The sequence below is a fragment of the Schistocerca americana genome, chromosome 7 (genome assembly GCF_021461395.2).
Source record: "Schistocerca americana isolate TAMUIC-IGC-003095 chromosome 7, iqSchAmer2.1, whole genome shotgun sequence".
Taxonomy (NCBI): domain Eukaryota; kingdom Metazoa; phylum Arthropoda; class Insecta; order Orthoptera; family Acrididae; genus Schistocerca; species Schistocerca americana.
Window position 1 is genome coordinate 34,552,837 of NC_060125.1, and position 144,179 is coordinate 34,697,015.

At 41.8% G+C, this 144,179-nt stretch overlaps 2 protein-coding genes across 10 annotated transcripts in view; both read left to right on the forward strand.

Annotated features, from left to right (window-relative positions):
* Window positions 1–1,570: 1,570 nt before the first annotated feature.
* On the forward strand, window positions 1,571–106,949 carry LOC124622521. Of its 7 annotated transcripts, XM_047148247.1 has the most exons (9): window positions 1,571–2,181; window positions 25,222–25,537; window positions 39,864–40,065; window positions 52,767–53,086; window positions 62,362–62,547; window positions 67,964–68,143; window positions 72,261–72,500; window positions 90,525–90,658; window positions 91,808–91,940. In XM_047148247.1, the coding sequence occupies exons 2-8, from the start codon at window positions 25,320–25,322 to the stop codon at window positions 90,613–90,615; spliced, it is 1,437 nt and encodes a 478-aa protein (XP_047004203.1). In that variant the 5' UTR covers window positions 1,571–2,181; window positions 25,222–25,319; the 3' UTR covers window positions 90,616–90,658; window positions 91,808–91,940. The 7 variants fall into 7 exon arrangements, with proteins under 7 accessions (XP_047004203.1, XP_047004207.1, XP_047004202.1 ...); XM_047148251.1 differs by lacking the exons at window positions 90,525–90,658; window positions 91,808–91,940 and adding an exon at window positions 106,436–106,949; XM_047148246.1 differs by lacking the exon at window positions 90,525–90,658 and having other exon boundaries at window positions 91,808–92,375.
* Window positions 106,950–118,249: 11,300 nt separating this feature from the next.
* The window catches only part of LOC124622522, a 242,915-nt gene continuing 216,985 nt past the window's right edge, over window positions 118,250–144,179 (forward strand). For 2 of the 3 annotated variants that reach the window (XM_047148253.1, XM_047148254.1), the window contains exon 1: window positions 118,270–118,389. Coding sequence is in view for 1 of the 3 variants with exons in the window: in XM_047148255.1 (XP_047004211.1) it covers window positions 118,337–118,389 (53 nt within the window). In the remaining 2 variants the exon portion in view is untranslated. Of the gene's footprint in view, window positions 118,390–144,179 lie in introns of all 3 variants that reach the window. The other variant, XM_047148255.1, reaches the window with a different exon arrangement.

The following is a 144,179-nucleotide window of genomic DNA, read 5'->3' on the forward strand; positions in this document are numbered from 1 at the left end:
AATAGAGGCGAAGGTGGATTTCGCGTGTTAGCATTTCCACGCAATGAAGAAAGACGAAAGCAGTGGGCAGTTTTTTTAAGTACTTTTAGTCACGCAAAACAGATAGGCCTATTACAATTCACTGCATTTGTAAGCTTTTATTTCTTTAACAGTTCGTGCACACTGGTAGCATCACAAGCTTTTCTGAAGCCAATATCTGACAGTCCTTGCTGGAAACGGGAAGTTCCTGTAATTGCTGTGCCACGCTCATTCGACTTTATAGCGTCAAACTTTATTTCGTTCCGAATCAGAACAATAGGCATTATTTTGGTTTCAGTATTATTATTGCCTGACTGTTGACGCAGGCAAGGCACTGCCTCTGAGCACTATGGGACTTAACATCTGAGGTCATCAGTCCCCTAGAACTTAGAACTACTTACACCTAACTAACCTAAGGACAGCACACAACACCCAGTCATCATGGACGCAGGCAAGTTGTAAGCACGTTTTCCGCGGCTGTCGTGGTTGCTCAAACACTTTTCGTAGTAAATAATTGTAGGTACTCTTGAAGACAGTTTTTAATAGGCCTACTTACTGTGGGATAGAAGGGATACGGTAGTTTTCTTGTTATATTTGGTCGTTATTACAGTAGCCTACATTTAACATTACCTGATTTTTGTAATCTTTTTCGTTTGTTATCTACGAGAGGTGTTCAGTAAAGTCGTAAGCAGTTGTTTACTTGTGATATGCAAAAAGTTTGAAGACGTGACAAGAAGTACTAATACGTCTCACACTTTTTGCATGTAACAAGTAAACAACTGCTTACGAGAAAGAGATTTTCACTGTGCAGCGGAGTGTGCGCTAATATGAAACTTCCTGGCAGATTAAAACTGTGTGCCGGACCGAGACTCGAACTCGGGACCTTTGCCTTTCGCGGGCAAGTGCTTGGGTAGTTCAGTTGGTAGAGCGCTTGCCCGCGGAAGGCAAAGGTCCCGCGTTGGAGTCTCGCTCCGGCACACAGTTTTAATCTGCCAGGAAGTTTCAACTACTTACGACTTTCATTCATCTGACGTAATACAGGTACGTTAAATCTTTAGCGTTATGCACTTCCGATACAAAACAAATGCTATACACTATTTTTGTTTTGTTTACGTTACTTTTATTGCAATATGTCTAGTAAACGAACTTTAAAGGAGATAAATGCAAGTAACGAATAATTTTTACAGTCACTGTATCAAATTTTCCTGTGCTGTACGTAGTAGGCTACTATGAGTATATTATAGCTGTAAAGAAAGGCATTTCACGAATGATTTCGCCATATTGTCTTGTGCTTTTGATTCGGTGAGTTTGTACTCCACTACTGGCCATTCAAAAGTTCCGCCCGGAGTTTGGCAGAAAAATGGCCGCCGTATCGTCCGGTTGGCCACTCTCTCCCTGTACAGGCTCTCTAGCAACAGGTGGCAGCTAGCGCCATCTCGTAGCGATGACGTCACCCGATCACTCGCCGCATGCCGCGCGCCCTGCTGCCGGCCGGTGGAACTATATGGGCAGGCACATTCCGCGCACGTGATTCGAGTTGCATTGCATTGCTGCGCAGAAGCACGCAGTGCCAATCCACGCGAAGCTTCTTGCGTTCATGAAATGCATAAAACGCGGCAGAATTAGTCCTTTATATGTCACTACACACTGTAGCGTCCTGGGAAAAAGGTTCGGATAAGCACGTGTTGTGTTGTGTGATAAGTATCCCTCTAGCATGAATGTAAATTGTCACTGTTTATTCACTAGAGCGTTAACAGTTCACACGACTGAAGCTTGTCATACTGTTTTAAAATCGTTCCCGGTTTGAATAACCACAACAAAAGTGTCTCAACAGTGTTTCTTATTTAGTGCGTTTATACGCTTATTTTTAAGCATGCATTTATTAAACGTCTCTGCTAACACATTTTATTCATCGCACCGTAAAGTCTCATCGTGTGTGATTGCATTGTTTATGTGTTGTCGATAACACATCGTCCCAGCACTGTGTCTTTAGCGAAATTAGTGACAGTTTGTGCCTGAAAAGTAGCATGTCACTATGGTGCACTACACTATATTGCTTTCTGTGCGTGTGTGAATGTTTTATCACTCATTGGATTAGGCCACAAGAAGAGGCTGAAGACGTTGGTTCCTCTCCCGTCGGCTGCTACACATCGTCAACAAACGGTGAGTTGGACCTAGCCATTGTTTATAATCTCTTTCTCCTAATTATATGTAAACACTTCGAAGTCCACATTTCGCACTCTCTTGAGTGTCCTATGTTCTGTTGATAGTCCACTTATCCTTGTGACACTATTTGCGACACATGTAAACAGTCGCTTTTGCAAATTTACATCTTATTTACAATTGAGTCCCTGCTACCTGAATACCAGAAAGCGACGTACTAAATACCTAACTATTTACATAATACATAAATATTAAACTTGTTTACATTGAAACCATGCCTGCATAGAAATATGATGCTGCTATATACTACAGCAGTCTGGTTTAACATTCCTACTGAGTGGCTCATATGTGCAAGATTACTGTCAACACACATGAGACCACGACCGTTCCATGTTGCACAGTACATGTGAAATTCCTAGTCGCAACAAATGGAAAACGACCGCAGAGAACAAAGCACGAGAGATCCCCCCCCCCCTCCAAAAAAAAAAGAGAAAGCCAAAACCCCGAAATTCGTGGTCGCGAAATTAAACCTTCCTCAAAAACCATGTGTGTCAAGCCTGTGTCTCGCCAAGCATAATCGGTTCATCTCATGGTCTTATAAAACTGTGCTTACAACCAGGCATATAAATGAGTCTTAATACTACTTTACTACAGTGTTATCTGTGTCATAAATTGTGTTCACATAAAAATGCATATAGATGTATACAATAAACAAACATCAGTAAAAATGTAAATGCATAGATGCTTACTAACTTTGAGTCAAAACCTTACAGATATTATTTACATAGATCTGTGGATGTTATTATTTCTGTAGCACATTTCTGGTGGGAAATATGAGAACATGGTATTCATGGACGAAAATTGTCAATAAGAAGTTTCCTAATCAAACATTCTTTAAATGACTCAGTCAGAGGTTCTTCAGAATCAGAATGTTTATTATCCCGTAACATACAAAGTCAAATCACAGATCTGATGTACTGGGGACTCGTCAACATTACATTTACATTACAATTACAATTTGTATATACAGTATTACTAAAACAATATATCAACACTCCAGTTTACATGAATTACAAAGTAATATATAACAACAGTGTTTGCATAGTGGACATATTTTTACAATCATTTATTTGACACAAAACTGCTAAGCTTAATTTACAGGTGATGTTTCCTTGCTCAGACTTCCACATCATCGTTCATAAATTCTTCTACAGAGTAATAAAATTTTTTCCGCTAATAACTTGTGCAGCTTTGATTTAAATTGCTCTAGCTCCATGCTATTTATTTGTTTCTTTTTTAGCATGTTGTAGATTTTCATGCCTATTATTGTGGGGTTTGTGCATATGACTTTAACCTGTGAGTAGGAAGCATTGTCTTATTCCTAGTGCTGTATTGATGCTTAATATTGTTGTCTACGAATAACATACGGTTACTGTATACAAAAATAATCAGTTCAGAGATGTGCAAACAGAGGGCACTTAATACCACTAGATTTCTTAACAGTGGGCGACAAGATTTTTTTGGTCTTGCATTACACATATTTCTAACAATTGATTTTTGTAATTTTAATATTCTAATGATTTTGCTTGTATTACCCCAAAAGATAATGCCATACCTTATAACAGCTTCAAAATAGCTGTGATAAACTACTTTTCTTATCTCCATGCTAGTTGAATATGACAAAATCTTCATAGCAAAGGTCAGGCTGTTTATCTTATTTGCTTTCTATATATGAAGACCAGGATAAATTTTGATTCCTAAAAATTTAACACAATCTGATTCTTTCAGTACTTGGTTACTGCAGGTAATATGAATTTCATTTATCTTAGAGTTTATAGTTTTGAACTGTAGTAAATGTTTTTTTCCAATATGCGATTTTAACACATTTAGTCAGAACCAGTTTTCTACACTGTCTAATAGATTTGTGGCTGTTGAGGGAATTTGTTGTGAGTGATTGGTTTTGATGAGGGCAGCCGTATCATCAGTGAATAAAACTGAGTGTGAATTTATGTTTAGTGGCAAGTCATTTATGTACAGTAAGAATAAAATTGGAACCAAAAGTCAGCCTTGTGGAACACCTTGTGAAATAATCATCCATTCAGAGAAGAAATTTCCCTTGCTTGATGATATAACTACTCTGTGTTTCTTCTTTGTGAGGTATAACCTGAACCACTCTAAAACATGACCTCCAGTTCCGTATTTTTCCATTTTATACAGGAGCCATTGATGGTTTACACAATCAAATGCTTTTATGAGGTCACAGAACAATCCTGCAACTTTGCTAGACTTGTCTAAGGCAGAACAAATTTTTTTCACAGACTCATAATAATAATAATAATAATAATAATAATAGTATTTATTCAACATTGAATAATCAGATACAATCCGTAGAAATCATACAGTGTCAGGACATCATACAGATTATTTTCTGAATACGTCAGTTTATAAATTACAAACTAAAGATTTGTTTGTATTAACAAATTTTATGTTTTGATGCATTTTACATTTGGTAGTATACAATCACAATATTACAAATATTGTTGTTATCAACATTATATTAGTTGTAGGTTAGTTAAAACTATGAGCTTGACATACTTATGAAGCAATTTTCATACAGGTATAATACTTGTCTAGGGAATGAAAATGGTTTTCAATTAGAATTCTTTTTAGCTGATCTTTTGTTAGTGGGAAGGGTTGTGAGACTTTTTGGTTGGGCATTGGATAGCTTCAGCCCAGCATGAAGTACATTTTTTTCATATAAAGCTGTTCTGTGGCTATTTACATGGTATCTGAACTTTAGCCTTGAATCGTACTGGTGCAGGTCACAGTTGAAATTTGGATTTATTGTTTCCACAAGCAGTATAACTTTCAATATGTATACACCTATAATGGTAAGCACACCTAACTTTGGGAACAGATTCCGACACGATTCTCGAGGTTTGGCACCACAAATAATTCTGATAGCTTTATTCTGTAGTATTAATAATGTGCTTAGGTTGGCTTGAGTTGTTGCACCCCATATTTCTACAGCATGGTTTAAATTTGATGAGAATAGGGCATGATAGGCAGTTTTTAGTACACACATGCCGTTACAATATTTGCTAATCATATTTATAGGAAACACATTCTTCGACAGCTTACATGCTAAGGAATCGATATGCATGTCCCGTTTGAGGCTGTCCTGGATTGTAATTCCGAAGAACTTTGTCCATTTTTCCTTATTTACAATATCATTTTCTATGTATAATTTCATGTCAAATTCTATTTGTTTCCGTATGTTAAATTCCATCATTGCAGTCTTTGAAGCACTTACACCTGCCTAATATCGTGTGGGGCCCCCGCGAGGACGCAGAAGTGCCGCGGCACGACGTGGGATGCACTCGACTAACTGGAGGGAGTGGACACCACGAACCGTGCACGGCTGTCCATGAATCCGTAGGAGTGCGACGAGATGGATTCTCTTCTGACAGCACGTTGCCAGACATCCCGGATATGCTCAATAATGTTCATGTCTGGGGAGTTTGGTGGGCGGCGGTAGTGTTTAAACTCAGAAGAGTGTTCCTGGAGCCACTCTGTAGCAATTCTGGACGTGTGGGGTGTCGCATTGACCCGCTGGAATTGCCCACGTCCATGGATGCAGGTGATCAGACAGGATGCTTACGTACTTGTCACCTGCGAGAACTGTATCTAGGCGTATCAGGGATCCCATATCACTCCAAGAGCTACACGCCCCTCACCACTACAGAGTCTCCAGCAGCTTGAACAGTCCCCTGCTGGCGTGCAGGGTCGTTGGATTCATGAGGTTGTTTCCATACCCGTACACATCTGTCCGATCGATACAATTTGAAAAGAGACTCGTCCCAGCAGGCAACACGTTTCCGGTCATCAACAGTCCAATGTCGGCGTTGAGGGGCCCAGGCGACGCATAAAGCTTTGTGTCGTGCAGTCATCGAGGGTACACGAGTGGGACTTCTGCTCCGAAAGCGCATATCGATGATGTTTCGTCGAACGGTTCGCACGCTGCCACTTGTTCGTGGCCCAGCACTGAAACCTGCAGCAATTTTCGGAAGGGTCGCACTTATGTCAGGTTGGGCGATTCTCTTCAGTCGTCGTTGGTCCCGTTCTTGTAGGATCTTTTTCTGGCCACAGCGATGTCGGGAGACCTGATGTTTTGCCGGATACCTGATATTCACGGTATACTCGTGAAATGGTCGTAAGGGAAGATCCCCACTTCATCGCTACCTCGGAGATCCTGTGTCCCATCTCTCATGCGTGGACTATAATTCCACGTTCAAACTCACGTAAATCTCGATAACCTGCCATTGTAGCAGCAGTAAACTATCCAACAGCTGCGCCAGACAGTCGTTGTCTTCCATAGGCGTTGCCGACCGCAGCGCCGTATTCTGGTTGTCTGTGTGTCCCTTTGAATGCGCACGCCTGTGTCAGTTTGTTTGCCGCTTCGGTGTATGTCAGGCCCGTAGTATGGGATCGGTACCACGACGCCTCTGTCCTCGGAGACGACCGCTGCACTGCCGTTTGCTATTAAAAAGACGCCGAATGCATGTCACGAAAAAGGACTTTGGCGGGTAACGTAACTCTGTCTTCAGTTATTAAAATTACCAATCAAAATTTGCGAATATGAGATGAAGGGAAGGACGTCATGCCAGAAAAGTTAAAAACGCTGTAACTTTCTGGCACCACTTTACTTCTCTCACAACCAATTAGCGTCAGAAGCAACCACCACCTTATACGCATGTATTACGAAAATTTGCACGGCATGTGTCACGAGAGACGCCCGGGAGGCGCCGCCGTCGTACCCCCCCCCCCCCCCCCTTCACGGACACCACCCGAGTTTAAGTTGCACGAACAACGTGGCCATCTGATCAACCGACCCGGATCAGGATAGCCACCGCAGCACATTTCAGTTACCACTGTCTATACTTTTACAAATAAATTCGTAATACTTTGTCAGCATGAACAGGAAGGAATCACGATTCACACTCGTAGCAGTGCAAGTTCAAAAACATAACAAAGTAACTTCTTTTTACATGTAAACTAAGAAAAAAATATTGAATTTAATTGATGAAAGGAGACAATATAAAAATGCAGTAAATGAAGCAGGCAAAAGGGAATACAAACGTCTCAGAAATGAGATCCAAAGGAAGTGCAAAATGGTTAAGCAGGGATGGCTAGAGCACAAATGTAGAGGCTTATTTCACTAGCGGTAAGATAGATACTGCCTACAGGAAAATTAAACAGACCTTTGGAGAAAAGAGAACCACTTGTACAAATATCAAGAGCTCATATGACCCAGTTCTAAACAAAGAAGGGAAAGCAGAAAGGTGGAAGGGGTATATAGAGGGTCTATACAAGGTTGATGTACTTGAGGACAATATTATGGAAATAGAAGAGGATGTAGATGAAGATGAAATAGGAGATACGATACTGCATGAAGAGTTTGACAGAGCACTGAAAGACCCGAGTCGAAACAAGGCCGTGGGAGTAGACAGCATTCCATTAGAACTACTAGCGGCCTTGGGACAGACAGTCCTGACAAAACTCTACCATCTGGTGAGCAACATGTATGAGACCAGCGAAATACCCTCAGGCTTCAAGAAGAATATAATAATTCCAATCCCAAAGAAAGCAGGTGTTGACAGATGTCAAAATTACAGAACTATGAGTTTAATAAGTCACAGCTGCAAAATACTAACGCGAATTCTTTACAGACCTCGGCGAAGATGAGTTTGGATTCCGCAGAAATGTTGGAACACGTGAGGCAATACTGACCCCACGACTTATCTTAGATATTTCGCTGCGCCAAGTCACAACCAGACTGTTGTATTCCAACTGTACGTAGACCTCTGGCTACACGCTACAGATCAGTCTGTCACCAAAGCCAGATTTTTGCTGCCGATTCAAGCTGTGATCATATGCCCCGGCTTAACAATAGTACAGGAAATCGCGAGATGCCATAGGACGTGCTACTGGGTATTTGAGGTACCGGTGTGTACAGCAATGTAGACGACCACCTCTCCAAGGTCTCGCTGTATGGTGGTACAACACGCAATGTGTGTTCTTCATGAGCAGTAAAAAGGGCGGAAATGCTGTTTATGTTGATCTCTGTTCCAATTTTCTGTACAGGTCCAAAACTCTCGGTACTTAGGTGATGCAAAACTGTTTTTGATGCGTATATTTCGCCGTGTTCGGTGAAGCTTGGCATGTTTGTCAAGCTTAGATCGTGCTTAACGTGTGTGCGGAAAATTTGACAAGATGGCGGACGTTGGTTGTGTCGATGATACGCAGCGCATGTTTAGTGAAAATTGCTTTATTACGATTTATCACACTGTATTGTGAGTTTCCACAACTGTGGAATATACGATCGAGGACAAAAACAAAATAGCACTGACAATTATCAAAATGATAGAGGTATCACATCTTTCCCAGCCATATACTAGGTAGCAAGGGTTTATGAACAAAACCGATGTTTTACGTATAACATACAAGAGTGAGTGCCATGACATAAAATAAATCGAAGTCCTTCGGTTCTTCCGCGTCAGAGGACAAAGTAGAAGAGAATAATTTTGCGCGTACAATACTTGGCGCTTTTTTTTTCTTTTTTTCAGTGTGAGGACGAAGTTACTAACGGGTCACTGTCGTTTACGGCTTTTCGTGTGTGTGTATTTCTCTCTCATTTTTAACCATTCCCTGTACCAGGGTCTCGTTCTTTAAACATTGTTCCAGAGTCCTGTTACAAATACTGTATCTGCACTTTCAGCCATTCCCGCAAGTGCCAAAATGCAGAATACACAAAAAAGCGTCTGCTTCAAAACTAAGGTTAAATTGACAAACTTTCTTGGCACGTGTATAGGCTTGTTTGACACGTGCGTGGCTAGATAAGAGCGAATGTGACGCACGAATTTCCTCTTTTACGCTGCGCGTAACGAGTTTTTGAGAGTTTTATTGCCCATTCGAAGAAAGCTGATTTCGTCATCGGGTTCTGATAATAATAGGCCCGTTTAGCTGATTTTGATGTGTAAATCTCTCATTTTAAGCCATTTCCTGGACCAGTGACATTCTTCTTCTTTCTTTCTTTCTCCTTCTTCTTCTTCTTCTTCTTCTTTTTCTTCAAACATAGCACCAACGTCAATACCAGGATGGCTTTGTCTGCATTTATCGCTATTCTCATTACTGTCAAAATGGCAGAATTTTATACGAGGGCTGTTCAAAAATTAAGGTGACTTTTCAAATTGCGCGGACAACGTACATCCGGTTATCGATCTTTTTGTTTTGTTATGTTGGTACACACGTCCCGAACATACGTTCACAGTTTCAAGTTTGTTTTTGACAGATAGAAAGGTTAGACGTGTTTTAGTGTGCTCGACTATTTCCGATTATTACAAAAAATGGAGCAGAGAATTTGTATAATCAATTTTTTTATGAAAAATGGAATCAAGTGGTCTAAAAAACTTCAGATGTTGACAGTGGCATACGGTGAGTCTGCTCTAAGTGAAAAAAAAAGTTTACAAGTGGTACAAGCTTTTCCAAGATGGCCGAGATGCCACTGACGAACCTCGCTCTGGCCACCTCAGCACATCAACAACAGATGATAACGTCGAAGCTGTGAAGAAAATTGTTTTGGAAGATAGTCGAATTACCGTAAGACAAGCTGCTGAGGATGTTGGCATATCGGTCGGCTCGTGTCATGCAGTTGTTTTTTGGATATTTTGGGCATGAGACAAGTGTTAACGAAGTTTGTTTCGAAACTTCTCAATTTTGTTCAGAAAAACCGTCGTTTGAGCATCGTTCAGGAGCTCTTGACTTGCGATAATGATGATCCTGATTTGCTGAAATGGGTCGTACCTGGTGACGAAACATGGGTTTACTGTTGTGACGTCGAAACCAAAGCCAAGTCGTCCCAATGGAAAAGCATCCAGGAGAGGCAAGGCCGAACAAAGCACGCCAAATCCGGTCAAATGTCAAAGTTCTGCTGCTCACTGTTTTTTTTTTTCCAATCACAGTGGCGTAGTGCATCGTGAATTTTTGCCTCAAGGTCGCACGGTCAATGGGTATTACCTTGACGTCCGGAACTGACGAAAAACAATTCACCGCTTTTGCACCACGATAGTGCACCTGTTCATTCATCGTTGCTTCTGGGAGATTTTTTGGCCAAAAACAACACGACAGTCATTCCTCAGCCACGATATTCACCGGATTTGGTTCCCTGCGACCTTTTTCCTGTTCCCAAAACTGAAGAGACCTATAAAAGGACGAAGATTTTCAACGATTGAGGAAATAAAAATTGCACTGCTGGAAGTACTCAAGGCTGTACCACAAAGTTCTTATGAGAAGTGCTTCGAGGATTGGAAGAAGCGCTGCCACAAGTGTATTGTATCAAAGGGGATTACTCTGAAGGGGACAGCATGAATACTGATGAATAAATAAGTGTTTTTTCATAAAAATATAAAGTCGCCTTACTTTTTGAACACACCTCGTCTGTCGGTATCGCACTTTCAGGCACTGTAGCTCAACAAACCTAGAAAAACAGGACTATCTTGGATATATCTATAACGCACTGTAGCACCGAAACCGCATATTTGCGTGATAAGCATGTATAAATACGAAATCCACCAAATACAGCACTACCTATCTGGTCTATGCGGGACTATAACTTCGGAAAATGTGAAAGTGAGATTGCGCTGTACGGTGTGCTTTTGTTCTACAGTCTGGGCAGAGGACACGTCATAGCTTCAACCAATCAGAACATAGAATGAGAGTACATTACACGTTATGTAATCAGCCAATCATATCATCTCATTCTCAACGCGCGTACACACAATCGACGAAAAAAATTGTTAAAACTGAAACACAAATAAAGTGGATAGTCCAGTGTACTGTACAAAACGTACAGTACCTAGCAAAATGCTGCTGTAACATACCTGTAATGTCGAGGAAACTGAAGGCGTCGGTTTCCCCAAAAAGGCAGTGAGTTGTAGTCGCGACTTGTGCTTGCAACATTCTTCAAAAGACTTCCTGTATCTTAATTCCGCTGGAAGGGTAAATTGTACCCGCTTCAACAAAAAAGTGATGTAATATTTATTTTTGGTTATGTACTCGACAGAACATACCCTCAGCTAGGTAACCCTGGAAATATTTGGTCTCTCTGTCGTTTTGTGGAATGGCACCTCTGGAGTCCCACTTCATTCTCTCCACGTTCTGTGTGTGGACGGAACGCTCTTACGTATCTGTAAGGTTCAGACTATGGTTCACTCTGACCTGCTGAAAACCTACAGTGCCGACTAGAGTGTTGTATTAACTGAAGCAGTCACTAACGATCGTCGTTCCAGAGAGGATCTTTCCTTTTATTATTCTGAACCACTCTTACTTCATCAGAAATTCAGTGGGCTCAAGGAAGCGTTTTTTAGCTCGGCCCTCCCTGAATTCCACCGACAGTTTCCTGAGATTTCACGGCCATTGGTGAGTCCTTTTTCGAAATTTCGCTGCGCCAAGTCACAACCAGACTGTTGTATTCCAACTGTACGTAGACCTCTGGCTACACGCTACAGATCAGTCTGTCACCAAAGCCAGATTTTTGCTGCCGATTCAAGCTGTGATCATATGCCCCGGCTTAACAATAGTACAGGAAATCGCGAGAAATTCGGAAAATACAGCCAAAAAGAGCTTAATCGCGCCCCTGCAAATCGCGACCTATTCGTAGAACAGCCAAGTACGTGTAACAACAAAAAATACAAAAGTCACAGCTTCACTGCCAGTAATGTAACCCAAGATCACTGAACCCTCCTAGAATTGACGGTTGCAGTTGGCACCAACGTGGTTCCCGTCAACACTCTTAGCAGTATGATCGTCAGTATACGGTGTAAAACAGGACATTTTGTATGTAGCAAACCGATGGAGACCTTATAATTGTAATTAATTAGTGCGTAAACTATAAATTATGAGTTCCTTCGAATAAAATAAGAATAGTAAAATTTAAGATGGTTAGTAGTAATGTCCGTCGAGCAGTCTAAGGCGCTACAGTCATGGACTGTTCGGCTGGTCCCGGCGGAGGTCCGAGTCCTCCCTCGGGCATGGGTGTGTGTGTGTTTGTCCTTAGGATAATTTAGGTTAAGCAGTGTGTAAGCTTAGGGACTGATGACCTTAGCAGTTAAGCCCCATAAGATTTCACACACATTTGAACGTTTTAGTAATGTCAGTGTCATGTGTCCCACCCCCCCCCCCCCCCCCCCCTCGTCACCGTCCCCCTTTAATGTTCTAGGATTAAGTTCTGTTATTATGTCCAAGCCGTGACACACCCTCGGGAATCGCGAAATCAAAATCATTATACAGGGTGCGTCAAAAAACTGTATACACACTTTGAAGCGTCATAGAAAATTTATTTCCCGGCCTACAATGTTAAATTTCTGAAAACTTAAAGTCCAATTGGAAAAATAAATGTACTTTTGCAAATGTGATTAATGTTCAAACTAGTGGCCTTCAGCATCAATACATTTCTGAGTACGAGTCACCACTGACTCCGTACATTGTACCAAAGTGTCCAAAGAGATTTCTGCGCACACCGCCTGAATCTCATTCCAAAGTGTGTCCAGGTTACTTGGTTTACGTTTGTACACCTCATCTTTTACTGTGTCCCGTAAGAAGGAATCCAGCGGCGTGAGGTGTGGAGAGCGTGCAGGAAACTGGATTGGTCCCCTGCGTCCTATCCACTGGCCTGGCACATCGTGATCCAGGTATGCTCGTACGTCCCTATGATAGTGCGGCGGGGCGCCATCTTGTTGGAAATAAAACTCATCATTACCGTATAATGCACCAATGGCATGGAAATTGGAGTCAGCTAGCATTGTTAGGTACGTTTCTCCAGTAACAGTACCTTCAAAGTGGAAAGGCCCAATGAGTCCCCTTGCAGACAAACCACACCACACATTTACACCAGGCAAATTCACAGCCTTTTCAACTGTAATGTGACGATTATCTTCAGCCCAGTACACACAACTGTGGCTATTGACAGCTCCATTGAGTTTGTATTGGACTTCATCCGACCAAATTATGCTACCCATAAATCCCGGTTCACGTCTCACCATCTCCTGAACCCATCACAAAATTCTAACCTTCTATCTGGATCGTCGTCACTTAGCTGTTGCAGCAGCCTCGGAATGTACACACGAAACTTGCCTTTCTTCAGAATGCGTTGCACATTACCAGCACTTACATTACTCTCACGTGCCGCTTGCCTCGAAGATTTTTGAGATGAACGCTGAAACAGTTGCGAGACCGCAGTTGTGGGGAATCATCACTTGTAGCTGTACGAGGTCGCCCTGATCGACCTTTATGCACATCACACACTGTTCCACGAATTTCGAATTTCTCTCGTAGACGTGTAATTGTTAACCTTGGAGGTGGTTCTGTACCATAGTCACTTCTCCACTGTCTTCGAACCGCAGCTACATTCTCAAACTTCCAGTACCACTTAATTATCTGCTTCCGCGCTTCGAAGCTCAAACGCACGTCCGCCATGTTGCAGGTAGTTCCTTGCCACTGCTGCCACCTGTTGAAGAAACATAACATTACTTTCTCAAATATATTAAACCTTGTAGAACGGGAAATAAATTCACTATAACAGTTCAAAGTGTGTATACATTTTGTTGACGCACCCTGTATATTCGGGATGGGAAAGATTTCTACATACAAGAGTAGCAATGTGATTGCTTCATTGGTGACCGTTTCACATGTCGTCTTATACATTTTTTTGACGCACCCTGTATATTCGGGATGAAAAAGATTTCTACATACAAGAGTAGCAATGTGATTGCTTCGTTGGTGACCGTTTAACATGTCTTCTTGCGTCCCAGGCTAATCACATGACGGAAAAAAGCGGAACCAAAATTATATAAGAAGCCACAGCTCTAGTTATTTCTGTAGCTGCTGTATGTGTATTAATTTGTGTGTGCGGGCGAGACGAAACAGTCACTTTGCCATTGCCTGGTCGGTTCACGTCTTCTGTGCTCGCTGTAATTGGCCAACTGGATCACGTGTCCTGTGCTCAGATTGCGTCAACAAAGCCACATCGTCCAGGCAATCTAGACGCCACGCTTTGCGATGCTGTTGTGCCGTACTGATGGATTTACTTGCTCATCGCGCAAATGTGCGGTTTCAGCGCTGCAGCGCATTGAAGGCCAATCCGAGAGACGTCATTGTCTTTTCGGCGTGTTGTGCTACAATGCCTCAAAATCCGATACGGGCTTGCTTGGCAAATCCGTAGTCAGATAACGATTTTGTCAAACACATTTGATCGTTTGCGGGGGCCTTAGCCGCGACATTCTGGTCTTGCACTCGACTGAAAAAACCGACCGAAAGAAAAAATCGACGGGTAAAATATTCAAATGTGTGTGAAATCTTATGGGACTCAACTGCTAAGGTCATCAGTCCCCAAGCTTACACACTACTTAAGCTAAATTATCCTAAGGACAAACACACACACACCCATGCCCGAGGGAGGACCCGAATCTCCACCGGGACCAGCTGCACAGTCCATGACTGCAGCGCCTTCGACCGATCGGCTAATCCAGCGCGGCCGACTGGCAAAGTGGTGGTTAAAACCAGTAGATTGTCCCATCACGAATTCCATAATGTTTGAAGTGAAGTGCGGTGTCATACCTTACGTAAATGGTGCCTAGGGTGTTTTGTTTGCATGTTTCAATTCTAGTTGTTGTTTATAATATGTTGTCACCGATATTTCCTGGCAGATCTAAACTGTGGATCAAGTCGTGACTGCAACCTGGGACCTCCACTTTCTTCGAGCAGGTGTTGTGCTTGCTGAGCTATCCGAGCGTGACTCGCGACTTGCCTTCACAGCTTCAGTTCCGATAGTAGCTCTTTACCTGTGTACCTCGTGTTGTTCATTTCGTGTGGGTGGTGGCTCAGATTAGTACGTTTACTGTGGTAGAGTCACCAAAGTATCCCCAATAGCTGACAGCACTGTTGGCAGCTTTCAGTTGTAGAGTGCCAACAGGTGCAGGTGAGACAATAATCGGCTACAGGGGTGTGGCGTCGTTGGCGGGGAGAGGTAGCCTATAGGGAACGCGTTAAGTGACTGCTCGAAGTACCGGGTGATCAAAAAGTCGGTATAAATTTGAAACTTAATCAACCACGGAATAATGTAGATAGAGAGGTAAAAATTGACACACATGCTTGGAATGACATGGGGTTTCATTAGAACAAAAAAAAAAAAAACGAAGTTCACAAAATGTCCGACAGATGGCGCTGGACAGCGAAACGTCAGTGACTGCGCATGACAATCGTGTATAAAAGGAGCTGTAATGAGAGTCTGAGAATCTGATGCGCCAGCAGTCGCAGCATGTTGACGTTACCTGAAAAGGCACTTTTAGTGAAGCTGTATTATCAGAACGGGGAATGTGCTAGTTCAGCGTTACGATCCTATCGCCATAGGAAGGGGATTCGAACGGGCACCTGTTACCTGGCGAAGCGGAGGGCATTTGCGGTGTGGGCGTTTCAAAAGATGCCGGAAGATGACGATTGGTTGAGTTACTAAAATGTAGACTTTCACGGCCGGAAATATCATGTCCAGTATAATTATTCGTTTAGAGGAGACGCAAGTACTAGCGGCCACAAGCGGGTATTACGAAAGGCTCTACAGGGAGGCAATCGAAATCGCTAAACACCCAAATAATTTCAACCGAAAGGAGGAGGGCGTGAAATTAAACGGTATATGGATGCCGGTGTTGAGGAAGATGTGTACCACCCGTCCACTACTGGGTGATGGCAACGGCGACGGACAGCGGCCAATTGCACTGACGTTTCCAAAACACGTGACGTCACGCCGCGGCGCGGGAGCGCGCGGACACGGAATTTAGCGGCAGTCAGTAGCGAGCCAGCGGGTGTGTTGGACCTTCCATCGAGCTATGGACCAAAAATGGTTCAGATGGCTCTGAGCACTGTGGGACTTAACATCTGTGGTCATCAGTCCCCTAGAACTTAGAACTACTTAAACCTAACTAACCTAAGGACATCACACACATCCAAGCCCGAGGCAGGATTCGAACCTGCGACCGTAGCGGTCACGGGGTTCCAGACTGAAGCGCCTAGAACCGCACGGCCACACCGGCCGGCCAGCTACGGACCCCCTTGAAGATGTCTCCCGCAGTCGGAGACGAAACGTTGGGAATCGACACAGAATTCATCAACCGACCACGGCATAACATCCCGGATAATTATAATGGACATGATTGGTTGAGTAACGTGTTGTGGACCGACGAAGCTCATTTCACGCTCCGAGGGTCTGTCAATGCCCACAACTGCAGAATTTGGGCTACCGAAAATCCTAGAACTGTCGTGGAAACTCCACTGCACGACGAGAAAGTCACGGTATGGGTTGGATTTACCACATCTAACATTATCGGGCTTTTTTTCTTCGAGGATATGCGTGATTCTGGTTTTGTAACTGCTACCGTGACGGGTGAGAGGTACGCCGATATGTTACAGAATCGCAACATCCCCAGCCTGGCTGATAAACACCTGAAGAACGTACGATGTTTATACAGGATGGCGCTCCACCCCATATTGCTAGACGCGTGAAAGATCTCTTGCGCGCGTGGTTTGGTGATGATCGTGTGCTCAGCCGCCACTTTCGTCATGCTTGGCCTCCCAGGTCCCCAGACCTCAGTCCGTGCGATTATTGGCTTTGGGGTTACCCGAAGTCGCAAGTGTGTCGTGGTCGACCGACATCTCTAGGGATGCTGAAAGACAACATCTGACGCCAATGCCTCACCATAAATCCAGACATGCTTTACAGTGCTGTTCACAACTTTATTGCCGGCCGAAGTGGCCGTGCGGTTAAAGGCGCTGCAGTCTGGAACCGCAAGACCGCTACGGTCGCAGGTTCGAATCCTGCCTCGGGCATGGATGTTTGTGATGTCCTTAGGTTAGTTAGGTTTAACTAGTTCTAAGTTCTAGGGGACTAATGACCTCAGCAGTTGAGTCCCATAGTGCTCAGAGCCATTTTTTGAACAACTTTATTCCTCGACTACAGCTATTGTTGAGGAATGATGGTGAACATATTGACCATTTCCTATAAAGAACATCATCTTTGCTTTGTCTTATTTTGTTATGCTAATTATTGCTATTCTGATCAGATGAAGCGCCATCTGTCGGAAATTTTTTGAACTTTTGTATTTTTTTGGTTCTAATAAAACCCCATGGCATTCCAAGCATGTGTGTCAATTTGTACCTCCCTATCTACATTATTCCGTGATTTATTCAGTTTCAAATTTATTATAGACTTTTTGATCACCCGGTAGATGCGCGAAGCAGCTGAGGCGAGCTCTTAGCAGCTGTAGAGCCAAAACATTATGACCACCTGCTTTGTCTGTCTGTGGAATGCAGTACATCACTGATTCTGCGTGCCAGGGTCCGACAGCTTATTGGTAGGTTTGTGGCTGTAGATGTTCATGCACAGGTCACGTGATTCGCACAAATAATGGGCTGCAGATTTGTGTGCGCGGTGGTGGTGCCTAATAGTGACAAAAACACGTAGGATTTCCATCACGCGAATTTGGTCAGCGAGACATTAATGTGAGCTATAATGCTCCTCAAATTCCTGTTCCACGGTTCTGGCTCCGAGATGCGGACAACTATACTGCAGAAAGATAACACCGCCATTGGGGAAGACATCTAGCGTGAAGGGATGCAGGTGGTTTGCATTTGTCAGAGTGCCTTTGATTACTGCCACAGGTGCTGAGCAAATGCGGGAGAATGTCTCCCAGAGCATAACGCTGGTCCTACCAGCCCGCGTCCGTGGTGCGCTGCACATTCTGAGCCGCCGTTCACCTCGATGGCGGCATTTGTGGACATAACCGTTGTTTACCAAAAATGTGATTCACCCGAAGAGCTGACACGTTTCATCGATCGTCAGTCGAACCCCGACGGTCCCGCGGCCACTGCACATGTGCACTACTGACCATTAAAATAGCTACACCACGAAGATGACGTGCTACAGACGCGAAATTTAACCGACAGGAAGAAGATGCTGTGATATGCAAATGATGAGCTTTGCAGAGCATTCACACAAGGTTGGCGCCGGTGGCGACACCTACAACGAGCTGGCATGAAGAAAGTTTCCAACCAATTTCTCATACACAAACAGCAGTTGACCGGCGTTGCCTGGTGAAACGTTGTTGTGATGCCTCGAGTAAGGAGGAGAAATGCGTACCACCACGTTTCCGACTTTGATAAAGGTCGGATTGTAGCCTATCGCGATTGTGGTTTATCGTATCACGACATTGCTGCTCGCATTGGTCGAGATCCGATCACTGTTAGCAGAATAAGGAATCGGTGGGTTCAGGAGGGTAATACAGAACGCCGTGATAGATCCCAACGGCCTCGTATCACTAGCAGTCGAGATGACAGGCATCTTATCCGCATGGCTGTAACGGATCATGCAGCCACGTCTCGATCCCTGAGTCAACAGTTGGGGAAGTTTGGAGGACAACAACCATATGCACGAACAGTTCCACGACGTTTGCAGCAGTATGGACTATCAGCTCGGAGACCGTGGCTGCAGTTACCCTTGACGTTGCATCACAGACAGGAGCGCCTGCGATGGTGTACTCGACGACGAACCTGGGTGCACGAATGGCTAAACGTCATTTTTTCGGATGGATCCAGGTTCTGTTTACAGCATCATGATGGTCGCATCCGTGTTTGGCGACATTGCGGTGAACGCACATTGGAAGCGTGTATTCGTCATCGCCATACTGGTGTATCACCCGGCGTGATGGTATGGGGTGCCATTGGTTACACGTCTCGGTCACCTCTTGTTCGGATTGACGGCACTTTGAACAGTGGGCGTTACATTTCAGATGTGTTACGACCCGTGGCTCTACCCTCCATTCGATCCCTGCGAAACCCTACATTTCAGCAGGATAATGCACGACCGAATGTAGCAGGTCCTGTATGGGCCTTTCTGGATACAAAAAATGTTCAACTGCTGCCCTGGCCTGCACATTCTCCAGATCTCTCACCTATTGAAAACGTGTGGTCAATGGTGGCCGAGCAAGTGGCTCATCACAATATGCCAGTCACTACTCTTAATGAACTGAACTGTATCGTGTTGAAGCTGCATGGGCACCTGTACCTGTACACGCTATTCCAGCTGTGTTTCACTCAATGCCCAGGCGTATCAAGGTCGTTATTACGGCCAGAAGTGGTTCTTCTGGGTATTGATTTCTCAGGATCTATGCACCGAAATTGCGTGAAAATGTAATCACATCTCAGTTCTAGTATAATATATTTGTCCAATGAATACCAGTTTATCATATGTATTTCTTCTTGGTGTAGCAATTTTAATGGCCAGAAGTGTAATTGACAATGTTGTCGGGTTAAAGTGCGAACACGTACGGATGGTCTGCTGCGTAACATCGTGATCGATAATGCACGATGAAACACTCGTGTGTGCACCGACATTGTGCTCGTTTGGCCGAGACGCCACAGCTCACCACCTATCCTGCCCACGTTCTCTGATGAGTAGTGGATGTCCAACCGTTTAGTGCCTAGTGCTAGTTTCACTGTCCTTCTACCTCTTTCTGTAGATGCTCGAGACAGTGGCGTGTAAACATTTGATCAGCTTATCCATTTTCGAGATACTCTTTCACAGGCACTGCGTAGTAGTAATCTACCCTTTATCAGAGTCACTTATCTGAATGGCTTTCCCCATTTGCAACCCGTATCTTCTCTACGTGTCTGCCCCACTTGTATACTTTTGTTACCACATCGTATGCCCACAACGCCACCAGGCAGCAACGGATGTCGCGGTGGTCAGTGGTCGTAATCGTTTGACTCGTAAGTGTTGTAGGAACAGTGGAGGTGACAATCCGTTGGCAGCAATGATCTCATGGACGGGGTTGCCGTGACGAACTGTGCTGTAATGTAGCGGAGGTCTGGGTTATGTCGGAAGCCGATTGTTCGTCCGAGTTAGCGAACCTGTCGAATGTCTCGCCAGAAAATTCTGTTTCTGTTAAGTAATATAATAATAATAATAATAATAATAATAATAATAATATCACATCACAGCCAAGGCAGATTAAGCGTGGAATATATCAAGCAAACGCATTAAGTCCTTTCTGGTTCTGCCTTGCTCTGAACCCACTATCCAACATGCTAAATAATACAAATTATGGATATAATATTACTAGAACATACCAACACAAAATCATACATTTGCTATACATGGATGATCTAAAACTACTGGCAGCAACAAATCAACAACTCAACCAATTACTAAAGATAACAGAAGTATTCAGCAATGATATAAATATGGCTTTCGGAACAGATAAATGTAAGAAAAATAGCATAGTCAAAGGAAAACACACTAAACAAGAAGATTACTTATTGGATAACCACAGTGACTGCATAGAAGTGAGGGAAAAAACAGATGCCTATAAATATCTAAGATACAGGCAAAAAATAGGAATAGATAATACAAATATTAAAGAAGAACTAAAAGAAAAATATAGACAAAGACTAACAAAAATACTGAAAACAGAATTGACAGCAAGAAACAAGACAAAAGCTATAAATACTTATGCTATACCAATATCTACCTACTCATTTGCAGTAGTGAAATGGAGTAACACAGACCTAGAAGCACTCAATACACTTACACGATCACAATGCCACAAATATAGAATACATCACATACATTCAGCAACAGAAAGATTCACATTAAGCAGAACGAAAGGAGGAAGGGGATTTATCGACATAATAAACCTACATTATGGACAGGTAGACAATTTAAGAAAATTCTTTATAGAACGAGCAGAAACTAGAAACATACACAAAGCAATCACTCATATAAATACATCAGCTACACCTTTGCAATTTCATAACCACTTCTACAATCCTTTAGATCACATAACATCAACAGATACAAAGAAAGTAAATTGGAAAAAGAAAACACTATATGGCAAGCACCTGTATCATCTAACACAGCCACACATTGATCAAGACGCATCCAACACTTGACTAAGAAAAGGCAATATATACAGTGAGATGGAAGGATTCATGATTGCAATACAGGGTCAAACAATAAACACCAGATATTACAGCAAGCATATATTAAAGATCCCAATACCACAACAGATAAATGCAGACTTTGCAAACAACAAATAGAAACAGTAGATCACATCACAAGTGGATGTACAATGCTAGCAAATACAGAATACCCTAGAAGACATGGCAATGTAGCAAAAATAATACATCAACAGCTTGCCTTACAACATAAACTTATAAAACAACACGTTCCCACATACAAGTATGCACCACAAAATGTACTGGAGAATGATGAATACAAATTATACTGGAACAGAACCATTATAACAGATAAAACAACACCACACGACAAACCTGACATCATACTCACCAATAAAAAGAAGAAATTAACACAACTAATCGAAATATCCATACCCAATACAACAAATATACAGAAGAAAACAGGAGAAAAAATTGAAAATTAGATCCAACTGGCTGAGGAAGTCAAGGACGTGTGGCATCAGGATAAAGTTGACATTATACCAATTATACATCAACTACAGGAGTCATACCACACAATATCCACTAGTACATCAACGCAATACAGCTGCATCCAAACTTATATATAGAACTACAGAAATCTGTAATTATTGATGTTCAATTACCCGAACGTTCCTAAATGCAATGTAACATATACCGTACAGTTAAAAGGAAGTCACGCTTGATCGAGGTCCGTGTCACTTTCCATTTTTAACCATGTATAACATCTGAGAAAGGAAAGAAATAATAATAGCTTTATTCAACATCGAATGGTACACTGCACACGTACAAAGAAACAGTAATGATTGAAGTATTTGTACAATACACAAGACACATTCTTCTGAATACGTCATTAATTTACAACAAAATTACAATAAGATGTTTACTGATTTCTATTCACATAATTTCGCGAAGCATTTGTTGTTCTTCGTGTAAGTAAGTATGGTACTCTTCTAATGTGTAGAAAGGGTGTTTTACTAAAAGTTTCTTAAGCTGGTGTTTCAATTTAACTGTAGGAAGAGCCACGACTGCACTAGGCAGTGCATTAGCCAATTTTATACCTGCGTACTGAGGCCCCTTTTCATAAAGTGCTGTTCTGTGGGTGCCAATGTAAAAACTTTATTTCTAGTATTGTACTGGTCAAAATCTGAATAAGTGTTCGGGTGCAGTCTTTTCAGAAGCAATATGGCTTTTAGAATGTATGTGTTTACAACACTTAACACCTCAGTTTTTGGAAACAAGTTGCGACAAGATTTCCTATATTTTGCTCCACAGATTATTCTCACACCCCTTTTTTGAAGAATGAGTTTGGTTGTTGCCCCCCAAATTTCAATACTGTAGTTCAAGTGAGAGGAGAAAAGAGCACGGTATGCAGTCCGTAGGACTACAGTGTCTCTACAGAACTTGTTAATAGTACTGATTGCAAATATATTTTTTGACAACTTAGTTGTTAGGGAGTCAATATGTGTGTCCCATTTCAGGTTGCTTTGGATTGTTACACCAAGGAATTTTGCACTAGACTCTTTCTTTACCAATTCGTTGACAATGTATAATTTAATTTCATTATTCAAACTACTTTTGTTAAACTCCATCAAACATGTTTTACTGGTGCTTACATTTAAGTGGCTTTCATTAAAAAACTGAACAATTTCTTTTGTCACATTATTACACTTGGCCTCTAGTTCATACACAACTCCTTTTTACACACAATGGACGTGTCATCGGCATACAAAACAATTTTTGAATTTATAGTACAGTATTTAATATCATTTACATAGATAAAGAACAGAAGGGGGCCCAACACCAAGCCCTGGGGCACGCCATATTTTATGCAAGCGATCTCTGACTTGTAGACACCACTTTCCGTTTTAAGCAGAACAAACTGTTTTCTAATGCTCACATAACACTTTATTAGGTCATAAGCAGCGCCTCTAATGCCCATGTTCCGTAGCTTGTCTAATAGGATGTCAACATTCACACAATCAAAGACTTTTTCTAGGTCTAGGTATGAAATTTGTAGTGACAGACTGACCAGTAGTGTAACGTGAGCCCTAAGTTAGATTGGAAGATGATAGTCTGATTGTGTGTTGGCAAAGCCAATGAATGTGATGGCTTTCTCTTTGTATAGGCTACTGTATTGTGTATTCCAGAGTTAAATTTATGTCGCTGGTGAAGACACTATTTTCTTACAGTGGCTATATTTTCAGATTTTCAGTACATCTACATCTACACCCATACTCCGCAAGCCACCTGACGGTGTGTGGCGGAGGGTACCTTGAGCACCTCTATCGGTTCTCCCTTCTATTCCAGTCCCGTATTCGCGGAAAGAAAGATTGTCGGTATGCCTCTGTGTGGGCTCTAATCTCTCTCATTTTCTCCTCACGGTCTCTTCGCGAGATATACGTTGGGGGGAGCAATGTACTGCTTGACTCCTCGATGAAGGTATGTTCTCGAAACTTCGACAAAAACCCGTACCGAGCTACTGAGCGTCTCTCTTGCAGAGTCTTCCACTGGAGTTTATCCATCATCTCCGTAACGTTTCCGCAATCACTAAATGATCCTGTAACGAGGTGTGCTGCTTTCTGTTGGATCTTCTCTCTCTCTTCTATCAACCCTATCTGGTTCGGATCCCACAATGTTGAGCAATATTCAAGCAGTGGACAAACAAGTTTACTGTAACCTACTTCCTTTGTTTTCGGACTGCATTTCCTTAGAATTCTTCATGTGAATGTCAGTCTGGCATCTGCTTTACCAACGATCAATTTTATATGATCATTCCATTTTAGATCACTGCTAATGCCTATTCCCAGAAAATTTATGGAATTAACTGCTTCCATTTGCCGACCTGCTATATTGTATCTAAATGATAAAGGATATTTCTTCCTATGTATTCGCAGCACATTACACTTGTCTACATTGAGATTCAGTTGCCATTCCCTGCACCATGTGTCAATTCATTGCAGATCCTCCTGCATTTCAGTACAATTTTCCTTTGTTACAACCTCTCGATACACCACAGCATCATCCGCAAAAAGCCTCAGTGAACTTCCGATGTCATCCACAAGGTCATTTATGTATGTTGTGAATAGCAACGGTGCTACGACACTCCCCTGCGGCACACCTGAAATCACTCTTACTTCGGAAGACTTCTCACCATTGAGAATGACATGCTGCGTTCTGTTATCTAGGAACTCTTCAATCCAATCAGACAATTGGTCTGATAGTCCATATGCCCTTACTTTGACTGTGGGGAACTGTATCGAACGCCTTGAGGAAGTCAAGAAACACGGCATCTACCTGTGAACCCGTGTCTATGGCCCTCTGAGTCTCGTGGAGAAAAGCGCGAGCTGGGTTTCACACAATCGTCTTTTTTGAAACGCGTGCTGATTCCTACAGAGTAGATTTCTAGTCTCCAGAAAAGTCATTATACTCGAACATAATACCTGTTCCAAAATTCTACAACTGATGGATGTTAGAGATATAGGTCTATAGTTCTGCACATCTGTTCGACGTCCCTTCTTGAAAACGGGGATGACCTGTGCCCTTTTCCAATCTTTTGGAACGCTACGCTTTTCTACAGACCTACGGTACACCTACATCGGATGGCATTAAAAAGAACAGCATTCCTGACTCTCAGTGCCAATGGAGATCCTGTGACATCATCGGAATTTATATTGCAGTGTTTCTGTTTTTTATTATGTCAGCTGTCAGTTATTCCTTAAGGCACATATCTCTATCACATCAATGATGTGAGTGGTCTGTTGGCTCAATATCACACTATTAACTTGTCCTGAAATAGTTTCAGCCATAAGAAATGATTTCAGCGACAGTTGTCAAATAATGTTGGCATGTCGTTGCTGTTATTTGTTCCATTAACACAGTGGGAAGTAGCTGAAATCCGTGTGAGTGCGGGTTTGTAATGCTGTTTATGTTTTTTTGCAGTGTCTGCAAGCATATCTGACAGACGTCCACTCGACAGCTCGTCACCTCCCCTGGCGCCTTCCACCTCACCGTAGTCCGACTGCAGGCTCGACAGTGAAATGGCTTCAGTGTCTGAGCACAGTGGACTGTGCCACGTGGGAGAAGGCGCTGCAGTGTGGCGTATGAGCATTGACGACTTGCCTGAGGAGATACTGATAAAGATCTTCTCTCACTTGTCTTTCACTGAGCTAGTGGACGTGGTATGGAAAGTGTGCCGTCGTTGGAGAAAGCTGTCGCGAGATTTGAGGTTGTGGGCTGACAAGGAATACCATGTCGGGTAAGTAACCTGCTGGCTGTAACATTGTAAAACTGACGTGGGAACTTTGGATGTGAGCACACTGTCGGCACAACTTAGATCATTCTGCTTTTGTATTCAAAATGAGTTCCACTTTTAGAATCCTGTAAAGGAGCTAAGACCTATTTGATTTTGGTATATTTGTTAGATTGAGTGTGTTAGCTAAATTGGATAGTGTCATTTGGTGCACAGGTGCTAGTAATAAACTGTCTTCTTTTACTTCTTCGTTAGTCTTGTACCCTGTTCTGTTTGTGAACCAGGGTATACGCCATATTTTTACCTTTCTTTTCTACCCCTTGCGAGAATGTACCCATTCATTTTTTTCTTGCGCTCATTTTTCCCTGACGGAGTTTCAAAAGATTCCAAAGATCAGTGACTCTCTCTGCCGATTAAATATCTTTCTGCCCACCACCAGTTCCTATTGTGCTCTGGCGTAAAAGTCTACGATAGGGCCAGTGGTGTACTTACATGTTTAATGCAAGAAACATTTCTGTATGTTTTCCCCACATTACATTTTCATCTATCCGTACTCCTAAAAATTTAGTGACACGGGTTTTCTTTATCTTACACTGCCCAAGTTCTGTTGTTATGTGGCTCCTAGTTTGTTTTATGTCTGAAGTCTACCGAAACTCTTTCTTTGTCATTCACAATTAAAATGTTATCCATAAACAATACATTTCATCTTTCTGCGCTACTGTGACTGTCTTCTGAAGGCCAGCATCATTCATAGCTTTAACAGACAGATTGGTGTCACCAGCAAACAATATTGTACCTGCTGCTGATACATGGCTTGGCATGCCATTTATAAATATTAAGAAGAGCTGTGGTGCCAGCAGGGAGTCTTGTGGCACCCCGTATCCGACTCTTTGGTATTCTGATGAGTAAACTTTCCCTGTATCTTTACCATTTGGTGCCTGTTACAAAGATAAGATTTGAACCATTCATATGAATCCCACAACATAGCAATATAGCTCTCTCTCTCTCTCTCTCTCTCTCTCTCTCTCTCTCTCTCTCTCTCTCTCTCCCCATCTCTCTCTTTCTTTCTTTTAAAAAAAATACATAAGACATGTTGAAGACACCTCCCTATCCCCCCCCCCCCCCTGGTCATGATTGATTATATAATGAACTTTTCTCTGATCAGGAACTCTTTCAGGCTCTTGACGCATCAAACAGTGTGGCCTCAGGCCCTGGTTCAGTTCATCATCCAACATGTGAATGTTACTCAAACCTGGCCAGAAAGTATTTTTGCTTTTCAGGGTCAAGATAGTATCCCTATCCTTAAACCAGGCAAAATCCAGACATCCATTGACAGCTACTGACCGATTAGCCTCATCAGTGTGCTCTGAAAACTGCTCGAAAAGATGGTGGCCCGACGGTTGTTCTGGTTTCTCGAATCACTGGGCCTTTTGTCCCCCAGTTTCCAGGAGGAACAATCCTCAATTAACCGTGTGGTTAGGTTGGAAACAGCAATCTGATGGGGTGTTTCTAAATGGTGAAATCTCATTGAAGCCTTTTTTATCTCCATGAGGCATACAACACTGCCCAGCATGATCACATTTTACTTAACCTAAATGACAGGGGCTTTCAAGACGCCCTACTGATTTTTGTCGGCTTTTACTCCACTGATTTTTTCGTGTTACAGTCGGTACACCACTCAGAGTGCACGGGTCCAAAAAAATGGCAGGGCTCCATGCATTTCACAACCTGTCGTACCTCTCGTCACACTCACATTGTTTCAACTTTTGCATTTGTAACAGCTCCCAGTCTGTAGCCTTCACCAAACAACAATTTCAAGGTGTATCCACGGAGCCTCCACTTGGACCCTTTCCCGCGACCTCCAATTCTCTTCGACAAAAATGTGAGACACGCATTTGTGTCGTCCTACCGCAGTCCGTCTGGACCCAGAACTCGACTTGTGTACTTAGTGCCGGGATGTTGTTGCACAGTCTCAATTTTTGGGATTCCTCTTTGATAAAAGGCTGACACAGCTGTCCCATATTTGTTAACTAAAGAGTCGCCCGCACGCGTAAGCTTAAACCTCTCCACTTCCTCGCCCACACCTCTCGGGGAGCGAATCATCCTATTCGGCCTAACTCCGTACGTACCGGGCCACAGTTTTGACCTAACTGGATGGTGGTCACCAGGTTTATGCTTCAGGGGTACCTTCAAATTTGAAATGACTGCACCGAGTCTGTCATCGTGGAATAAGTCGAGTCACTGGCAGCAGTCCACAGCTCGTCGTATAGTGGCTGCCTCTGGGCTCCAGTGTCCCGGGTTCGATGCCCGGACCGGTTGGGGATTTTCTCTGCCCGGGGTTGGGTGTTTGTGTTGTCCTCATCATTTCTTCTTCATCATCATCATCATCATTTGTGATTGTGGCTAGATTGGGTTGTGTAAAAATTGGGACTTCGTGCGGGTGCTGATGACCACGCAGTTGAGTGCCCCACACACCAATCATCATCATCATCATCATCATCATCATCATCATCATCATCATCAGACCACTTCATTGAGACCACTTCATTGAGACCACTTCATTGAGACTACTTCCTTTGACACTCTGTGATATAGCATGGTTCTCCTCTCCCATCTGCTAAGTTTTGAATATCTGCTGATAGCAAATTTTTTTTCTTTCCTATAATTTTCTACCATGTTTCCAGTACTGTTTTGTAAGTCATATATGGCACATGTATTGCTTTTGCAGAGGTGTAACTGGGCTTTCTCCATTTAGCTTTGTCGTTTAGTTTTTCTTCTCACTACGCTGATTGCATTGGTGGCATCAGTTTGGCTGTGGAAGGTGTTGATTAAGTATTACAATCGATTGGGGTTAACACCATAGTTCGATACGTGTGAAACTTGGTGAGCTAATCAGCACAATTTAATTTAATGACCCATACCAACAGAATGCTGAGCATTCTGACTTTTATGGAAAGTACTTTAAATTACCAGTGACAAGACAGTTGACATTCAAATACATCAGCAGCCCCATCTTCCATTACAAATTTCATCATAGCTACTGTTAGATTATGACTTTTGACTACTTATTTTTGTGTATAAAATGATATGCAGTATTGATTAATTGATTTAATAATTAATAATTTCATATAATTTACCCTAATTTGCAGTAGGGCACTGATGCATGTAAATAAGGGATCTACATTGTGTGAAAGTAATAGCACCCAAGTATTTTTCTGAATTTCTGACCAGCAACATTTTCTGTGAGCCAAAATCATATTAGTTCTTGTAATATAAGAAAATCAGAAAAATCCAACCTAGCCATTTTTAAACCACAATGTAGCCTCCAAAATAGCAGTTTGTTCTTGTGCCAGTCTACAAAGAGTCAGACTTCACCCAGAATTGGCAGTCGGTCGTTTGAAAGCTCACGAGTAAGACCTATGTCGGGAGCACTCCCAGTGTCAATTTGTGCCACTACTACATGTGTTCGGCGAGCAAAAATATGTCCACTGACAACAGCAAAGCTCAAGACTTGGATGCTTAATAATTTTTGAGTGATTTCTGTAGCCTAAATTAATGAACATCTTTACTAAACTGTGTTGTGATTGAAAAATGGTAGGAAATGTTACGGTCATCAAAACTACCGATTGTTGAATACTGAAGCTCGTTATGGACTGGATTGAACTACCGAAGTGAAATCATTTCTGTAATAAATTACTACAGGGTAGTGTTAAAAAGGAACTGTGACTTTTTTGTGTAAATACTGACTGTATTTTGTACCACAGTCAAACAATTAACTTCACCACTGTTATTGTAGATGTCGATCTGGTTTTGTGGGCTAGTAAGTTTTTGTAATTGATAAACGGGTCACTGTTCTTAACAGTTGAACTTAGTGAAGAATGCATGTATGTGTGTTAATGCAATCTAGATTATATGTACATTTTTGAGTAAACACCATCCCTCACTCATTTGGACTTTCAACTTCACTGATAAAAGAGTGATGATGCTACTGAGGAAAGAACTACAATAAGCAGGTCAGTTCTGCTTAAAGTCTTTGCTGAAGCAGAGAACTTACCTCTCCGTTTCTCACAGTACCAACTCCAGCTCACTTACGCAATCGCACTCGAATGTTTTCCTAATTGTCCAACTTATCGGATTCTTCTCGGATAAGGGGCACCGATCCACCCACCCTCGGGGGTGATTAACAGTCGGAATGCATCTGGAGGTCCCCCACGTAACTTGCTCAGAATGTGCACACTGTGTTCTGCCCCCTCCGTTAGCACCCAGACCACGAATTGAGACCAACCTGCATCATCCCTGTTATCTTTCAATGTCTGTTTTTGTCAGTTCATCAGGAGTATCAGGATGGTAGTAGCTCTGAAACCCCGAGTAAGGCAGGATATGCTTTACGCCTCCTGCTAACCCTTTTTTTTAAAAAAGAAAATTGCTACCAGGAACATCTAGTGTTTTTACTGCAGAGCTGATAGTCATTAACAGAGCTTTAAGTTTTATAAAACAGACTTCTGTTGATGAGATCTTAATTTGTAGTGACCCAGTGAGCAGTCTCCATGCTATTGACCGATGTTACTTTCGTCACCTACTGTTTACGATCTTTTCCTTGACCTCGGTTGCAGTGCCTGCTCAGTTGTCTGTCTCCGGGTCCCGAGTCCAGGGAATGAACCGGCTGCCTGTTTGGCTGGAGAAGCGATTACCCACCCGACATTCACGTAGACAGTAGTGTGTGGAGATCTGCAGACCTCTGTTCACTCAGAAACAGAACATCTGGTGAGCTACTGTCCCTTTTAACAAACTCTACACTATCGAGGAGACTGCTGCTGTACCGCTGTAATGAATCTCCTATCCTACGTAGCACAGTCTTCCGGATTGTTCACCTCTAATGTTGGTGGACAGCGTATGGTGGTTTTGAAGTGCTTTTGGGATGGTGTGGGATGGTTTGACTGGTTCTGTGGGATTGTCAACACCACCATCTCTATCAGCTGCCACGGTCATACCTCTCCTACTCTGTTTTAATCACTTTCAGGTGTGGTTTGCCCTTTTTTCTGCCATACCCTATTTTGTGTTTTAGGGGCAACACTCCATTGTAGCCGAGACCTTCATTATTTCTTACCCTCCGTACTAGCTGTTGACAGAGTATCTGCTTAATAGGGTTTCACGCTTCCCCCAAGATAGTGGGTGCTGTTCCCCTCTTTAAGACTTCGACTCTCCGGAGAGGGGCAGCTGAGGGAGGGAAGACTCCCGCCACACGCCGAGCCCCGAGCGACACTCGCCCGCGCCCACCCACCTCTTGACGTCACTGTTACTCTCACCTTATTTTCTTGTCGCCAGCCCATCTGATGTTCATTACGTTTATAGATTTATGGCTTTTGCTATTTTGAATGTCCTGACTAGGTCATCTTCTTCCTCTGTAACTTGGTGAGCCCATTATGTGGTCGGTGGGGATCGGATAGGAGTGAAGTTTCTGCCTCCACAAATGGGTGTGGGGAGAGTCCTTGTATGCTCTTATAATTTTGTATCTGCCCAACCCGTAGACATTTACCTCTCTTTAAATTAATTCTCAGCTGTGACAGAATGTCTGCAAGGTCGCCACAGGCTCTGGAAATTGGGGAATATCGGGGAATTTTAAACACGTCAAGGAAATTGGGGAAATTTGAAAAAACACTAGAAATACTCATTTTTGTCTCGGTATGTGAAATGGTTTGTTTACTGATGTGTCGTGCACCGTCGCTGAGCACGTGTGCCTCTTCCCTACTCCCTCATTGCTGCTGCTTCTCTTCTCCCCTTCCTACCGTTCCCATCAGTTCGCAGTCGGTGCTGCCGACACTTCTTGCCGCCAGCCTAGCAGCTGCCGACGAGAGGCGTGGAGGTGTGGGGAGTGGTTTGTTCGGATCTGATTCTGAGAGACTGTAGACGCAGTGGCCAGAGCTGGCAGCCCTGCGTACGTGAGTTGCGTCTTAGTGATTGTGTGAATGCGTGTGTGCTCTTGTTTGGCTGTGGCTGAAAATTTAGTTGTGAGAGTGTGATTGTCTTTTCTACGTGCCCGTTCTGGTTCAGCGATCGTCTTTACGGTGACTCGCTACCTATCCTCATTATTATCGATTCTCGGAGTATTCGTACGGATCGAGCACCGTGGCCTCATTTCGTCGACGCGCTGTCTGTGACTCTGAATAGCTGGCCACACGAGTGGATTTCCGTGACGACCTAAAACTGCAGGCCGTTTCTGCGAGTATCTGTAATGTGTCTGGCCTGCTGTTCAGTTTCCACTAATGTGCAGGCCCTGCCTGTCTGATCTAGTCCCACTGATCTGCCTGCAGGCCGGATCTGCTTGTGTGTGGTGCGATGCAGCAGATTTTCACGGTTTATCCTCGGACCCAGGTCTGCGGTGCTCCTCAGCAGACCAGAGGCCGTGGGCAATGGATTTCAGGAATTGTGACTGTCTCACCACAAGTACGTTGCACAGTGCGGCATTTTATAGACATTTTATTTGTTCTAGTACATTTTGGCACTTCAAAAGTAGTTTATATATCAGAAAAATTGTGTTGGTTGCTGGCAGCTTGTGCACTATGTACTCATGTATTTGTCAAAAGAAAAGTCACATAATACTCACTAGACATGGCCTGCACCTCAACAGGTATGGGAAGGGGAGGTTGGCAAAGCTTATACGTGACAGCATAGGTGGGGTTGGTGGGATCACTCGTGGGAAAATTCCTGCAGTAGTGGGTGTTAGAGCTGCACCTTTTTTAGATTGAAGTCAGCTGATAGGTATTCCTGCTTAAGGGAAGTTTCTCTAACAAGGGAATCACTTTTGACAAAGCTTAGGTATCCGAGTAATAAGGGAATTAGTATATTTCATCAAAATATACAAGGTATTAGAGATAAAGTTAGTGAACTGCTTATAGATGTTGACTCTGAAATTATTGGTATATCTGAACACTTCTTAAATAAGGAGATAATTCAGAGGCTTCCTTTACCAGGATACAGGTTGGCTGGCTGCTTTTCGAGGAGCTCTTTGCAGTGTGGGGGAGTAGCCATGTATGTGAAAAACGGCATCCCATTTGAGTCAATTGATGTGTCAAAGTACTGCACTGAAAATGTGTTTGAATGTTGTGCAGGTGTGGTTAAATTTAATGGAGCTAAACTTGTAACTGTTGTTATTTATAGATCCTCAGACTCCGATTTCACAACATTTTTGCTAAAGCTAGAAGAGGTTCTTGGTTCACTTTATAGGAAATACAAAAAGTTAGTTATATGTGGTGACTTCAATATTAATTGTATAAGTGATTGTGCAAGGAAGAGGATGTTGGTAGACCTCTTTAATTCATATAATGTTATGCAAACCGTATTCTTTCCAACGAGAGTGCAAGGGAACAGTAGAACAACCATAGACAACATTTTTGTTCATTCCTCATTACTAGAAGGGCATTCTGTTAGCAAAAAGGTGAATGGCCTTTCAGATCATGATGCGCAAATTTTAACTTTAAAAGATTTTTATGCTGCAACATGTGTTAAATATAGTCATCAGCTGTTCAGGAATGCTGATCCAGTTGCTGTAGAGACCTTTGTAAACCTTATAAAGGAACAAGAGTGGCAAGATGTTTATAGTGCTGATACAGTAGACGATAAATATAATGCTCCTCTCAAGACTTTTCTCATGCTCTTTGAAAGTTGCTTTCTGTTAGAACGTTTAAAACAGGGTACTAGCACAAACAGGCAGCCTGGGTGGCTGACTAGAGGGATAAGAATATCTTGTAGAACAAAGTGGCAATTACATCAAAACGTTAGAAACAGTCAAAATCTAAATGCAGCAGCCCATTACAAACAGTATTGTAAGGTGCTTAAAAATGTTATTAGGAAGGCAAAAAGTATGTGGTATGCAGATAGAATAGCTAAGTCTCAGGATAAAATTAAAACCATATGGTCAGTCGTAAAGGAAGTTGCTGGTCTGCAGAGACAGGTCGAGGATATAGAATCAGTGCGTAGTGGGAATGTCCGTGTTACTGATAAGTCGCATATATGTACAGTATTTAATAATCACTTTCTGAATATAGCAGGTGAACTAAATAGAAACCTAGTCCCAACAGGGAATCATATAGCGCTCTTAGAAAAAAGTGTTCCGAGACTGTTACCTGAAATGCTCCTCCATGATACTGACAAGAGGGAGATTGAGTTAATAATTAAATCACTAAAGACCAAGAACTCTCATGGATATGACGGGGTATCTAGCAGAATACTGAAGTATTGTTCTATGTATGTTAGCCCAGTTCTCAGCCATATCTGTAACTTTTCCTTTAGGAGTGGTCGGTTTCCTGACCGATTAAAGTACTCGGTAGTGAAGCCACTTTATAAAAAGGGAGACATTGATAATGTTGACAATTTTAGACCTATTTCTATGCCATCGGTGTTTGCTAAAGTTATCGAGAAGGTTGTATATACAAGGTTACTGGAGCATTTAAATTCACATAATTTGCTGTCAAATGTTCAGTTTGGTTTTAGAAATGGTTTAACAACAGAAAATGCTATATTCTCTTTTCTCTGTGAGGTTTTGGACGGATTAAATAAAAGGTTGCGAACGATAGGTGTTCTCTTTGATTTAATGAAGGCTTTTGACTGTGTTGACCACAAAATATTACTGCAGAAGTTGGACCATTATGGAGTAAGGGGAGTAGCTTACAATTGGTTCGCCTCTTACTTTAAGAACAGAATGGAGAAGGTAATTCTCCGCAATATTGAGAGTGGCAGTGATGTTCAGTCCCAATGGGACACTGTTAAGTGGGGCGTTCCCCAAGGGTCGGTGCTGGGGCCACAGCTATTTATATAAATGATATGCCTTCTAGTATTACAGGTGATTCAAAAATATTTCTGTTTGCTGATGACACCAGCTTGATAGTGAAGGATCTTGTGTGTAATATTGAAACAGTAACAAATAATGTAGTTCATGAAATAAGTTCGTGGCTTGTGGAAAATAATTTGATGCTGAATCACAGTAAGACTCAGTTTTTACAGTTTCTAACTCACAATTCAACAAGAACCGATATTTTGATCAGACAGAATGGGCATATTATAAGCGAGACGGAACAGTTCAAATTCCTAGGCGTTCGGATAGATAGTAAGCTGTTGTGGAAAGCCCATGTCCAGGATCTTGTTCAGAAGCTAAATGCTGCTTTATTTACCATTAGAACAGTATCTGAAATAAGTGACAGTTCAGCACGAAAAGTAGTCTACTTAGCATATTTTCATATGCTTATGTCGTATGGTATTATTTTTTGGGGTAATTCTTCTGATTCAAAAAGGGTATTTTTGGCTCAAAAACGGGCTGTTCGAGCTATGTGTGGTGTAAGTTCAAGAACCTCTTGTCGACCCCTATTCAGAAATCTGGGAATTCTGATATTGCCCTCACAGTATATATTTTCTTTAATGTCGTTTGTTGTTAGCAATATTAGCCTATTCCCAAGAGTTAGCAGCTTTCACTCAGTTAATACTAGGCAGAAATCAAATCTGCATGTAGAATGCACTTTTCCTTGACTCTTGTGCAGAAAGGAGTGCAGTATTCTGCTGCATCCATTTTCAATAAGCTACCACAAGAACTCAAAAATCTTAGCAGTAGCCCAGACTCTTTTAAGTCTAAACTGAAGAGTTTCCTCATGGCTCACTCCTTCTATTCTGTCGAGGAGCTCCTGGAAGAGCTAAAAAATTAAGCAAATTCCAGTGTTACATTGTTGATTTTCTTCATTTAAACTTACGACTTGTCACCTGAATATGTTTTTCTTTATATTTCATTTTATCTGTTTCTAATATCGAGTTATAATTTTATGTATTGACTCGTTCCATGACCATGGAGACTTCTCCTTAATTTGGTCCCACAGAACAATAAATAAATAAATAAATAAATAAAATAATAGATGTAACACGATATCAAACATAGTAGAACCAACCTTTTATTGGCAGCCACCGACAGAGCTGGTTTACACAGTTCATCCCCATCTTACACACTTCTTTCAAGAGGCCTACTTTTTTCTGAGGTTATTTATGAAATTGGTGAAGGTATTTTAAATCTCTTTTAACTCCAAGGAAATGCGTATTTTTGTCACCAAAAATGTTTCATTTATTTGAAATAAATTAATATCAGTGGTTTTAATGAAACACGCATACCGTGTGGCTTGCTTTCTCCATCTAAAAACAGTTCATTACAAAAGATGTTGAGGTTAGTACTAAAGATTTTTGCTCACATCAGGAAATGCCATCTGCTTGCAAGGTTTTTTTAAAGATATTTCCTAGTTTACACTATTGTTTCTTGTACCATAGCTACAAAGACAGATTGTCAACTTACGTCTTAATTTTCACCCTTGAAATCTCAAAATTTGTGAGGGAAAATGCTAAAACTTGTCTGGAAATCAGGGAATTTCACTCAGGGAAACTTGTGGCAACCCCAGTCTGATACATCGCCATGAGTCCCTCGATCCTTACCGACCAACCGATACATTTCTTTGCGTTGTCCTGCTTCTGTAATTGTAACCTCTTCACATTTTCAACTGTGCGAATCCGAGCAAAGGAGATTGCAAAAAAGGTGACAGTTGCTAGGATATTAGGTATAAAACCTAACATCCGAGAAGAAATACGTAGTCTTAGAATCTATAAATTTCGGTACCACTTTGCGCAGTGGACAGTGACACCGTATAGCATTAATTGTCAATTCACGAGCCTAAGTTCGAATATTCGTGCGAGTTGCTCTTTCCGTGTAGCAGAATTAGTGTAACTCCGTTTTTCTGCGCAAATCTGTTTCCAATCAGTTGCATGTCGAACAGCACCCACTCGGCAGCAGTAGTATCTGAAAAACAGCATTCGGTGAAATCAAAAAAGTGTATGAGCACTTTGCAAAGTGTCAGTTGCACCCAAATAGTACTACTTTTACTGCAACAACAAAAGTATAGAACATTAACAGTTTGTGTTACAATCGCCCGGTAATGACGACGGTCCTGTACTGTGATCTTGACAGACCTCTTAGCCACTTGTATGCATCGTGACTAAAATGCTTGTAATGTAGTTGAGAATTCAGTTTTTTATACAGATAACCTCCTCAATTCTCATATTTACTATTGTAACTCAAAGCATTAAACTTACTAAGTATATTGTTCACTCTCAAAATTATATACAAATCAACTCGAATCAGTCTGTAGTTTGCAGTTGTAGTGTACAGAATGTAATTATAATACTACTGCGACTCCCTGTTAAGTTACAGCTGTGTGCTGGAGTGGTACATTACCTTTCACGGGCAAGTGTTCTGCCTACTGAACAATCCAAGCACGACTCACGACCTGTGCTCACAACTTTACTTCTACCAGTTCCTCATCTCCTACCTTAGAAACTTTACATGAGTTCTGTCACATTCCTCGCAGTCTCGACACTCCCTAAAGAAATGATCGTACCCAGAAATGGCTCAGCTGTTGCCTAAAACGTAGTTTCTGCAATGAATTTTGATTCTACTGTGGAGTGTACACTGATAAGCAACTTCCTGGCAGGTTCGAGTCTTGGTCAGCCACACACTTTTAATCTGCCATTAGATTTCAAATTGGTGCACACTGTGCTTGAGGTTGAAAATTCATTCAGAGCAACAAAACCACACAAACTGAAAAAAGAAAAAATAACAAATGACAATAAATTAAAAGCACATTTTGGTCTTGCTGAAACTTTCTCGGCAGCAACAGTACTTAAATACCAAATTACATAAAACTGCAATAACAGTCCAACACGTTTTCATTAAACAGTCTCAGAATAATTAATTATGTTGAAAGGCTCATCTCTACTTACTTTTTAAAGAAAAATTCATTTATGTATTGTTAATAAGAAACAGTGATACACGTTAACTCTAAGAACAATAATGCGAAAGAGAGATCGTGTTTTATTATAGTTTACTTGACCTGTCTCATATATGAAATTTTTCAACATAAGAAAAAGCAGATACATATGGCTAAATTGACAGTGAAATTAGTCTATTCTTAGTACACATATACAGAAACAATTATTGCTACACATGATCTTTGTCTTGTCATGACAACTGTATCACCACTGGAATTAGTTCACAGTGGACAACTGGCAGATTCTGCATCTGATATACCCATGACGCGCATAATCACAGGTGATTGTCAATAAAAACAAATAAGATAGTTAGAATTTTGTTTAAAAACAAAAGTATAAAATTTGTAGCTGATGTTGTTGTTTGTGCCTGTTACTTATAATTGACTTTGTAGAAGGTTCTTGTAAAATAAGTACAAAAATGAAAGAAAAAACTTTAGTAGACAGTCTCCAAAAATTTGTGCTATGCACAAAGGAAAATAAAAACTGTATTTGAATTTCAGCTCCATCTCTAGTGGCCTCATTGTCGACAGTAGGTTAAATGCTAATCTCCCTTGCTTCTTTTGTTTGACTACTACTACTACTACTAGTAGTAGTAGTGTTCCAGCAGTAATCGTTCCTATTCATTAAAATGCTTATCATTATACAGTCTAATTTTGGAAGTCTATGTATCTCAAGTGCTATCAACATTTAATATGGTTTAGCGTTCCTTTACCTTTTATTCTTGACAGTTGTGCCTTTATGTGCTTGTTGGACTTCTGATCCATCTGTTTTAGCATTGCTATTAAGAACTGTTACACCACATTTTTAATCTGTACCAGATAACTTGTGAGATATCAATTGCATTAATGTGTATTTTCTTCACAAAACTTACGTAGACTTGTTAAGTCAAACCTACTCAGTTCAATAAGCCGTGTCCAAAATGGCTCGGAAAGAATGATGGAGATTATAATGTCTCCTTGTCTAACAACCTTCAGTCATTTCAACCTACGCTTTGGTTTTCAGCACTTTTATTCTCACATTGCAGCCCCCCCCCCCCCCCCCCCCACACACACACATGCACAGGAGTTGTGTCGCGTCACTGGCTGCCTCCAAAGGCACAACAGTTGCCGATGCGCGTGGTTCTGATGCAGAATCGTGTCTTTCTCAACTCACAATGAAGTATTGACAAATCTATATTTGTTCATGATAGGAGGTCACATGTTATGACAGGTCGGTGTAGCAAGCACGTTATTATAAATGTTTTCATAGAAATAAAGTGGTGATGGCTAATAACTTGTAGTTCGCATATTTCTGTACTTCGTGGACCCGATGCACACAACAATCCTGACAAATACCCAGGGAGACCCTCAGCCAAGATACAGACCTCATAAATGCCTTGTTGTTGTTGTTGTGGTCTTCAGTCGTGAGACTGGTTTGATGCAGCTCTCCATGCTACTCTATCCTGTGCAAGCTGCTTCATCTCCCAGTACCTACTGCAGCCTACATCCTTCTGAATCTGCTTAGTGTATTCATCTCTTGGTCTCCCTCTACGATTTTTACCCTCCACACTGCCCTCCAATACTAAATTGGTGATCCCTCGATGTCTCAGAACATGTCCTACCAACCGATCCCTTCTTCTAGTCAAGTTGTGCCATAAGCTCCTCTTCTCCCCAATTCTATTCAATACCTCCTCATTAGTTATGTCATCTACCCATCTAATCTTCAGCATTCTTCTGTAGCACCACATTTCGAAAGCTTCTATTCTCTTCTTGTCCAAACTATTTGTTGTCCATGTTTCACTTCTATACATGGCTGCACTCCATACAAATACTTTCAGAAACGACTTCCTGACACTTAAATCTACACTCGATGTTAACAAATTTTTTCTTCTTCAGAAACGCTTTCGTTGCCATTGCCAGTCTACATTTTATATCCTCTCTACTTCGACCATCATCAGTTATTTTGCTCCCCAAATAGTAAAACTCCTTCACTAATTTAAGTGTCTTATTTCCTGATCTAATTCTCTCAGCATCACCCAACTTATTTCGACTACATTCCATTATCCTCATTTTGCTTTTGTTGATGTTCATCTTATACTATCCTTTCAAGACACTGTCCATTCTGTTCAACTGCTCTCCCAAGTCCTTTGCTGTCTCTGACAGAATTACAATGTCATCAGGAACCTCAAAGTTTTTATTTCTTCCCCATGGATGCCTTATAAAGGTGAAATTACTACTATTAATGATCCTTCCTTCCCATCAACATCAGAACCACTGGTTTTGAAAGTTAACATTTGTGCTGATATGCCCCCCTACCCCCCCTATTTTTGTGCTTGTGTTTGTTATTGTTTGGTTTTCCTATCTGTTAATTTCTGGTTTCGCACGGGACAGCACTTCGATTGTGGGTGCTAAAATAGACTGCCACAGTGTGTTGACAAATTCTCTGTCCTGCCAGTCGGAGATACTATTCAGGAGTGAACTGTCGACATATTGCTATTCCACAGGGTCTCGAGGCACTGCAACTCGGAGAACTGTAAGAGCGGCAGGACCGAGCGGGAGGCGATGCGTATCTTCCGCAGTGCCCGAAACCTGCGTAAAGTACACATGTGGTGCGCCGTCAGCCCCCACGTCATCGACGTGCTCTGCGACAAATGCCGGAGACTCGCAGATCTCCGCCTGCACGCCGCCCAGAAGCTCGGCTATTCGGTAAGTGTTACATTCTTTTTATTAAAAGATGGGAAATCCGGGATTGAGTAATGACAAGATTGCTATTGATAGATTGCTATTCACCGTATAACGGAGATGCTGAGTCTCAGATAAAACAAAAAGTGCTGAACAAGTAAACTTACAGCTGAAAGGCCTCCTTCTGGATTACACACACACACACACACACACACACACACACACACACCGCACATGCACGCATGCAAATAGAACTCACATACATGCCCACTGTCTCAGGCTGCCGAGGCCAGATTGTGAGCAACTGCATGTAATGGGAGAAACAATCTGGGTAGAGGGGGTGAGGATGAGACTGGATGGGAGGGATAGCACGTAGAGGTGGGGGACACTAAAGTGCTGCTTGTGGGAACATACAGGAATGAGGAGGGGAGATGGTAGGGCAGCTAGGTGCAGCCGGGGTGTTAGACAGAGAGCGGGGAGTTGGGGAGAGGGGGGTGCGGGAAAGGAGAGAAGTAAAAGGACTGTGGGTGCATTGGTGGAATCGAAGGCTGTGTAGTGCTGGAGTGGGGACAGAGAATAGGATAGGTGGGTTAAAGACAATTATCGACAGAGGTTGTGGCGAGGAGAGTTACGAGAACATAGGATATATTGCGAGAGTTCCCAGCTGTGCAGTTCAGAAAAAGCTGGTGGTGGTAGGAAGGAACCAAGTGGCACAGGCTGTGAAGCAGTCATTAAAATGAAGAATGTCGTGTCGGACAGCACGCTCGGCAACTCTGTACCACCTCTACAAAAGCCTCCGAACCTCCCACACGTCGCCTCATAGCTGATAAACCCTGCCTTGCTAATGTTGTACTTTTACCCCACCCTCAAAAACTCCCTTCCACCACCGTCCGGAATTCAGAACCTAAATAGACCCGAAACACAGTCGTGATCTTTCCTCCGAAAGACTTAGCCCCAGAAAGTCCTTTCTGAAGGACTTACCTCTTGCCTGGTTCCAAAGTTCAGTCCTGCTGGACTTTTTAAGGAACTTCTCTCCTTCTCCTGGTCTCTGCAGTGGAAAAAATTGTTTGCTACCGACCCTACCCACCAGACTCGACCAAAGACTAATGTCGGACCTGGCCGACTCAGTTCCCTCCCATTGCCCCCAACTCACCCCCTGTTAACTTCCCAGAATTTCTTAAGCTCGGACCTCGCCTCACCGTCATTCCCCAAATCCCTCGACGTGTAAACTAACTTTCCATCTGGAGAAAGAACTCAATCCACCATGTAAAAACTGATCCTGACCTTGCAAGCCTACCTGCTGACAAAGGCTCCACCACTGTGGCTTTGAACTGCAAGGATTACGTGGCAGAAGGGCTCCACCAGCTGTCTGATTTGTCCATCCACAAACCGTGCCACATTGACCCTGTTCTAGAAATCTAGCAGGGTCTCCAGACTCTCCTAAAATCTTGCACAACCTCTCCCCAGAGTCTCAGTCTCTCTCTCTCTCTCTCTCTCTCTCTCTCTCTCCCTCCCTCCCCCTCCCTCCCTCCCTCCCTCCCTCCTCCTCCTCCTCCTCCTCCTCCCTCCTCCTCCTCCTCCTCCTCCTCCGACGACCCCCCCCCCCCCCCACCACTCCCCCACTCACTGCACTCCTACTTTCTATATGCTCCACGAACTGAACCACCCACCGTTACTGTGCCCCCACTGAGAGAATCTCTGCTGTTGTAGACCAACACCCTCAGCCTATTACTTACAACCTACACTCCTATCTTAAAGACACCGACCATTTTCTCCTCAGACTCTCCATAGTTCCTTTACTGCACGGTGCCTGCTCGTCACTATTGGTGCCCCCTCCCATTACACTAACATTCCCGATGCCCACAGCGTAGCCAATACTGAATGCTACACCTGAAAAATTCCAGATCTACAACCTCCTTCCTGTCACCCTGACCGACTTTCATCTGGTACTCCTCAACCCGACAAGCCACCTTCCTCGATATTGTCCTCCACCTCGAGCGCTGCTACTTCGGCACCTCTGTCCACACGGAACTTACCGGCCACGAGCAGTACCTCCACTTAGGCACAGCTGACACCCGTTCCGTACAGAGAAACCCCTGTCCCCTTTGAACAGCCCAGCCACTCCCGGCCGTCGCATCTGTAGTGACGAGCAGTGCCTCCCGCTGACGCCTTCACGGACCGACCTCGTGCAGAAACAGATATCCCGTGCCTTATTTCTCCGGTCAGCCGCCACCTTCCGGAGTCCCACTGTCCGACCGCAGAGGACCGTTCTTCTCGTGACTCGGTGCTGCCCACGACCGGAGCAACTGAATTGCATTCTCTGCCGGGGTTTCGGCTACCTCTCGCCGTGCCCCGAGCTGAGGAACATCTTGCCCACTATCCCTCCCAAGCTGGTATTCCGCTGTCCACCGAATGTATGCGATATCCTCGTCCGTCCCTAGACGGCCTCTGCTCCCTACCCTACGCCTCTAGCTCGTATCTGTGTAAAAAAAAACCGAGATGTGAGACCTGTTCCGTATTTTCTTCCATCACCATCTACGTACTGAGATGGTGGCGCCGCGTATAGACGTACTACTCGACAGATCCGCGGAAAATTAGAGTTTTTAAATCCTGTGTGTGTAAAATGTAGTAAGAAGGTGAGAAATGGTGTTAAATTATGCCCACGGTCCCAAAAATGGATCCGTCGACAATGTTTAAATACTTTAGAAGAAAGAAATGCGACTTGCGACTGTGGGAATGTGCACTGTAGTTATCGTGATTTATTGTTTTTGCGAAAGGAATATCGAGAAGGCTGTGTGACTGCTTCATTAAAATACGATCTTGTCAGCCAAACTGTATGTACAAAGCTTGAAAAAGTGATAGGAGTCAATTCAGAGTGTAGTGACACTTTTGTAAATGGGCCAAATGATAACTTCATATGGCCTAAAAAGTTCCCTCGTGTTAACCGTAACGAGAAAAACTTCAGTCTCCCAGTGGCAAAAAACCTGTGACGAGTCTAAAAGATGTGAAAATAGCGAAAGAAACAAAGTACTTTCACCAAATGCAGAGTTTAAAAACCAGTCGAGTACAAAGTCTTGTAATAACGAGCGAGGAAGTACCGGTACTATAATTTTCAGTGAACATACGTATTGTGAGAACGTGACGAACACAAGTAAGAAGAACAAAGAAGATATTTACATGCTCTCAGACAGTCATGGAGAGGGCTTAGCTGGTAACATGTGTAACACGCAAACTGTGTTTAAAGTTAGTGGAATGACAAAACCAGGGGCTCCCTTGAGTGAAATTCTAAAACACTGTGAGCATTTTTTGGAGCCCAGAAGAAACTGTTTAATAATTGGGGGTGCTAATGACGTTTATAGGAATGAGGGTAAACTTCCCACAAGAGCACTAAGAAGCACTCTACAGAAAATTACAAATGTGAACTTCTATACTGCAAGTATACCACAAAGATACAATCTGATGTAAAAATCTTGTGTCAACAAAGAAACCGCTGTTACTAATAGAAAATTTGAAAAAATATGCCGAAGCTTCCCGAATGCCACACATGTGAATGTACCGTCTTCAGAAAGAAGTCATTTTACCAGCTACACAGAAATAAACTTGGAAAAGCATTCATTAGTCGAGAAATACTTAATGCAGTGTTAGCAGTTGAAGACAAGAATATCTGTACCATACCACTACCACCACCCATCACAGCAACTGAAATTCTCTAACATAAAAATGAAACTAATTCACCGGCAACAGATCCAGCACTAGAATCTTCACTTGCCACAAAAGTAGCTGAGGCAAATAAAGCCTCCACAACAGCTCCAACAGTATCAGAAACAGCTACAGACTATACAGCAGCATCACTAGCAAGAAATGTGCTTACGGCCAGCGAGTCGCATCAAAGTTGCGACACATACAGAAGAAAGAAAGACGAGATGCACGAAACCTCTGTCCCTAAAGGATTTTTGGTACCCAGCCTCAATATGAAGAAACCGTTGACACTGGACAATACAAGGAAGAGGTCCTCTCAACCAAGTTGCAACATCTTAAAATTACTTAGCCTTAATATACAATGTCTCAAAAATAAAATTCTAGATCTCGAGATTGAGGCCAGTGAATATTGTGTTGATTGCATTTGTAATCAAGAGCACTGGTGCAAAAATTATGAATTAGAATACATTAATATTTCCCCATATACCTTGGTTGATCATTTTTATAGGAAGGAAGCCAAGAATGGGGGTGTCTGCATTTATGTAAAATCAGATATTAAAGTGAAAAACAGACCCAAAGCTGAACTGCTGAGCATAGAAAAACATTTTGAGGCAACAGCAGTGCAAATGAGTGTAAAAAATAGGAAAATAACAGTCATGTCAGTGTATAGATCACCATGTGATGACCCAGAAATTTTTTAAGTAGACTCAAGAACTGCTGAGCTTCTTACATGATGAGAAGACATCAGTAATTGTATGTGGGGACTTTAATGTCAATATGTTGGTAGGTAGTTCATTTAAAATTAAATTCCTCAATATTTCACATAGTTTCAACCTATATTCTAACATAAACAGTCCTGCAAGGGTAACAAACACTTCAAAAAAGTTTCATAGATAATATAATTTCAAATATAGAAAGCCCAGATACAGAAGTTTTGAATATTGACCTAGGAATATCTGATCATAATGCACTTATTATTAAAGTGCTCACAGTTCCAATACATACAAAAACAGTACATCACATGTATAAGAGAATTTTCTCTCCCGAAAACTGCAACCAGTTTGGTATCACACTGACTAACCAATCTAGGGCAGAAGTATTGTCACAAACTGATACAGATGCTCTCTCTCTTTTCATGACAGATTTTGAGATGTGCTTTTCAAAAAGATTAGTTAAAATCAACTCATCTAGCCATACACACACAAATTCTTGGTTCACGTCTGGCATTAAAAACTCTTCCAAGACTATGAAAAGACTAAACACTGAAATGAAAACCAATACCGACATTACTTTTAAAAAAATATGTTAGTAACTACAAAAAGGCATATAGAAGGATAATTAATCTAGCAAAAGTATTAAGTAATGATAGACTAATAAGGAAGTCAGACAATAAATCAAGGACCACATGGGAAATTGTTAAAAGAGAAATAGGAAAAAGCTCTAAAGACCAGGATATTGTACTTAAATCTAGTGATAACATTGAAATAAAGAAGGAAGTCTTGCCCAATTACATTAACAACTACTTTCTAAGTGTACCTGACAAATTAAGCAAGAGCCTTACCAAACAACAGCACCAAAAGTAGTCAGTAGCATGATAAGAAGTCCCACTAATACATATGAAATATTGAAAGTAATTAACAGTATGAAATCTAAAATGTCTGCAGGACTGGATGAAGTGTCAGTGACAATAATAGAAAAAGTCGGCTCACAAATCTTGGAACCACTGGTAGATATTGTCAATTTATCATTCAGTGAAGGTGAGTTCCCCAAAAGGCTGAAAATTTCTAAGGTTAAACCATTATTCAAAAATGAGGATACGCATAAGATAGTGGCCCCCTATTATTCCTAATCTATATAAATGACATTGAAAGGCCGAACAGATCATCAAAAATTATGTTATTTGCAGATGATACAAGCATAATTATAAGTGATGACAGCAAATCCTTATTCAGTACAGCTGAAAAAGTTGTGAAGAGGGTGCAACAGTGGTTTTATGTAATAAGACAGACAGAAAGTCTGCTGTACAAAATTTTTGGGCATGTACATTGATCAACACTTGAGCTGGAAAGCCCGTGTCACATACATATCCAAACAAATTCAGTTCAGCATGTTTTGCACTGAGAATAACTTCCAGAGTTTGCAGTGCAGAGTGTACAAGATTAGTGTATATGGCGTATTTCGATTCTATTATATCCTATGGAATAACATTGTGGGTGCAACTAAATGTCACTTGAGAGAGGTTTTTAAAATTACAGAAAAGGGCCATTAGAATTATTACACACAGCTCTCCACAAACACACTGCAATCCCTTGTTCATGCCGCTAAACATACTTACAGTACCATCTTTGCACATATTAAAAAGCATACTGCATACAAGAACACACTCGAGTAGTTTACGTGTAAATTCAGATCTTCATGACTACAATACACATATTTGTAAGAATCTGCATGTAGAAGGAACAAGGAAAACAAAAACTCAAAAACATGTGAGCCACTGTGGATTAAATTACGGTGAGGCAAGGTTCGAGCTTAAGAAATTCTGGGAAGTTAACAGGGGGTGCTCTATAATGCTCTGCCACACTGCATCAGGGGAACAGAAGATGAAGGAAAATTTAAGTCGGAATTAAAAAGTATCTGCTAAATAAATGTTTTTATAGCATAGAGGAATATTTTGAATCCTTAAGTCACTAACTGATAGTTGTATTGTCAATATCATGTTGTTCTCATGGTCAATTCTATGTCTCCTTTATACTCTTTTAACTCTAAATTATGTGCAATATGTTTTCGAAAATGTACTAAATATATATAAATTCATCACATACGGTACATGTTAAAGGAGCATGTTTTAATTTTCAACATATTATACAATGTTAATTTTATGTGTTTGATAGAAATTTGTAATATTCTGCTGTGCATATCCTGGACAGTATTATGACATTTCCTATATCATGTAAATGATGCAAAGGATGATAATAAATGAAATTCCGGTCACAAGCATTACCTAATCCCATCGAAGGCAGGGCTACCTGTGAAACCGATCGTGTGATTTATGAGCTAAGTCGCAACCACTGTGCTGCTTTCTAAGTAGGCACGACAACTGTCAGGCTGTCTGTGTGCACGAACCACTAGCGGCAAACTGTGGCCGAGAAACGGCTGGACCCCACAGTTGCTGAGTAGGCTGCTCTTCAGGACATTCTCCATTTTAATTACTGCTTCACTGCTTGTGCCGTCTGGATCCTTCCTAACATGTGTCCTTCCTAACAGTACCAGTTTCTCTGAATTTTGCAGGTGGTAACTCTCCCTGCAATACATCCCGAGTACCAATAACCCTCCCAGGCTGAAGCTTCATTAGTTATTGTCCATTGTCCTTCACCCGCCTGTCCCCTTCCTCATTACCCCTCAGCACTGCACTTCTTCCTTTTCCACTCTCCTTTCCCACCCCGTGCCCCTTCTCTAATCTGCCGACTGCACCTAGTTGCCCTCCCCTCTCCCCACTCTAGTACCTCCCGCTGTGGAAGTCGAACACGCACCAGAACAAATGGACGTGGTCAGCCCGTAGATGGCTCCATGTCCGCGGCGGCTATTCCGCGCAGCGGCTCTCGCGCAGCAAGGGTACCACCGCAGACAGCGGCCAATAGCCGCTCTCTCTGGTTTCGTATACAGGTACCCGCTCTGCCCTAGTCCGGCCAGTCTGGTACTCGCTCTGGATTTCGTTTCTCTCTCGGCAGTACTGCGTTCTGGTCATTGTTCGTTGTTGACATTTGCCTGGCTCTGGTTCTGAGTGGATTTACTGTCGGTGTTTGGTGTTGTGGTTTCTACAAGCCCCCATTGTTTATCTCTTCCTCGTTGTGTCGGTCATAGTCGGTCGTGGTCGGTTGTTGTCGGTTGTCATTGGTCTGTCGTCCGACTCGTCCTCGTGTTTACCCGGTGTTGCGTGCTCCACCGCCGGCGGCTTCCCCACCTGGCGGCTCCGATCTGCAGCCGAAGGCGTTCCCGCAGTTGGTTTTGGTTACTACACCCAGCCTGTCCCTTATGCTCCCACAAGCAGGACTCTACCGTCCCCCACTTCTATCCTGCCATCCCTTACCATTCCTGCCCCCAGCTTACTCCCACCACCCAGATTTTCTCCCATCTTGCACAGCAGTAGCTTGCACCCTGGCCCAAGCAGCTCGAGACGGCGGTCGCGTGCGAGTGAGTTGCGTGCGGGTGCGTGGGATGGATGAGTGTGGGAGTTGTGGGTGTACTTCAGAAGGGGTCAGTGAACTGGCAGCCACCAAGTCTTGTTTGCTCAGACTGTTAGCTTTCTCTTCACCTTTCCATCACTTTTCCTGTGCTTACAAATACTCACATTGGGTATTAGGAGCCGAAATAACCAGCTTGGCATTGCTTCTGTATAAATAGGTTGCAGTGTTGTTTTGTGGATGAAACAGTTTCTGGTTGGCTTATTAGAGATATCTGTGGCATTTTTTTTTGCTTGCTTTAATTGAAACTGCTGAAATCCGTATCACTAAATGGCTGACACGATAATGGTCCCCATTGCAGATTGGCTGCGTAATAGCCTACAGGGGCAACAAACAATTGATTTTCGGTACTTCATATAATTACTGTCTGACCTTAAAAGAAAATGCTGTCATAATATACCCATTGAGAGGTATAATCCTAAGTCAAAGATTTAATGTAATAAAACAAGTATTACAGTTCAAAATTGTGCACATCTTGAGGCTGCATAACACACAGCACACAAATTACCCAGACTATATACTTACACACACACACACACACACACACACACACACACACACACACACACAAAATAATGAAAGGAAAAAATTTCATCACTTATCACATTTTCACTGTTCATGCAGTGAAACATCCACATCAGGCATTACTCTATTACTTCTTCACTACTAACTCTATTTTCAACATGTTTTGCAGACAGTATCCACACATAGCACAGATAGATTAGGAGATATGGTTGTTGATGTCTTCAGTCTGAAGATTGGTTTGATGCAGCTCTTCACACTACAGTTATTCTGTCCTGTGCAGGCTCCGTCATTTCGAAATAACTGCAATATACAGGGTGTACATAAAGCCCAAAAACACTTCAAATAATTTATTGCACAAGAACTAAACATTGTACAGGTATCATACATATGTAATTTTGAAGAGAAAACCTGAAAGTTTTTTTCACATATACCGCCACAGCATAGTTGGGTAATTTGCCGATAGTTGGCACTAGTCGCAAATGTGGTGAGTTCAGGTGCAGAGCGAGCTTTCTTTGTGTCGGAGTTCGACAAAAACGAGTGTGCTACAGCTGTTTGACAGATGTTTAGAACCGAGTACAGTAAGAAGCCACCGACAAGGAAGGCTATTTACCGCTGGCACAGCAAATTCGTTAAGATGGATTTCTCGTGCCCGGCAAGATGAGCGGATGTCCCAGTGTGGGTGAAGTGAATGTGGAGCACATACGAGGGACATTCGTAAGCAGTCCAAAGAAATTGGTAGGTCACGCATCCCGTGAACTCGAAATGGCTCCGATGACTGCGGAAAGTCCTGCGACAGAAGCTGTCTGTGAAACCGTTCAAATTGTAGTTAGTGCAGAAGCTCAATGGCGACAACAAAGATGAGCATTTTGAGTTTTGTTCACAGTTGCAACAACTGAATGAGAATGCGGATGGCATTGTTGATCGCTAAATTTTTAGCGGTGAAGCTACTTTTCACACTGATGGGAAAGTGAACAGGCGTAACTGTCGAATCTGGGCTACAAAGCATCCACACAAATGCATTGAATTTGAGCGTGATTCCCCAAAGGTAAGTGTTTTTTTGTGCCTCGTCATGTCGAAAACTGTACAGGTGATTCTTCTGGTCGAGAGCACTGTCACTGGACATTCCTACCCGGACATGTTGCAGCGATGGCTGATGCCTCGAATGCAATCGCACTTTCCGTTCATCTTTCAGCAGGATGGGGCTCCACCCCATTTTCGTCGTGAAGTTCGTGGGTACCCGAACACGGAGCTATCGCATCGATGGATCGGCCGTGCTACAGAAGGGGACAGCTGTTTCACGAAATGGCCTCCCTGATCGCCAGATCTCACTCCGTGTGACTTTTTTGTGTGGGGACCATTAAAGACCTGGTGTATGTACCTCCTTTATCACGTGATGTAGCAGAGCTCTGGGAGAGAATACGGGAAGCGACTGCCACAGTCGACTATGCCGTGCTGGGACAGGTACGGCAAGAATTTGATAACCACTCGTGGTTTGCACATCGAATTTTTGTACAAAAAACTTTCATAGTTTCTCTTCAAAATGCAATATGTATGACATCTGTACAATGTTTAGTTCTTGCACAATAAATAATTGAAAGTATTCCTGGACTTTATGTACACTCTGTATGTCCCTTTGACATCTACACGATTACTCTGCAATTCACAATTAAGTGCCTGGCAGAGAGTTCATAGATCCACACTTAGGCTACCACTCTACCGTTCCACTCTTGAAGAGCGTGCAGGAGTAACAAACCTAAATCTTTCTGTGTGAACTCTGCTTTCTCTTATTTTATTATGATTTTACCCCCAGTAGTTCCCTCCAGTAATAAACTGGTAATTGCTTGATTTTTCAGAATGTGTCCTGTCAACCATTGAGCTCTTTTAGTCAAGTTATGCCACAGATTTCTTGTTTCCCCAGTTCTGTTCAGTACCTTTTCATTAATTATATGATCTATCCGTCTAATCTTTGGCAATCTTCTGTAGCACCACATTTCAACTTCCTGACACTTATATCCATGTTTCATGTCAACAAATTTCTCTTCTTAAAAAACTCTGTTCCTGCTATTACCAGTCTACAGTTTATATCCTTTCTACTTAAGCCCTCATCAGCAAAACTCATCTATTACTTTTAGTGTCTCGTTTCTGAATCTAATTCCCTCGGCATCCCCTGATTTAATTTGACTACATTCCATTACCTTTGTTTTACTTTGTATCCTATCTTCCCTTTATAAGACACTACCCACTCGGTTCAACTGCTCTTCCAAGTTCTTTGTTGCCTGACAGAATTACAATGTCGTCGGCAAGCCTCAAAGTTTTTATTTCTTCTCTCTGAACTTTAATTCCTACTCCAATTTTTTCTGTAGTTTTGTTTACTGATCATTCAGTGTAGAGACTGAATAACATCGGGGATAGGCTAAAACCCTGTCTCACTCCCTTCCTTTTCGTGCCCCTCAACTCGTAACTGCCACCTGGTGTCTGTACAAGTTGTATACAACCTTTTGGTCCTGACACGTTACATGTGCTACCTTCGGAACTAAAGAATGTATCCCGCTTAACATTGTCAAAAGCTGTCTGCAACCCTACAAAATCTATAAGAGTAAGCTTGCCTTTCCTTAATCTATCTTCTAAGGTAAGTCATAGGGTCAGTATTGCCTCGGGTGTCCCTACATTTCTCTGAAATCCAAAAATATGTTCCCCGAGGTTGAGTGCTACCAGTTTTTTGATTCACCTGAAAAGAATTTGTGCTATTATTTTGGAACCAGAACTTATGAAACTGTTAGTTTGGTAATATTCAGACCTGTCAGCATTTGATTTCTTTGGAATAGGAATTATGATATTCGTCTTCAAGTCTGAGGGTACTTTACCTGTCTCATATATCTTACATACCAGGATATCATTAGTTCAGAGGGAATGTTGTCTATTCTAGGGGCCTCGTTTCGACTCTCGCAGTATCGTATCGTATCTCCCATCTCGTCTTCATCTGTATCCTCTTGCTTTACCATAATATTGCCTTCAAGTTCATTTCCCTTGTGTACACCTTTTGCATACTCCCTCCACTAGTCACCTTTCCCTTCTTGCTTAGGACTGGTTTTCCATCTGGCCTCTTGTTATTTGTACAGATGCTTTCCTTTTCTGAAAATGTCTCTCTAACTTTCCTTCAGGTGGTATCTATCTTTCACTGGGTTATATATACTTCTGTATCCTATGTCTTCAAACCACTCCTGCTTAGCCATTTTGGATTTTTTGTTAATCTCATTTTTTAGATGTGTGTACTTCCCTTCAACTGCTTCATTTGCTGGATTTTTATATTTTCTCCTTTCGTCAACTGAATTAAACATATCTTGTGATATCCAGGGAGATATTTAATCGTAAGCACTGAGACGTTTGAAAGACTGCATTTTGCTTAAAACAGAAAAAAGTTATCCGAATAATACTCCTCCAGTGTTTGATGAATAGGATGGCCATTGACTTTCAGCACACTTCAAACATAATTTCAAACCTTTACTAAACCTTTTCTTGTTCACATGCTGAACATTAACACATTAACTCATATGTAATCACACATTTAATGCCGTTTTTGTATGTGATAGTTTGTTTTATAAAATAATGTTGGTCAAGTGTTGCATTGGTATCGTATTACAGCTTAAAACAACTCAAAAAAAAAAAAAAAAAACATTAAATAAACCATAATGGACCTAAATGAACCTTTTGGGTAGTAAGCATTTTTTACTGAAAAACTCCTTCTGAACTGAGGAAACTCCACTAATGTATTTCCATTCTGATCCATTGAGCTTTTGCCCAGTAACTACTTTGTCTCAATGTATATATGATTACTGGGGTGGCACATAGTCAATTAACAACAAGGAAGAAGAGTAGAGTTCAGTTGTTCTGAAATGTAGGCCATTCAGAGTGTTTCCTGGGATCAAAAAAGACACACGGTGGTGCGAGCAGCTGTGACATCGACAATACGAACTGACTCGGGAGTCATCAGAAGGGAGGACACCTGTTAGCTGATAGGAAGTCAGTTTGGTGAGCGTGGACGGTGCGGGTGCTTTCCTCTCGTTCACCGCAGTTACTGACTTCCTCTGTGGCCGTCTGTTTAGCTGCTGTGCAACTTCTGTTGCTGGAAATTGGTCAGGTGCTTCAGAAGAGGCAGAAAGCATCAGTTTGAACGACCATTAATAGTGCTTCTTTTGTTTCAGTGTATCCCACTCCTTAGCTCAGAAGTGTTACTGTACTACAGGAAGTGTGCGGTTGCAGACGGTGAAGAACTCGGTCGAGCAGTGCTCCGGGATACACGTGCTGACGGCACCCGATGAGCTACTGAAGACCGAGAAATTTTCAGAGGCGGTGTCGCGTCTGCAGCACCTCCGTGTGCTGTGTCTGCAAGAGAGATACGTGGGGACCACTTGCGTCCTGCGTCCTTGTGTGCTGAGACCTTTGGGTGACGGGTGCCCCCGACTGGTCGAGATTGACTTCGGACGTATGTCTGTCGATACGGATGATCTGAAGTACTTTCTGAATGCCAAGAAGAACACCCTAAAGTGCTTACGAATAAAGTGGTCGGTGGGTGGAACGAGGTGAGTACTATTATCTCTCCTCGTACGAATGTCTAACTTTTACTCGAGCCAACTTTTGCTCGACGAATACTGTTCTCGTATGTTCGGTATATTTCACACTGTGTAAAAGACATTTGGCATATTTCACCGTTATGTATACATAGGGACACGAGATACAAAATGTTAAGGAGACATCTAATTATTGTTACAGTGCTTTTAAGCTAGGTCTAGTTCAGTAAACATATCTATGTCTTCAAACATCTTCTGTCACGTTTATTACGTAATTACTTTCACTCGTAGCTAATAGTGCCGCTGTATTTAACAGTTGTGCCCAGTTCAGTTCTGTGTGATTCGGTAGTACCCGGCAGACCTGTCTCAATTGCACATTTTGGGTTTCTCAGTTTTTTTCACATTAGTCTGTAGATGGGGCTTCGTAGTGAAATTAATGGGTAGACTGTGTCATTTCAGAATGGGGACTTATAATTTAACATATGCCACTGTCGATTGATTGCGTATGCACAGCCTGTGGAAGAGGAAGTTTTTGAAATGTTTATCCCTCAGGGCACAATTCTGGGCCCATTACTTTCCCATTTACATCAGCAATATTCTGTCATCTTTTACTTCTCTTCTACTTTTTGCTGCGCAGTAGCAACAGTATGAGAAACTTGGCAACTCGTATGTGAGGGGACTGTGCATGCTACTGTGCAAGCTTGTAGTGGAACATATGTTTTGGTACTATGTAATTTTATTGTGAAACATTTGGCAAAAATGGCTTTCTACTGCAGCTCGCATATGAAAGTGTGACCGTGTGAATGTCATGCTAAACTCCCAAAAATAAATACAGTAAACCACTGTGTTTACATTCTCACATTTTACATTTTCTTGCTTTTTATATTCATTTTTGTCATTACAATCAGGAGTCACATTCTCTGAATTCAGTACTTTCCTGTCGTCACTGATTCCGTGTTACGACATTTCCCGCACCTTTAAGTTTTCTTTGACATTATCACAACATTTGACTTTGTTTTTTGTGCAGATATCTGCAAAAAGTGCATTGTATTCCTACTCAAAGTCAACCTCGGAACAAAGCAGAAAATGGAGACTATACACAAAGTTAATAATCGTGTCAGACAGCGTTAGCATAGTAAGTGAGATTTTCATTGTCATCATGTTTGGCCACAGCCACCTGTTTATAGGTACGCAGTGTTTGGAAGGGTGGGAAAGCACGCTGAGGCACTTCCCGAATGATGATCGTGACCTGACAGTATTGACTGTAGTAGCAGCCTTCCTTCTGCTCATTGTCTTGTATTGCCACAGCTTTGATTTAATTTCAGTCATTTATACAAACAAGACATCACTCTATAACGAGCTTTCACGAATTGTTGTTACTTCAGTGTAAAATACATGAATCCGTACGAGGCACGCAGTCTTATGTCGGTACGACTTAGTGTCAGACGTAAATATTCCTCCTCGAGATGCTCCATAATGTTGCAATTTCCGTCCTCTTCCTCGCCCAGGATGTTCCTGAACCATGTGATCTGCTTGTCGACAACAAGCTGTATGATTTTGTGTCTGTTGTTCTCCATTTATTAAAGACTCCCAACATTAATGTTTCAACCAATATTGTGTTACAAGTTTTATTTACCATAGGTTTATAATGATTACCGGTAATAAGTTTGACAGTAGAATTAAAATGCTCTTTTAATGTGGTTTAACAAAAGAATACAACAAATTGCTGTTAGAAAGAAGCAAAAACAATTATTTCAGTTTTTTTTAAATAGGCAAAATTTAGATTGTTATAATTTCTGATTTTGAACAATATAAAGAGAATGACAGTAAGATAAATTTATTCATTTTTTACTTGGTTTGTTTCCAATGCTTTCCTGTATTTTGCAATTTCCTGCAACTTACACTTTGTGTGTGTGTGTGTGTGTGTGTGTGTGTGTGTGTGTGTGTGTGTGTCATTCCACTGAAAAGTGTAAGCAGGGGTTTAACTGTATGTCAAGAGCTGGTCCCAGCACTTGGATGTAAAAATTCAGTATACTACAGTTCAGTTACACACTTCAGAGTCCCTTTACCTGTGATACATTAACTGTTGTCCACAATTAACCATTATCAGGAACCACTGTGGCCTGGACTGTCATTGTTTCATTGTTATGCACACACAAAAATAACTCCCTGTGGAATATGCACTCAAAATTTAAAAAAAATACAGTATAGAATTTTCTGTAGATAGTGTTCAGTGAGCACATGTATTTGCAGTGATGGTTGATAACGCTGACACATGGGGCAACAGTATCTGAACAAAGTAAACCTCACACTTAGGCGAGAGAGAGAGAGAGGGGGGGGGGGGGGGGGGGGGAAGAGAAGAAAACCATAAACACCTTTTGTTCATGCATTCATGTCAGCACAAGTGCATATTTCATATCTTGTAATGATACATTGAACTCACAAAAATGTAATTAAATTATGTAGATAAATACCGATACACGATGATGGTTGTGATATAACTGTATAATAATAGTGGTAGTAGTAGTAGTAGTAGTAGAAGCAGCAGCAGCAGCAGCAGCAGCAGAAGCAATGACGCTTGGTATTGGTTATTATCCTGTAGTGAGGAACAGATTTGAGGCAGAGATACGAGCTTCACACTGAAACACAAAGTTCACTGCAAATGCTGCATTCTCAGATTAAGATTTGTAAAGTTGCATAGTGGTGAACTCACAAACTGATCAGGGCCTAACTGAACTACAAAAATCAGTTGGGTCGGCGCTTTACGTGCCTAGGTTATCCTCTCGGTATCGCCTGTCCGCGAGTGCCCGGCATTCGATCGCGCACCTACTCGTATTCGGAGCTAGTGCGGCGCATCTCTTCCACTGTGGCTTGTCAGTCTGTGCCTCATACACGACAGTCATTTTAAAGGACTACACTTGCCAAAATACAGGGTTATTCAAAGAGGAGTGGCATATTTCTGGGATTAATCTTTTACATACTATAAAGGATAGAAATGCAACTCCAGACAGAGAAAAGTGGAAACTTTTGAGCAGTTGACATAGAAGTTCAATTAAAGGTGCAGTGCTGCTGTTGCTCATTCGTAGGAAAATGGAGACACCACGGAGGCATTTGTTTTCTGTGCCGCAATTAGCAAAATCGGAGTCCACTGTTAGTGTGAAATGTGTATTTTGATAACAATTTGACAGAGAGCTGCCTGCCAGTAAACAAATGTACGAGTGCCACTGAAAATCACAGAAAATTGGTGCATCTGCAAATGGAAAAGTGAGTGTCATCCTTGCACATAGAGTGAAGATGTCAAAGGTATCTGTGCAACGTACAAAAGGCGCCCTAGAAAATCCGTGACACGAGTGAACAATAAACTTAAAACCTTTCAACTCGAGATATGGTGAGTTCGGAAACTGACTGCATCAGAAATCATACACACCGGAATTGTTGCAAGCATTGCATCTGATGACCACACCAAAAGGTAAGAATTTTGCACAGGAATTCTAGAAGAAATGGAGGTGCACATTTTTTCTGAGCTATTATATTTTTTGTATGAACCCACTTTTCATCTTTCTGGTACATTAATTGGCATAGAGCTAGATTTAGATTTTGGGAGAGCAAAACTCCTATGGTAGTAGCTCAGCACAAATGAGACATTCTTTCGTCTTTCCCTCTCCTTCCCTCTTTCCTGACGAAGCAACCGTTGGTTGCGAAAGCTTGAATTTAGTGTGTATGTTTGTGTTTGTTTGTGTGTCTATCGACGTGCTAGCGCTTTCGTTTGGTAAGTCTCGTCATCTTTGTTTTTAGATATATTTTTCCCACGTGGAATGTTTCCCTCTATTTTATATATATATATAAAAACAAAGATGATGAGACTTACCAAATGAAAGTGCTGGCGGGTCGACACACACACAAACATACACACAAAATTCAAGCTTTTGCAACAAACTGTTGCCTCATCAGGAAAGAGGGAAGGAGAGGGAAAGACGAAAGGATGTGGGTTTTAAGGGAGAGGGTAAGGAGTCATTCCAATCCTGGGAGCGGAAAGACTTACCTTAGGGGGAAAAAAGGACAGCTATACACTCGCGCGCACAAACACACATATCCATCCGCATATACACAGACACAAGCAGACATTTGTAAAGGCAAAGAGTTTGGGCAGAGATGTCAGTCGAGGCGGAAGTACAGAGGCAAAGACATTGTTGAAAGACAGGTGAGGTATGAGCGGCGGCAAATTGAAATTAGAAATTAGCGGAGATTGAGGCCTGGCGGATAGTGAGAAGAGAGGATATGCTGAAGGGCAAGTTCCCATATCCGGAGTTCTGACAGGTTGGTGTTAGTGGGAAGTATCCAGATAACCCAGGCGGTGTAACACTGTGCCAAGATGTGCTGGCCGTGCACCAAGGCATGTTTAGCCACAGGATGATCCTCATTACCAACAAACACTGTCTGCCTGTGTCCATTCATGCGAATGGACAGTTTGTTGCGGGTCATTCCCACATAGAAGGCTTCACAGTGTAGGCAGGTCAGTTGGTAAATCACGTGGGTGCTTTCACACGTGGCGCTGCCTTTGATCGTGTACACCTTCCGGATTACAGGACTGGAGTAGGTGGTGGTGGGAGGGTGCATGGGACAGGTTTTACACCGGGGGCGGTTACAAGGGTAGGAGCCAGAGGGTAGGGAAGGTGGTTTGGGGATTTCATAGGGATGAACTAAGAGGTTACGAAGGTTAGGTGGACGGCAGAAAGACACTCTTGGTGGAGTGGGGAGGATTTCATGAAGGATGGATCTCATTTCAGGGCAGGATTTGAGGAAGTCGTATCCCTGCTGGAGAGCCACATTCAGAATCTGATCCAGTCCCGGAAAGTATCCTGTCACAAGTGGGGCACTTTTGTGGTTCTTCTGTGGGAGGTTCTGGGTTTGAGGAGATGAGGAAGTGGCTCTGGTTATTTGCTTCTGTACCAGGTTGGGAGGGTAGTTACGGGATGCGAAAGCTGTTTTCAGGTTGTTGGTGTAATGGTTCACGGATTCCGTACTGGAGCAGATTTGTTTGCCATGAAGACCTAGGCTGTAGGGAAGGGACCGCCTGATGTGGAATGGGTGGCAGCTGTCATAATGGAGGTACTGTTGCTTGTTGGTGGGTTTGATGTGGACAGACATGTGAAGCTGGCCATTGGACAGGTGGAGGTCAACGTCAAGGAAAGTGGCATGGGATTTAGAGTAGGACCAGGTGAATCTGATGGAACCAAAGGAGTTGAGGTTAAAGAGGAAATTCTGGATTTCTTCTTCACTGTGAGTCCAGATCATGAAAACTTTGGGTTGGCAGGCCTGGGTAACCAAGAAGGCTTCCTCTAAGCGACCCATGAATAGGTTGGCGTACGAGGGGGCCATCCTGGTACCCATGGCTGTTCCACAAACATGCCTTCGCCCTAGCCAGATTACACTCCCATATTTTATTTTCTCAGGCTTGTCTGACATTTGGCATCACCCCCAAAGGCCTCACACTTAAAGTTCCCATCTCTGGCTGCAACCCTTCTTTCCATCAGTCCCTATACCAGTTCCAAACTGAACAATCCATTGCCCTCACCCACCTAATCCTTCAGCTACACACCCACTCAGCCAATCAACACACCCGTCAACTCCTATCCTTAATAAAAGTCCTCAATCCTTCCTCTCCCACATCCACACCGGCTGTTCAGAGCATCCTCCTACAGGCCAACCGCAAATTGGAACAGCATGCCACCCTCCACCTTAAAAAACTATCCAATCTCCTGGTTTCCCACCTCCGGAAAGGCAACTCACTCACCCTTCACAACCTTTCCAGCAAACCTCAACTTCCTCTCATTGCACACAAACCCAGTCTCTCCCATCTACTCAATCTCCCACTTCCAGCTCCACTCCCTCCAAAACCTCAAAATTTCAATCAACACAATCTGGAACCACAACACCCCAATTCAGTAGTTAACCTTTCCTCCAAACCTCTCTCCCAATCTGAAACCCCTGTCCTATCCAAAGGCCTCACCTTCAGCCCCACTCCCAGATTCAACCAAACAGCCCTCGTCAAAGATTTACTGTCCTACACCTGTACTCTCTGCTGGAAATATCACTTTGCCACGAAGAAAAATGATCCTAATCCTACTCCTAATGATCCAACTCCCCAAGACACTATCCAAATTGAACCCTGCCTGGAACAGTTCCGTCCTCCGTCACAGCGGGACCCACCTCCTCTTCCTCAAAATCACCCTCTCCAAACCTTCCAGGAATTTTTGACTTCCAGCCTTGCCTCTCAATCCTTCTTAAAAAACCTTAATCCTACTCCCAACATCACCACTGCTGAAGCCCAGGCTATCTGTGATCTGAAGGCTGACCGATCCATCGCCATTCTTCCGGTGGACAAGGGTTCCACGACTGAGGTACTTGATCGTCGGGAGTATGTGGCTGAGGGACTACGTCAGCTTTCAGACAACACTACTTACAAAGTTTGCCAAGGTAATCCCATTCCTGATGTCCAGGCGGAGCTTCAACGAATCCTCAGAACCTTAGGCCCCCTACAAAACCTTTCACCTGACTCCATCAACCACCTGACCCCACCAACACCCCGCACCCCTACCTTCTACCTTCTTCCTAAAATTCACAAACCCAATCATCCCGGCCGTCCCATTGTAGCTGGTTACCAAGCCCCCACAGAACGCATCTCTGCCTACGTAGATCAACACCTTCAACCCATTACATGCAGTCTCCCATCCTTCATCAAAGACACCAACCACTTTCTCGAATGCCTGGAATCCCTACCCAATCTGTTACCCCCGGAAACCATCCTTGTAACCACTGATGCCACTTCCTTATACACAAATATTCCGCATGTCCAGGGCCTCGCTGCGATGGAGCACTTCCTTTCACGCCGATCACCTGCCACCCTACCTAAAACCTCTTTCCTCATTACCTTAGCCAGCTTCATCCTGACCCACAACTTCTTCACTTTCGAAGGCCAGACATACCAACAATTAAAGGGAACAGCCATGGGTACCAGGATGGCCCCCTCGTACGCCAACCTATTCATGGGTCGCTTAGAGGAAGCCTTCTTGGTTACCCAGGCCTGCCAACCCAAAGTTTGGTACAGATTTATTGACGACATTTTTATGATCTGGACTCACAGTGAAGAAGAACTCCAGAATTTCCTCTTTAACCTCAACTCCTTTGGTTCCATCAGATTCACCTGGTCCTACTCTATATCCCATGCCACTTTCCTTGACGTTGACCTCCACCTGTCCAATGGCCAGCTTCACACGTCCGTCCACATCAAACCCACCAACAAGCAACAGTACCTCCATTATGACAGCTGCCACCCATTCCACATCAAGCGGTCCCTTCCCTACAGCCTAGGTCTTCATGGCAAACAAATCTGCTCCAGTCCGGAATCCGAAAACCATTACACCAACAACCTGAAAACAGCATTCGCATCCCGCAACTACCCTCCCAACCTGGTACAGAAGCAAATAACCAGAGCCACTTCCTCATCCTCTCAAACCCAGAATCTCCCACAGAAGAACCCCAAAAGTGCCCCACTTGTGACAGGACTGGATCAGACTCTGAATGTGGCTCTCCAGCAGGGATACGACTTCCTCAAATCCTGCCCTGAAATGAGATCCATCCTTCATGAAATCCTCCCCACTCCACCAAGAGTGTCTTTCTGCCGTCCACCTAACCTTCGTAACCTCTTAGTTCATCCCTATGAAATCCCCAAACCACCTTCCCTACCCTCTGGCTCCTACCCTTGTAACCGCCCCCGGTGTAAAACCTGTCCCATGCACCCTCCCACCACCACCTACTCCAGTCCTGTAATCCAGAAGGTGTACACGATCAAAGGCAGCGCCACGTGTGAAAGCACCCACGTGATTTACCAACTGACCTGCCTACACTGTGAAGCCTTCTATGTGGGAATGACCAGCAACAAACTGTCCATTCGCATGAATGGACACAGGCAGACAGTGTTTGTTGGTAATGAGGATCACCCTGTGGCTAAACATGCCTTGGTGCACGGCCAGCACATCTTGGCACAGTGTTACACCGTCCAGGTTATCTGGATACTTCCCACTAACACCAACCTGTCAGAACTCCGGAGATGGAAACTTGCCCTTCAGCATATCCTCTCTTCTCACTATCCGCCAGTCCTCAATCTCCGCTAATTTCTAATTTCAATTTGCCGCTGCTCATACCTGACCTGTCTTTCAACAACATCTTTGCCTCTGTATTTCCGCCTCGACTGACATCTATGCCCAAACTCTTTGCCTTTACAAATGTCTGCTTGTGTCTGTGTATATGCGGATGGATATGTGTGTGTGTGCGAGTGTATACCTGTCCTTTTTTCCCCCTAAGGTAAGTCTTTCCGCTCCTGGGATTATAATGACTCCTTACCCTCTCCCTTAAAACCCACATCCTTTCGTCTTTTCCTCTCCTTCCCTCTTTCCTGACGAAGCAACCGTTGGTTGCGAAAGCTTGAATTTAGTGTATATGTTTGTGTTTGTTTGTGTGTCTATCGACCTGCCAGCACTTTTGTTTGGTAAGTCACATCATCTTTGTTTTTAGATATATTTTTCCCACGTGGAATGATGAGACTTACCAAACAAAAGCACTGACACACAAAAAAACAAACACACACACAAAATTCAAGCTTTCGCAACAAACTGTTGCCTCATCAGGAAAGGGGGATGGAGAGGGAAAGAAAAATATATCTAAAAACAAAGATGTGTGACTTACCGAACGAAAGCGCTGGCAGATCGATAGGCACCTATATATATAAAAACAAAGATGATGTGACTTACCAAACGAAAGCGCTGGCATGTCGATAGACACACAAACATAAACACAAAATTCTAGCTTTCGCAACCAACGGTTGCCTCGTCAGGAAAGAGGGAAGGAGAGGGAAAGACGAAAGGATTTGGGTTTTAAGGGAGAGGGTAAGGAGTCATTCCAATCCCGGGAGCGGAAAGACTATTTTGTACCCAACAGAAGGCCTAGTACCCAGTGCCCTGACACTCACCACGATGTCTGATGTATACCCACGCAATCTGTCCCTCACAGGTATACTTTCGATGCAAATTAATGTGGTGGTAATAGTAATGATGTCGTATTTCAGTGGCAAGTGATGTAAAGGTGACAGTCGAACACAGAAATGTTACAAATGCAGAATAAGAACCCTTAATTTGGAATTGGAATATAGTGTATGCCGTTTGTGTGGTCTCCTCAAATGTGACAGAAGACGAATAATTTTCACGAGCCCCATTTCTGTTGTTAGAAAGGCACGTCATACCGTTGCTGCCGGTATATGCCGACAGCTTGGAACGTCTGGAACTTTATGAGTACGACATAGTCCGCAACTCGGCCAGAGAGGCGTTCACTACCGTCGGAAGCTTGAAGCACTTGCGGGAACTCAGGATGTCCGTCCCCGATCGAATACCGCCCGGAACAGCTGCTCTGGCTTTTACGTAAGTGACCCATCAAGTAGGTAACTGCTGTATTTACCTGATTATAAGATGAGGTTTTTTTTCCAAATTTGCCATTCAGAAAATATGAGATCGAGTAATATTGGCAGATTAAACTATTGCTGCTGAGATTAACATTTTAACATTGTTTAATAGAGTATATAGAGGGTATCCTACATTTACAGATGAAGCTTTGCTAGCTGAGGTCACGTGCAGGTTTATTTTGAAGAATTCAGAAGGGCAGGGCCGGGCAAACGATATTTGCATCGAAAGAGTCTCGAGGTTTCCCGATAGAAACATTAATACTAATTTTTAAGTAAACATAACATTCAAAAGCGAAAATGTTGTCCTTCAAAAAACATTACTCGATTCTGACCCCAGATCAATATTTTATTTGATTATGAGAGACTGGAAGGATTTATCAAGTGCATTGCAAGTGAGAAATTCAGTTGCTGTTCGTGTATTAGAACAATGGGTGAAACATTACCAACTTTTAATCAGCTTTAGAACTTGGTGACATTCAGATGAGAAGAGAGGAAAATTAATCCAGAATTAGATTTCTAATTAACAAAATAAATCGTATTAGGTTGACTGTAAATTATAGTGGCGAGACTCATCAGGAGATAGTACTGACAGACGTCAGTAGATCGTGGGGTAAGCAATAGTTAAAGAATTGGACCGAATCATGATTGTGAACTTTATTTATGTATCGGTTGTGGTTGTCATTGTTGTTACATCTGACTTGCACTCTGAAGATATTGTAGTACACGTTCCACAGTCTCGAGCAGCACTATACGAGGCTCGGTGGGGGAACAGCTTGGCAGGGAACTAGGATGAGTGTGGGGAGGGGAATAGAACAGAAGAGAATCTTTTGTGGTGTCACCACCAGACACCACACTTGCTAGGTGGTAGCCTTTAAATCGGCTGCGGTCCGTTAGTATACGTCGGACCTGCTTCAGCTACGTCATTTGCTATGACCTAGCAAGGTGCCATATTCAGTTACTATAATCTGAACAGATAATATTGTGAATCATGTACCGTCAAGAGCAATGTTCATCATTAATGGATTAAAGTTAAGTATCAAACTAATTATGTCCGCTTTCTGAATTCTAATTCCTTGTCATGTTCCAGATCTCACGTCAATATAGTTCTTCCCTCCTTATGCCAGCCTGCGTGAGCTAAAATGCGTGCCTTTTGGCCTCCTCTCGTAACACGGTGTTGACTCTTCAGCCAATACAACATCTTTATTGTCACATGACATGTTATATACAGTCGTTTGATTGAAATATTGGTCACTCATCAATGAATAATTCTGTGCCTACCTAAGGATACCTAAAACAAGATACATTAAAATAACGCATATGGAAGTATTTTTCATGTTTGTTTCTGTAGTTTATAAATATGGACATACCTCAAGGACCACATATTTCCATAAATGTAATATATGTGTTTACATCTACATATTTAGATACATAGTTCTCATGATAGTTTACAAGTATCGACACATTTAAAAAGAACATATACCTCCAGTAAAAGGGAACATAAGCATACACATAGAACGTAATGTAGAAAAAACAGGAAAACAAAACAGATATGTTATCTCCTACTTGTCTCTGTTTATAAAATCATCCACACTGTAGTAGCAGTTGGCTTTTTAAATATTTTCAATGTTTGCACAGGTAGATTCTAGCTTACAGTCCTTCATCTTTGAATGGATTTTATTTGCTAAGCTTCAAAGCCATGTAATATGCAGTATTTTCAGATAATGGTTGTCTATGGCAATGTAACATGTAATCTTGTTTGTGTTTTGTTGGATAAGTATGTGTAAATGAATTTCCCTCAAAAAGATGTGGGTTTCTTAACTCAGAGAAGTGTTTCATATATAAACATGGAAGGAATGGTCAGAAAGTCAAGGCTTGCAAATAAAGGTTTGTTCCAGTCATAGCTCTGATAATTTTTTTTTCTGTAGCTTGAACACTCTTGGGTGGCTTCCTTTTCAACTCCCCAAAAAATTATGCCATACCTTACAACTGATATAAAATATGTATGATACACAATTTTCCTAACAGCTAAGTCAGTTACTTTATTCGGAACCCTCATTGCATAAACAAAACTATTTAACTGCTTCAGTAAGCAATCCACATGATCAGTCTGTTTTGTTTTCTGTGCTAATTCTTCAGTGTTTTTACAGCAGACTACTGCTGTTGAGTCATCTGCATACAGAATCGTATCTGATGTTACCTTACCTGGTGTGTCATTTATATAGTAATGGGCCTTGTATGGACCCCTGGGGTACACCTGCATGTATTTCCTTCCAACTAGAGCAAGCTTTCTTGCCCTTATGTTGTATAACTACCCTCTGTTTCCTATTTTTGAGATATGACTTGAACTAATTTAAAGATTTTTCATGGACACCATAAGAAGCTAATTTGAGGGGCAGCTGCGTATGGTTCACCATAGCAAATGCCTTACTGAGGTCACATAAGATACCTGATATGCCAACAGTGGTAATCTGTACCACATACTCTGTCTCTTTTTGTACATCTTCCATGTTTAAACTGCAGTTTGCCTGAATGCACATGTATTCAGAACTGAATTGACTTTAAAACTGGACAAACACACAATAGTAGTATTAACTTCTGCAGCAGACAGTTAGTCTACATAGGGGCCAGTGGCGTAGTTGTGTGTTTCCCGCTGTAGTGTTATCGATGTTCACTGTGATGTATGACGGGTGTGAAAGGATATGTGTCAGCTGTCAGTTCTATGTAGCTAATGAGAGAGCAGTGAGCAGATTATGTGTTTGGAAGTGAGAGACACCGCAAAATTGTCACACCTGTACAAAAGCAAAATCCTACACATATTTGGATGAAAACAGCCATATTCTGAGGTCATCACATCAGAACAACTCACAGTTAATTCAATTAAAATGGCATAAATTTAGAACAGGTATAATGTTAACTCTTTAGGCAAATACTTTGTCAATAAAACAGTTTGTAATTTTGATTGGTCAAGAATATGTTAAAAATTAATTTTTCTTAAGAAGCCAGTCAAATAAAAGGGGGCTCGTCTTAAAATTGGGGTCATCTTACCCTTGCATATGTACAGTATGGTGTGCTGTTTGTTACTGAAAACATGTACTGAGCCAGCAGGGGTTAGGTCTCTCAGCTGTCAGGGTTACTCACAAATTTGGTGGCTTCAAATCAACCAGCCAAAGATCTGGCAGTTCTAATGTAAATATTATGAAGTAAAGGAAGCCTCTCACTGCACTAGATAGCAGAAGTGTAGAGTTTTTCAGAAGAAACCCTTTGGCAAGTTAGAGGGGACACACACACACACACACACACACACACACACACACACACAGAGAGAGAGAGAGAGAGACACAGAGACACACACACAGAGAGAGAGAGAGAGAGAGAGAGAGAGAGAGAGAGTGTGTGTGTGTGTGTGTGTGTGTGTGTGTGTGACAATTTTTGTTTTTCATATTCACGTTTCCAAAAAACGCTTAAAGAAAGATTTTCACAATTCCTGTTGCAGGTTCCTAAGGGTTGTGCAGGTGACTTGGCAGAACAAATCTGATGAGGAACCCATGTCTGCAAATTTACCATTTGGATGTAAAATAAGTTTGAAGGTTGGATCACTTTCATATCTTCCACTTCACTGTGTGCAGACACGCACACAGTGGAGGTAATGAGCTCCGACTCGCGTGCTGTAGGAGCACACGATACAGTCAGTGTTTAGAATATTCGTCTTAGTGTTCCATTCTACGTGGTGAAGGACATTCTCTTCAAAGTAGAGAGTTTGGCCGGTCTGTGAAACACCGCAGATCGCTGCAGTTGTGAACGTACTGACCAGTGAACGTACTTGCAGCCATTGTTGGAGTCAGAGGAAAATAGTACGTGATGTCATAATTACAACAGCGTGTGAGAACGGCACATTCCTCTCAATAGGTGCGCGCACTGGGAAGTGGTGGATTCAAAAGTGTTCTAATCTTCAAACTTATTTTACATCTCAAGAGGTGCGGGTTCATTATTAAAAACTTGTATACTAAGTCCCCTCTCCAAGTCCTAGAAGACAGCAATAGGAATTGTAAAACACTTTGTTGCCAATAAAAAACAGAAAGCGTACAGAAAGCAGAATCTGGACTGAGGATCAAAGTAAACAAATAATATGAACACAGGTCTCGTACCAGTCAGCCACAGTCAGTGAGGCCTTTATCTCGAGGCACATCTGTGGTAACGGGTGAAACTTTGGCGTGACACATACCACAGCTGTACATATTTTAAGAAACTTTTATTTTCACAGACTCAGTTGTATGACATAAATGACTGAGTTGTTTGGTCATATGAAAGACAGAGAACAACAACCAGACTGATCGATTCAGACCACAGAAGAGGACACAGAATTGACAAACATTTTCTGAATAACTGTAGGTCATAACTGCACCGTTGTGGAGCTACAGCTGATCGGTGACGAGAGCACGGAAAAGTGTGTGCTCTGAGCACAGTTACTACTTAAATTAGCTGCAGATGATAGTATCAGCTGGTCTGTCAAACTTGGTAAAACTTTAAATACATATCCACGGCTAGTTACCTGACACACGAATTTTCTGTTATGTTTACTGTTTAATGGTAGACTGTTAAATCCAATTATGCTAATAGTACTGTAATGTCAATAATAAGATACTAATTGGTACTGGAGAAACAGGACTGCATGTAGATAGTTGACATGAGGTACTGTAAGATCCAGTGTTGTTAATACTGAAATGTATAGGCTACATGTTTGTTTTTTTGTCATGTAGAGATAACCTGAATTAACTTATATTCTAACAACTTCAGTAGCACCGATTCTGACAAAATTACACAACTAGACACATCCTCGCAGCTGACCGGCTGCTGTTCTACAGCGGGAGCTTCCCGACGGTGCATTTCTGACCCGTGGTTCTCTATTGCTCAAATCGAGGTTGCCAATGTTGCTCTACTCTCGTGTTATGGCCAGTTTTATTTTCCCATACTATATAATGATCACCTCGATATCCGCGAGTCCCCACTGTCCGTGATCAGTCGAACATATATGAAACAAATTTAAATTAGAATTTTGATACCTGGAAAATTAATATAGTTACAATTTCCCTATTTTTTAGTGTTCTAAAATTGTACTTGGTGCAAATCAGATAGCGCCTCGGTTCATTTGATGTGGATGTTTCCAAAAAATGTAGTGTTGTGACCCTATCCTTTCGTGAGAGTTACTTTGCTGTGGCAACTGATCAGCGTCCTGAAGTTATCAAAATTGGTGAGCAGGGTGTGTTCTGTCATTGTAAGCAGAATGTGTCAGGTTGCTGTTTCTGATTTTTTCCCCCCATTATAAAGACAAAATAATGTGACACAACATAAACTATGTACTCGATTGTATTTTTAAGGAATGGAGGACTGCCACAACTGAAAGTGCTGGATCTACCACACGGATACGGTGTGGAAGATAACACAGTAATTGCCATCAGCCACGGATGTCCCGGTTTGCGGCAGCTCTCCGTCACTCACGCTACGAAGCTGTCGCCTGCTGCCTTCTCGGAGATCGACCGTCTAGAACATCTTGAAATGTAAGTGATGTTGCTGGCTTTGCAGTGTAGTGCAGACAGAGTATTTTGCTGAATAATGAAAACGTAACTGGTGAAGTAGTACAGAATCGTGTGAGTTACTCATAAATGTTGTGACTGAAATTGTGTTGAAAAAGAATTGTAAGTCAAGACATTAAATAAAATATGCAGCTGGCCATTAAAACTGCAATATGACTGAGGTAGAGTGCAACAATTGTCAAACACGCATGAAGTTTACTACTGTTTTTACCCAAGTATAAGACGATCCGAAAGGCTTCTTTAGAAACATTTATTTTAACATACCCTGACTAATCAGAGTAACAAACTGTTTTATTGACATTATGTATCTGCCTAAAATTCCAGTTTTGACTGTCTACATTTTGATAATACAAGGAGAATTAACCCCTTAATATATATATATTTTTTTTCAAATTATGTTCCAAAAATGATATTTTTTATTAATGAAAAACATTATATACTGAAAGACATTACATACTGAAATATAAAGATGGGTTTTAGAGCTCAAAATTATAAGTTGCAAAATTTTGAAAATCACCAATAGTAAAATCCTGAGCATACTGGTGCACTAGACTTCGATTGAAATATCTGAAACTTGGAGTCATTTTTAGGTTTCTGTGCAGCTGTCAATTCTAAGTGTGGATTTTACAACGGTTTCCTGTGAACAGAAATCTCGTAGAAGCTGGCCAGAGCACAGTGGACGTATTTATCTCGTACCACCGGCAAGTACTTGTCGCTCGACTGGCAAACTGTCGTCACTTTCGGTCTCGAATGAAATAACGCCACATTCTTCTTCACTTTCTAAGGTGCAGTAAATGAAGCAGGGAAAAATGAATACAAACGTCTCAAAAATGAGATCGACAGGAAGTGCAAAATGGCTAAGCAGGGATGGCTACAGGACAAATGTAAGGATGTAGAGGCTTATCTTGCTAGGGGTAAGATAGATACTGCCTACAGGAAAATTAAAGAGACCTTTGGAGAAAAGAGAACCACTTGTATGAATATCAAGAGCTCAGACAGAAACCCAGTTCTAAGGAAAGAAGGGAAAGCAGAAAGGTGGAAGGAGTATATAGAGGGTCTATACAAGGGTGATGTACTTGAGGACAATATTATAGAAATAGAAGAGAATGTAGATGAAGATGAAATGGGAGATATGATACTGCATGAAGAGTTTGACAGAGCACTGAAAGACCCGAGTCGAAACAGGGCCCCAGGAGTAGACAACATTCCATTAGAACTACCGACAGCCTTGGGAGAGCCAGTCCTGACAAAACTCTACCATCTGGTGAGCAAGATGTATGAGACAGGCGAAATACCCTCAGACTTGAAGAAGAATATAATAATTCCAATCCCAAAGAAAGCAGGTGTTGACAGATGTGAAAATTACTGAACTATCACGTTAATAAGTCATGGCTGCAAAATACTAATGTGAATTCTTTACAGACGAATGGAAAAACTGGTAGAAGCGGACCTTGGGGAAGATCAGTTTGGATTCCGTAGAAATGTTGGAACACATGACGCAATACTGACCCTACGACTTATCTTAGAAGAAATATTAAGGTAAGGCAAACCTACATTTCTAGCATTTGTGGACTTAGAGAAAGCTTTTGACAATGTTGACTGGAATACTGTCTTTCAAATTCAGCAGGTGGCAGGGGTAAAATACAGGGAGCGAAAGGCTAATTACAATTTGTACAGAAAGCAGATGGCTGTTATAAGAGTCGAGGGGTATGAAAGGGAAGCAGTGGTTGGGAAGGGAGTGAGACAGGGTTGTAGCCTCCTCCGATGTTATTCAATCTGTATATTGAGCAAGCAGTAAAGGAAACAAAAGAAAAGTTCGGAGTAGGTATTAAAATCCATGGAGAAGAAATAAAAACTTTGAGGTTCACCGATGGCATTGTAATTCTGTCAGAGACAGCAAAGGACTTGGAGGAGCAGTTGAACGGAATGGACAATGTCTTGAAAGGAGGATCTAAGATGAACATCAACAAAAGCAAAATGAGGCTAATGGAATGTAGTTGAATTAAGTCGGGTGATGCTGAAGGAATTAGATTAGGAAATGAGACACTTAAAGTAGTAAAGGAGTTTTGCTGTTTGGGGAGCAAAATAACTGAAGATGGTCGAAGTAGAGAGAATGTAAAATGTAGACTGGCAATGGCAAGGAAAGTGTTTCAGAAGAAGAGAAATTTGTTAACGTCGAGTATTGATTTAAGTGTTAGCCATGTATGGAAGTGAAACATGGACGATAAATAGTTCAGACAAGAAGAGAATAGAAGCTTTTGAAATGTGGTGCTACAGAAGAATGCTGAAGATTAGATGGGTAGATCACATAACCAATGAGGTGGTACTGAATAGGATTGGGGAGAAGAGGAGTTTGTGGCACAACTTGACTAGAAGAAGGGACCGGTTGGTAGGACATGTTCTGAGGCATCAAGGGATCACCAATTTAGTGTTGGAGGGCAGCGTGGAGGGTAAAAATCGTAGAGGGAGACCAAGAGATGAATACACCAAGCAGATTCAGAAGGATGTAGGCTGCAGTAGGTACTGGGAGATGAAGAAGCTTGCACAGGATAGAGTAGCATGGAGAGCTGCATCAAACCAGTCTCAGGGCTGAAGACCACAACAACAACAACAACAACAACGTGCTTAAATTCAATGTCAGACTTAGGATCACTGTAGTAAACCTAAACAACAATACAGGAGAAAGGCTGGAATGCACGTGTTTAATTGTCGAGCATCTAAAGCTGCACACAGTAAAGATGGTACCGAGTGGCAACCACCACGACAGCCAGGTGCAAACGCAGTACCAGATGCTCTATAGTGGCTGAACACTTAACTATCAGTGCTGAAACAGGTATAAATGGAGTTCTACTTTTTCACAGGTCTATTTATAAGCTGGCCAAGTACACTATGGATTTTTAGTATCTGTCAGAATAATAAAACCGAGGTAACTCAGGGTTTTATGATAAGGAGTTAAAATAAAGGAAAAGATATGGTTTTCATTAATATTTGGACTGTTTTCTTTTCTACCTATTTTGCTTCTAACCCAGTTTTTTTGTGGTACCACTGTTTTTAATCATTATCCTGACAGTACAGCTGTGAAATTTATATCTTTGCTGTCACAATTATTTGCCTGTTTATTCAGAATACATTGCAATTTCAAAGGTTTTGGTGGGACCTGAGAAGGCATCTGTCATCCCTCCCTCCACCCTTTCCCTGCCCTTCCAAATTCTTCAGAATTGACCTGCATGTGACCTCAGAGTCAAAGCTTCATCTCTAAATGTATTATGACCTCTATATGCTCTACAAAACAATGTGAAAATGTTGACTGTGAATACGAGATGAAATGATCCTGCAGTTTAGGAATGATGAGTTTGGGAAAAGCCTCATCTTATAATCGGGTAAATGCGGTAAACATTTGTATATGCAAAGAATCGGCATTTCAGTGCAATCGTGCAAAATTCTTAGCGAAACCTCTACCTACATTCTTTATGTAAGGAAATATTACAATGGTGGTTTCTCTGCACTGGAGCATAAAAGCCTTTACAGTTCCCAGGACTGATAATTTTATAGCTCAATGGAAAAGTATATTGTCTCTTAACATGGAAAAAATGTACTTTCACCCAAGGGATAGTGTATTTTCTCTAGGCAAAAAGTGTGTTTTTGTTAAAGAAATAAAGAAAATTTTTTCTTCTCAATGCATAACCCTGAAGTTTCTCATTGTGAGATAGTGGCTAATGTAGCATTTTGCTCTTTTCCATTGTGTTAACAATGGCTTGCTGATTATAAAGCCTGATGTTCAGGCTATCTCAAGGAGTAGGGTATCGTCATCAATGTTGCAAATCTTTGCTTCAGATCTTGTGTAAGGTGTTGTTTTTGTGACTTTTCCTTTATGACAGTCATGCCACTTTGTAGGTGTATTTGTCATCACCCTCACCTTAGACTTAAGTTTAATTTTGGAACAATTTTACTTGAAGATGTACAATAATTTTGATTTACATGAAAAATGCTCTGTCTCAAAGGTGACAGAGTAAAATTCATCATATTTATTTCTGCCAACTTGTTCCCGTGTAAACGATAGTGCACTTGTGGTTTGTTCCAGACTAGATGTGACAGGTTGTAGCAGACTCGGCGGAGGCCTATTCCCCTGCCTCGTCGGGCTACCGCGACTTCACACGTTGCGAATGGGTACCATGTATTTCGGTACCACGTATTTTACAGAGTTGCAGCCAGGTGTGAGCAGCATCCTCAAATTGTCAGGTTTGCGCTGTCTGACATTCGATTATTCGGATGTTACTGGAGTGCCTTTTGATAAGTTTCCGGAGAATCTCATCAGTCTCAGGTAAGGAAAGATCTGTGTCTACATAATTACTTTGCAGGTTCAAGCTTTGGAAACTGCAGGTTGGAATAAGAATAATATAAGGAAAAGGATAGATTCTTACTCACAACAAAGGTGACCTGTCGAGAAGCAGAAATGCACGACAGAAAGACTGTTACACAGTATAGCTTTCCACGAGAGAGAGAGAGAGAGAGAGAGAGAGAAAGAGAGAGAGAGAGAAGCACACCTCATGCACACATGTCCACTCCCACCAGCAGGTCTGACTGGAACGCAACTGTCACATTAATAGCAATCTGAACCATGGACCTTGCCGTTGGTGGGGAGGCTTGCGTGCCTCAGCGATACAGATAGCCGTACCGTAGGTGCAACCACAACGGAGGGGTATCTGTTGAGAGGCCAGACAAACGTGTGGTTCCTGAAGAGGGGCAGCAGCCTTTTCAGTAGTTGCAAGGGCAACAGTCTGGATGATTGACTGATCTGGCCTTGTAACAATAACCAAAACGGCCTTGCTGTGCTGGTGCTGCGAACGGCTGAAAGCAAGGGGAAACTACAGCCGTAATTTTTCCCGAGGGCATGCAGCTTTGCTGTATGGTTAAATGATGATGGCGTCCTCTTGGGTAAAATATTCCGGAGGTAAAATAGTCCCCCATTCGGATCTCCGGGCAGGGACTACTCAGGAGGACGTCGTTATCAGGAGAAATAAAACTGGCGTTCTACGGATCGGAGCATGGAATGTCAGATCCCTTAATCGGGCAGGTAGGTTAGAAAATTTAAAAAGGGAAATGGATAGGTTAAAGTTAGATATAGTGGGGATTAGTGAAGTTCGGTGACAAGAGGGACAAGAGTTTAGATCAAGTGAATACAGGGTTATAAATACAAAATCAAATAGGGGTAACGCAGGAGTAGGTTTAATAATGAATAAAAAAATAGGAGTGCAGGTAAGCTACTACAAACAGCATAGTGAACGCATTATTGTGGCCAAGATAGATACGAAGCCCACGCCTACTACAGTAGTACAAGTTTATATGCCAACTAGCTCTGCAGATGACGAAGAAATTGAAGAAATGTATGATGAAATAAAAGAAATTATTCAGATTGTGAAGGGAGACGAAAATTTAATAGTCATGGGTGACTGGAATTCGAGAGTAGGAAAAGGGAGAGAAGGAAACATAGTAGGTGAATATGGATTGGGGGTAAGGAATGAAAGAGAAAGCCGTCTGGTAGAATTTTGCACAGAGCATAACTTAATCAAAATTAACACTTGGTTCAAGAATCATGAAAGAAGGTTGTATACATGGAAGAATCCTGGAGATACTAAAAGGTATCGGATAGATTATATAATGGTAAGACAGATTTAGGAACCAGGTTTTAAATTACAAGACATTTCCAGGGGCAGATGTGGACTCTCACCACAATCTGTTGGTTATGAACTATAGATTAAAACTGAAGAAAGTGCAGAAAGGTGGTAATTTAAGGAAATGGGACCTGGATAAACTGACTAAACCAGAGGTTGTACAGAGTTTCAGGGAGAGCATAAGGGAACAATTGACAGGAATTGGGGAAAGAAATACAGTAGAAGAAGAATGGGTAGCTCTGAGGGATGAAGTAGTGAAGGCAGCAGAGTACCAAGTAGGTAAAAAGACAACGGCTAGTAGAAATCCTTGGGTAACAGAAGAAATATTGAATTTAATTGATGAAAGGAGAAAATATAAAACTGCAGTAAATGAAGCAGGCAAAAAGGAATACAAACGTCTCAAAAATGAGATCGACAGGAAGTGCAAAATGGCTAAGCAGGGATGGCTACAGGACAAATGTAAGGATGTAGAGGCTTATCTTGCTAGGGGTAAGATAGATACTGCCTACAGGAAAATTAAAGAGACCTTTGGAGAAAAGAGAACCACTTGTATGAATATCAAGAGCTCAGACAGAAACCCAGTTCTAAGGAAAGAAGGGAAAGCAGAAAGGTGGAAGGAGTATATAGAGGGTCTATACAAGGGTGATGTACTTGAGGACAATATTATAGAAATAGAAGAGAATGTAGATGAAGATGAAATGGGAGATATGATACTGCATGAAGAGTTTGACAGAGCACTGAAAGACCCGAGTCGAAACAGGGCCCCAGGAGTAGACAGCATTCCATTAGAACTACTGATGGCCTTGGCAGAGCCAGTCCTGACAAAACTCTACCATCTGGTGAGCAAAGCGTATGAGACAGGCGTAAGAAATATCCTTAGGTTTCAAGAAGAATATAATAATTACAAACCCAAAGAAAGCAGGTGTTGGCAGATGTGAAAATTACCGATCTATCCTGTGAACTTTAACTTATTTTATGTTTAATCAAGAATATTTTGAACAGACTGACGGTGTCGCCATGGGTAGCCCCCTGTCTCCTTTGGTGGCCAACCTTTTTATGAAGGATTTTGAAGAGAGAGCGCTTGAATCAGCTGCCCTGAAGCCAACTGTTTTTTGGCGGTATGTGGATGACACTTTCATAGTGTTGCCTCATGGAGAAGATAAATTAATGGAGTTTCTACATCACCTCAACTCCATTCATAGCAACATCCTGTTCACCATGGAAATAGAGGAAGATGGTTGTTTGCCTTTCTCGGATGTCCTGGTCGAAGGAAGAATGATGGTTCTCTAGGGCATTCAGTTTACCGGAAACACACTTGTACTGATTTGTACCTGCAAGCATCAAGTTGCCATCACCCATCACAAACCATGAATTTGCTTAAAACACTTGTTCATAGAGCTCATACTGTCCCAGATCTAGATAGCTTACCTCAAGAATTCGCCCATCTAAAGACAGTACTCAGCGAAAATGGGTATTCCATCCGGCAGATTAACAGGGCACTAACAATTAAAACTAAGAAGCAGGAAGAGAATAAAGAGGAGAACATGCCAGAACCATCTTTAGCTTTTCTTCCTTTTGTTGGTAACACTTCGTTTAAAATAGCAAGAATCCTCTGCTGAACATGGTATTTCTACTGGACATTCAATGGAGTATGAGAAAACAATGATTTTGTCTACAGCAACGTCTTTCTGGGACTCCATTATTGAAGAATCCGTAGAAATACGACTGGCGGAAAATCTGTTAAACTGTGACAGCGGCTACCAGCTGGACAGTGCATGGAATCCTGTCATCTCCACGATTTGCTCAAATCGAAGATGACTGAGTGCATCGACGGCCGTGGCAAACAGCAATGCAGAGGGCGACTGAGTTCCACTATTCACCAGCGAGGGCGCGGCCGGCGGGCAGTGTGGTTCAACTATCAAGCTTTCGATGCATGCGCAGAATAGTTACAGTACGCTATATATTGTGGAATGGAGGACGTTTTCGCGTCTGCGACAGCTCAGCTGAAGGTGACTGGCAGGTGCCCAGTTGACATATCGTGCGAAGTATTGAACGACGACCGGCTGCAAGCTCGAAATTTGTTTGAACTACCGACCTATCCATTTAATATGCCACAGCTGCAAACTACTAACACGAATTCTTTACAGACGAATGGAAAAACTAGTAGAAGCCGACCTCAGGGAAGATCAGTTTGGATTCCGTAGGAATGTTGGAACACGTGAGGCCATACTGACCCTACGACTTATCTTAGAAGAAAGATTAAAGAAAGGCAAACCTACATTTCTAGCATTTGTAGACTTAGAGAAAGCTTTTGAAAATGTTGACTGGAATACTCTCTTTCAAATTCTAAAGGTGGCAGGGGTAAAATACAGGGAGCGAAAGGCTATTTACAATTTGTACAGGAACCAGATGGCAGTTATAAGAGTCGAGGGGCTTGAAAGGGAAGCAGTGGTTGGGAAGGGAGTGAGACAGGGTTGTAGCCTCTCCCCGATGTTATTCAGTCTGTATATTAAGGAAGCAGTAAAGGAAACAAAAGAAAAGTTCGGAGTAGGTATTAAAATCCATGGAGAAGAAATAAAAACTTTGAGGTTTGCCGATGGCATTGTAATTCTGTCAGAGACAGCAAAGGACTTGGAAGAGCAGTTGAACGGAATGGACAGTGTCTTGAATGGAGGATATAAGATGAACATCAACAAAGCAAAACGAGGATAATGGAATGTAGTCGAATTAAGTCTGGTGATGCTGAGGGAATTAGATTAGGAAATGAGACACTTAAAGTAGTAAATGAGTTTTGCTATTTGGGAAGCGAAATAACTGATGATGGTCGAAGTAGAGAGGATATAAAATGTAGACTGGCAGTGGCAAGGAAAGTTTTTATGAAGAAGAGAAATTTGTTAAAATCGAGTATAGATTTGTGAGGAAGTTGTTTCTGAAAGTATTTGTATCGAGTGTGGCCATGTATGGAAGTGAAACATGGACGATAAATAGTTTGGACAAGAAGAGAATAGAAGCTTTCAAAATGTGGTGCTACAGAAGAATGCTGAAGATTAGATGGGTAGATCACATAACTAATGAGGAGTTACTGAATAGAATTGGGGAGAAGAGGAGTTTGTGGCACAACTTGACTAGAAGAAGGGATCGGTTGGTAGGACATGTTCTGAGGCATCAAGGGATCACCAATTTAGCATTGGAGGGCAGCGTGGAGGGTAAAAATGGTAGAGGGAGACCAAGAGATGAATACACTAAGCAGATTGAGAGGGATGTAGGTTGCAGTAGGTACTGGGAGATGAAGAAGCTTGCACAGGATAGAGTCGCATGGAGAGCTGCATCAAACAAGTCTCAGGACTGAAGACCACAACAACAGGTGGAGAGCTGCATCAAACAAGTCTCAGGACTGAAGACCACAACAACAGGTGGGGGGAGAGAAGAAGACGGGCGGGGCATGCAGGGACTAGATGGGGGTACAGCAATACTGGCAGGTGCAGTGTTCTGAGGTGGAGGGAGGGGGAAGATTGAAAAAGAGGAGAAGAGGAGGGGAAAGGATGGTCAGGTGCATTGGCAGAGGGAGGCACACAGCGAGGGTGAGAGGACACGAAAATGGAGGAGGTGGAAGGACAGAGGGGATGGAAACAGTAGCGACAGTAGGTTACTGTATGTTCAGGCAACTATAATTTCGGGAGGGAGTGGAGAATGTCTTGTAAGGATAATGCTCATTTTTGCAGTTCGGAAAAGCTGGTGTTGGAGGGTAGGATCCACACGGCTCGAGTAGTGAAGCAGCCGTCAAAATCCAGCACATTATGTTCACCTGCAAGTTGTACCACGTGGTGCTACTTCGCTCTCGCCCCCCAGGTTGGCGGTGCCCGTTTGTCTCGTACCGATATAGAAAGCTGTGCAGTGATTGCAGAGCTGGTAGATGACGTGGCTGCTTTCTCGGACGGCCTGGCCTCTGGTGGGCTAGGACGAGGCTGTGACGGATCTGGAATTGGAAGTGCTGGGAGGTGGATTGGGCTGGTCCTGCACCAGGGTCTCCACAGTGATACGATCCCTGTAGCTGTGGCCCAGGACGGGGAGTGGCATAGGGATGGACTGAGATGTTAACGTGTCATATTTATGGTGAATAGTAATCTATCCTTTTCCTGCAGTTTACGTTTGATTGGCAAAGGGTTCAAAAATATAGAAGCACTCGGGCTTTCTCTGTGTTCTGTCTCAGATAGCATGTGGGGAAAATAAATAACTTCTCTTGCAGTTCTGTATCAGTGTTAAATAAGGATAAATGTAGAATAATGACTCTGTGTGTGTGTGTGTGTGTGTGTGTGTGTGTGTGTGAGAGAGAGAGAGAGAGAGAGAGAGAGAGAGAGAGAGAGAGCTAGCTGTGTAGTATCTGCTTATAAGATTAGTAGCAAACGTCTTGAGTGTATCACATTGTATATGCATTAATGGGTAATAGTAAGAAATTGTATGAAATATGGTGATCAGGCAAAACATTACTAGGAAAGGTGCACAGAAAGCTTAGATTTGTTGAAAGGGTGCTGTGATTTATGTCTGAATAGGAAATTGCACATGACGCACCAGTGCAACCATTTATGTCACTGTAGATGTTTGTAGATACGGTACCGTCCCAAAGTGTGGCAAGTGTTGATGATGTACTCCTCCAGTCCGTGCACACACAGTGATCATTTGAAGAAATGTCAGTCAGAATCACTGCTACTTCTCTGAATTACAACAGCTGCTGTTCTCCTATTTGGTATCACAGTTGCGTGGCAGTCTGTATTCTGTGGAGTTATGTGCTCGTTCTCACGGCCAGGAAATCTAGAAAAAATGGGGGAACTTTTTCATCTGGGAAAAGTCCAGCAATTTGTTATAATTTTGGGAATTTTTCATTGTTTTAATTTTCAGATCAATTTTTGTAGTTTTGACTGATAAAAACTGATATTCTAACAAATAATTTTACTGTAGCCCACTGCTGCAGAATAATACTGCAGCAGTAAAACATAAACCAGAGAATAACACCAAAGCAAAAGTTAAGACTGTGAAAACTTTGTAAGAACAAATTGCTTTCGATGAGAGTGACATCACAGGTGTTTACATTTCTAACAAGCTGTGGGAAAATATTGTGAATGGTTATTTGAGAAGCACTGCTTTCAAAGTAAATTTCCTTTTACACGAGACATGTGAAAATATGTGATGAATTAATTAAATTGTGAAGTGTTTCACTGTCATTCGAAACTTAAACCTTTTGAGAGCCAGCCACTTTAAAAACGACCAGCCATTTATGCCATTATTTAAAATTTTAATGGTGCGTTTGTGTTTAACACATGCTAAAAAGAGACCAAGCTTCAAGGTTAGTTTTTCATATTTATTTCAGTTCTTTTGTAGATTACAGATTATGCAAAAACAATGGCAGAAGTATGATTATCCTTTAGAAAACGAAAAAAAAAAAAAATTGAAGGATGAGTTCAGCAATTTCACACGTAATTTGATTTCCAATGAAAGGGTCAAAGTTTTTTCACATGTAGGGGGATATGTCGCAGTCGTAGCAATACTTGTTTGCTTCTTTCCTGCTCATTTTACAAGTAAATTGTCTCATCTTCTCCGTACCGTGCTCCGAATATCTGCTGTCGTCGGCTGTCTAGGTTGTGTGACACAAGCTATAATTGGTTAACGAAGTGCATTGTGCAGCACAGTCTAAATTTCACTGCTCCAAAAGCTACTGTGCTGTACGTGCTGGAATTCGTATTTATACTTTTGTAATACCAGTATATACAATGTTTATGTTGCCCCACGGCAAAGAGCTTTCCAGAACACATTGTTTTCTTGCTGGATTTTGTTTCCTAAAATGCTGGAAGTTCTGTGCTGGTGTATAAAACGTTTACCAGTCAAAGAATTGAAAAGTTTTACAGCTTCGAAGGAAAATATACTGGCACTTAACAAGGAAAAATGTACTTTCTCTCAGGGTATAGTACATTTTCACCCAGAAAAAGTGTATTTTTAACAGGGGAAAATCTACGTGGTTTTTTTCTTATTTATTTATTTATTTATTTATTCCCCCCCCCCCCAAATTGTCTGCATGTACACCCTGTCGTAAAGAATTTAAATCCAGAAGCTCATTGAAATAATGGTCCTGATGCATCTCCATAGTGCTTTGAGTCATGAAGCAAGTGATGTTCAGTGTGTGTGCGCTGCATCCTGTCACTGCAGTTATAGTATTGAATAACATTACGCAACTGCTCTGCACGTGTCGCCCACAACGTAGCTGATGTTAATCAGTTCCTGTCCTCAATGTAGATAATAAAGTTCGTGTTAAAGTACAGTCTGTCTGCAAAGGAATGTTCCGTTTCAGTGGTATATTATAACAGTTTTTTATACAAATATTCAGTTCGACCTAAAATACAATTCTTCCCACACTTTGGGTAATAAGTCCAGAGCAATGGAAGCAACAACAGCCCCTTCAGTTCTGTGTCTCAACTCTGGCAGATCATTAGATAGTGGCACAAAGCAGACAAGATCTTTTACAAAGCCCAAAGGAAAAAAATCACAGGGGTCGAGGCCAGCAGAACAGTGTCCTCGTCATATCAGTTATTAGCACCAGTCCAGCGGTCAAAGGCTTCGATGTTCGACTGTGCTCGTACAAAAACGTGCCGACGGATAGGGGCCCGATGTTGTTGCCGAGTAAAGTTTTCGGGGTCACCTTTTAACTGATGAAAGAGCCGTTCTGGTAACATATCCAGGTAAGCTACCCCTGCTATGGTAGCTTCAGCAGAACAAAATAGTCTGAACACTTGACATTGGGACACACCACAGAAAAAGTTTAATTTTGGGATTTCGCATGTACTTCCATTGCGTAGTTCTGTACATCTTAATTGTCACATCGGATAGGTCATCTGCAATCACTTTGTACGGTCCACGGAATTGTGCAGCTAGCTTCTTAGAATGACACCTTCTTACGGTCTCATCAAACAAAAGAAGCATCCTAAATATTCTTCGATTCTCCAACTCTTCGTGTGAGCTTTACTGGTTTCCTTCATTTCTTTTATCCTTTCTCGTGCTACTGGATGTACTGCTTGCAGCATTCTAGTTGGCTGATATGCATAACAGTTCATTCCTCTGTCTTTATGACTCCTGGAATGTGTACTTGTCTCCCATAAATTTATGCCAACAATGTATAGCCATTGCTACTGTGAAAATATAAGTAATTGGATAGATTAGTTTTCCACATCTTTCATTTTCTAACCTTCTATTTTTTGCAATTCCCATCCCACCTGTACCACATACAGTGCACTTAGCTTTCCGCATTTATTAGCTCGTGCACGATGTTACAGCAGTATTCTCTGTTTCTCGTATTACTGTATCTACCGTGTTTAAGCTCTCAGATTTTTGAATCTTGTCCACTGCAGTCTATAACGGTCAGTCTTTCCGTCTCCTCCTGTCCGGTAAGTCTTCCTCCGACCAGAGGTTCTGCGTGACTCCTCCAAACTCTACTCCTTTTCCTAAACCTTACCAGTCCTCCTCTTTCACCGCTCTGCCTTCCCCTTCGACCCTTCTGCTAGGAGAAGGATCCTTCACTGCTCTCCCTCCCCCTTCGACCCTTCTGTTAGGAGAAGGAGCAAGTGGCTCCAAAAGCTTGCAAACTGTAATACCTTTTTCATGTGTGTTCTCCTGCCACCACATGATGAATAAATTTTTTTTCTATCCAGTTACTTGTTTGTTTCAAAAACTGATTATTTTTGTTGATACTGTGCTACTGTGAGGCATATTAAATACAGAAACAGTATACTGTTCCCATATATTCCAAGTACAGTGGTCCTCTCTAACGAAGTGTCATAAATATTCCACCAGTGTCCTACGAGTTCTCTAGAGCACCCCGTTTGTCAGTGAAATGCTGTCGTCACAGTTTTCTGGATCCTTAATAACTTAGGTACCCTCTTCTCTGTGTGAACTTATTTCTTTGAGATTTGTAATAGTTCCTAATGTGTTCCTCTTTTCATGTCTTTCCACTAATTATAGTTTTCTATTTGGCCTAAGTTTCTGTGCATCCTCTGATGACTGCCTAACACTAGTTCGACCTTTTCCTCTGTGTCTAGTTCATTTTCTTCACACGTTCTTAATTTTCCCTAACCACTCTGTGTCTCGTTCTTTCGTGCCCTCTACATCGTCTGACCACATTCGGCTCAATGCATCACAGTGAGGACGCATGTTATTGTTGCAATGTTGCCCAGCTCCCAGTAATTTTACACGTCATATGTCCACTTTTCTTGTAATTATTTGGTTTAGGAAGCCTAATATGTGCTGTAATAGATGTTACAATATACAGTCTTCGGTTACCTGACATCTTGTCACCTCGATAACAGACGTGAAAATGCTGCAAGGCTCGAAGCAAACTCGGAGTTTTCTCTCTTACTCCAACTCTGTGCAGACAGTGCACACCACCGTACTCGGAGCGGGTACGAGTCGAGTCGACGCCCGTCCGTGGCAACAGGTGGCTCATGTGCCAGTGACGTCGGAGAGTAACGCAGTCGGCACGCAAATTCCCTGACTCGAGACAGTTCCTAATGTCCCGTCAGAAGGCACCACTCTATGGACGACGTGTCTGCCAGCTTTCTTTCATTCATTTGTCATCGAGGCCACTAGAGTGTGCCATTCCACCATCCACAAAGTTAAGAGTACCGATCTTTTAACATCGGTTGTGATAGTTTTGTTTTTTTGACAAATTAGTTTTGAAGGTAGAAATTCGGAGAAATTTTTTTCTCATCAGCATAACTGAAGTTTATAGTTTTTCAGTTGTAAATTGAGCGCAGATTTAATGTAGTGGCATTTGGAAAAATGGCTGGAATATTGCAATTGTAGCTGTTACTGAAGTCCTAATGTTTTTATTTATCACATTTAGAAATATTATCTCCGAGAACCTCGTGTGTATACGTTGTGGCGTTTCGAGGTGATCGAATGTATCGGTTCTCGATACTGCATTTTTCTGTGCACTGTTGCATATAATACGTTCTGTACAGTGAGAAATAGCTCGTCACACAGTTCCTAGTTTGCAAAGTGTAACCAGTTTTAAACACCGTGCAAAATATTAATACTGGAAATTGACAGTTTAGGACAGCGTTTAAAATGAATATTTGTAAAAATAGTGATTGGTTGTGTGGCTGTCAATTTAAAAATGCATTATTTTGCTTCCCATGCCTGTATGATGTTGAACCCTTGTGGACAAAAGTGAGGGTTACAGACGTAAACCATCTGAGTACCAAAGTGTAAAAGCACGAATCTTCAGCTGCTCAAATACAAAATAGCTGAACAACCGAGTAGTGCATCGAGAAGGAAAATTGCTGAGAATGACGTGTCCGAAAGAACAGACGTCACACATTTGTATAACCGATCTGCCATGATGGGCACTGAAATCACAACCTTCAGTGCAGATGCACATTTACATTCAATCTCCAGCAGGAATCTAAATGTAGTGAGTGTGGACGACACGGGTGGGGGCTGTGGATAGGTACTAGGTGGGAGTGCAGGTCAGCTGAGATAGTCTGTGCATTTGTGATAAACGGTCTGTCCGGGTCACACAGTGGTTAATGCGACTACCTAGTAAGCGGGAGATCCCAGGTTTGAGTCCCAGTTGCGTGCACATTATCCCTCGTCACAACTTATTTTGCACAAAGTCCTGATACGACTGATATCTTAGTACCATCCCCGTATGTTTATTTCTCCTCCCTCCACTGTCAGTTTGCGTAGTAGAAGAAGTTGGGTGTAATAGGTCTGGGCTAAATATATTTCTGTGGTTCCTTCGAATTGGCCTTAAGGGATCATGATAAAACTGAATTGTTATCAAACCCTGACTAATTTTACTTCTGGATTGAATGCAGCATTGAAAGATAATTTGGGTAAGGCAACTGTTTTCAAAGGAACCTTCAAAACTATTCAAAGTGAACTTTTCCAAATTATGTTGGATGTATACCAATAAGAAATTTCAAAGCAAATAAGGAATCATAATTTTTAGCTGTTATAGCAGATAAAACAAACAGATCAAACATATTTCAGATGGCTGTTGTATACTGTTACGTATTGAGACCCAGAGGTTCTAGAGTTTCCTATCTCCTTGTGAACACGGTGCACAGATGTTCGCTGCGACTTTGCTAGAAGAATTGAATAGGCAAAAAGACTCACCAAAAATTACTTGCACAGACCTGTGATGAGGCATCTGTTATGGCTGTTTCCTCGGGTGGAGTACAAACTGTTGTGTAAAAATTGTCCTAATGCAGAATGTGTACATTGCTATGCTGATGAAGTTAATCTTATAATGAGCAAAGCGGTATCAATCAATTGCAGTATGATTTATTTATTTATTTAGAGTTTTCAGAGAATATGTCCATTCTTTTCATAGAGTGCGCAGTGGACCACTATCCTCGGTGACTTAGTGAGAAAGCATTTCCCTCGATCTTGTCCAGTGGATTTTTCGATCTCAATTCGTAAACGCAGTTCATTACTCCAACAATGTATAAATCACATACTGGAAGGTGATTCTATAAGAAGTGAAACTACAATTTGCCAGGCTCTTCGCCATAAAAATGTTTGTTTCAATCATATCTTAAATTATCAGTGAGCACAGACATTTGCCTGCAGGGGAACAGCAACTGTTATAAATTAAAATTGTAGAGCCGGCACAAGTTGCATGTAATTTTTTATTTATTTTACATGTTTCATTTGTCCAATGCGAGCACTCTCAGAACTTATGTAGCGGGGGCCACACGGTACCCGTTTCAGTTATTGGTTGGAATTTTCTAGTTAAGTTATGCCATTTGTCAGAGTTCTGTTTGGTCAGTTACGGTACGGAGAATCAATGCGTGCTGGCCCATAAGATCATTTCGACATTTAAAATAAATGTTATCGAGATTTGAGAAGTAATTGGTATCACCAGTGGCATTGAATCTGTTGATTACTAATGAATCTACTGATTTATCAGTGAAGAGAATGAAGTTGGAATAGCCTGATGTGAGTAGAAAAGAAAGGCAAAGGTGCTGTGCAACGTGATTGATGTTATAGATCATTGTATTTTTTCACATCATCTTGTAGCTGCTTCATTGTTTTTTCGTGTTAAGTTCCCCTTGTATCTTTTTAAGATATCCTGAAGATACCTTAAAGGAAATGTGTTCATTGTCATCATTTTTGGATAAGCTGAAACTATATTGTTAACTATCTTTTATCTACCTAGCACAAGAATGTAGATCATTATCTGGTGCAGTTAGTCTAGTAGAGTCTGACAACTAACAGCCCAGGGAAGATGTTCACTAAGTAGTCTAAACTGTTGAAGGTGACATCGGTCGAACCGAAAGGCTGCTTTTCAACTTTGAAAATAATAAAATTATTCTTACATAACTCCGAGTGAGGAAAGGTTGACGGCCTCGGCGATGCTTTCCACCGAAAGAGGTCTCGCGATGCAGATTACAGACTGCAATTGGTGTGTGACTGAAGAGTTTGTCAGTGAAAAATGGAATGGCAAAGTTTCAATACAAGTAAGACAAGTTCATTAAATGATGAGTGTGTTTCAGTTCTACTAGGAATGTAGCTCATTCAATAGTTTTTCTAGATAGTTGATAAATCATAGCATGCTCTTTGCTACAGATATTTTTCTGTCAGATATATTTCTCACTTTTTTCAGGATCATAACTTGGATTTAAAAAATTGAATTTTCTGGCATTCATACACACGAATTGTCAGGATGTTTAAATCGTAACAAATGTCGGGAAGCGAGGCACCGATAAAAGAATTTTCTTCCTTGTAACCATCTCGTATAAAAATGTAACATTGAAACTTTGGTGCAACACCCAGCTTCAGATACCACTGGCTACCACTGATGTATCAGCATTTGCATTAAGATTTCTGGGTTTATACAAAGTGTAAAAAAAATATTCCTCTAGTTCCAACCACCATTTCAGTAATCTCAGCAACAGACCTTCGACACCAAAAGTCCGTGTCAGTGGCTCGTGATCTGTTACTATGGTAAAATCTTCCTAAATGTGTGGTCTGCACTGTTTTGTGGCCATACAATTGCTAAGCACTCTACCTTAGTTTCAGCCTTATCCAACAACCGTGGGGCACAGTTGACTGGCAAATCTGAATCTATCTCCCTTCGTGACAGAACTGCTCTGAACAGTTCTGCACTGGTATCTGCAGCACCAGTGTTATGGTTTCTTGAAATCAGGGTAGCTCAGTATGGGAGGATTTACTAATCTCTCAGTTCCTCAAATGCTGCTTGTGGCAGAGATCCCAGTTCAGCGATCCTTTAAATCCTGTAATGGATTTCAGAACTGTTCTCCACCTCTTCACATTATGCTCACCTGGCTCCACATCTTTCTTTGTTATTTTGTGTCCTAAGAATATTACCTCTTTCTCAGAAATTCACACAATCTGGTGTAACTTTAACCTAGGTGCCCTTAAACCATCCAATATTTTCCTGCAACTTCTCATCACATTCCTTTACTGAACTACCTTAGCAAGTTACGTCATCCGAGTACATTGAAACACTTTGTCCCATGCAATCTTGCCAAAGCAACATTCACTAGTCTTTGAAATATACTTGATGCATTCTTTGCCCCATTGGCATCCTTTTGGACTCTTAGTGCTGATAATTTGCAGTGAATGCTGTGTTTTCCTCTATCTGCTGAATCTATTAAAATAGTGGAGAAATACTTGGCTTTCCCCAGTTTGTCCAGTATCTCACTTATGTTGGGGATGGGGAAAGTTTCCCCCACTGAGATTTCATTCTATATTTCCCTATCCCACAGGTGTCTGTGGGTACTTTTCAGGTTCTCTGAACAATTATATCCCCATTAACCATTTTCTCAATTTGCTCCTGTAATACCACCTTTTGTGCTTCCAGTATTCTATAGGGATGTACCTTTCCTTTGTTGTTTTGGCAATATAGGGAATGCATGCCTTACCATTTATGTGAATGCCAAATTGTCACCTTTTAGATAAAATACCTCACCATATGCCATACAATTCATATCAGTCTTCTTTATCCAACTGACCATTCAGATCATTTCTCTAACTTGTGCAGTGAGATTTCCTTTTGTGCTCATGCCGTTAATTGCTCCCTGTGTGGCTCATGTTGGTGTCACTTTGTCTTATCAGTTCACCTAAAACTTTCACTGTACTCAGATTCCACTTGGCCTCACTTGTAATTAGTACACTGAAAATATATTTCCCTTGCTCTAATAGTACCATAAATTTGGCTGTATGCACACTTGGCATTTCTTCTTGTTTGGGAATAATCTTTTCTTTTTTTTTTTCATTACTGGGATTCAACCCTGTTTCTACACACGTTCTTATGTTCTTCTTTGCTGTGAGCTACTTTCACATCACTTTCTGATGCCCCACTAGTTTGCCTTATAGGTAACTCATAACATGTCGTCTCACAACTTGCCTTTAATTTGCATTTTTAACTTTTCCTTCACCATTCTGTGATTTACACTTTTTCATCTTATGTCTGTCATGTGGAGCTTACCGTCGTATTCATAGATCCTTTTTGCCATCTACTTTTCCTGATTTGCGATTATTGATGAAAGCTGGATCCATCATTACACACCAGAGTCGAAATGGCAGACAAAACAATTGACAAAAGGCTGGTAACAGTCCACTGAAGAATGCAAAGACCATTTTGTCAGATGGTGAGGTGATGGTCACTGTTTCTTGGGATTCCCAAGGATTACTTGGAAAAAGGCACAGCCGTAGCTGGACCTGTTTATGCTTCATTGTTGCATCATCTGAAACTTGTGTTGGTGGAGAAAAGACCCAAGTTTAACCACAAAAAAGGGTCCTTTCACCAGGATAGTGCACCATCCCACCCATCAGCGATAACAATGGTGAAAATGCATGAATTGGACTTTGAATTGGTTCCTCATCCACCCTATTCACCATACTTAGTCCCAAGTGACTTCACCTTGTTCCCTTACTTGACACTTTGGCTTGCTGGGAAGAAATTTTCATCAAATGAGGAAGTGATAGTTGCAATCAACAAGTATTTTGCAGTGGGATGAAAAAGTTGGTGGATCCCTGGACCAAGTTTATATCCTTCCAAGCAGAATATGTTGAGAAATAAGTTGAGTTATTTACGAAACAAACATTTTTCTCGCTTATTTTAAATGACTTATCAAACCGACTTCATATGTGCCCTTGATATCTATTGATAACTGTAACTGACTTCCTAATTTGTAGCAATATTCCACTGCAATTTTGTTTCTTGCTTCAAAATCTGTGACTCTTAACATTTGGGCATTTTGTCACAGTAAGATGTGTATTCCTCGTGTAACACACTCTTAGTTTTCCATTTCACTTGTGGGCACAGCCCCTAATTTCTCATTGAATTGGGGTCTAGCCTTTCACATTTTTCACAAATGGTTATCTTTTTAAGTCTGCATTTGTGTGACCTGGTTTGTCACAGTGGTAACAATATTTCTGAGAGCCTTTTGCTTCTTCTGCCTTCACCGTCTACCCTCGTGTTCCTCTTTGACTTTCCACAGTCTCTAGCCATGTGACCCATCTGCACTCAGTGTCATCATCTTCCCTCTGTTACTTAGAGTTTAGACTTCCTTCACTCTCAGGAATAGATCCTTTTTCTTTCACGGAGAGTAGGGCACTTTCCTCTCTCAACACCTCTTCTGCTGTGGTGCCTAACCTAATTTAATCGGCGTGTCTTCGTACAGCTGCCCGAATCCTATCACTCGCCAGGCCCTGCACGGAGCGATCCTGTCCCAGTATCCGCACCAGTCTCGATGCACCTCACGGTTGTGCTGCCCGTGTCGCTGGTGACGGCCTCTCTGAATGATTTTTAAACTTCATCTATCCGATGAACCGATGATGCAATTGCTTTCCCTGTGTGTTGTCTGGCCTGACAGGCCTACAAGCATAATAGCCTATGCTGCACTTATCTGTATAATTTTCTTCCCCGATTATATTCACTCGATTCCAGTTATAATTATCCCGGACAGTTAATTTTGCTGTAGCTTTTGCCATAATTTTAGACTTATATTGTGAAGTAGCAATGGTTTGTCATCTGATTGGACTACTTGAAATCCTGCATTCACATTGTCTGTGAAATCCCTAAGTTTGGAGCTCCACTAAATGACTTATTTAGTAATACAAGAAGATCCTTCGCACTGATGCCTTTAACATCTGAATTAGTAGCTGAAGCCAGCTTACATTGATACGGTGTTATACGTACAGTCTTAAAACTCTTATGTCATTGCTTCCCTGAAGTGTGCCGATGCTGTAGTTCTGCTGATTTCTTTTGCAGTTCCTTCAAGTATTTCTTCCTCTGATGGTCCCTCCTGCGACTTGCCTGGCCCGGACAAAACCACCGAGAAGTCAGTGTTGGGCTCTGGGGATGGCATCTGCTTCGTTTTACCTGTTCCACATTCCCCATCACCAATCTTCTTACCGTACACAGTGTGAAGGACCGATTCCGATAGTCTTTTGGAGGTGTGGCCCGTGTGGTGCAATCGGGCTGTCGATGACAGTGTGGACTGAAGCCTACTGAGTTATCTGTAATGGAGGAGAGGAAGAAAGTCTTGAGGATGCTTAGAACAGGTGATTCTGGAGTGGAGAGGAGAAGTTGTTGGCTTTGTAGGAAGTGAATAAGGGTGCAAACACTAAAGAGGTCGTATGGATAAAAAAGAGAACATTCTTTGGAGAAGATTTTCTGAGTGAAAGAACGTGCTCTGAGGAAGTTCTTTATATCGTATGAACAAAATGTTCAGAGCATATTTTCTGATGAGGGAGTTCATTCTCACTATCTCGCCACCTGCTCGAATCTGTTCTCCGCGTTGTGTTGTCTGCACCGGGCACAGAACGTACTCTTTATCTTGCATTTCGTTCAGCTTGCTGAAATATGCAAACTATTCAGTGTACAAATATGGAACTGTAGCATCACTGTGTTTGGGAAGAGTTGCATAAAATTTCATTTTGTTTTCACTTTTTTGTGCGGCAACAGATTATTAAGAACATTACGGATGGTTTATGAAAATACATTTTCTGATAATCTTGACAAATTTTCGACATGCAGGGAACTTTTTTTTATTGATGTTAGGTGAACGCATTATGCGAATGAAATTTTAACAATACGTCACATTATCGTCTACTCCGGATTGTAAAACGAGTGTGTTCTGACACGTGGTAATCTCGATTAAATGGCACATAATACTCTGTTGGCACGTCAAGTACTTAAGTGGTCATCTTGTGGTTTTGTTATGAGAAACAGTTCACTAGGTTTGTAATAAACCTGTTTTTAATTTTTATGATTTGCCTACTTATTTCTAGCATAGCAAAATGGAACATCTGTGCTGTGCGAAAATATGATGAACATCTGAAAAGGTCAGTGACATATTTGTCTGGTTTGTACCTGGTCTTCCCATACACCACTCGGGAAAACTTGGGTCTCATAAATAGCACAAAAATGTTTTCATTTTTTCTTCATGATATTTGGGAAATAAGTTCACCACCCTAATAATGTTTTTACTGTTAAACCCATATAAACTTACACAGTTACTCTACTCAATATGTCTTCGGGTTACGTATATCTTTCTTTTTCCATCTGAGCAACATAGATTTATTAAATTTACTAAAAAAACTTGGTAAGACTTAATGTCTGCAGAATTTAATCAGCCTGATTTATGTTACAGAGCTCATATCAAAAAGGGGAGAATTTTCTCTGCTCGTGAGAAACTTCGCTGTGTTTATTTGTATGAAATCGGAGAATGTTCTTCATGTTGAGCAAGGTTACCCACTCATTTACTCAAGCTGAGAACACAGTCAGGTGAAGTACATACTCACTTTGTTTTATTTGTGTGAACTTGAGAATGTTCTCCAAAATTTATAGAATTGAGTACTTTCCCCATGTTATTTATACAATCCAAGGATTGTGAAATTAAGAACAACAAATTCCAGTAGCTTTATATCTTTGCAAATCATTGCGGCCGCACCTCTCTACACCCCCCCCCCCCCCCCCCCCACCACCACCACCACCATGCCATCAATTTCCCCAATTTCTCTCCTACGCCACCACTGTCCCTGCCCATCCCACCATGCTGGCAACCCCCCCCCCCCCCCCTCCCCCTCTCCGTGCACAGTCGCTCCTGCCACACCTCCTTTTTCACTTACCTAAAGATTTTTTTTCTCTGAGTAAATATAAATTTCCATGTACGTTATTAGAATTTTGTAACAATCTCTCTCTCTCTCTCTCTCTCTCTCTCTCTCTCTCTCTCTCTCTCTCTTCTATTTCTATTTGTCTAGACAGTTCCAATTCTCTGTGATCACATGAACCAAAGCATGCCAATTTCTTTTGTCCTGCACTTTCTCCTGTAGGCTTTCCAGGTTGGAGCAGATTACTTCTGTGATGCGATTGATTCATTTCACCTTCTGACGTCCTCTTCTTCTAGTGCCTTTCCTCACCATTAGAGTTTTTTGCAGTGAAACATATCTTCTCATGATGTCTCCAAAGTAGGTCAGGTTTTGTTTTAGCATCAGACCTTCCAGGGAGTGCTCTGGTTTTATTTGCTCTAATGTTAACCTATTCATTCTCTTTGAAGTCCACGGGGCTCTAAGGAGTTTCCTCCAACATCACAACTCAAAGCAGTTTATTCTTCACCATTCGTTCCACATTTGTAATGGTCCAGGTCTCACATCTGTATATAACAACTGGAAAGACTGTAGCCCTTACAATATGGATCTTTGTTGCTAAAATTATATCTCTACACCTTAAAACCTCGTCAAGGTCTTACTTTTTATCAAGCAGCGAGCATCTCTCGATATTGTGGAGACGCTTGCTGCTTGGTAAAAAGGCAGTGTCAAAACTTGATGAGGTTTTAAGAAGTGGAGATATACTTAATACTGTTGTACAAACATTCACAGTACAGAAGGATCTCAGTTTGTCACAGTAACAGCAGTGCTCCCGTTCCTGTCACTGGGAGCTGAGTGTCGAAGGGTGCCCAGGTGACCCCAGAGCCACAGACGGGCTGACCGAGCAGATGCCCAATCTCGTAATCCGCGGCACGGTCCACGCTGAGCTACAGCCTTTCTACTTCGAGGCACTCGAGGACGTAGGGCCCGGCGAAGCAGACGAAGCGGTGGACGACCGTTCGGAGAGTGACGAAGACGGCGACAGTGATAGTAGCGTCGGCGGCAGTGACAGTGAGAGAGGTTGAGAGCACTATATCTGTATGTATAAAAATAATGTGAAATTTATAGGAAAGTACAATTCTCAGTACTTGTCAACATAAGCGGAAACTGTTTTGAAGGAATATAACAAATAATTTTAGAAATGTGTAGAAGAAACAGTAATGTTGTTTGAATACCTGCTGTAATAATCTGCAATAATGTTTGATTCTTGTTGTAACAACAATGGATTCACAATGAAACAAATTTTTTAAATGATAAAATGGCTACACAGATCAGCAGTTACTTCTGTAAAATATCTGGGAGTGTGCGTACGGAACGATTTGAAGTGGAATGATCATATAAAATTAATTGTTGGTAAGGCGGGTACCAGGTTGAGATTCATTGGGAGAGTGCTTAGAAAATGTAGTCCATCAACAAAGGAGGTGGCTTACAAAACACTCGTTCGACCTATACTTGAGTATTGCTCATCAGTGTGGGATCCGTACCAGGTCGGGTTGACGGAGGAGATAGAGAAGATCCAAAGAAGAGCGGCGCGTTTCGTCACCGGGTTATTTGGTAACCGTGATAGCGTTACGGAGATGTTTAATAAACTCAAAGTGGCAGACTCTGCAAGAGAGGCGCTCTGCATCGCGGTGTAGCTTGCTCGCCAGGTTTCGAGAGGGTGCGTTTCTGGAAGAGGTATTGAATATATTGCTTCCCCCTACTTATACCTCCCGAGGAGATCACGAATGTAAAATTAGAGAGATTAGAGCGCGCACGGAGGCTTTCAGACAGTCGTTCTTCCCGCGAACCATACGCGACTGGAACAGGAAAGGGAGGTAATGACAGTGGCACGTAAAGTGCCCTCCGCCACACACCGTTGGGTGGCTTGCGGAGTATCAATGTAGACGTAGATGTAGATGTAGATCAGGTAGCAATTCATAAATAGCACTGACAATGTTTTTTTGCAGTAAGTCGAATTTAAAAACTTCTTTGTTTTTATAAACCTGTGAAACAATAATAAATGAGGACTGCTACCTTGTTATTTTAAGTGTTAATTATATTTATCAGGATACTGCTAGATACCATTTTTAAATATTAAATTTCATTTGGAGGAACCACTTTGTGATTAAAATACACGACAGACTCTTTTACGAATGAACCACACATCACTAGTGTAATACTGTACAGCATTTATTATTTGTTACACAAACCAGTTTTTGGCTGATAAGTCACTGTCGGGTATGAAGATAAGTAAGTGGTAAAGTGAAATTGGTTGGATCAAAGATTTTAAAGTAGTGCATCTTTAGATGCACTACTTTACTACTTTACTACTAGATGTTTCCAGAGGTGAAAAAAAATTAATGTTACAAGAAGGAACAAATAAAGGATTATTTCAGTGTAAATGTGGTGTAAGATTATTTAACTTAAATAAAATATGTGAAGCATTATCTGGTGAACTATAGACCATTAAAGTAAAATTTACTTTGTATAACCACAGCTGCGTAATATGAGTATTATATCTTGTCTGTTTGTAATTTAGGATGGATTAAAGACAAGATTATTTTCTTCAGCTGCATGTTTGGACTATGTCACTAAAGAGTAATGTTAAATTATTTTCTTCTACGTACAACCGTTGTAATTTGTGTAACGGCATCCCGTGCACGGGAGAGCAGTTCCCCAGTGTCCCAGGCGGCAGACGCAGCTGAGAAGGGGTCACGTGTGCTCGTGCTCGGTGCACAGGGTGATCCTAACTTGTGGCAGTCAGATGTCAGATTTGCCACAGGTTCTGGAAATCGGGGAAATTCCAAACACATCAGGGGAATCTGAACAAACAAAACACTGGAAAAATCTCGTTTTCGTCTCAGTAGATGAAATGGTTTGTTTGCTGAGGTGTCACGCATCGTCGATGGCCAGATGTGGCTGAGTATGTGTGTGCACTTCTTCCCCACTCCCCCCCCTCCCCTTCCTACCACTCCCCTCAGCTCGCAGTCAGTGCTGCCACTACTTTTTGTCGCCAGCCTAGGAGCTCCCGACAGGAGGCGTGAGGAGTGGTTTGTTCGGATCTGATTCTCAGAGACTGTAGACGCAGTGGCCTTAGACAGTGGTCGTGTGTCGAAACAAGGCCCCGGGAGTAGGCAACATTCCATTAGAACTACTGACAGCCTTGGGAGAGCCAGTCCTGACAAAACTCTACCATCTGGTGAGCAAGATGTATGAGACAGGCGAAATTCCCTCAGACTTCAAGAACAATATAATAATTCCAATCCCAAAGAAAGCAGGTGTTGACAGATGTGAAAATTACCGAATTAATAAGTCACAGCTGCAAAATACTAACACCAATTATTTACAGACGAATGCAAAAACTGGTAGAAGCCGACCTCGTAAAAGATCAGTTTGGATATTGGAACACATGAGGCAATACTGACCCTACGGCTTATCTTAGAAGAAAGATTAAGAAAAGGCAAACCTACGTTTCTAGCATTTGTAGACTTAGAGAAAACTTTTAACAATGTTGACTGGAATACTCTCTTTTAAATTCTGAAGGTGGCAGGGGTAAAATACAGGGAGCGAAAGACTATTTACAATTTGTACAGAAACCAGATGGCAGTTATAAGAGTCGAGGGGCATGAAAGAGAAGCAGTGGTTGGGAAGGGAGTGAGACAGGATTGTAGCCTCTCCCCGATGTTATTCAATCTGTATATTGAGCAAGCAGTAAAGGAAACAAAAGAAATGTTCAGAGTAGGTATTAAAATCCATGGAGAAGAAATAAAAACTATGAGGTTCCCTGATGACATTGTAATTCTGTCAGAGACAGCAAAGGACTTGGAAGAGCAGTTGAACGGAATGGACAGTGTCTTGAAAGGAGGGTATAAGATGAACATCAACAAAAGCAAAACGAGGATAATGGAATGTAGTCGAATTAAGTCGGGTGATGCTGAGGAGTCGTGTGAAGTTAGCACCCCTTTTTCGAGAAATATACATTTTTTTCAGAGTTCTTGATAGATATGGCATAGTTCTAGAGTTCTTTGTACAAAATTTCAATAGTTCTGCAGAATTTAGCGAAGAAAACAACAATATTCGAAAAAATTTTCGTATCGAAAACGTTCTTTGGCAATTTCCGCAAAATGTAAATAAGTACAAGAGTTCTGAGCACAGTTCTGAATAGAGCTCCAAGAGTTCTTTCGAAAATCCAAGTAACATTTTTTTGTGCAGCTAATAGTTTACGAGATAATTGCATTTTAATGAGAAAATCTTTTTACTTACTGTGAAGTTGGCACCCTTTTTTTCAGAAAGATATATTTTTTTCAGAGTTCTTGATATATATGGCATAGTTCTAGAGTTCTTTGTACAAAATTTCAATAGTTCTGCAGAATTAGCGAAGAAAACAACAAAATTCGAAAAAATTTTCGTATCGAAAACATTTTTTGTCAATTTTCGTAAAAATTAAACTTGTACAACAGTTCTGAGGACAGTTCTGAACAGAACCCCAAGAGCTCTATCGAAAATCCCAACAACATTTTTCTCTGGCGATAATGGTTTGAGATAAATTGATTTAATATGGGACACACTTTCTTTACGGAAAATATAAATATATTCGTACAACAGTTCTGATGACAGTTCTGGACACCACGTGAAGAGTTCTATCGAAAATCCTAGTGAAATTTTTTTGTGCAGGTAATAGTTTAAGAGGTAATTGCAACTTAATTAAGAATTCCATAAGAGCTCCTACTGTGAAGCTGGCACCCTTTTTTTCAGAAATGTATACTTTTTTCAGAATTCTTGATAGATATGCCATAGTTCTAGAGTTCTTTGTACAAAATTTCAATAGTTCTGCAGAATTTAGCGACGGAAACAATATTCGAAAAAATTTTCGTATCGAAAATATTCTTCGTAAATTTTCGCAAATTGTAAATAAGTACAACAGTTCTGAGCACAGTTCTGAACAGAACTCCAAGAGTTCTATCGAAAACCCAAGTAACATTTTTTTGCGCAGCTAATAGTTTACGAGATAATTGCAATTTAAGGAGAAAATCTTTTCACTTACCTTGAAGTTGGCACCCTTTTTTTCACAAATGTATACTTTTTTCAGATTTCTTGATAGATATGCCATAGTTCTAGAGTTCTTTGTACAAAATTTCAATAGTTCTACAGAATTTAGCGACGAAAACAATATTCGAAAAAATTTTCGTATCGAAAACATTCTTCGTCAATTTTCGCAAATTGTAAATAAGTACAACAGTTCTGAGCACAGTTCTGAACAGAACTCCAAGAGTTCTATCGAAAAGCCAAGTAACATTTTTTTGTGCAGCTAATAGTTTACGAGATAATTGCATTTTAATGAGAAAATCTTTTCACTTACTGTGAAGTTGGCACCCTTTTTTTTAGAAATATATATTTTTTTCAGAGTTCTTGATAGATATGGCATAGTTCTAGAGTTCTTTGTACAAAATTTCAATAGTTCTGCAGAATTTAACGAAGAAAACAACAATACTCGAAAAAAATTTCTTATAGCAAACATTCGTTATTAATTTTCGCAAAAAGTAAATTCGGACAACAGTTCTGAGGGCAGTTCTGAACAGAACCCCAATAGTTCTATAGAATATCCTAATTACAATTTTTTGTGCAGCTAACACGTTACGATATAATTGCAATTTAATTAGGGAACCTCTTCACTTACTGTGAAGTTGGAATCCTTTTCTTCAGAAATATATATATATATTTTCAGAGTTCTTGATAGAAATGTCATAGTTCTAGAGTTATTTGTACAAAATTTGAATAGTCCTGCATAATTTAGCGAAAAAAACAACAATACTCGAAAAATTTTTCGTATCGAATGCATTCTTTGTCAATTTTCGCAAAAAGTAAATTCGTACAACAGTTCTGAACAGAACACCAAGAGCTCTATCGAAAATCCTAATAACATCTTTTTGTGGCGATGATAGTTTATACGGTAACTGCTTTGATGTTAGACCCACTTTCTCCACAGAAAAAGTAAATTCGTTCAACAGTTTTGATGAACAGTTCTGGTTAACACGTCAAGACTTCTATCTATAATCATAATAACATTTTTTGTGGTTGTAATAGTTTGTATGGTAATTGATTAATTGTGGGGCACTCTTACTCAAAAAAAAAAAAATTATGTCTGTTCGTATGCTCTGATGCCAGCTCTGGATAGCATTGTAAGAGTTCTATCGAGAAAACTAGTAACATATTCTGTGCAGGTAATTGTTTACGTAGTAACTGCCATTATTAAGGAATGCTTATGAGCATTTCCCGTGAAGTTTGAACCCCTTTTACGATAAATATAAATTTTTTTCACAGTTCTTGATATATATGCAATAGTTCTAGATTTCCCTGCTCAAAACACGAATAGTTCTACAGAATTTCGGGAAGAAAACAATAACACGGCAAAATTTTGGTATGGTAAAAAATTATTTGTCAGTTTGGAAAAAATAAATTTGTATAACAGTTCTGTTGGCAGTTCTGGATAGCACCGGAAGAGTTGCAATGAAAATGATAAGAACATTTTTGTGGCGATAATAGTTTATACAATAATTGTTTTAATCTGATACTCACTTTATCTAATATAGCAAAATTCGTAGAATAGTTCTGATGACAGTTCTGAATATCACCCACAGAGTTCTACCAAAAACTATAATAACATTATTTGTGACGATGACATTATATGAGATAATTAATGTGGGACTCACTTTTGTCATGTAAAAGTAATAAATTCGTACAAAAGATCTGACGGCATTTCTTAATACGACCCTAGGAGTTCTACCGACAACTGTAATAACATTTTTTGTGGGGATAACAGTTAATGAGATAATAGCATTTTCGAGAGACCCACTTGGTCTACATTATAATAAATTGGCACAACCCTTTTGCTACCAGTTCTGGATAGCACCGAAAGAGTTCTTTTAAAAATCCTCATAACATTTTTATTGTGCCAGTAGATTATGAAATAGATTGTGTGTTCACTCTGCAGTGGGTGTGCGCCGATGTGAAACTTACTGGCAGATAAAAACTGTGTGCCGGACCGGGTCTCTAACCCGAGGCTGTGACCAAAGAATATCGTCACAATATCCTTTCGTCCAGGAGTGCTTCTTCTGCAATTTTCGTAGGACAACTTCTACGAAATTGGGAACGCAGGAGATGAAGTACTGCTGGAAGTACAGCTATGAGTACGATCGTAAATTCTCACTTTTTATTTTGGAAAACCGAAAATCGAAAACCGGATGTATATTCTACTAAATACAAAAAGTCTAAATGTTCAGCACTATACAAATGCCAGTACACCTTCTTAAGACTGACTGTAGTAACTGTAGGTGGAAGCGTGGGATGTGCACGCTTAGATGATTCAAGGAGAGAAGGCTCGTCAGTGCAAAACAAACAGATGGCTGAGAGAGCAGATACATTCACACGCGCCACTAACCAGATGGTGTCACACCTGTCGAGAATCGCACCAGAGGTACAATGAGCTGTGGTGGAGTGCTGTTGGCGTGGTTACTATGCAACTTACTTGATGGGCATCAATACACCGTTATATTAATGTACCATACTTGAGAAACAATGTCATTCACACACTCCGAGTTCCTTATCAAACAGTACTAGACTAAATTACCGGCCTGGTGATAAGCAGCCTATGTACCTCACCGACTACACATCTTCGTGTTATAAGAAAAAAAAGAGAAAAATACCAAGGGACACAAAATATGAATCCGGATAAACCGGAAATCCGGATTATTGAGGACCAAATAAATGAGGTTCTTATTTACAAATTTCGAACTTCTTATTAACTTTAATACTGTATCCCCTCAACATTATAACACCTCTATTAGTCATGTATTGAATTAGGATTTAAACATACTACTTAGTTCGTTTGTACGATATATTCAGTAAATATACTTACATTTCTATACATTGTAAAGACTTTTAACTCTCGCTGTAGTGTAACTCATCAAACTTCCACACTTCCTTTCTAACTAGAACAAATGTTTGCAACAATATTAACGACATCAATTTCAAATTTATTCGTTACACACAGCACATGTTTTATGTATCCTAGCGGCTGGTGATGTTGCAATATAACTTTCATCCATGAGGGTCCTGGGCATATTTTTAGCTGTTAGTGGGTCCTGGATGTCATGAGAGTTCAAAACAATTACTGTTTTACGTGATAAAATTCATCTGGTTCTTCCTGATTCTAAAAATATACACTTCATGTGTGCCTTTCATTGTTGTATGTATGATTCAGTATCGACGCTAATGCTCTCTTGATGAGATATGAGCCGATTGCTCGTTTTTATCCACTGTGCCCTTTCGTATTTCATTTCAGCGATTAGTTTATTTGTTTATCAACGTAGTAAGTAGTACAAAGCTAATCCAGAATGTAAACTGCACTTAAATTCTGTTTGAACTGTTTAATAGTCAGTGTCCGCTGTCTGAACGTCAAATATCAGATTAATACACTGCGCCTGGTTGCGTTATTTTATAGGAATTTTATTATTTTAAGTGGGAAGTACTAGATAATGTTGAAGAAATTCGAAGCATATTGTTCGAAGAGCATAATATTATTCGAAATTTACCTGTACCAATAGGTGCAGCCAAAGCAGCATTTGTGATGCTGTAATTACCTCATAGATGACGATATTTGTCTATTGTAGTTTTGTATTCCAATCAGAATTTTGAGAGCATCAAAGCCTCATTTCAGCATGAGAGAGGGGTAAAATCAATAGATGATATTGAATTGAAAGCCTTCATCAGTCTCTTGTTTTTAATTGTTGTTAACAAAAGTAACAGATAAAGCCTGGAAGATCTGTGTGGAACTGATGGTGATGGCATTGAAAAATTTCACCTCGCAAACGAACATAAAACGTTTCAAATTTATTCTGGAGAGCCTTAGATTTTACAGTCGCGCTATTCGTGATGAAAGGAGACAATTAGACAAGCTAACAGCTATTCGGGAAATATTTACTGTGTTTGTACGCAACTACCACAAATCTTACACCCTTGGAGAAAATGTTACAGTAGGCAAGAAGCTGGAAGGATTCTGTGGAAGGTACAGTTTTCGCCAATATGTATCAATCAAAACAAACGAGTATGGATTCTTAAGTGTGGATTGTTAAGTATTGTACCTGTACAATTTGGAAATATACGCTGTGTTGCAACCAGAAGGATTTACCAACTGAGCAATAAACAATTTGATGTTGTTCTGTGACTGTGTAAACCTATATATCAGTCAGGTCGAAATGTGAAAGCGGACAACTGGTTTACTAGTACTGGAATGATAATAGAGCTATGAAGGGAGAGTTTTTCTATTGTTGGCATGATGAAGAAAAACAAGTGTGGAGATTTCTCTAGAGTTTGCTATCAGTAAAAGAAGGGCTGCCCACATTTCCTTTTTTGACTTCCACAAGACTGAACTCTAGTTTCCTCCGTACCTAAAAGGGGAAGTGAGTGATCCAGGCATCACATTTGCATGAAGATAATTCGATAGATGCTGACATTGTAGATAAACGGAAGCCATCCACCGTAAATTTTAAAATAGCGTTAAGTGTGATATTTTCACAGCGGATAAGCCGAATGCTTTGTACAACGCTGCAAGAAATGTGCGCCGCTGGTCAATGGTTGTATTTTTGTAATGATCAGTACAGTTGAAATCTATGCACAAGTGATTTATTGTGGCAACAGGAAGAATTGTATCAAAAGGAAAGGGTTCCTGAATCAGCTTTGTTATACAATGTTGTTTTCTTCGCTAAATTCTGCATAACTATTGAAATTTTGTACCGAGAACTCTATAACTATGACTTATCTATCAAGAACTCTGAAAAAAATATATATTTCTGAAAAAAAGGGTGCCAGCTTCACAGTAGGAGCTCTTATGGGGTTCTTAATTAAGTTGCGATTACCTCTTAAACTATTACCTGCACTAAAAAATTCTACTAGGAATTTCGATAGAACTCTTCACGTGGTGTCCAGAACTGTCATCAGAACTGTTGTACGAATATATTTATATTTTCTGTAGAGAAAGTGTGTCCCACATTAAATCAATTTATCACAAACTATTATCGCCATAGACAAATGTTATTAGGATTTTCGATAGAGTTCTTGGGGTTCTGTTCAGAACTGTCCTCAGAACTGTTGTACCAGTTTAATTTTTGCGAAAATTGACAAAAAATGATTTCGATAGAAATTTTTTTTCGAGTATTGTTGTTTTCTTCCCTAAATTCTGCAGAACTATTGAAATTTTGTACAAAGAACTCTAGAACTATGGCATACCTGTCAAGAACTGTGAAAGAAATATACATTTCTGAAGAAAAGGGTGCCAACTTCACAGTAAATGAAAAGATTTTCTCCTTAAATTGCAATTATTTCGTAAACTATTAGCTGCACAAAAAAATGTTAATAGGGTTTTCGATAGAACTCTTGGAGTTCTGTTCAGAACTGTGCTCAGAACTGTTGTACTTATTTACAATTTGCGAAAATTGACGAAGAATGTCTTCGATACGAAAATATTTTCGAATATTGTTTTCGTCGCTAAATTTTGCAGAACTATTGAAATTTTGTACAAAGAACTCTAGAACTATGGCATATCTATCAAGAAATCTGAAAAAAGTATACATTTGTGAAAAAAAGGGTGCCAACTTCACAATAAGTGAAAAGATTTTCTCATTAAAATGCAATTATCTCGTAAACTATTAGCTGCACAAAAAAATGTTACTTGGATTTTCGAAAGAACTCTTGGAGCTCTGTTCAGAACTGTGTTCTGAACTCTTGTACTTATTTACATTTTGCGGAAATTGCCAAAGAACGTTTTCGATACGAAAATTTTTTCGAGTATTGTTGTTTTCTTCCCTAAATTCTGCAGAACTATTGAAATTTTGTACAAAGAACTCTAGAACTATGCCATATCTATCAAGAACTCTGAAAAAAATGTATATTTCTCGAAAAAGGGGTGCTAACTTCACACGACTATGCTGAGGGAATTAGATTAGAAAATGAGACGCTTAAAGTAGTAAATGAGTTTTGCTATTTGGGGAGCAGAATAACTAATGATAGTCGAAGTAGAGAGGATATAAAATGTAGACTGGCAATGGCAATGTAAGCGTTTCTGAAGCAGAGAAATTTGTTAACATCGAGTATAGATTTAAGTGTCAGGAAGTCGTTTCTGAAAGTATTCGTATGGATTGTAGCCATGTATGGAAGTGAAACGTGGACGATAAGTAGTTTAGACAAAAAGAGAATAGAAGCTTTTCAAATGTGGTGCTACAGAAGAATGCTGAAGATTAGATGGGTAGATCACATAACCAATGAGGAGGTATTGAATAGGATTGGGGAGAAGAGGAGCATGTGGCACAACTTGACTAGAAGAAGGGACCGGTTGGTAGGACATGTTCTGAGGCATCAAGGGATCACAAATTTAGCATTGGAGGGCAGCGTGGAGGGTAAAAATGGTAGAGGGAGACCAAGAGATGAATACACTAAGCAGATTCAGAAGGATGTAGGTTGCAGTAGGTACTGGAAGATGAAGAAGCTTGCACAGGATACAGTAGCATGGAGAGCTGCATCAAACCAGTCTCACGACTGAAGACCACAACAACAACATGTGTGCACTTGTTGTGTCTGTGTGATTGTTTGAATGCGTGTGTGTATATGTGCGCTCTTGTTTTCTGACAAAAGCTATGGCTGAAAATTTAGTTGTGAGAGGACAATTGTCTTTTATACGTCCTGTCGGTGCCTCGGCAATCATCTTTACAGTGAGTTGCTACCTATCCTCATCATTATCGATTCTCAGAGTAATCGAACAAATTACCTGTCGTGCGGACCGATCGCCCCAGTCTCATTTCGTCGACACGCTGTCTGCGGCTCGTGAATAGCTGGATTTGTGTGGGTACCTGTAACGGGTGAGGCTCGCCGACCTGAAGCCGCTCGGTCCCCCCTGGTGTGCGAGCCCTGCTCGTCAGATCTACTCCCACCGACCCGCCCGCAGGCCGGTCAACTCCTGTGCGTGGTTTAAACGCAGCGAATTTTCACGGTTTATCCGTGGACTGGGACTGCGGTGCTCCTCGGCGGGCCAGAGGCCACGGGCGACGGATTTCAGGAACTGCAACTGTCTCACCACAAGCACATTGTACAGTGTCGCGTTTTATAGACTTTTATTTATTCTAGTACATTTTGGCACTTCAAAAGTAGGTAACATATTAGAAAGTACGGACAATGAGAAGAAGAAAATTGTGTCAGTTGCTGGTAGTTTGTATGCCACTTACTCGTGTATTTTTCGAAATACCTGTAAAATAATAGATATAACGCAGTGGCTAATAATTGACAATAACGAACGTAGTAGAACCGACATTGTATTGGTGGTCACCTACAGTGCTGATTTACACAATTCTTCCCCTTCTTATACGCTTCTTTTGAGAGGCCTACTTTTTTCTGAGGTTATTTCCAAAGTCAGTGAACCTATTTTAAATCTGTCTTGTGACTCTGAGGAAATGCGTACTTTTGTCACCGAATGTGTTTCATTTCATTGAAATGAAATAATATTGTGGTCTTAATGAGACACACGTACCGTGTGGCTTGCTTTCTCCATCTAAAAACAGTTCATTACAAAATATATTAATGTTAGTACTTAAGATTTTTGCTCACATTGGGAAACGCCATCTGCTTGCAAGCTTTTTTAGATATTTCCTCGTTTACACTATTATTTCTTGTACCATTGTGGCAATGACGGGTTGTCGACTTAAGTTTTAACTTACCCTCGATACCTCAAAATTTGTCAGGGAAAAATGCTAAAACTTGTGTGGAAATCGGGGAAATATCAGGGAATTTCACTTGGGGAAACTTGTGGCAACCCTGGTTGTGGTTGGCCAGAAACTAGACTAGTATGTCTGCCCTCACGTTCCCACGCACTCGGACATCGGGCCACTGTCACACGTGACTGACCGGCAAATCTCTGTACTGCACGACTCGACTAGCCGGCCGGCAGTTTCTTTCAAACTTTGTCACGTGCTGATAGCGCTGTCTCACAGGATCTGTGTCCTCCTCAGAGATTACTCGACTTCTGACACTGTTTATGCCCCTTATATATCCTTCCGGGCCGATAACAACGTGAAGCACGAACGAGATTAACACTCTCTGGTGGCCATTCTGTGTGTCACAAAGAATCGCGACTCTAACACACACGCACCACTGGCCGTCACGTAAATAATTAGTGTTACACTGTCATCCGGCCACGTCTTCTGGACACTTCACTTCAGTCATCGGGCAGCGTATTTCAGGTCGAGATGCAGCATACGATTTAGAGGTGGTGTCTTACTATAGTTCAATTTACAACAGATTTGATGATGGAAAAACTGTTAATGAAGGTGAATTTGTTAGTAATTGAATTTAGTTTGTGTTCTGAAACTGGTTCGGAGATGTGCAGAAATCATCTGACACCCTCTTCATTGATTGTAGCAATATTATGAAGAAGATAGTCACTCTTCACCATGTAGCAGAGATACTGAGTTGCAGGTGGGCACAGCCAAAAGGCTTTCAGAAAATGAGCTTTCAGTTAACAAGGACGTTGTTGGAGGTAGAACACACACACACACACACACACACACACACACACACACACACAATTGCAGCTCACTTGCACCTGAGGCCACAGCCAGAGACTGCAGTCACGTTCATATGTTTATCAGCTGTGTGTTTTCTATCTCTGACAAAGGCCTTGTTGGCCCATAGCTCACTTTCTAATATTCTTTTTGCTGTGCCTATCTGCTCCTCAGCATCTTTGCTATGTGGTGAGTAGCAACTATCATTGTCATAATATTGATACATTCCATTCTGGATTCTCTTTATTGATTGATCTCTTGAAATCTGCCAGTAAGATAGTTTAATGTTAGATGGAAAGACATAAGACAGTTTCATGTGAGATGGAAAGTCATAATGTTGTCAATGTACTGGGAAGTTTATCTAGGAAGAGGTCCAAGATATTACTTGTTAGTATGATACTTGATGTACGAGGGGGGACCCAAAAGAAACCGGACTCCGAGTTCGCTGTCACTCGTAGACGTAAAGGTTCTCACACTAGATGGCGTTAGTACAGACCTCCATGAAACAGCTGTGCAGACGGCGCCAGTGTAGAGCTGAACGTGCAAGTCTGGTATTGTGTTTCCCTCACTGTTGGCGGGTTACCTCTGCAAAGTCATTATGGCAACTTTAAAAGAACAAAGAGTGTGTGTGAAATTTTGTTTCCTGCTTAAAAAAGCTGCAATGGAGACACACCAAATGCTTCAGGAAGCTTTCCAGGACGACACTATGAGCCGCACACAGGTTTACGGGTGGTTTGGGCGCTTTAAACATGGTGAGATGTGTGTCGAAGACCGAGTTCATTCTGGACGCCCTTCAACATTGCGAAATGAGGAGAACATTGAAAAGGTCCGCCAAAAGATCAACGAGGATCGTCGCCAAACGATCGACCAAATTTCAGCTGAGACAGGAATCAGTTGGAGCTCGTTCCAGTGGATTTTGAGTGAGGATTTGCACATGAGACGCATTGCTGCTAAATTTATTCCGTGCCTTATCACACAGGAGCAAAAAACCATCTGCATGAATGTGTGTCAGGACTTGAAAACAGAGACTGCACGTGGTCCAGACTTCTTGAACATAGTCATTACAGGGGATGAGAGTTGGTGTTACAGGTATGACCCAGAAACCGAGCAAGCGTCAAGCCAGTGGAGGACTCCCAACTCTCCCAGACCAAAAAAAGCGAGGCGAGTGAGGTCAAATGTGGAGATGCTGATCACTGTCTTTTTTGGTGTTCGTGGAATTGTGCGCCGGGAATTCGTACCCCCTGGCCAGACTGTTAACCAGCACTTTTACTTGGATGTTTTAAGGCGTCTGCGAGAGGATGTGCAGAGGAAATGCCCAGAACTTTGGCGATCAGGTGACTGGTTTCTGCATCACCACAATGCTCCAGTACACACGGCCTTACGAATGACCCACTATTTGGCATCTCAGAGGTGGTCTGTCATTCCTCACACTCCGTATTCGCCGGACCTAGCCCCGTGCGATTTTTTCCTATTTCCACAAAGTAAAAACAGCTTCGCAAAGGGCACTGGACAATATCACAGTTGAAGAGTTCCAAACATGCTTCCAACAGCGGGAAAAGAGACTTGACAAGTGCATCGCATGTAATGAAGAGTATTTTGAAGGTGACTGAAGTAATTTTGTAAAAAGGTTCATCAATAAATTTTTTATGACAACAATCCAGTTTCTTCTGGGACCCCCCTTGTACACTGATAACTGCTCTGTGGAAATCAAAGTATCTTATTTACTGATTGTATATATATTTTTTGTTTGTTTTCATTATTTGACTAGGTGACAAGCTTGGTGTTGCCCACATACATATTTTTTACTAATCAGACTTTTTTGTATACAGTGTTTGAAGCAGTGTGATTGGGGACATGCACAAAGAGACTGTTTGCTTCACTAACACAGGAGAGAGCCATATAAAGCTGCCCGTGCAAAAAGCGACTGACGCCAAGGTCCACACCCGCATCACGCAGCATCTGGTGTTGTGTTTTGTTTGTGGTCTGGCATAACCGTGAATTGCACACATTTAAAGGGAAGTGATAAACTGATAAGAATAAGTGGGATTTTTGGTGTAAGAAGTCCCTCGTCTGTGCCGATTCCCGTCAAATTTTCTGTTTGTACGATGTTACATTGGGGACGAGTAACTTAAAGCCTGTGTGAGTGAAGAGGTCAGAGGTGCGAGATAATGCACAACACTCCCGATCGGAGTTATGTTTCTTGAAAGGAACTTCCAAAGAGCTAGTCAAAGCCTGATGTTCTCAACCCGAAGTGAGTCTCGTGTCATGATCTTTATTGGGTTCTTCAGATGGCGTAGACCTGTCTATTAGCCATTCTGGTGTAATCAGAAAGACTTGACTGTTTCCTAGGTATTTTTATTTGTAAACAAAATGAAATTGAAATGTAGTGAGTAGGAATCCAAATAAAAATGCAGATTTAACAAACTCATTTTTTCCTAGCAAAGAGTATAAATAAAACCTATCCAATGAAGTGCACCAATGTTGTTTTACAATACACAAAGCAAAATCTGTAAATCTGGATATCCTAGCCAAGCAATTTCGCAGTTAGTCTGTATTCCCCTAAAGACGAGATTGCTGTGCTTAATTCTGTCACTGAGGTAAACTTCCTCTCGCACATCTGTAGTGGAGTTAACAAAAACTAAATCGATTCTCTGGCGTACTACACTGTAATGATTAACACCTGGACTACTAAGCTGCACTGACAATTTTAGATAAAAGTTTGTTACAAAATATATATAGCGTGTTTAAAAAAGTTTCAGATACTTCGACACGTGGTAGTAATCATCAAAAAAAGAAACAATAAACACTGGTCTGCAAACGATATTTTCTGAGATAGACGTGTTTATAGGAATGGCTGCGCGATGCTCAGTTGTGGTTATTAGCACTGTCATCGCATTGGTGCCCTGTCAAATGTGTCGGCATGGTATTATGTTGTCTTACCGTTAAGTGATCCGCAGCCAGTTGTGTGGTTAGAGTTGTGTTGTAGGCTGCATTAGTTTTCATAATGTTCGAGTGCTTATTGTCATTACAGTCAACCCTGGGTATGTATCACGGTGTTTTATCTTCTTCCAAATGCGGATTCACTTATGTATTTACTGTTATTGCACTGTTTGTATGTGCAAATGGTATAGTACATTTACATTTTCTCACTTCCACCACTTGTTAGCAACGGTAGTCTGCTACTCGACAAGTCAACTGGCCGATACGATATTCTGCTACTGTGTAGCAAATGGAGATAGCCTGTCAGCTCCTGCCCTCTATGCTGAAATGCATCTGAAGTGCAAAATGGCTTCCGATAAGCTGTTAGACAGACTTTTCCGGCCCCTGAGGGACACAGGTGTCCTTGCGCCTCAGAAGACTGACAGTGGAAGGCCCCACAGAGTCTGAATACCTGACAAGGAGGAGCTTGTACTATGTTTGGTGGAAGAAACCCCTGGGACTAGTTGCCATGATTAGCTGCAGCAGAAGGCATGTCTCATTCTCTTATCTGGGGAGTACTTCATGAACAGTTACTTTACCCATATCGTCTACAGCACATTCAGGCCCTAAGGCCACAGGATCATCACGACAGATGGTGGTTCTGTCAGTGGCTGTTGCAGAAGTGCGCCGCAGATCTACTGTTCACATCAGAGATTTTATTTACCGATGAGGCATGGTTCACTTGAGATGGTGTTGTGAATTCCCATAACCAGCATGTATAGGCAGGTGTGAATCCTCAAGCGCCAGCCGGAGTGGTCGAGCGGTTCTAGGTGCTACAGTCTGGAGCCGCGTGACTGCTACGGTTGCAGGTTTGAATCCTGCCTCGGGTATGGATGTGTGTGATGTCCTTCAGTTAGTTAGGTTTAAGTAGTTCTAGGGGACTGATGACCTCAGAAGTTAAGTCCCGTAGTGCTCAAAGCCATTTGAACCATTTTTTGAATCCTCAAGCAATTCAGGAAAGAGGGCATCAGCACCAATTCTCAATCAAGTTATGGGCAGGTGTGCTTGGCATTAGATTAATAGGGTCATAAGTGCTACCACAAAGGTTAACTGGAGTGTATCATCTGGACTTTCTCATTAATGTATCGCCTACCTTGCTGGAGCCTGTGCCATTGCATCAACGAATACAAATGTGATTTATGCATGATCTCCCCCCCCCTCTCCCCCCCCACACGCGCACGCATGGGGCTTGCTGCTCTTTGGTGAGTTCATGCTTGGCTACCATGTGGCCCCAGCCTTTGCAACATCTTCTCCCTTCCGTGCTGGACAAAGTGACGTTTTCCCCTCCCTTAGGGAACATGCCTGGATTTTCTTTGGTAGTTCTTTTAACAGTTCTACTCCCTCTTCGGTTGTGTGGGCCAACCTCCAATGGCTCTCTGGGACCAAGGGTTTGCAAGGTGACAGAATGTAAGATTCCTGTCCGGCTGGTACGGTGGCTCGAGTCTCGCAATTTACTAACCACTGCACTGTGTGGCTTTCGAGCGCACCATTCTGTAGTTGACCATCTCATCACTTTGTCCACCAGTGTCGTGAATAGTTTTCTGTGGAAATCCCAGACTGTGGCCGTGTTTTTCGATTTGGAGAAAGCCTACCACACCTGCTGGAGGACTGATATTCTCCACACTCTCTACATGTGGGGTTTCCGTAATTACATGCCCCACTTGCTTCAGGAATTTTTAAAAGTTTGAGTTTTCAAAGTAAGTGTGGGTTCTGCCTTGTCGGACGACTTTATCGAGGAAAACGGTGTGCCTCAGGGTTCCGTCTGGAGCGTCGTCCTCTTTGCTATCACCATATACCCTACAATGGCCTGTCTACTGCCCTGCACCTCTGGCTCCCTACTTGTTGACGATTTTGCCATCTATTGCAGTTCTCCACGGACTCGCCTACTCGAGCGGCACCTTCTGTGATATCTCGATTGTTTTTACTCGTGGAGCATCAACAGTGGCTTTCGTTTCTCACTGACACAACAGTTTGTATGAATTTCTGCCGGTGCAATTGGTTTCTTCTATCGTCTTCACACCTCAGACCTGTTTCTCTTCATTTTGTCGAAACTACGAAATTCCTGGCACTCGTGCTCAATAGGAAACTTTCTTGTTCGTTTCTCGTGTCTTTCCTGGCTGCCCACTGCAGTCTCTCAATGTCCTACGTGTCCTCTGTGGTACTTCCCGGGGAGCAGATCGGAACACCTCCGTGTGTACCGGTACCTCGTCCATTAGAAACTAGACTGTGGGTGTCTCGTTTATGCATACCCTTCACCACTTTGGTTTCGTGCGGCAGTCAATGTTCACCTCGGCCTTCGTTTGCCTCGTAAGGACACTACTCCGGCCTCGCCCTATTGCATTCGGTATCGTGACCTTTGCACAGAACTTCGAATTAGTACCTCAGTGTACACTGACTGCTCTTAGAGTGACCGTGGTGTCAGGTGTGCCTTCCTCATTAGCACCAACATTTTTCGGTTTCAGCTTCTGGAACACAGCTCAGTATTTACAGCACAGCTCTCCTCCCCGTATGAGACAACGCAGTACATCTGGCGACAGAGGCTTTCCGATTGCGTCATCTGCTCAGAGTCTCTCAGTGCCCTTCATAGCCTCTGTGTGCTGCAGACTGTCCATCCTTTAGTGCGACGGGTCCACGAAAGCTGTCACTCGCTCACTCCTGACGGAGCCACCGTCACGTATACGTGGGTTCCCGGTCTCGTCGGTCTGACAGGAAACGAGGCCGCTGACGCTGCTGCCGAGGCTGCAGTCCTCGTACCTCGGCCCGCCAGTTCTTCTGTTCCCCTCGTCTCCGCATTGCAGTCTCTGCGCAGGTGGTTTCACTACGGCTTCACCACCGGCCCTCCCTTCACAGCAATAAGCTGCGGGTTATTAAGCCCGGTTGTCCGAACATCGTCGTCTTCCTTGTTGTGTTTCTTTGTACGGTCTCCTAATTTTTTACTTTTTTTTGTACTGTACCGGTGCCAAAGGGGAAAATTCTAGTCAGCCGTAAGTATACACGTCATACCCCACGTAAGCACAAAACAGAGGAGAGAACCCTATTATTGGCAATGTTTTAAGTGAATGAAATGAAAACTTCTATTGTAATGGAAAAAATGCATGTAAGTAATAACATACACAACAGATACAGATATTGTGCACACACGAATGCAGAATTGGCCAGTATTATTTTGGAAGTACCAGCACACATGAGAGGTGAGACAGTTACACATATTTCCCACTGACACCTGAACAGTTCAGTCACAGTTCTAGTGGTGACGTAATGGCATTCGCGAAAATGTGTTTAGAATAGTGCACATTGTTATGCTGTAGACCGCGTCACACTGCAACACGTATGACCTGAGCAAATTCTTGTCACCAGTGTTCAATACTTGATGATGATTCGGTGTCGTCAAATAAGAGTGCATCATACTAAGACTGTAAACTGAAGATGGTAACCCAGAATTACACTGAATTTTTCTGGATATCCAAACTCGTACAGCCATTGCTCGTGACTTTTTTGTATTTTGGTTGGTATTTTGCTCAGTGAATATATAACACATTTTTGGAAATATGGCACCAGTTTTACTGTTACAGTCCTGTCAGTTAAAAGAAAAGAGAAAAGCCATTATAGTGAGCCCCATGTATTTTGTTGCCACAGTGGTTTTTCTTTCTTTTGTGCAGTGATTTATTTGTAATATTGATTTTTCTCCTTACTTTGATTTTATACTGCATGTGCTTCTGTCCATTCCAGTATCATTTGGTGCACTGGAAGAACAATTGTTTAAACGCCTGTGTGCACACACTGTAATTAGTCTCTCGTACCTACAAGTCCAATGACACAGCGATACATAGGGGGTTGTGGTGTATTCCTAGAGCTGTCACTTAAAGCTCAATTTTGAAACTTTGTTAGTTGGCTTTCTCGGGGAACTTTATGTCTATCTACATGCACCTGCCAGTACAGTTCTTTCGACGTCCCACGGGTCAAACTGACTCACCTCGGTCAGAGTAACAGTCAGACATCGTCTGTACAATCACCCACTGGAAACACACGGTTACGGTTTGTTGAGCCACAACTTGCCACACGCAGTGACCGATAACCTCTGGCACAGAGATGCAACAGCAGGGAGCTGTCATCCAGTCATCTGAGCTCACGAAGGACTGCGCCTACTCGTCACCACTGATTTCGTCCAGATTTATGGCACGTGCTCCTCGGTATTGCCAAAAATGAGAGTGATCCAAGCGGGAGATCCAGGTGGCCAACCATTTAGGGAAAAATATCTGGATGGCTGGATTTTGTGTGAGTAGGACTTGGGCACTGAGAGCTCTGTAAAAAAATTGACAGTTTTTGCCCGTTATCAATACTGATACTGACATATACTGTTCCTGAGAACTCCAACACTTTTAAGAATGATTTTGTGTTATATTTTAAAATTTTTTGTAATTTTGCATTTGCTATTTTAATGTCTCATTTATTTTATTAATTTTCGAGTTATTTTAATATGCCGTGCCAACGCAATTGCACGTGCACTGACTTCATCTGCTGTTGTCCCTATTGTGATTAGTGGTAAGATCTGATGGAAGTCCCTGAAGAAGAAAATGGTACAGCTGGCTATAGGACTATATTTTTTACACAAACATTGAATTGTTCTCTGAATATTATATGAGGTACTGGAACTCGTCTGAAACAACTGAAGTGCATTCCTGCATCAATTACCAGTACTACTTTACTTTGAAATGCTACGGAGACTGTACGTGTCGTAGGCGTAGACTGTCAGCGCAGTAGTCGGGTGGCTCTACGCCTGTTGTGGCGATGGTATTAATTTCACAGTGGCGAGGGAATTCGTTTCGTCTTAGCTCAGGCAATTACACAAAATATTTGTGAGTGATACACGCAAACTTTTCTTGTCAGTCATTTTACCTATTGCTGGAAATGAGATCAAAATGCCTTCAGTACTTCCCTGAGATGTTTTACAGATTATGACTTATATGTAAGTTTGTAATGGCAGAAAGAAAATATTTTTGGTGATATATACTGATGGAAAAAAAATTGCAACACCAAAAAGTAATCGATGTAGAGTAATATAATTTCGGGAATACATTTGTCTAGGTAACATATTTAAGTGATTAACACTGGTAGATCACAGGTTAATGTAAGCCTGAGATAAGCCATTGAAAATGTGAAGCACTGGTACATTAATAACCTCTGTAACCACCATAATGGAAACCTGCATGCATTATGTTGTAAGGGCACCAGATACAAATACAAAATACATGTGTTTTATTCCACCTCTGAAAATGTTTACGTGCAATTGGTGCCTTCAGTGTTAACATAATAACAATAGTAATAATAATAATAATATAAATTTGGACAAATGTCATCAACTACAATATAATAATCCAAGATGGATACAACACATATTTATGCAAATGTCAATAACAACAAAAAGTTTCGTAACAGATCAGTTACAAGATAAATGAACTACAGGGGTCACTCCAAAAGAAATGCACACTATTTCTGTAAAAATACAGTTTTCATTCTGCATGTGTGAAAGTTTTACAGTGTGTAGATACAAACCTTCCCACTTGTTTTCAAACTTAGTTCAATCTGTTCCTGTGAGTGGCGCTGTCACAGCATGTCTTCAAGATGGCTGCTACACTTGACGTTCGTCAGAAGCAATGTGCTGTCATAGAATTCCTGTGCTGTGGAAACGAGGCAGTGGGAAACATCCACAAGAGATTGAAAAAGGTGTACGGAGATGCTGCTGTCAATCGCAGTACAGTTAGTCGGTGGCCAAGCAGGTTACGTGACGAAAGCGGGCACGGCAATATTGAGGACTGTCCTCGCAGCGGCAGGCCTCGTACTGCACACACTCCAGACAATGTGCAGAGAGTTAACGAATTGGTGACTGCTGACAGACGCATCACAGTGAACGAATTGTTGCGCTACATTGGGATAGGGAAGGAAGTGTTTGCAGAATACTGAAGTTGTTGGCGTTAAAAAAGGTTTGTGCCAGGTGGGTTCCCGGCACCTGGCGGGCCTCACGCCCAAAAATTTTAACTGCTAACACAGCCAATACAAGGAGCTGCAAATCAAAATGATGGATATTTCGTCGCCCAGCCAGGCATTCCCCAGCAAGCTCTACAACAAATACAGGAACACTTTAATGAAGCTTCAGAAGACAACTCTCAATATACAGTTTAATAAAAATTGCCTAGCTAATAATGTAATTCCATATTATATCAAAAACTCTGTGAATAGCATGTCATCTGCACCAAAGAAAGTGTAACAGAAAGTGGAGATTTTGTGGCTAAAGCATGAAATTAGGGAATTATATGCTAAAAAGTAGTTGCTTAGCACTAAACTTTACCAAACACATTTAGATTTGGCCAACAAATTTACAATACCAGCTCACTTTGAGGAAATAACAGAGAGAGAAAAGGCATATATTCAGAAAGTAATGCAAGAAAAACGAGAGAAACAAAACAGAAAACTCAACAGAATAATCAACAGCACAAACACACCCACTAAAAACAATCTCAACCAACAATATAAGTTCCATGATGGAATTGTTAACCTACCTGACATAAATCTTACCGAACAAGAAAAGAACCTACTAGAAAAAGGGCCAAAACACAACATTAACACTAACATATCACACAAAACAATAGAAAACCTAATAACGGAATCAGGAGACATTTTACAGGAACAAGAAAGTCTCAGCACCCCAGAGTTTAATGCAAACTAGACAAGAGAATTAGTAGCTGCAGAAATATCACAGATAATCAGAACACACAAATCCACAATTATTTCTAATCATAAAACATCAGAGGAAATCACAGCCAGCAAACTTAAAATAAATTAAAACAGAACAATGCCATAGTAACAAGAGCAGACAAAGGGAATATTACTGTAATTATGAATGAAAAGGAAAACACAGAGAAAACACTAGATTTTCTCAAAGACAACAACATCACAAAACTGATCGGAAAAAAAACATTCAACAGACACTGTAAAACATCAATAATACATTCTCAAAAAGCCAGGTAAAGAGAATGACACAGGAAAATGCAAAAGCACCCACCCTAAATGCCCTACCAAAGGTTCACAAGGATAATATCCCATTAAGACCCGTAATTAACTTCCGAAATGCTCCATCCTACTACATAGCCCATCAAACACACGCACTACTTAAAAAGCTGTTCACGTTTGATAACAACAGGAATCTGGAGTTAATAGACAGAATCAAGAACATACACATACCGGACACAGCAACCCTCATATCATTCGACGTCACATCAATGTACTCTTGCCTTCCAATAAATGAAACAATCATCGTCATCACACGAATATTAAAACAACAAGGAAACATACCAGACACACAAATCAATGAAATAACCAACATACTCAAGACCATTAATCACAAAATAATTTTGTATTCAATAAATAATTTTATTCTCAACACGAAGGACTGCCAATGGGATCACAACCTGGACAATCTTCAGACCCATAATAAAACCAAAGAACTACAGGTTATATACTGGTACTGTTATGTCAATGCCTGATTGATGAACCACATACACGCATAGAACAGCTACACAATGAAATAAGCAACTTACACCAAAAATTAACTTCACATTAGAAACAGAAACTAACAACACACTACACACTACACTTTCTAGATCTCACCATACAAAAAACAAACAACACACACAACTTCACAATATTCAGGAAACTGACAACCACAAGCACCACCATTCACAACCTATCAAACCACCCATTGACACATAAGCATGCAAACTTCTGTTTCTTCATGGGTGTTCTGTTTAATCTGTGGAGCATGAATCTGAACTACACACAAGAACTAAACAAAATAAAACAAATAGCAGCAGAAAATGGTTGTACCCTCATATGGTAGACAAGTTAAATCAAACAATATGCAAATAGTACAAAAATGAACACAGAACACACCACACACACACACACACACACATCCTCACCCAGCACAGAACAACACAAAACACAACAGAGCAACAACACACACATGAAACGAAATGGCACATACTCACCTGCAATAAGAGCAAAAGCATGTGGCAACTTATTAATATGAATACTAATAGAGGAAAACAACTACAAAGTGATATTACCTTAAAAATAGAAGGAAAATTAGTCTCCAGTGGGAAAGAAACAGCAGAGGAATTCAATAACTACTTTACAGAAACAATAGAAAACCTGGCTGACCATCTTGAAAATAGCTGTCCCTTGCAACTAGAACCAAACTTATGCTCTGAGAGACTATTTTTAAGGCCTACATCTGAAATTGAAATAGAAAAGACACTTCATAGCAAAATTTTAAAAAAATCATCTGCTGGACAAGATCAAATTCCATGCTTCCTCCTCCATAATTGCAGTAACTATCAGTAAACCCCTAGCCCACATAATAAACTTCTCATTCCTGAATGGTGCATTTCCTGGTATGCTCAAAATTGCAAAAATTATACCTGTCCGCAAAAAAGGAAGCAAAGAGGATCCCAGTAATTATCGACCCATTGCACTGCTTTCAACTTTTAGTAAAGTATTTGAATATATAATGGCCACCAGAATCATGTTCTTTCTAGACAAAGAAAATATCCTGTCACCTGCTCAGTTCGGCTTCCAAAGTAAGAAAGCTACAACTGATGCAATACAAGAATTTCTAGATCATGCACTGGAGCTTGTGGACAAAAACCTCCCAGCCATAGGTATCTTCCTAGATCTAACAAAGGCCTTCGACATGGTTAATCATAGTATACTTTTGCAAAAGATGAATTCCTATGGAATAAGAGGAAATGCCTATGACTGGTTTAAAAGCTATCTGGAAGATCAACAGCAGTATGTCGAATTAAATGAACCTAAGCTCTCGGGTACAGCTAGCACTGTACATTCCTCCATACATACCATAAAGCAAGGCGTTCCCCAAGGCTCCGTCCTGGGCCCCTTGCTGTTCTTACTTTACATAAATGACCTTCCTCACAGCCTACCAGACACAAAAACCCTTTGTTTGCTGATGACACCTCTGTACTCATATCTGCGCCCGAACAAATTCTCCAGTCTAATGTAGATAGGACCACAGATCAAATAAGTTGATGGCTTCAAAGTAACAGCCTGCTTCTTAATGCAAAAAAGACAATTGGAATAACCTTCCACACTGGCCAAAACAGAAATCCATTATTACCAACTATATCACTGGACAAAATAATGTTAAACTTGAAAATGAAATAAAATTTTTGGAGGTCACTATTACTGATACGCTCACATGGAAAAGGCGCATTGACATTACCAGCACAAAACTTAATAAAGTATGCTTCATGATTAAATCAATAAGGAACGTCACTAACACAAGTACCCAAACCGCTATGTACCATGCAATCTTTCACTCTGTACTTAACTACGGAATCTTCTTCTTCTGGGGCAAAAATTCTGAATCAATTAAGATATTCAAACTGCAAAAGAAGATAGTCAGAACAATTATGTTCAAAAACCAAAGAGACACTTGTAAACCATTATTTAAGAAACTAAATATTTTGCCCCTCCCATGCCAATACATACTATAATTATTATTCTTTACCAAAAAAAGTATCAACAAAATTAGCAAAAATATGGATTACATCGATTATGACACAAGATCAAAAACCTCTCTAAGAATACTTCCCCACTCAACAAAATTATACAGTGATGGTGTCAATTGCATGGGAATAAAATTATATAACCATCTTCCAACTTTTATACAAGAAATAAATAAATTCAAACAGATGGTGAAATCTCTTTTAATAAAAGACTGCTTTTATACCATCCAGGAATATTATGAATCAAAATTGCCTTAGTGCACGATAATGTATCAAAGCTGAATGTTATTAAGTCACTTTTGTCACATCATGTAAAAATTCTCCGTGAAGCTGTAACTTTAAGTAACATAATTTGTAGGTAATGTAATATAATCATTCTTCTGTGTTCTTGTTTACTGTTTTAGACTACTGTAAACTGTATATTTGTATTGACTTATCCCATATCAGTTGTACAAGCCATTGTACTGATTTGACCTATGGGACAAATAAATAATAAATAAACAATAACAAGATCGTTCACAGAATAGGCAACATATTAAAGAAACAGGGACTCCAAATAGGATACAGGACAGAGAACACAACACAGAAAAAGATAAGAACACAAGAAACACCCATGGATAAATTTAACAGATCAGGAATATATGAACTCACATGCAACACTTGCCAGTCAGTATACGTAGGACAAACATGCAGAAACTTCAAAACAAGATATTCGGAACATCTCAGAGCTTGTAAAAGCAACAGCTCCCATAGCACATTTGCTGACCACCTTATAGTCAACAATCACCACCCAACCATAATAGAAACAGACTTAAGAATACTAAAAACCCAGCCACAGCCTATACAGCAAACTGACTATTGAGGAAAACTTAATACACAGAAGGCAATAGCAGAAGGAAATAAGGTCTTAAACGGATACACTACACTCTCCAATGGCACACTATTTAACACATTAAAGGAACTTTACAAATAAAAACTGCACAACAGATAAAGTCTACACACACACAAAATGCAAACAAAATTCAAATTTGGCGCCGAACTCTCTGGTAAACAAATGAACACGCTCTGGGCTGAGACACACAACAAACCACAATCACACTGTGTTCTGGTGTAGTGAAAAAGTGTTTTACTACGTTATTTGTGGAAAATACTTGTAATAGTTACGTATGCATGACAACATCTCAGCGTGATGCGGAGAATGCAAGTGCTTGCCACATGAAAACGTAAGTAAATACGAAAATAGGCGCGAAAAACTAAATTACATTCTAAAAGATAGGTTAACTCCCAGCAAAAAACTTTCCCCATTAACATCGTTTGGTTGTAGATGACAAGCAACCTGTAGCAATTAACACAAAAGTGGTACATAAAATTCATACACACCAAATGTAAAGGTATTTACAAAAAAAGAAACGATCTGTTGTTTGAACTAGAAATACACATAATTTTATAATCATTTACCAAAAATGTTCACATTGCAGAATAAATAAAAACGAAAACCCACTGATGGTGCCGAAACATGTTTGAGTACTGAGAAAAACGGTGTTTTGCGTAACGCGGACCTCACATCCAAAAATTTTAACATATGTACAGTTTGCAGTTAATTTATTCTTTCTTATAAGGAAAGTGGGTAATTTTTCACATACTCGAGGAACTCTTGAGCAGCGTAAATTAATTTACTTTTGATCCACCTTATTTACTGGCGCTGTGTAGGCATTTTTAGGTAATTTGTTGAAGCGGACAGGACCAAGATTTTTGTACCTGTTGTGTGTCTTTGCAAGCCTAACACATGGCAAATCAATTGTATGTCCACTTATGTTATGGTCATGAAATGTCCTCCTTAAGTCAAATTTACTCAAATTCTCATTAACGAAGACGAGGGAGTTGTGAATATACAGGCCAGACACTGTAATTATATTTAGTTTCTTAAAATAATCTCTTCGTGATTTGTATGGTTTAAGCCCTGCTATGCACCGTATGGCTTTCTTTTGCCATTTAAACACTACAAAAAGCGATTCGGATAGCTGGAGTAGGAGGTTTTTGTTAATCCTGCGTTGTTTTAACATACTCTTGGAAAATGACATCTCCTAACACAAATTTCTAATAGCTAAATGAAATACCAATTTTCCTAGATTTGGCTTTAAAAATGTTTTGATGTAACGAAATATTTTCATAGAAACTTTCTTCCCCCATTTCCAAACTTAGGAGTTGAATCTCTAAAATTGCTGAAACAAGTATTTTTTTTTATCTCCAACCAAGAAGCTAAATACAGTTTCATAGACGTAGCTATAAAATGTTTTACCAGTTCTTTAATTATTTAGTTTTTTTAAAAAATTCACCCACTATTTCACCCTTTTGGGAGTTGAATTTCGAAAAATGTTGAAACATCATCTTTTTTTTTCTGGCCGAGAAACCAAATAGGCCTACCAATTTTCGTAGTTCTAGCTTCAAAATTGCCTTAATAGCGATATGTTGTCAGGAAGCGTTCCATCCCCTATTTCGCCCCCACATGGGTGGAATTCCGAAAAATCCCTTCTTAAACGATGTCTTCCGTATAAGATCAACACCTCCAAAGTTTGGCGGTTTGGGCTGGTTGATGATGAGTCACCATTCAGTCGGGGGATTTCCTTTCGTATTTATAGAAATTTGGAAATTTGTGGTAAGTTCCTATGGGAACAAATCACATCGGATGAGAAAAATCGGTTTTTAGCTGTTCTGAGGCCAAAAACCGCATAAAACGCATCAATCAAAATCAAATCGGATTATTAGTTTCCGTGTGACTGGCGCAAAACATATTCAATTTGCTGCCTACAGTTTTCTGCAACAAGTTGAAGTCGAGAAACAGCATGTTTCCTGGGTCACGTTCAGAATGTGTTGCGCAATGCGTGCCTTCAGTACAGCTGGTAAGTTTGCAGTCGGAACAGTGAGCACAACATCTGTCAGACAGCCCCCACAGCCAGAAGTCACACGGATTAAGACCAGGTGATCGGGGCGGCCAGGCTGTAGGGAAATGGCGGCCGATAATTCTAGCTTTTCAGAAATGGCGCTTCAGCAGCCGCTTAACTAGATTTGCGATCTGCGGAAGTGCGCCATCTTGCATAAAAATGATCACATTAGAGATGGGTCGAGCTCGTTCATTCTCGTGAACTACTTCATTCATTTCACTCTTTGCCGTGAAGCGTTCAAATGAAGTAGTTCATTCATGAAGTACGGAAGGCTGGCGAAGTTGCCCAGTTCGCCGCTCAGCCGCGGCTACGCTCGCTTCGCCTCGCTCGTACAATGAAGCTTCGTAATACTTCATAATTTTACCAACAGATGGCCGAACTATGCAGTAACATGAACGCAACGACGCTCTTACAGTGTCTGGGAGTTAAATAGAGCATGGTCGAAGGGGACAAAGGAAAGATAAACAGAGAAACCTGTCACATATAAAGAAGGGATTACATTTAATCTGTTTCAACATTTTCTCATGAAGCGCCCAAAAAAGTCTTTATCCGCCAAGTGAAACCTTATTTGTTGTATTCATGGACTGAAAACTAGGGCTACCAACGAAATGCAGTCCAATTTTGTTCCTTTTAAAATTTAAACCAAAATAGAATGAGTATGTTTACCACTGTTACAAAGTCTATATACCTACGTTAAGTAATTATTCAGAAGTTTTCCTGTAGATTTTATTTTTGTTGAGAATAATAACCCACCAAATTCAAAACGTAAACTGTCACCTGTAGTCATTGGTACGATTTAAGGCAAAAACCCTCTTTATTTTCTTTGGAAAGCAGTTTTTGTGTCTGTTCACTCTTATACAATGGCTAGCAACTCGCGATCGCGTAAAAGTAGTGAAATTTGGGGTTTCTTCGCCGATTTAGGTGATGGGAAAGCAAAGTGCAGTTATTGTTCTAAGTGTATTTCATATAAAGGAGGAAATACATTTAATCTAGCGCGTCATGTTCGAGTGCTGCATCCAACAGTGTCATTGTCAGTCAGACGCTTAGCGCCCCCTGCTCCTGCATCTTCCGATATTTCTTGGATAAAAAACCCGCACAATCCGGAACTAACATCAGCTAATGCCAGAAGCGAACAGCAGTTGGTGCCAGAAAATAACAGTACCACTTCAGTATCAGAAAGCAGACATCCATATCACGGTACATTACCCATGTATTTTCCGAAACCTCTTTCTAACAAAAGAAATCAGGAGATAGATTTCGCACTTCTGCAGACTGTTGTAAAGGATTATTTGCCCTTCAACATAGTGGAAAGCAAACATTTCCAAAGTTTTGTAGGCAAACTGAATGGTGCTTACAGAATGCCATCTCGGAAGACCATTTCCAATACGCTGCTACAGCAACAGTACGCCATGATGAAAGAAATTGTGAGAGCCAAAATTAATTCTGCGGAAGCGGTTGTGCTGACAATGGATGGGTGGACATCAACTACAAATGAGAGTTATTTGTCGGTGACAGCACACTACGTTAAAGACCTGGAGCTGGCGTCTTCCCTCCTAGAGTGCTTTAAATACGACGAAAGGTACACGTCAGGAAAACTCTCCGAAGAACTGCTACGTGTCACAAGGGAATGGGGCATTCAAGAAAAAGTCGTCTGTGTTGTCAGCGACAATGCTGCTAACATTGTGGCAGCTATAAGACTCACAGCCTGGAAACACATCCCCTGCTTTGCGCACACACTCAATTTAATTGTTCAGAATGGGCTTCCGCACATTCAACCCATTCTGAATAAAGTAAAAAAAAATGTTGAATTTTTTAAAAGAAGTTCGCAGGCCTGCACGAAACTGAAAAAGATGCAGGAACAGTTAAAAGAGCCAGTTCTGACACTAAAACAGGACACTGTTACAAGATGGAATTCAACCTATGATATGCTGCGAAGAATAATCGAGGTTAAGAATTCTCTAATGACAGTTATCACTCTGAATTATCCAGATCTTCCAAATCTGACTGCAGAGGACATTGCAAGTGTAACACAAGCCTGTGACCTGTTGAAAGTTTTCAAAGACTGCACTGAGGAAATGTCAAGTGAAAATGTTGTCACTGCTTCTAAAGTTATACTACTTAGTCGGTCGTTGAAAAAATGGTGTTGCAGGTTTGTTAATAACACTGAAATTCATGTAGACGTGCAACAGATGGCCGGAAAGTTAGCTGAAGACCTAAAACGACGATTTAGAAATATAGAGGAAAATTCCATTTTCGCGGAAGCAACTGCATTGGATCCCCGGTTCAAATTACATGGTTTTTCTGATAAAAATTCTGCTGAGAAGGTGAAATTAAACCTGATCAGGCACTGTGTGAAATTTGTGACGAACACATCCACTGCTACTGCAACAATCTCGGTTCCAACCACTGAATCAACTTCCAGTCTCTGGCTCGAATTTGATGAAGTGTTTTCCAGGCTGCAGAGTAATCCACACCCGAGAACTGCTGCAGTAGTGGAAGTGGACAAATATTTACAAGAGCCCCTGCTACAGAGACAAGGCAATCCACTTCAGTGGTGGTCTGAACGGCTGTCAGTATACCCCTCGCTCTTTGAACTTGCAAAAATACGACTGTGTATTGTCGCAACCTCCACGCCGTGTGAAAGAGTGTTCTCGAAGGCAGGACACCTTATAACTGACAGAAGAAATCGCCTGACAGGGAAAAAAGTGGAACAAATTATGTTTTTAAACGGAAATCTCTGAAGATTCACCAAATCCGTTGATGTTTATTCATAAATTTATGTGTGTATTTTTTTAAAAATTTAATTAGGACAATCCTCAAATCGACATTTAGTGTAATTATTTCAATAATGTGTACGAGATAAACATTCCTACATGAACGATTATCTTTCAAGCGTGGATTCCACGCATGCTTCAGTTCCAGACTCACAAGGTAAGCATTTTATTTTCATGTTGGCTGTGCGTGCTCACACAGCCAGCCTCTTCTTTTGTATTTTAATATTCATTTGTCTGCAAGCGCTGCCAACGGTAGCTTACCCGTAGACGCGAAGTATAACTGAACTGCACAAATGGTCACGGGTAATGATGTCAGCACTGCAGGAAGCAGCTGACGCTGCCTTCCCCTCGCCCCTCACCTCTACAACCGCTCCTAACCCTATCGTTCCCCAGAAACACCGCGCGATTCGTCGACAGGCAGTAGAGGGGGGACTGAAGTGAAGGGAGAATGAGTGACGTAGCGCCGATGTACTGGGGGAGGGAGAGGGGAAGACAGTGAGTGAACTGGAAAAAAGTGTGGAGTGTGCTATCTGTGAAGAGTTTGAAGTACCAGTTCATTGAAATTGAGTGGTTAGTTCACACTTCACTGGAGTGAAGCGTTCATTTAAACGACTCATTCACGAGCTCCCCATCACTAGATCACATCCACGCTGTTGGAGAGCTGGAATGACGTGGTTGCGCACAAGACAGTCGTAGTTCTTACCAGTGACGGCACAAGTAACAGGACCGGAAGCACCTGTCTCTTCGATAAAATATCGCCCTGTGATAAATGATGCCGTAAACCCGCATCACACAGTGACCTTCACAGGATGATTGATGTGCGTGTTGGATTTCTCGTTGCCCATATTGGACAATTCCGTGTATTGACAAATCCTGTCAGAAGGGAGAGGGCTTCGTCTGTCCTCAAAATCTTCCACGCCGATCGTTGTCCACTTCCATGCGAGCAAGAAATTCTAAAGCAAAAGTCTCCCTTATTGACAAGTCAACAGGAAGCAGCTCGTGCTCATGGGTAATTTTGAATGGATAGCAAAGAAGGATGTTTCGTAGGATTTTAAGCATCGTGCTCACGGGTATGTCCCATGTTCGGGCAATTCTCTGTGCACTACACGTTTGCACACTCGCCTTCTCCTGCACTGCTGTGGCCACTGCTTACACTGACGTCGAATCAATTCGTTTCCTCCCTCTACCAGGTTCCACACCAAAAGAAGCCGTCTTTTCGAATTTCAGAATCATTTTCTCCAGACCCACGGCAGTCATCCGATCAACGCCTTCTTTCAAACCCTTCAATGCCTTGACTTATGCAGAGCGACGTGGACAGCAAATTGATCATGATTCTTGTAATGCAGCTGTACTAGCAGATCGCGATCCTGCTTTGATTTATTTATGGCGAACGTCGCAGACCCGAGAGGAGGAAAAGCCGTGTACCCGGCGTGTTCACACCAACTTCACCACTGTTCATTTTCTTATGCCATACTTTTTCCCCCTTCTCCGATAATATTCCGTTGCAATTTGACGTCATTCTGACAGTGGTGTTATTTCTAAAGCGTTTTGAAAGTTTAACTTTAATTATAATCACCCTGTATATGTGCGAGATTATAAGGCACATTATTTGGTACCGAGATGCAGCGCCACACCCCTTTGCACACCATTCTTATGTCATACGTAAGTGTATTTCGCTCTGTAGAATTCGATTGTTTATATTTGCGCCAGAGATTGTCATACGTGAAAGAAAAGACTATTGATATCGATACTTTCTCTGGAGAAATGTCTTTGTGGCGGTACCCAAAACCCAAATGAAAGTTCTAACAAATGTGTATGGGAAAAGATTGCCAAAAACTATTTTTGTGGGAAGAAATGCACTTGCCATTGGTGTTTATAATGCAGTTTCATGTTTCAATGATGGTGTGCAAAGCAGGATATATGTTTTAGAGAAAATGGGAGGTTCGAGTCCTCCCTCGGGCATGGGTGTGTGTGTTTGTCCTTAGGATAATTTAGGTTAAGCAGTGTGTTAGCTTAGGGACTGCTGACCTTAGCAGTTTTCACACACATTTAAACATTTGAAGAAAATGGGAATGAAGGCCAAAGCTTTGTATGCCATAGACAGAGAGCGGGTAGTGAAAGCAGATAAATCATTTTTGGAGGTAATAAAATCAGGAAGAGTGCATCATAAGAGTGTGAAAAGGAAGAAAACTTATTTAGAAAATGGAAAAGAACCTGCTTATGATACTGGACAGTTCTAAAAGAATGCCAAATACAAGCAGAAACTTTAACGACCATTTTCCGCAATACACAAATTTCTGTACTTAGGTACATGTAACATCCAAAATAAATATCCTAGTGCTTTCAAACTTGGTATGCTCATTAAACACAAACTACTTAATTCAAAACACTAGAATTTTCCAAATCTATTAAAAACTAGCTATAAAATTTAAGTTTTTTTCCAAACACGAAGTTTAAAATGTAACAACTCATTCATTTTTTCATAAATTGAATAAATTCTAGAGTTTCATACATCTGTAAGCGTGGTTTGTATGCTGTGCAAAATTCGTTCAAAAATCTCTCTTACTTATGAAGGAAAGGGTACCTATAGCAACAAATGCAGTCAATAGTAAGTAAAAAAAGATGAAGTTTCACATGTAAAAAAACGTATTTTTTATGTTTTTGAACTTTCACTGCTACGAGTATGAATCCTGAATGCTTCCTGGTCGTGTTGACAAAGTTTTGTGAATTTATTTGTAAAAGTATAGTCAGTGGAAATTAAAATGTCCTGTGGTGCCTCTCCTGCTCCAAGTCGTCCCGTTTGACGCCCTACTCCCCTTAAGTCCAAAGACTGGTCTAATGCAACTCTCCGTGCCTGTCTCTACAGTGGCTGTGAGGCTGTGCGTAATATAAGCCCAAGTTCCGCTTTCTGGCCCTGACTGGTCACTCTGGCCCGACCGTGCGCCGTGCCATCAGACGCGGCGTGCAGGGCGTCTGGTGAGCACACCGCTCCCCCGGCCCTCGTCGCCTTTCGTGACTCCGGAGCCGCTGCTACAGACTCGACTACCTCCCCAGTCGGAATTGCGAGGTGTAACACCCTCCGTTCCAGTCCCCCCACCGGGGGGAAACCGCCCAGTTATTACCGGAAATCGGGCCCTGGTCCCCCGTATGACAGTCAAGTGGCTCTGAGCACTATGGGACTTAACTTCTGAGGTCTTCAGCCCCCTAAAACTTAGAACTACTTAAACCTATCTAACCTAAGGACATCACACACATCCATGCCCGAGGCAGGATTCGAACCTGCCACCGCAGCGGTCCCGCGGTTCCAGACTGTAGCGTCTAGAACCACTCGGCCACTCCGGCCGGCCTGCGCTCAGAAGAAAGCGTGGATGGACAGACAAATATTCTCTTGGTGGTTCCATGAAACTTTTGTACCAGCAGTGAGAAAAGAGCTAAAGAGGGAAAAGCTTCCACTGAAAGCTATCCTTATAATTGACAATGCTCCCAGTCGTCCTTCAGTCCGATGGTATGGCGTGTAAGGGTGAGAAACGCCATCCTCACCTGCTGTAAATTGACGAGACTCTGGTGACCGAGTGACTCCCGGGATAAGGAGTCGCCCTCTTCCATGCCAACGTCCTCCTTGCAGGGCGGATGAGCGGTTAGAGATAAGGGCATTAAGACATCCTATGTTCTTGGGTTGAGAAATCGTCCCTAAAGGCGGAAGATCCAAAGATGGGCAACGACAAAGGACACCAAGGGTAGGCAATTCACCTATGAGAAAGCAGCTGTGATCACAGACTGGGTGGCTCAGAACCGTGTCTGATGTACAAGCACTCTTTCTCCCACCCGATGTGACAGCCTAATTCAGCCCACGGACCAGAGACCAGGGAATTTTGGAATTACCTCTTTTCTCACTGCTGGTACAAACGTTTCATGGAACCAACAAGAGAATGTTTGTCTGTCCATCCACGTTTTCTTCTGAGCGCAGGCCGGCCGGAGTGGCCGAGCCTTTCTAGGCGCTACAGTCTGGTACCGAGCGACCGCTACGGTCGCAAGTTCGAATCCTGCCTCGGGCATGGGTGTGTGTGATGTCCTTAGGTTAGTTAGGTTTAAGTAGTTCTAAGTTCTAGGGGACTGATGACCTCAGATGTTAAGTCCCATAGTGCTCAGAGCCATTTGAACCATTTTTGAACCGCGGCGGCCTATGACAGTCAGCCCCACTCGCTACTCAGCTACGGAGGTGGACGTAATTAATCTTCGTAACTGCTTCAAGAGATACCTGCAAGATGTACGTGTGTGAGACCCACACATATTTCTGATTACTTTCTTTTGAGAAATGAACGCTTTTGGGCTGAGTGAGGAGTTACTGCAGAATGCAGGGTGAGTCGAAAAGGACATTACAACTCTGGAATTATATAGGAATGTATTGACGTAACTTACAGAATCGGTAGAGGTGTCATTTAGTAGCAAATAACCTCGCCATTTGAGATGCGTCACCCACACCAGTAATAAATTTCTTTCCACACTCATTGCAAAAAATCGGATGTAATACACTAGACTCTCGCTAATCCCACCATTCCTGGCACGTATGGGTGCCGGATTACCGGAAGTGTCTGAAATTTATTTTATTCATTTATTTGTTTCTTATTTATTTTGAAAACATAGGGGATATAGTATACTGTACATAGAGGATATGCTTTAAATCCAAAAATACATTAATTTTCAGTGAAAACTTAGTCCTCGAGTGTATACTGTACGTAATTATACAGTCGTGTCACTCACTACGAAACATGTCCCTAATTTTTAACTGTCGCGATTACGATACGCAACGGTGGCATGCTTTATCACGCAACCGCTTTACAAGCATTACATCGGTGGTGCTTGTTGCATAATGTACTCCAGGAAGACCTCGGCAGCTCAGCACCAGCAATGCGAGAAATCTTCATGCTCTCTCCTCCTATGTCCTCTTCTTCATTACTTTCATCATTACTTTCTTCCATACTTTTGATTATTTCTTCATCTGTTAAAGTTTGGTCCATATTACAATTTTCCTCATTCAGTCACTTAGTAGCATCTTCATCATCAATTTCTTCTCCTCCTGGAAGGTTGTAGAACATGTCAATGTACAAAGTAACTGATAATTCCGAATTGACTGGCTCATCGCTGTCACTCACTACTGGATCTAACTCTGCATCAACGGATGGCCACAATTTTCTCCAGCTCTGCATTATGGTAGCGCTCTCCTCTTTATCCCATGCTTTGGCTGCTTGGAAAACTATATCAAGTATGTTAATCGCTTTCCACGCCTTCAGCATAGTCTCAATAGAGTCGTTTTCACTTTCGTTCATCAAGGAGACGAGAAGTGAATTTCGATAATGACGTTTAATTAATTCCAAAATTCCCTGGTCTCTGGTCCGTGGGCTGAATTAGGCTGTCACATCGGGTGGGAGAAAGAGTGCTTGTACATCGGACACGGTTCTGAGCCACCCAGTCTGTGATCACAGCTGCTTTCTCATAGGTGAATTGCCTACCCTTGGTGTCCTTTGTCGTTGCCCATCTTTGGATCTTCCGCCTTTAGGGATGATTTCTCAACCCAAGAACATAGGATGTCTCAATGCCCTAATCTCTAACCGCTCATCCGCCCTGCAAGGAGGACGTTGGCATGGAAGAGGGCGACTCCTTATCCCGGGAGTCACTCGGTCACCAGAGTCTCGTCAATTTACAGCAGGTGAGGATGGCGTTTCTCACCCTTACACGCCATACCATCGGACTGAAGGACGACTGGGAGCATTGTCAATTATAAGGATAGCTTTCAGTGGAAGCTTTTCCCTCTTTAGCTCTTTTCTCACTGCTGGTACAAAAGTTTCATGGAACTACCAAGAGAATATTTGTCTGTCCATCCACGCTTTCTTCTGAGCGCTATACTGCACTGGTAGAGTATTTATGTCAGTGTGTTGAAAACAACGTGGATGTTGACATTTTCCAATCACCATAAGCGGTAGTTTATGACTCCCATTTGCATTACAACACACCATTAATGTTACACACTGTTTCTGTTGCTCGTAACCACGGGTTTCCTCTCCTTATTGGCAGGTAACGTTTTTGAATGAAGTATCTTGTAAAAGAGTCCTATTTCATCAGCAGTTAAATCTTGTTCCTCTATTATCTTCTGTATCTTGCCTTAATGGCCGAGCGGTTCTAGATGCTTCGGTCTGGAACTGTGCAAACGCTACGGTCGTAGGTTCGAATCCTGCCTCGGGCATGGATGTGTGTGATGTCCTTAGGTTAGATAGGTTTAAGTAGTTCTAAGTGCTAGGGGACTGATGACCTCAGATGTTAAGTCCCATAGTGCTCAGAGCTATTTGAATTTACAAACTAATCAACATCCTTATCATTAGCTGAGCGAATTTCCACGGTGACTGTTAGCTGCCGAATGCTGTGTCGTTTTTTCCAGTTTGACAGCCAACCATCGCTCACTGAAGGACATCACACACATCCATGCCCGAGGTACGATTCGAACCTGCGACCGTAGCGGTCGCGCGGTTCCAGACTGAAGCGCCTAGAACCGCTCGGCTACTCTGGCCGGCTACTACCGTCAAGTCGTTTGTTAAATGCAGCTGCTCTTTCCTTTATAATCAGGCCACTGACTGGAATTCCTTTACTGCATTGTTGTACGAACAGTCTATAAACAGCTAGCAACATCCAGTTCTTCATGCTCACTCTTTTGCATAACCTTCCGATTTCCCAACTCACTATCGATTTGTGTCGAGTACTGTCGAATAACATCTTCTTTCTTTTTGATGTCACGAATAGTTGCTCGTCCAACATTGAACTCAGCAGCAATGGCTTTCTGCGAAGAACCTCGATTTAACTTGTCTAAAATTTCTAGTTTTTGCTTGAGGTCTAGCATAACGTGTTTCCTTTTAGAAGACATTATTTCGAACTGTAAGGAAAGCTACAATTTCAAATACAGTATATAAAGCATTGTTGCGCACGATAATTCACCGTGCCCGTGTTTTTGGATGTGCGCCAGGTTACTGAGAGGCCGGATTAGCGAGAGACTAGTGTATGTGCTACGTCAACGTGGATTCGACGAAATTGTATGCCCAAGTCTGCTTAGAGGTTGTTTAGCGTATTCAGTGCGAAATTGACGCTGGACAGTTGTTGCACACTTTGTTTCACGAAACCAGAACACTCCGAGAGCATGCTCCACACCAGTGAAAGAAGCCACTTTAATTGTGCAATGCGTTGGCGCTCCTGGTGGCGGAAGGGGGTACTGATGCACTACGTGAGGTTGTTTGCTACAAAACGACACGTCTACCGATTGTGAAAGTTACCACAATAAAATTCTATACCATTCAACATTTGTAAAGTCTTCATTTTTTTTCTGTTTTCCGTCTTTCCCTTCATTGCTATAAATACACTAACTGAAGGCATAAATACTTGTTTTGTAAATGGAACTGCCTTTTCCTGCTGCCACTTAATTTATTTTCCCCAGTTGCGTTTCGCCTTTTTCGTATTCTAAAGCATCCTCAGTGGGATGGTTTGTGTTCCCTCTCAACAGGTCTGGAGGTCGCACTACCACTTTATTTCCGACTTACTTGTTAACCACGGTTAGCGAGTGGTTGAAACATGGCGAACAGTGTGAAAAATGTCGAAACTCAAAATTGTGCCTACATGTCGGTAAAAAGTGGTAGTGCGACCACCAGACCAGTTGAGAGAAAACACAGATCAGAGCAAATGAGCGCACTGATGATGCTTTTAAACATGAAAAAGGCGAAACGCGTCTGGGAAAAATAAATTAAGTGGCAGCAGGAAAAGGCGGTTTCATTTACAAAACAAATATTTCTGTACTTCCAGCGGAGGAGGGCCACGCAAACAAACTGAAGGCTGTTTGTTTATTGTCATACGCATTTTTCTTCTTTTATTTGGGATGCATCTTCAGTGGCCTGTAATGTATGTTTCTTTTTATACATACAATAAACTTATTATGTGGTAGATCAGGGCTTCCCAACGTGTGGTCTGCGGACCCCTTAGGGGTCCACCGGCTCTTTCTAGGGGGTCCGCGGCCACCTTTCACCCAATCGTGTAAAATAATGAGTAAATTTATTGAATAAAAATGTGAAAATCAAATTCATCACTTTTTTCGTGCGAAAAACGTGTACTTTTTTTACTTCATGTCGTATTCCTAAGCAGCCTTTGCGGTTCCTAAGTGAGACCGCATACACAGTTTAGTGCCGGAGAACGCGGCTTCTCTGATCGACTGTTTCGCAACAATTGTTGTTGTTGTTGTTGTGGTCTTCAGTCCTGAGACTGGTTTGATGCAGCTCTCCATGCTACTCTATCCTGTGCAAGCTTTTTCATCTCCCAGTACCTACTGCAACCTACATCCTTCTGAATCTGCTTAGTGTATTCATCTCTTGGTCTCCCTCTACGATTTTTACCCTCCACGCTCCCCTCCAATACTAAATTGGTGATCCCTTGATGCCTCAGAACATGTCCTATCAACCGATCCCTTCTTCTGGTCAAGTTGTGCCACAAACTTCTCTTCTCCCCAATCCTATTCAATACTTCCTCATTAGTTATGTGATCTACCCATCTAATCTTCAGCATTCTTCTGTAGCACCACATTTCGAAAGCTTCTATTCTCTTCTTGTCCAAACTAGTTATCGTCCATGTTTCACTTCCATACATGGCCACACTCCATACGAATACTTTCAGAAATGACTTCCTGACACTTAAATCAATACTGGATGTTAACAAATTTCTTTTCTTCAGAAACGCTTTCCTTGCCATTGCCAGCCTACATTTTATATCCTCTCTACTTCGACCATCATCAGTTATTTTGCTCCCCAAATAGCAAAACTCCTTTACTACTTTAAGTGCCTCATTTCCTAATCTAATTCCCTCAGCATCACCCGACTTAATTAGACTACATTCCATTATCCTTGTTTTGCTTTTGTTGATGTTCATCTTATATCCTCCTTTCAAGACACTGTCCATTCCATTCAACTGCTCTTCCAAGTCCTTTGCTGTCTCTGACAGAATTACAATGTCATCGGCGAACCTCAAAGTTTTTATTTCTATTCCATGAATTTTAATACCTACTCCAAATTTTTCTTTTGTTTCCTTTACTGCTTGCTCAATATACAGATTGAACAACATCGGGGAGAGGCTACAACCCTGTCTTACTCCCTTCCCAACCACTGCTTCCCTTTCATGTCCCTCGACTCTTATAACTGCCATCTGGTTTCTGTACAAATTGTAAATAGCCTTTCGCTCCCTGTATTTTACCCCTGCCACCTTTAGAATTTGAAAGAGAGTATTCCAGTCAACATTGTCAAAAGCTTTCTCTAAGTCTACAAATGCTAGAAACGTAGGTTTGCCTTTCCTTAATCTTTCTTCTAAGATAAGTCGTAAGGTCAGTATTGCCTCACGTGTTCCAGTGTTTCTACGGAATCCAAACTGATCTTCCCCGAGGTTGGCTTCTACTAGTTTTTCCATTCGTCTGTAAAGAATTCGTGTTAGTATTTTGCAGCTGTGACTTATTAAGCTGATAGTTCGGTAATTTTCACATCTGTCAACACGGGGGCCGTTTGTGAGCCAGGCCACGGCGCTAGACGCGCTGAAACCTTATGCGCATGCGCAGAACGAGCTTTCTCCACCAATCACAGCCCTAGCTGGCACGTATGCGGCCCCTGGCATCGTTAAATGTTAAACTTGCTTTGTCAGTGCACTGCCTACTTCATGACTCGATTTTTGACCTTCAAGTTGTTTTCATTCATCTCTAAACCAAAGACTATTGATACTTTCGGGTGGGGAGGGGGGGGGGGGGGTCATTGCGACCATGACACTTGCACTAAGAAGCTTTCAGTTCCCATGGCTTTCGCTCTGAAATTTAAAGTTACTGTGCTCTTGACTGACTAGGGGTCCGCCATGGATTTTCGACTGAAGTAAGGGTCCGCCAGCTGAAAATGTTGGGAAGCCCTGTGGTAGATTGTAACAATACGTTTATTGTATGTATAAAGAGAAACATGTATTACAGGCCACTGAAGATTGAAGATGCTTCGCAGATAAAAGAAGGGAAACGCGCATGGCACATGGGACTTCAATTAGTTGCACAGACGGACCATAACCACCACGAATTGTAAAAGTCCTTTTTGATTGACCCTGTAATATACCATAACGTACCAGTGAGCAAAAACATGCAAAGTTAACTTACCGACTTTGACGAGGCAACTCGAAACCGTAAGTTACCGAGCGAGGTGGCGTACTGGTCAGCACACTTGATTCGCTTTCTTAAGGAGAACGGTTTAAACCTGCCTTCGGCCATTTTGATTTAGGTTTTCGAGATTCCCCTAAATCGCGCCAGGAAAATGCCGGGACGGTTCCTTTGAAAGGGCACAGCCGATTTCATTCCGCATCTTTCCGTAATCTGACGGGACCGATATCAATGAATGAAACAGTAAGTTAAACATGTTGTTGAAAGTTAACAAGGGGATTGCGCCTGCTCGTCATCACTGATTTGGTCCAGACTCATCGTGTATGCAGGGCTTGGCGAGATATGAGAGTGACAGAACTGAGGGCCACAGGTGATCAACAGTTTAGGGGGAGGGCAAAAAAAGTTGGGCTCGACTCAGCCACTTTAGGTGGCAGGAGCAGCTGCTGCAGCCGGAAGGGTCACGGAATCACGTGCCTGTGTGCACACTTCCGAATTTTAATTTTTTCGTTACTTACGTTGCAAATAAACCGAAATGATTGTTAATTTACATTATTTATTACTACACTACTGGCCATTAAAATTGCTACACCAAGAAGAAATGCAGATGATAAACGGGTATTCATTGGACAAATGTACTACACTAGAACTGACATGTGATTACATTTATAACACATTTTGGGTGCATAGATCCTGAGAAATCAATACCCAGAACGACAACCCCTGGCCCTAATAACGGCCTTGATACGCCTGGGCATTGAGTCGAACAGAGCTTGGATGGCGTGTACAGGTACAGCTGCCCATGCAGCTTCAACACGATACCACAGTTCATCAAGAGGAGAGACTGGCGTGTATGACGAGCCAGTTGCTCGGCCACCATTGACCAGACGTTTTCATTTGGTGAGAGATCTGGAGAATGTGCTGGCCAGGGCAGCAGCCGAACATTTTCTGTATCCAAAAAGGCCCGTACAGGACCTGCAACATGCGGTCGTGCATTATCCTGCTGGAATGTAGGGTTTCGCAGGGATCGAATTAAGGATAGAGCCACGGGTCGTAACACATCTGAAATGTAACGTCCCCTGTTCAAAGTGCAGTCAATGCGAACAAGAGGCGATCGAGACGTAACCAATGGCACCTCATACCATCACGTCGGGTGATACGCCAGTATGGCGATGACGAATACACGATTCCAATGTGCGTTCAGAGCGATGTCGCCAAACACGGATGCGACCATCATGATGCTGTAAACAGGACCTGGATTCATCCCCTATTCGTGCAGCCAGGTTCGTCGTTGAGTACACCGTCGCAGGGGCTCCTGTCTGTGATGCGGCGTCAAGGGTAACCGCAGCCGTGGTCTCCGAGCTGATAGTCCATGCTGCTGCAAACATCGTCGAACTGTTCGTGCAGATGGTGGTTGTCTTGCAAACGTCCCCATCTCTTGACGCAGGGATCGAGACGTGGCTGCACGATCTGTTACAGCCGTGTGGATAACATGCCTGTCATGTGCACTGCTAGTGATACGGGGCCGTTGGGATCCAGCACGGCGTTCCGCATTACCCTCCTGAGCCCACCGATTCCATATTCTGCTAACAGTCATTGGATCTCGACCAACGCGAAAAGCAATGTCGCGATACGATAAACCGCAATGGCGATAGGCTACAATTCGACCTTTACCAGTGTCGGAAACGTGATGGTACGCATTTCTCCTCCTTACCCGAGGCATCACAACAACGCTTCACCAGGCAACGCCGGTCAATTGCTGCTTGTGTGTGAGAAATCGGTTGGAAACTTTCCTCGTGTCAGCACGTTGTAGGTGTCGCCACCGGCGCCAGCCTTGTGTGAATGCTCTGAAAAGCTAATCTTTTTCATATCACAGCATCTTCTTCCTGTCGGTTAAATTTCGCGTCTTTAGCACGTCATCTTCGTGGTGTAGCAATTTTAATGGCCAGTAGTGTATATTCATAAAACACATGAAGAAACAAAGAAGAAAATTTGGAACTGGAAACAAGTTCCACGGAGGGACTCTGTGTGCAGTGTTGGACTCTAGAAATAACACTTTAGGAAGGGACTGTAATTAATGCATACAGGACTTCCTATTCCGTTTGTTTCATTTTGACCTGCGAGCAGTCCTCGGCTGCCGTATGCGAGCAATAGTTTCTCCACGGAGATAAAATCGGCCGCTGGGGAGGCCAGTGACTAGTTACGGCTGCGGGGCTCGTCCGCTTGCACGCTCTTCTTTCGGTTCATTCGCAGTGTAAGTAACGCAAAAATTAAAAATAAACAAGTATTCTGCAGAAGGACCGGTCCCCACGATCTCGGGATCACAGTTCCGCCACCGCCTGGGCCCGCACTAACGTAACGGCTCGCGTTTCGCCCGACCCACGCCAAAAATGCTGTCTTTCCCTCAGCAATTGGCCATTTGGAGCTGACATTTCTCTCGATTTCTGCGTATACCACAAATTCGGACGAAATCGGCGATGACGAGTTGGCGCGGTCCCATTGTAAGACCGCTGTGCAACGAGAGTGGCGGCACGTTGTGGGGAGAAGGGTCGAGGTTACAGCTTTCCTGCACACACAGTTCTGCCGCGGTACAAGAAACAGCAGGTGCTCCCCGGTGGACGAGCGAAGTCGCGCGACAGCTGGAAGCGTACTCCGGTGCAGTGCGATTCTGGCGGGCAAAACGTCTGCAGAGCACGCGGATTCCAGCCGTGGTGGAACTGTGCCAGCGATTCGGCTGCAGACGACAATGTGCGAACAATCGGCGGCCGATTGGCAGCAGTCGCAGATTTTCTGTCAGTGACGACGTTCGCACAAAGGGTGACCAGAGGTCCGGATTAATCCGGACATGTCCTCCTTTTTAGATCTTTGTCCGGGGTCCGGGCGGATTTTTACAGTGTCCGGCTTTTTCGCAAAGTTCAGCGTAATACAGTTAAATCTACAACTCGTCCCGTTCTATTGCTCTTTTCTTAAATACTTTAACTCTTGGCACAGCCTTCGTGATAAACACGCACCAAGGCGGTGTTAGTAGGTGGCACCAGGATCGTCGATGTTATCGTTGCTCGACCTATAAGCGAATGCAAATATCGATTATTTAAAATTTTCGTTTCGCATCTTCGCTTGGCTTCCTGTGGTGCACGTGTGATTTGTGAGTGTAATTTTTAACCGACTGAGTTACGTAAAATATTTGGCTACGCCTAAACGAAAGTGTACATTTTCTGATTGCCTTTCCTGCAAATATCCTGCTTTCAAAAAAGGGAGAAATGAATTTGAAGCGGAATGTAAGATATGTGGAGCTGGAACGTACGACTCAGTGGCCAATAAAGGTAAGAAATAACTCGACACATTAACTGTCACGGTTTTATTTCATGCATAATTTAGGACTTTATCTTGTAGTAAAAAAACGGGCAAAGATTTTTTTTGTGAAAGTAAGTCAGATGAGTGTCACTGAATACTTTTTAAGTATTTCAGGACATAATTCCAAATTCGTCGAACTGTTCGTGCAGATGGTTGTTGTCTTGCAAACGTCCCCAGGGATCGAGACGTGGCTGCACGATCCGTTACAGCCATGCGGATAAAATGCCTGTCATCTCTAATTACCACATTGTGGACTGATGAGTGGAATAGATTAAACCTTGATGGTCCAATATAATTTCAAAGAATCTTTGTGTGTGTCGTCTTACAATTATCTGTTAAGTAAGCCTAAACTTCTGCAAAAAATTGGTTCCCTCGAGAAGTATCAATAATTGTTACGGAATGTATGTATGTAATGTCTATAAATAATAAACTCATTTATTAAAATTGAACGTATGTTTGATGGGGAGTACTGCAGATGAGAATACCACCCGTCAGCTTTGGCCAAGTCACATGTAAGTAGCCAATCAGGAGTGGCGTTTAGGCAGCCGTCTTTGTTAAATCTTAAGACTACGCGTATATATAAAAACAATTGATACCACACTGACACCACAACCAATTTTTTAATTTAAAATAAAGAAAAATATTCCTCTGGGAATCACCACCTGACCACCAGTAACAATTAACGACTAGTTATACTGGTAATTCCCGGCAGTCACGTGACTTGCCCAAAGCTGACGGTGGTATCCTTATCTGCAGTTGACCCGTTCGATTGGTTGGTTGTTTGGGGAAGGAGACCAGACAGCGTGCTCATCGGTCTCATCGGATTAGGGAAGGATGTCGGCCGTGCCCTTTCAGAGGAACCATCCCGGCATTCGCCTGGAGTGATTTAGGGAAATCACGACCCGTTCGATGTGTCCTCTTTTTTCTTCCTTTGTCCTCCGTTTTGAAGCTGTTTGTCCTCCTTTTTAAACAACTGTATCTGGTCACGCTATTCGCACAGTGGTTGTGGAATGGCTCCGTGACCGAAGAGCTCGGTGCTGACCGATTGGTAGAACGTTCCGATTGGTGTTGGCAAAGACTTAGGAGACCGTGTTGGAAAATAGTGTCACGTATCTGTATCAATATGAAGTGAAGGGAAGCATTCAGTAAAAACTAGAAGGTTGCTCCATAAGAAAGTTGAGTTTTTCTGTACGTTTAGTAAACGCAACAGATACACATAATAGAGACTTTACTCATCAATAATATATTCCCCTTCAACGCTGGGGAAACTTCTCGATTCCGAACTGTAGAAATCGCGTCCTGTATAGTGTTTTCTGTCGGGCGGGCGTTACTGTGGAGCAGCATCTCTTAACGCAATCTTCCTGGTCTCGTTCTCGGATCTCTCGGCTGTTGACAGTAAATGTCAGCGGCGATGGCCACTTTCCGGGGAAGCAGTGCGTAGTACACCACACAGCTGCTCTTCCACCAGATGCATTACATTATCTCTTGTGGATGGCTCAAATGGCTCTGAGCACTATGGGACTTAACTTCTGAGGTCATCAGTCCTTTAGAACTACTTAAACCTAACTAACCTAAGGACATCACACACATCCATGCCCGAGGCAGGATTCGAACCTGCGACCGTCTACGAATGCTAGAAACATAGGTTTGCCTTTCCTTAATCTTTCTTCTAAGATAAGTCGTAGGGTCAGTATTGCCTCACGTGTACCAACATTTCTACGGAATCCAAACTGATCTTCCCCGAGGTCGGCTTCTACCAGTTTTTCCATTCGTCTGTAAAGAATTCGCGTGAGTATTTTGCAGCTGTGACTTATAAACTGTTAGTTCGGACCGGCCCGTGTGGCCGTGCGGTTGTAGGCGCTTCAGTCTGGAACCGCGAGACCACTACGGTCGCAGGTTCGAATCCTGCCTCGGGCATGGATGTGTGTGATATTCTTAGGTTAGTTAGGTTAAGTAGTTCTAAGTTCTAGGGGACTGATGACCTCAGATGTTAAGTCGCATAGTGCTCAGAGCCATTTGAACCATTTGATAGTTCGGTAATTTTCATATCTGTCAACACCTGCTTTCTTTTGGAGCAACCCGAATACCAAAATGCAAAACAATAACGCTACAAACTTACACACAACCTAATATTTGGGCAAGCAAGAAACCTGTAACCTGCTTTTTGAATACACCCCATTTATCCCGACAGTTGGAAATTACTCTTATGGCGCAAGCAGCCGAACCTAACCGTCTTACCACATCTTCTGTAAGATTTTTTCCACTTTACGTGTTGTCCAATATGCGACTCCCAGGGACAAGTAGTAGTCGATGTTGAGCGGAAAGTCGCTCGTGTGAAACGGGACACGGGCACCCACCCCCGCCCAGTGTTCTCGTGAGTGGGAGGGGGGTGGGGCGGCGGCGGCACGCAGAAGACAGACGGAATGACTGAGAGAGAGGGGGGGGGGGCGCAATTTGCGGAGCGCTCCATAAGAGCTGTCTGTGTTCCGCAGGGGAACTGCCTGGCAAATAGTGGGTCGCAGGAGGCCCGCCTAACACTGACTCCGCATAGTGGCGTCACAGACTCACAAGGGGGGCCGCGACCTTTGGAACGCGGATTTACTGCAGACTTCGTACAATATACTCCATGAGGACAACAAAATGTGTAAGCAGTAGCGCGTACTTCTCAAGCGTAAGCGTTACTCAGAAAATCCCCCCCCATGAACCATGGACCTTGCCGTTGGTGGGGAGGCTTGCGTGCCTCAGCGATACAGATAGCCGTACCGTAGGTGCAACCACAACGGAGGGGTATCTGTTGAGAGGCCAGACAAACGTGTGGTTCCTGAAGAGGGGCAGCAGCCTTTTCAGTAGTTGCAAGGGCAACAGTCTGGATGATTGACTGATCTGGCCTTGTAACAATAACCAAAACGGCCTTGCTGTGCTGGTACTGCGAACGGCTGAAAGCAAGGGGAAACTACAGCCGTAATTTTTCCCGGGGGCATGCAGCTTTACTGTATGATTACATGATGATGGCGTCCTCTTGGGTAAAATATTCCGGAGGTAAAATAGTCCCCCATTCGGATCTCCGGGCGGGGACTACTCAAGAGGATGTCGTTATCAGGAGAAAGAAAACTGGCGTTCTACGGATCGGAGCGTGGAATGTCAGATCCCTTAATCGGGCAGGTAGGTTAGAAAATTTAAAAAGGGAAATGGATAGGTTAAAGTTACGTATAGTGGGAATTAGTGAAGTTCGGTGGCAGGAGGAACAAGACTTCTGGTCAGGTGACTACAGGGTTATAAACACAAAATCAAATAGGGGTAATGCAGGAGTAGGTTTAATAATGAATAGGAAAATAGGAATGCGGGTAAGCTACTACAAACAGCATAGTGAACGCATTATTGTGGCCAAGATAGATACGAAGCCCACGCATACTACAGAAGTACAAGTTTATATGCCAACTAGCTCTGCAGATGACGAAGAAATTGAAGAAATGTATGATGAAATAAAATAAATTATTCAGATTGTGAAGGGAGACGAAAATTTAATAGTCATGGGTGACTGGAATTCGAGTGTAGGAAAAGGGAGAGAAGGAAACATAGTAGGTGAATATGGATTGGGGGACAGAAATGAAAGAGGAAGCCGCCTGGTCGAATTTTGCACAGAGCACAACATAATCATAACTAACACTTGGTTTAAGAATCAAGAAAGAAGGTTGTATACATGGAAGAACCCTGGAGATACTAAAAGGTATCAGATAGATTATATAATGGTAAGACAGAGATTTAGGAACCAGGTTTTAAATTGTAAGACATTTCCAGGGGCAGATGTGGACTCTGACCACAGTCTATTGGTTATGACCTGTAGATTAAAACTGAAGAAACTGTAAAAAGGTGGGAATTTAAGGAGATGGGACCTGGATAAACTAAAAGAACCAGAGGTTGTACAGAGATTCAGGGAGAGCATAAGGGAGCAATTGACAGGAATGGGGGAAATAAATACAGTAGAAGAAGAATGGGTAGCTTTGAGGGATGAAGTAGTGAAGGCAGCAGAGGATCAAGTAGGTAAAAAGACGAGGGCTAGTAGAAATCCTTGGGTAACAGAAGAAATATTGAATTTAATTGATGAAAGGAGAAAATATAAAAATGCAGTAAGTGAAACAGGCAAAAAGGAATACAAACGTCTCAAAAATGAGATCGACAGGAAGTGCAAAATGGCTAAGCAGGGATGGCTAGAGGACAAATGTAAGGATGTAGAGGCCTATCTCACTAGGGGTAAGATAGATACCGCCTACAGGAAAATTAAAGAGACCTTTGGAGATAAGAGAACGACTTGTATGAATATCAAGAGCTCAGATGGAAACCCAGTTCTAAGCAAAGAAGGGAAACCAGAAAGGTGGAAGGAGTATATAGAGGGTCTATACAAGGGCGATGTACTTGAGGACAATATTATGGAAATGGAAGAGGATGTAGATGAACATGAAATGGGAGATATGATACTGCGCGAAGAGTTTGACAGAGCACTGAAAGACCTGAGTCGAAAGAAGGCCCCCGGAGTAGACAATATTCCATTGGAACTACTGACGGCCGTGGGAGAGCCAGTCCTGACAAAACTCTACCATCTGGTGAGCAAGATGTATGAAACAGGCGAAATACCCTCAGACTTCAAGAAGAATATAATAATTCCAATCCCAAAGAAAGCAGGTGTTGACAGATGTGAAAATTACCGAACTATCAGCTTAATAAGTCACAGCTGCAAAATACTAACACGAATTCTTTACAGACGAATGGAAAAACTAGTAGAAGCCAACCTCGGGGAAGATCAGTTTGGATTCCGTAGAAACACTGGAACACGTGAGGCAATACTGACCTTACGACTTATCTTAGAAGAAAGATTAAGGAAAGGCAAACCTACGTTTCTAGCATTTGTAGACTTAGAGAAAGCTTTTGACAATGTTGACTGGAATACTCTCTTTCAAATTCTAAAGGTGGCAGGGGTAAATTACAGGGAGCGAAAGGCTATTTACAATTTGTACAGAAACCAGATGGCAGTTATAAGAGTCGAGGGACATGAACGGGAAGCAGTGGTTGGGAAGGGAGTAAGACAGGGTTGTAGCCTCTCCCCGATGTTGTTCAATCTGTATATTGAGCAAGCAGTAAAGGAAACAAAAGAAAAATTCGGAGTAGGTATTAAAATTCATGGAGAAGAAATAAAAACTTTGAGGTTCGCCGATGACATTGTAATTCTGTCAGAGACAGCAAAGGACTTGGAAGAGCAGTTGAATGGAATGGACAGTGTCTTGAAAGGAGGATATAAGATGAACATCAACAAAAGCAAAACAAGGATAATGGAATGTAGTCTAATTAAGTCGGGTGATGCTGAAGGAATTAGATTAGGAAATGAGGCACTTAAAGTAGTAAAGGAGTTGTGCTATTTGGGGAGCAAAATAACTGATGATGGTCGAAGTAGAGAGGATATAAAATGTAGGCTGGCAATGGCAAGGAAAGCGTTTCTGAAGAAAAGAAATTTGTTAACATCCAGTATTGATTTAAGTGTCAGGAAGTCATTTCTGAAAGTATTCGTATGGAGTGTAGCCATGTATGGAAGTGAAACATGGACGATAAATAGTTTGGACAAGAAGAGAATAGAAGCTTTCGAAATGTGGTGCTACAGAAGAATGCTGAAGATTAGATGGGTAGATCACATAACTAATCAGGAAGTATTGAGTAGGATTGGGGAGAAGAGAAGTTTGTGGCACAACTTGACCAGAAGAAGGGATCCGTTGGTAGGACATGTTCTGAGGCATCAAGGGATCACCAATTTAGTATTGGAGGGCAGCGTGGAGGGTAAAAATCGTAGAGGGAGACCAAGAGATGAATACACTAAGCAGATTCAGAAGGATGTAGGCTGCAGTAGGTACTGGGAGATGAAAAAGCTTGCACAGGATAGAGTAGCATGGAGAGCTGCATCAAACCAGTCTCAGGACTGAAGACCACAACAACAAACAACAACTCAGAAAATCGCAACATAATTTCGGTCGTCGAATATATGTATATATATATATATATATATATATATATATATATATATATATATATATATATATATATGTGCGTGGCCATTTTAACCACGAAGCGGCGGCAGCCGAGTAAAGCCGGCACGGTAGCTCAGCGTGTTCGGTCAGAGCGTTAGCTACCCTTTCTAATAAAAAACTGAGTGAACGGATCATCGACAAACTGAATGGGTGTCATTGGACGTCCGCCCTGAACAAAATATACGAATAATATAGAACAATATTTGTAATCTCTGTGATAACTTCACATGTGGCAATTTCTTTTTGGTGTGTGTGTGTTTGTGTGTGTGTGTGTGTGTGTGTGTGTGTGTGTGCGTGCGTGCGTGCGTGTGTGGTGCTTTGCACAATATGGTGCTGTAGAAGTTACGTAAGTGCTGGGTATATTTAGGAATATGCGAAAAATGCAATCCCGCAACTTCGCAACAAAATTGCGCGGAATTTTCGACGGTAACAACACACCAAAAATACTTTGCCACAGTGGAATAATAAAAATCGAAAACGGACGATAATGTAAAGAGTATCTTGAAAATCATGTGAACAGCCGTCTGATGATGAACTTTCCAGTTCGAAACCGGTAACGGCGCTATTTACCTAAATAAATAGCAGTATTAGTAGTGGCTGGTTGCTGTTTTCTTCTCTGTAAGAATTAACCTACATTAATTGTACACAGCCACGGTTTCACCATGTCAGTTTTAGACAAAATAGCAATTTTTTTTAAGTATTTTGCCTTCAAGCCGCTGGATCGCTGGATCGAGTTGCGTTCGTTAGTTTTTTTTTTATTTTCAACACTGTCATTTTCTTTATTATAATGGTGAAAGTACGTGTAATCGGATGAAGTATTATTAAATTTACAATGTTATTTGGCAGTCTAGTAATTTTTATTATCACAAATAATTTAATATTCATAACTATCGACTAGTAAACGACCAAATGCATAGTCATACTAAAAATGTATGCTTGTCCGTGATTTGAGAAATCCCTTATACCTGGAAGGAGCCCGAAACGACTTGTTACCTCCAAGTTTTGACCGGCACAGACTGCTTTCGAAAGATGTAATGTCGAAAGCGACGATTAATTGTACAAGTTGCAGGATGGTATTTTTCGTAAAAACATGGAAAACGTGAAGTTAAACGGCACTAGCTCCATTGAATAAATGCCATGTTTCCGCATACGCGAGGTCTTTTGACGTTTTCTGTGGAAAAACAAACCTCGTTTACATTTTCAAAAACCTCTCTTTCAGACGATAGTTGGGAAGCAAACCATGCATAAGTCAGTATTTCCTTAATAATCGGCGCTGATAATTGGTTATGCAGTATCGAGTGTATTTTAATAGCGTCTTTAAATAAAAAAAATTTTTGTTTTACACTGTTCGCCGAATTTGTTCAGGGCGGACGTCCGATGACACCCGTTCAGTTTGTTCGTTCCCTCGTTCGCTCAGTTTTTTTTTCTTAGAAACGGAAGCTAACGCTCTGCCCGAACACGCTTTTTTTTTGTATATATCATTTTGTTCGTAACTGTTCGTTGTATTTGTTCGGGGCGGACGTCCCATGATGCTTGTTCAAGTTCATCGTTGATCCGTTTGCTCAGTTCTTTTATTAGAAAGGGTAGCTAGCGCTGTGACCGAACACGCTGAGCTACCATGCCGGCACCACTTGACTGCAGCCTCTTCATGGTTAAAATGACCACGCGCAGCTG

Bases quoted from the DNA above. Each gene is read 5' to 3' on its own strand.
- LOC124622521 (XM_047148246.1), top strand. From the start codon at position 25,320: ATGGCTTCAGTGTCTGAGCACAGTGGACTGTGCCACGTGGGAGAAGGC. The intron at 25,538-39,863 runs GTAAGTAACCTG...GCTATTCCACAG, and splicing joins GACAAGGAATACCATGTCGG to GGTCTCGAGGCACTGCAACT. The intron at 40,066-52,766 runs GTAAGTGTTACA...GTGCGGTTGCAG, and splicing joins CCCAGAAGCTCGGCTATTCG to ACGGTGAAGAACTCGGTCGA.